The following is a 144,179-nucleotide window of genomic DNA, read 5'->3' on the forward strand; positions in this document are numbered from 1 at the left end:
AATTTGGAGGTGAGCCAATATATAAAGTTGTTCCTTACGTCATAGGTTTTCATTTAAGTACCATATTGCAGAAGTTTTGAGAAATTTTGAAATTTTAAATTTTACTCACCAAAAACTACAATAACAGTTAGTTTTTCAGTCAACAATAACAACTAGATTCATAGTCGAAAATAGCAGGTACATTCCCAGCCAATAATAGCACATTTCAAGTCGGCAGTAGCAGCTAGTTTCATACTCAACAATAACAATTTGCTTAATTAGATAGTAGCTGTTAGTTTCATAATCGACAGTAACAACTAGTTATTTACTCGACAATAGCAGGTTGTTTCTTAGTCAACAATAACATGTAGTTTTTTAGTCGGCAGTAGCAAGTACATATGTAGATGTGATGTGGTAGTGAGAATAAATTTTAAATTCTTTTAAATAATGGACTAAAGAGGGGCAAAAAAGTAAAATATCATATGACATGTGACAACTTGTCATTATGTGGTCTTTATTTATGTGGTCTATTAAATTAGAAAGTGAGTTTTTTTGTAAACCAAAATGTTGTCTCACACTTATTAGTAGTTTGTTATAAAAATATATCTATTTTGACTAACACATGTTTGCCTCAGCTTATTATCTGGAATTGAATTCTAAACAACTTTTAAATTTGTACCCATATTGCTTATTTGCTACCTTACCCAGGAACTTTTTTTCTCTTTAAAAATTGTTTTCATGGACTCTGGACATGAGTCACATGTATGCCTCATAACTATTTCATTTGTATTACAAGTCAGACTTTTGAGGCCTAACAACCAATTCCCTTCCAATTATATCTATTGATGCTGGGGAATTCCCTTGTATTATATGAAGGAGGTGTTATCATGACCTTGACTAGTGTTGACCTGTGATCTAATTAATACAGATTATAAGGGACTAATTATTTTTTATACACAAAGCCTTTTTTTAATCATATGCACAAAGTTTTTTGTTTATTAGAGTTCCCTTTTTATTATTTACACACCGACTCAAATTGAATGATGCCGTTGGTTTGATGTCGGCTCCCAATTAAAATCAAATATATATGAAATTTGTTTTTTCATCAGGTCCTAAATTATGGTGGAAGATCAATGTAGTATCAAGACTCATAAAACTACCAATATAGTAGTCAAACTTAGATTTTGCTATCAACGTAACGCTTGAGACCATTTTTCGTCACGGCACCGTCATTTTAGTCACGTGTCTTTAAAGAAAAAAAGGAGTTAATTACTGAAATTACCTTTAGAAAAAGTTTTAGCATCAATCGCCAAACTTTTGTAGTATTGTCAAAGTAGTACATTTGGCTTGTATGCTCAATCATGCTGATTTTGGCTTATGGCAAGATTTCTATTCTTATTTCAAAGCCTCATCGTATTCAGTTTCGGATGTTGGATCCAACACATCAGTTCATATTGATCTTGTATTGGTCCTAATTGTCGGGAGTTCGTCTGCTAAGTTTCAAGTTTCTTATTGTGAGCCCCAGAAATATTAACGAGCTAAATTGAGATCGTATGAGAATTATTTTACAATCTCAGTAATTATTGAAGTAAATGCAAGTAAATATCTACAATGTGAAGTCCTTGATTTAAGAGTTTGGTGTTATAGTACACGTCACGACGAGTACGTGAGAGTTTTCTATGAATTATTAGAATTAACAAGTTATTTCATATGATTTTCCAAAGTTATAGATTATTAAGATTTATTGGAAAATCAAAATTTATTTCTGATTAGATCTGTGCCGTTAATTTCAATGAATAATCTTATCCTTTGAATTGTAAGTAGGTGAGTACACCCATATTCTTTTTTTTATTGGCACACCCCTTTTCTCTATTAACACATCTCTTAGTTTTATATATATTACTTTTACTTAATGTATTTTGCAAACTAGCTAGCTACCCAAAAGGCCAAAAACACCCATATCCTTCTCTCTCTCTCTCTCTGGAAATAGCCTCCTCTCCTTGAGAACCATACAAACCCATAATCATTTCTCTCCCGCCTTAGTCTATAGATTCTTTAAAGGAACCTCAACTATGGAAATCCCAAATCCCACTTCTCAATCCTTAGAAATCTTCACTCAAATCATACTCCCCAAAATTAAAAACTCAATTTATTCACCGGACAATTACGACGGCCTCTTTTATCACTGGCTCTTTCCTCCACAAGAGATTGTAGAAGACATATTATTGTGTCTTGTAAAGTATCTTATTTTTGCTCGATTTTAGTTTGTCTTGCCCTCTTTTCCTCTACCTTCAAATTCAAAGCCATTCAATTTTTGATTGAGCAAAGAAAGGGACTTTATTACTATATTCCTTAGAGTTTTCGATTGTTTTTGTTGTTGTTGGGTTAATTATCAGTTTTTGCTTTGGTTGTATTGGAATTTGAGGGGTTGATTAAGAAGGTGATTTGCTTCCTCTCTCTCTGGTTTTCTCTCATCGAGAGAGAGAGAGAGAGAGCGAGAGAGAGAGAGAGTAAGAAAGGGGGAGAGCTGAAAAGGCTGGTGGCATGAGGTGGGTGTTTTAGGTAGTTTGCAAAATGGATTAAATTATAGTAATAAAATAATATAAGAGGTGTGTTAATAGTAAAAACGGGTGTGTCAATCCATATATATATGATTGGGATCAAAATGAAGCTAAAAACCCAGGAGGCTCGATAAGACTCTGCTTCTTCGCAACCAAAACCCGTGCACACAAACACAGCGATTTCGCTGTCGTCAGCTCAATCCCGGGCGGCGCACCAGCCCGGTTTTGTTTCTCTCTCCATCATGTTCCTCCCTATGGTAGCATCTTGTCCTATTGTTGCCGAAGGAGGAAGAATCAAGGAAGAGAATGGCGACTGTTCTAGTTATTCTTTCCGGCGACTTCGCATCTCCTTTTCTGGCAACTTCGACGATTGTCTTAGTTGCATGAGGTGTCACATCCATTTCCGGGATGTGACCAATATATTTGGATTTATACAATAATTAGCAAGCGTAATTCGTGTATTACACTCACTAAGATGAAGGAAACTTGTGAATAAATGTTTTCGACTAGTCTAGAAGAGAAACGAACAACTTAAAATATTTCCGCGAATTGAAACAAGTTATAAAGTTCACAAATAAAGAGACGAAAGATAGTCGATAGTCACCGGCCCAAGTTTTACAAATTACAACAACCTAAGTAAAGAATAACAAATACAAACGGTAACTAAGTATTCTAAATTAACCTTTGGAAAAACTTTACTCGAAAAGTAAAATACAAATGCTAGGAAGATAAACACGAAGACATAAATGAGTGATGACTCTATAGATGCTCCTAGCTCTAGAATATCGATCCTAATTTGCATGACACTATGGTAGGGGTGAGCATCATTCTCACTTGCCCAGTAAGGGCTAACCACCCATGAGTTTGAAAACCAAAATCGGGTAAGGATACAAAGTAAGGTCTATAAAACATTTGAGGGTAGTTTTAGATCCATAGAAAACCTTTTCTTAAAACTATGCAGATTTACAAAACATCATGCTAAAACAATAGGGCCCTTTTCATAGGATTGCAGTAGAGATAATAAGAATGCACGACCGATCCTAACGATTAAGAGGAGAACACCTCTTAAGTCGAGGCCAATTTCTCTTATTGTTAAGTATCCATTTCACTGGAATGCCCTAAAATAAATAGATAATGCGCAAGGTAGAATGGTAACAGGGCATTGGTTTTATGATTTCGACACCAAGGAGTCCTTGATAAGTATCCTAGAACCCCATTACTCTCAGGAATATCACACTCGAAAACAATCATATCTTAAAACGTTGTATAGTCTCGGGTTTTCACAAACATTTAATGCTTAAGTAATAATTAAATAATAAATCAATCCGGAGTAGGGATGGCAAAAATAGACTGCGACAGGGTACGCACGAGAATTTGACTCTAATGGGGGAGTGTTTCGGGTACAATCAGGTAACGGGTACGGGAATCCTCGCTATTTGAATAACATAAATGAGTAAGGGGCGGGGATGGTAATTCAATCCTCATCCCCATACCCACCCAATATTATAGTATATATTTAATATAATTAATTAATATATATTTACTCAAATAAATCAATAGACATATTAAATAAATAGAAAAATATCAAAATATATTTTATGATTATTTGCACGTTCAACAATTTTGACGTAAGGAGATAATTTTATCATGATATTTGATTTTTATTTTAGTCTTTTTTATATTGTGTACTACTGAAATTTTTATATCAAAATAAATTGCTATTAACGGGTATATATTGGGGTGGGTATGAGAACTTAATCCCCTAACAGTATGGGTACGGGGAATGCCCAATATCCTATTATAGGGATCAGGGCAGGTACAGGGATACAAACAGACTTGGGTATTAGGGGTGTTAATCGGTGTGAATGGTGCGGTTTATAGGTGATACCGAACACCAAACTGTTCTATTTATTCGGTTTGGTTTGGTTTGGTTTTTCACTTTTTTTTTCAAAAACCAATTGTGTTCGGTTCGGTTTGGTTTGGTTTTTCTCTGTTTATATCGGTTATTTTGTAAAGAAAATCGGAGTTTTTTTCCTTTTCTATCTACTTGATTCCTAACGAAATAAAAAGAACAAGTCTAGAAAGTAGAAACGTCTCATATTATATACTAGTTTCTGAAAAGAAAAGGAAAGCAATGAAAAACGGCAACCCACAAGGCCACATAACAGTTTCCGGAAAGAGAAATAAAAACAACAAAAACCTAGAACAATATGAACATATAACAACATTGCAGGGGAGTTGCTGGTAACCAAGATAATATAGATCAGCAACAAAAGCAGCAAACTCCATGACCTAAATCTTGCAAAAACAACCTTCATGAAATTAACACATAATTTCACATACAATACACTTATAAATTCTATTTACAAGATATAGTTGCTTCACAAATGCATACAATTGCAAAAAGCCACTAAACAAGTTATACCACATTAGTAGGCATGTTGTGGTTCCAATGTCTAAAATTCAAAATATTAAATTTTGACCGTGAGATGTGATCAGCATATTTAAATACGGATATGGTCAAAAATTTATCTAATTTTGATAAAATTTAGGTCTCGATCGATGTGGTCAACATTAACTTAATTTCATCTAATTAAGTGGGAATTCGTTTCTACCCCCTCCTTCTTGACTAGTTTTGGTGGATTCTTTCACACACACACTCTCACATATGTGTGATGTAGCAGCTCGTGTAAAATTTTCAAAATTTTTACCTTCCTGGGATAGGGCTACCCATAGGCCCATAGGGGATAATAAGCGTAAAAATGGTTGATCGCCTTGATCGGGACACAAACGTTATCGAAAATATGTGATTTTTTTACCATAACCATATTTAACTATACGTAACGCATCATGCGGAAAGATTTGCAAAATTCTATTTATAATATATAGTTGCTTCACAAATGCATACATTTGCAAAAAGCCACTAAACAAGTTATACCACATTAGTAGGCATGTTGTGGTTCCAATGTCTAAAATTCAAAATATTAAATTTTGACCGTCAGATGCGATCATCATATTTAAATACGGATATGGTAAAAAATTCATCTAATTTTGATAATATTTGGGTCTCGATCGATGTGGTTAACATTAACTTAATTTCATCTAATTAAGTAAATTTGTTCTTACCCCCTCCTTCGTGACTAGTTTTGGTGGATTTTTTCATGCACACACTCTCACATATATGTGATGTAGCAGCTCGTGTAAAATTTTCAAAAATTTTACCTTCCAGGGATAAGGCTACCCATAGGCCCATAGGGGATAATAAGCGTAAAAAGGGTTGACCGCCTCGATCGAGACACAAACGTTATCGAAAATATGTGATATTTTTTACCATAACCATATTTCACTATACGTAACGCATCATGCGGACAGATTTGCAAAATTCTATTTATAAGATATAGTTGCTTCACAAATGCATACATTTGCAAAAAGACCACTAAACAAGTTATACCACATTAGTAGACATGTTGTGGTTCCAATATCTAAAATTCAAATTATTAAATTTCGACCGTCATAGTGATCAACATATATAAATACAGATATGGTAAAAAATTCACCGAATTTTGATAAAGTTTGGGTCTCGATCGATAACATATTTAATTATGTATATTAAATATATCTATAAATAATATAATTTCTTTATAATATATATATATTCGGTTTTTCGGTTCGGTTTCGGTTTCCAAACATCCGAAACCAAAACCACACCAAATCTTTCGGTTTGGTGCGGTTTTTTTGCGGTTTGGTGCGGTTTTTTTTTTCTTCAGTTTTTTTTCGGTTATGGTTCGGTTTTTTTTCGGTTTTCGATTTTCAATTAACACCCCTATTGGTTATGAGTATGGTGTTTCAATCCCCTGACCCTACCCTCCCCATTGCCATCCCTAATCTCGAGTCCTAGACTATGAATGTCATATATTTGGCCAAAGCAAACATGAGAGAGTTAGCTCTCCTACCTGGAATGACATGAATAATCCCCAAGTCCATAACGTAAGCTCGAGCTCCTAAATAATGTTGATATTCCAAGGACCAAACAACTCTTGTAGTTTTAATCTCTGAATCCATGTAGATTAGAAGAGTCAAACGTGAATCCAGATAATGTAGATGATTGACTCAATGTCCTTTCTTAGTTTGACCAATAAAGTCAACTTTTGACTTTTTGTTGACCAAGTCTTTATTGGTTTGACTAGGAGTTGACTATGTTTACTTTGTTTGATCTTTTATCAACTAATTCTCGGATAATCTGAAAACAATTAAACTTTAGTTGTTGAATGATACTAAGCATGCTTTAAGGTCATTAAGATACTTATAACCATATAGACGATTTAATTGATTACCGACACATTTCTAAGTTAAAAAAGTTCTCAATTTCCGAGCCGGGCGAAAATTAGAACTATCGATTAGTATTCGTCGCCAAGTCGAAATAACATTTTCACTAAATTGCCTTTAATTAAAAATAAAATCGTAAAAATATTTAGTAAAATAGTAAATGTAACTTATGGTAACACTGTTAAATAGATAAACAATAAATGTTAATTATGTAAAACTGTAAAGTGAAAGAGTAACTGTAAACTGGTAAAAAGGTTAATTGTAAGAGTAAAAAACCCCAAAATTACCCTAGTCTACTCCAATCGTTTTCCGACGACTGTTCTAGATTCACCATTTCACAAACTCAACATGCAATAGTTTATGAAAGATTTATTTGAACTTAATACACAAATTACATGACTTGAGGATTAAGTAATTGATCAAATAATATCTAAGAAATTAGAGTTGAATGAGGAATGTATATTCAACAATATCTTGTAATCATATAAACTAGATATTCACCAAGAATTAAATTTCTAATATGATACTCATGTTCAATAAGCAAACTAACTGAGATGGGCAAAACACTAATTGAATCACTATATATACGTGAGATTATGGTCCTTGTGCTCACTACGTAAAGCATACAGAAACTATCCCATAAGAGTGCTTGCTAGGAGAGTTGTAGAAGATGATACTCAATGGCTATCTCTGTCAATGCTGCAGGTATACTTCTAATCCTTGTTTAAGTTCTAGTTGATTATATTGTGTTTGCATAGCTTGATTAATATAGCTTTAGTTTCAATTGGCATCAAGAGCTATGTTAATTGAATGATGTATGCAAATCGTTTTAAGAAAATAATCAACAATTGAAGTTATAAAAATCTGCAGAAAAACCAAAAACTTAAGAACAAAATCGGGTCAACATGAATTATAAAACCTTTAGAAAACTACTGGGCCTGTGAGCAGTGTTACCCACCTCGGCCCGATCCAGAAAACCTATTCAAAGGGCTATAGCTAATCGTTATTGACTATTTTCTGGGTTTTGTTTGAAGGCAGGAGAAAAACGCTCGATTTATTTATTGATTGTTGTGTTTTAGAATCATATTTGCTTCCGCTAACTCTTTCTGCAGCGCTGGAGCATAATCTCAAGTAAAGTGTAGAGATGAATTTGTGAAAATTTGATGATTTAGTAAAACCTTGACCTATTGCTTGTGTGATGTAAATTGTGTGTGATTGAATTGTCTCCTATGATCTTTAAGATATTACAACAATGAAATTTGCAGGAAAAATGAATAAATTTTGTCAAGCTACAGTTAACTTGTATTGAGATAAAATTATACATAAATTCCTAAAGTCTTGATTTTCTACTTGTGTGAAGTGATATATTGCCTTAGCAAAATTGTTTCATGTTTGCAGACAATCAAAAGACAAAGATTTAAAACTTGTGTTACTAGAATTTAAAATTTGCATGTTCTGTCTTCAATAGAAGTTATTTGTGCATTGTTTAAAAACCAAAATAACTACTTACATGGTTTTCAAACTCATATTATGTTATATTAGAGGCTTTTCTCCTGCCTCTAGGTTATGACTGCTTCTTTTATAAAACATGGGTTTATTGACTGTGGTTAGTAGATACAAAAATTCAGTTTATGCTTAATCTACTGTTATTCAAGTGTAGTTAAGCATGTATGCAGTTTTTTGGGATACTACAATGATTGTTTTTGTTTGATGTTGTTTGTTGTGGCTTGTTTTCTATGGGGTGTGATTGATTTACTAGATAGAATTCATAAAAACATAGAAAAATACTCAACAAAATATTTAATCAAACAAAACAAAAATCACAAAAATAAGATTACTAATTGAAAATCTCTTTTGTTTGCTCTCTAGGTGTCCAAGTGGTTACTCTTAACCAAATTGAAATTTAAGTGGTGCTAATTTTAAAAGAGGGAGGAAGCAGATTAACACTTTCTTTCTATGAACCATGAGTTTGACGGTTGTCTGCTCACTGAAGTTCCTGAACACATAGAGAATATGCACGACAATCCAGAGGCTGTTGGTAAGGAAGCTCTTTGGTATATGAAGAATAACATCTGCAACAATATCATTAGAGCTACTATGTCTGAGGCCATAGAAGGAACCATACCTGAGATAGAACTTGCATATACCCTATTGCAACATCTTGATGAAAAATTTATGAAAATAGATAAGTCTAAATCTCATGCTTTATCATTGGAGTTCAGCACCCTGAAGTATATTGGGGTTGGAGGTGTTAGAGATCATGTTCTCAAGATGGAATGCATTGTCAACAAACTCAAGGAGCTAGACTTTGTTCTTCCAGATAAGTATATGGTTAATACAGTGTTGCAGTCTCTCCCTCCAATATTTAATCAGCTTAAATCGAGTTATTTTGCTCAAAAGGATAATTGGGGCTTAATTAGCTCCTAGTTGTGGCAACTGAAAAAGAAACTCGGATTAAGGCTGATGATCCAACCTATGGTGTTATCAAGGCTGCAGATGCAACAGTAAATGCAGTATGCAAGAACAAGTGGAAGAAGAATAGGAGCCAACATAGCTAACTTTAAACCAAACTCGGCTAAGTCTGCAAGAGCTTCAAGTAGTGGAGTTTTAAAGTTTAAATTCTATTTATGTAAGAAGACATGACATAAGAAGAAAGATTACAGTGGCTTCAAGGCTTGGATGTTGAAGAAGGGTAAAAATCTTAACTTAGCTGAAATTGAAAATTTATCTTCTCTTTATTTTCTAGAAGTTGATCTAATTAACACTGAGCCAAACACGTTTTGGCTTGATTCAAGTTCCCCCTTACACATAGTTAATTCTTTGCAAGTTTTAATAAACAGAAGAAAGACAAAGAGTGATGAGAGTCACATCCGAGTTGGGAACGACATGAACACTGCTGCCAGGACTATAGGATGCATTAAGCTAGTTTTAGGTTCAGAAAATTTCTTATTTTAGACAATGTCTTTTATGTACCCTCAATGAAGAGGAATTTAATTTCTTGGGATTTATTGATTGAGACTGGATATTCTTTTCATTATAATAAAAGAGGAATTCAGTTTATTAATGATTCATTGGTTGTTGGTTTAGCTTTGCGTTTGAATGGATATTTACTAGGGCTGTAAACGGTTCCAAAACAGCTAAAAATATGTGGAACCGTAAACCGAACCGTGTTATTTAAATGGTTCGGTTTTTGTATTTTTCAGAAAAGGAACCATTTGGTTCGGTTCCTAACGGTTCCATTACGGTTCCGGTCCCAAAACGGTTCCAAACGGTTCCAAAAAAATCTGTAGCTGAAACTCTGTATAAACTCTGTATAAACAATTAAACATCAATGTTTCTTGATGATATTGACAATATGCAATTGTGGAAGTCTGTAACAAAGTAAATCAACTAATAGTGCTACTATCTAGAGTAATTTACTTCATGATTACAAATTTACAATCATTCAATCAACATTCCAATACCCTGCCTTCCAATCCACAAGTTCCATGCCTGAAAAAGATCCCATTAATTGCTGTTAAGACCCAAAGCCATAGGCAGTTAGGCACCAATTACATTAAGTTTCAGAGGATAAACTTACATAGTCATGGAAGCCTATATGCTAGTCTGATAAATAGAATTTGGTATTTTTCTTGCCGCTTATGATCTCTAAAACCAGAACCCCAAAGTTGTAGACATCAGACTTTTCAGAAAATATCCCACCCATTGCATACTCTGGAGCCATATAGCCACTGGTCAACAAACACATTAGTACGTATCTAAATAAATTGTTTCTTCTGAGTATTTTCTAATCAGTAAAATCATTCTCATCATGTTCCAACAATCTTCTGAGTATTTTCAAGACTTTGTGTTTTTACAACTATAGTAAAATGAATACAATATGAAATTTAAATACTGCAATTAAAATAATATACTACTGAAACTTACTATATAGGAAAGTATCCAAGCTTTTGTTAGGCATGAACTCGTAAGGTTGGCAATTAACTTTCTTGGTTTTCCTTCACCTGCCGAAAACAAAAAACCGAAGACAGAAAAGCAAATCAACATACAATACATGAAAAAAAAATGGTGCTGTAAGAGTTATGGAATAACTATTATAATTTACCTAGCTCTGAGTATGCTAGGCGGATATAAAGATCTTCTCCAAGAGATGGATACTGCTGATTATCAAAAAGTTCTTTGTACCACACCAAACATCCTATGTTATTAACATAAGTATAGGCCAGGCATGAACAATTACTCAGGCACTTCATCTTGCAGTCCTCAAACCTGTCCATAGCCAAAGAAGTCACATATTTATGAAAATCAGGGACTTTCAATCTTTCCACCTTCAAGAACCTATCTTTTTCTTTTGATGAGACTGATTCATTTGCATGTGTCTCACAAGATAAAGTCGTTTGTCTCACAAAACCTCCAGTCCAGTTTCTGTTGCTCCATTCTTCATTTGACTTGGGTATAAAGTATAAACCCTTTCAAGCAATTGCAGCTTGGAGATTCAGAAGCTCTGCAAACCCCAAAAGGTTTCTCCATGACTCCCAATTAGCATTCCAGTTCTTGCCACTTTCTGAAAACATTAAACTTGCTTTTCCTTCAGAAGATTCATTTTTAATTTTTAATTTTTTTTAGACCCGAGTCTCTTTCAAGCAATGCAGAATTTCTAGCAAATTAGGCCATTTTGTTTCATCTCCAGAAACAAAGAAGACCATATAGTTTGCAAATTGAATGAGAAACTTCTACCTCCCCCCTCTCCCCACCTTCAACCCCTCAACTTATCACACAAAAGTAAGCAAATGATTGCAAAACAAGACAAGTTCAAAATACATAAACTTCAAGGTGTAGATTAGCTTCCATAGTTTCTTTTAGTGTAATAATCCTCAAGAAGGTTAAACATCAAAACAACTATCAATTACTAATTAGTTAAGAGAAGATTAAATTAAGTTACCACAAACATGATAAAATCTCAGTAGTTATTTGATAACCCATCTATCCAAACAAGACCCAACTCAACCAAACAAACACTTCAAACTTAGATTGAATGCAAAACATAAAATGGGTTTACCTGAGTAAAGCTAAGAAGAGCTTGGTGAAAGTCACCACTGGCCTGAAACTCCCTCCCTCTCTCCAGCAAGTCCAGGGCATCAGATAGTCCTAACAATTCCCAACGCTGTTTATGTTATATCATAATTAACATCATTTCATCTTGCAATCTCAGCAAACTTCAACCTAAGGGAACATTTGTTGGGCTCAGTTTCAACAAGTAAATCAAACAAAAGTAGCAATCTTGCGAATCAAACAGCTCCATTATCATAGTAAAGAGAATAGAAATAGGTATTCACTCGTGGATTACCTTCAAAATGAGCAGAGAAGGTTCGTTTGTGGAAGGTTAAATCTTGTCCAAAGGGTGGAGGTGGATGAGGGAGGTGGAGAACTCAGAGTCAATTCGGCGGTGCGTACTGGGCGGTCCTCCGGGCAGAGGGCTGAGAGTTTGGATTTTGGAATGAGATCGAGACTTCGAGAGTGAGAGAGATAGATACTCAGATAGAGAGTTAGAGAGTAGAGACTGCGGGGGCCGGGGGGAGACTGGGGGGGGGGGAGTGCGGGAGTACGGGTTGCGAGACTGCGGGGGAGACTGCGGGAGTGCAGGCTTGAGGCTGCGACTACTCGATTAGGGTAACTGGGTAAGTGAAGAGTGAAGGGAAAGTGGGTCTGATTAAGATCTAACGGCTAGTATTTGTTATACTTAAAATCTAACGGTTCCTATGCATTTGAGAATTTAGAACCGAACCGAACCGAACCGAACTGTTTTCAAACGGTTCGGTTCTACTATTATACTTTCATTTTTTCCCTACAAACTGAACTGAACTGGGGTTTATTGGTTCGGTTCCAACGGTTCCTTTAGGAACCGGAACCGATTAACAGCTCTAATATTTACAGATAAAATGTAGTCTTAGTTCTCAAACTGTTTATGCAATTGAGAATACTTCTAATAACAATAATATTTCTGGTGTGAAAAGAACTATGTTTAATGAAAAATTTGTTTATTTATGGCATAGAAGACTCGGCCATATATTCACAGATAGATTAAAGACCTTAGTTAAGGAAAAGATGTTGCCTGAATTGGATTTCTCTTACTTGCATGAATGTGTTGAATGTTATTAAGGTAAAATGACAAACTTAAATATAAAAGGTGCTTGTAGAGCTAAAACTATTTTAGAATTAATTCATATAGATATTTATGGACCATTTGAGATTAAGACTATATGTGGAAACGTCTATTTCATTACATTTATAGATGATTTTTCACGTTTCTGTCACATAGAGTTATTATCTAAAAAATCACAGTCTATAGAAGCTTTTCAGAATTACAAAGCTGAAGTTGAACTTCATCTGGTATGAAGATTAAGATTGTGAGATCAGACAGGGGAGGAAATTTTATGGCAAGTATACTGAAACTGGTCAACACAAAGGACCATCGCCATGTTTTTATAAGAACATGGTATTAAAGCTCAGTATATATACCACACCTCACAATTCCCTGCAAAATGGAGTGGTAGAGAGAAAGAATAGAACTCTTTTAGGCATGGTCAGAAGTATGATGTGTACCTCTAGTTTACCATTAAAAATTTGGGGAGAATCCTTAAGAACTGCAAATTATATTTGCAATAGAGCTCCAAGTAAATCAGTGGATATAACACCTTTTGAATTGTTGCATGGTAGAAAGCCAAGCCTGCACCATTTTCATGTTCGAGGATGTAATGCAGAAGCTAGAATATACAATCCCAAGTTAGTTAAACTTGAACTAAGGTCTGTTAGATGTCATTTTATGTCCCAATTCATAAGACTGTGGGACATAAATCATGGCTTATTGGGATTATCTCAATCTAGTTACATTACAAAAATTCTAAAATGTTAGGTGAAGTCCCTATGTCTAAAGGTGATAAATTAAATAAAAATAAATTACTTGTGTCTGTACCTCAAAAAGTTGAGATGGATTCAAAACCTTATGTTAGATTAGTTGGCAGTCTTATGTATGCTCAAGTATGCACTATATTAGACTTAGCATATGCAGTTGGTATGCTATCTAGATTTCAGAGTAATCCATCAATTCAATACTAGAATGTAGGTAAGAAAGTTCTGAGATATCTTCAAAGAACTAAAAACTACATGCTTATTTACAAAAAAGTGAAAAATTTAGATCTAGTAGGCTACACTAATTATGGCTTTGCTGGGAATTATACAAAATCAAAATATTCTACCTGTGGTTATGTGTTCATGATGGCTGGTGGAGCAGTTGCTTGGAAAATAATGAAATAGTCCATTGTCACCACTTCTACTATGCCAGCTGAAGTTGTAGCAGTCTATGAAGGAGTTTGTGAAGGTTTATGAATCAAGAATTTTGTCACTGAAACTGGACTTTTGGATAGCTTGATGTAAAAGAAACTGATTGTGTACTGTGATAATGAAGCTGTTGTGTTCTTCTGCAAGAATAGTAAAAGATCAACTAACTCTAAGAACATTGATCTTAAATACTATGGCATGAGGAAATTAGTTAAGAAAAATGAGCTTGCATTGTTGAACATTGATACTGCAGATCAACATATATAGCACAACCCACACTTAATTCACATCATCACTCCATATTAAAACCATAATCAAGCTTTGCCAAGCCTCGAGGACAAGGGTAGAGATATAACTATAGTAAGCAATGTAGTAACATGTTGGTGATGAAAGAAAAGGCTTAACATAGGCACAAATGAGTTAACTAATGAGTCCCAAGCCGGGCACATTAGGGATACATGGTTTTTGGTATAATGTGGTGGTAATCCTAGAAAGATCCAACAATTCTTTTCAGATTCAGAGCATATTATGATATAAAGTCTCAACAATCAATAAGAGCAATTTCTAGTAAATTCTAGAGTTCATTAAAGGGCTATGACATGCAAATTGATCAAGAGAAAGATAATGAGGTTACAATGAACATAGCCAAGAAAAGATCGATTAAGCACTCAGAATGAAAGCATGTATATAGCTCAAAAACTCACATTGGGTAATATGAATCAAACTTGTTTTAACATGTTCATTTTGTACCAATGTTTCAATTCCTCATCTACTACAAGTTCATACAATTTCTAACAAAATCAATTAACCACCGAATAACAATTAAGCACCATTTCAATTTTGTGATCATCAATCAATCATAATTTCAAAATTTAATATCGTCATAAACTTGATAAGGGCTGCTAAGACTCAAAAGAAAAAAAAACAAAGCAAAACATTTTTTTATGACATTAACAAACATGTAAACCCCTATAGACTTGATAAGGGCTGCTAAGTGTCACGAGCTTACTCTTTTAATATGCTACTCGTGCGGTCTTAGCAATTTCTTTATGCTAAGTCAGCCTTATTCTCGCAACACCTGGCTAGAACAAATGAAAGGCAAAGAGAATATCTCTTAAAGAGAACTTGTATTAAATAAAGAAAGCTTACAAGTGTTTACAAGTATGCTTGATGACTTCTTGCTTGATGCCTCAAATGTGAGGGGTGCCTCCCTATTTATAGGCCTCCTCCTTTTACATCAATAGTTCTAGAGAATTCTAGGACTATGTACAAGTGTGGAGATTTATGGATAACTATATACATGTCTATACAAGTCTAAGATCTATCTTTAGTATTCTAGAGACTTCCGGAGTAGTCTTGGTCCCTTAGCCTCTCCATGATTCTAGCGAAATCCGAAGATGTCCCATGGTTTCCTCATTCTTCCAGAAACGTCCATAACCTTCCAAAGAGTTCTAAAGAGTTCTGCCATGTTCCGGATGCGCCTAAAATGCTCAAGTGTTCTCCGCAACCTTCCTTGAGCCATGCTTGCTTCAAAAATGCTCAAGGTAAAAATGACGAAGTTTGGCGGATGTGATATTCTCCCCCACCTAAGCCCGCGGTGCCCTCATCGCGCCTTGCTCCTCGTATAGCTGGAGTTTGTTCTTGAACTGCCAAAGCATATCCTCGGACTCCCAGCTTGCCTCCGTATCAGGAAAACCTCTCCATTTGATGAGGTACTCATTGTAGCTTGGCACGCCTTTACGTCGGATGACCCGATCTGCAAGTACTTTATCGACTTCTTTTTCAAAGTTGGTGACAACTGCTGTAGGTGCCCGATGCAATATTCCCCTTGATGGGTCCTCCTCGTCCTCGTTGCAGGGCTTCAACATAGTCACATGGAAGACCAGATGTATCTTCAACTTGGGCGGGAGGTTGAGCTTGTATGAAACTTTAGCTATGCGCTTGACAACTTCAAACGAACCTTCATACATGCGGATCAAGCCCTTGTGCACCTTCCTAAAGGCTTTAAACTGATGCGGCAAGAGTTACACAAGTACAAGGCCGCCTTCCTTGAACTCGACATGCCTCCACTTTGTCCGCCCACTTCTTCATTCTCTTGGCAGCCTTGTGCAATGCTGCTCGAGCTAACTCTGCTTGCTCATGCCATGATTTGGCGAACTTAAATGCGGCTGGACTCTTCCCTTCATAGCGAGTGGCAAGGGATATAGGGGTTGTTGGCTGCTGTCCCAATACAATCTCAAAAGGACTCTTGTTGGTGGCCTCGCTTGGCCCAATCCTTTTAATTGGTACTCACATAGTGCCGCGGGTATAGCTCCAAGAGTGCATTGACACGCTCTGTTTGACCGTCGCTTTATGGATGGAAGCTTGTTGAAAAGTTCAAATCCGTCCCTAGCATCTTGAACATCTTCATGGTGCAGCGGCTGATGCGGATATGAAGGTTTGACTACAAAGCTTGTTGGTGAAGCGCGGGTCTCTATCGCTGGCGATGTTTCTTGTAACTCCCCAAAGCTTGACTACAATGCGTAGAAATAGCCTTGTCGTCTCCTCTGCGGTGCAGTCAGTTGATGCGGTCATGAAGGTTGCATACTTGCTAAATCTGTCCACCACAACTATGATGCTCCCAAATTCCTCGGACTTCTGCAAGCAAGTGATGAAGTCCATAGAGACACTCTCCCATGGTCTCTCTGGTATGGGTAAGGGGTCTAGTAAGCCCCCCGGCTACTCCAAGACTACCTTTTCTTGTTCACAAATGAGACACGTCTACACGTACTCCTCGACCCCATCACGCATCATAGGCCAATAATATGTGGACTTTAACAAGGCAAATGTGCATTTCATACCTGGGTGGCTGGCCCATTTAGAATCATGGTATTCCTTGATAAGCTACTGCTGCAAGCTTCCCCACTTCAGTACATAGATGAGGCAGCCTTTGGTATAGAGAAGTTCTCATTCTAGCCAAAACCTCCGCGTTTTTCCTCCCATGACTAAGGCAGCGAGGCTCCATGCTTGAGGATCTGCCTTTAGCCCTTCCTTGATCTTGCTTAGTAGTGGGCTAGTGACTTGCGAAATGTTTGCAAACTCCACGTTGCGGCTTAATGCATCCGCTACCACGTTTGCCTTCCTGAGCTTGTACTCCATGGTGTAGTCGAACTCCACCAACAAGTCTTGCCACCTTGCTTGCTTTGGACTTAGCTTCTTTTGGGTTTGGAAGTAGCTTGTTGCTACATTGTCAGTCATGATCACAAACGTTTTCCCAAGCAAGTAATGTCGCCACACTCGAAGACAATGGATGATGGCACTAATCTCCTTCCCTTGTACGGTGTAGCGCCACTCCGTATCATTAAACTTCCGACTCTCATAGGAAATTGGATGCCTCTCTTGCATGAGAACTCTGCCAATGGCAAAGTCATAAGCATCGGTGTGTACTTCGTATGGCTTGGAGTTATTTGGTAGGATAAGCACGGGCTCCTCACATATCGCCTTCTTTAAGTCTTCAAAGGCCTCTTGACACTTTGTTGTCCACTCCCATGCCTTGTTCTTCTTGAGTTAATGGTGCAGCCCTCGCCAAGTATCTCTTGATAAAGCGGTGGTAATAGTTAACTAGCCCAAGAAAAGATCTTAGTTCATGTACCCATTCTTGGGTGGAATGCACCTTGTAATCCCCCATCATAAGCTTGCCGTCCTTGATCTTGTTCCCCAAGAATGATACCTCCGGCTTAGCGAATGAGCATTTCTCCATCTTGATGTACAACTGGTTCTCCCACAATACCATAAGCACTTCCCGCAAGTTCTCTACATGCTCCTACAAGGTCTTGTTATACACCACTATGTCGTCCAAGTAGACGACCACGAACCGATCAAGGTAGGGGTGGAATAACTTGTTCATAAAGGTGCAAAAGGTTGCCGGTGCATTAGTTAGACCAAATGGCATGACTAAAAATTCAGAAGAACCGTACCTTGTGATGCATGCGGTCTTCAGCTCATCTCCCTCCGCAATGCGCACTTGGTAGTACCCCGAATGGAGGTTTAACTTGGAAAAATATCGTGCATGGCCCAATTGATCAAAGAAATCAGCAATGAGAGGGATATGGTACTTGTTCTTTACCGTTATCTTGTTGAGCCCCCTATAGTCGATGCACATACGTAGAGATATGTCCTTCTTCTTTTGGAGAAAGAATGGGGCACCAAATCTTGCCGAGTAGCTCTCCCGGCGGGGCTCCTCCTTGCGTTGGCTTTTGTCTCTCCCATCTTTGGCTTTGCTGCTCTTCTTCTCTTTTGACTTGGTGGACTCCCTTGAACTTGAGAAATCAACTTGGCGGTGGCAAGGTCTTGCATTCCTCGTCGCCTTAGCTCCGTCTTGGCCCATGATTGGAGACCATCCATGAAGTTAAAGAGAGCATCCTTATCGGACAAGTTGTCTCAAGCACCAAGTTAGTGCAATCTCTAATATAATCACGGATAGGCCTCGTGTGCTTGAACCTTCGCAAGTGAGCTCTTGCCTCATTCTCGGAATTCTCGAGATAAAATTGCATCTTAAGCTCTTTAACAAAGTTATCAAAGGTAGAGATGGTGCACGTATCGAGATTGCATTTTCGGTGAGAATCTAGTAAACGGGAATCTATAACTGTGAAGAATGGATTACCAAAAACTTGGATCATTTATAATTTTCACATTTTTGGCCCGAAATTATTGTTTAGGGTTTTGGTCTTTTATATACATTCTGCTGAGAGCATGAGACCGATATGTTTGATTGTAATCAACTAATCATTGTATGCTTGGGCCTTCGCATAATCGTTAAGGGCCGTTTATGTTTGCATCATTCGTTTTTTGGTTTTCATGTTAATCTCGATTCGTTATTCGACATCTCCTCGCCTTCTCCTCCACCATGGCATGGCGATGTCGGTGAGATAAAGAGATGCGGTCTTTATCTTGGCATCCTTCTCTGTGATGCCTACTGCACGAAGTATTGATCTAGTCCCTATAAGTTGTCTACTTCTCGAGTGTTATGCATCCTTCCGAAGCTCTTTGGCTTTGGCACCTCGATCCGCTTGGTCTTAACGGTGCTGCTGGTGTTAGCCCTCATGGCTAGTGTACGCTTGCATATGGCTAGGTCTGCCCACACTTCCTCCATGCGTGCAGAATCTGCCTGCATCTCCTCCATGGGTGCAAGTAAGCTATTGTGCTCCCTTTCATGAATTTCACGCATCCGAGCAAGTTCCCCATGAACTCCTCGCGAATCTTGTCCATCTCGCCCCACAAGGACTCCTCTAGCTTGAGCATCATGTCGTTGATCGCAGTGTGGATAGTGGCGTTCTTCGCCTCCAAGTCTTCCACCTGGGTCCCCATGCCACTCGCGCTCTCCTCCACTAGAGTTAGTCGTGAGTCAATTGAAGCTAACATGTTCTTGAGCCATTCCTTCTTTGGAACCGTTGGACTGACAAGTTCTTCGTGACCCCTCTCTTGTGTGTTGTCGGAAACATTACCTACAGGGAAGGAGTAGAGCTAACGTTTAGCATCATCCTTTAAAGAAAAATGAAACAAAAGTAGCTTAAGACCCTCAGGAGTTAGATTATTTATGGTTTGCAATATGCATATATCATAAAAACTCCCTAATGTGGACATTAGGGTCCTCAAATGATGATCCTGAATACTTACGCAATTACCCAAGTAATTGAACCAGTATGGAAAATGCTCCATCAGGTGGAGTATAGGCAATGCATGATGGTGAATCAGTGGCAGTTGGTATATAATCATCTTTTAAGTGCCATCTCAGTTTTTGGTGGTTCTTGTTCTTCCACACTATTGTACTCAGAAGATCGTCTAGAAGTTGGTGATGGTGGGGTTTCCTCTTCATGTTCATCCTCGTCTTGTGAAGATGTATAAACTGCCGTGGTAATGGTAACAGGCAATGATGTTTCCTTCTTTTGCTTCCTATTTAACCTGCACACACGTTCTATCTCAGTGTTCAATGGAACAAGGTTGCCTTGAGTAGTTTTTCAAGTATGCATGCACCTTTAATCTGTGAGATTAATAGAAGTAGAGTTAGTCTCAGAGAGTAGAGTAGAACTACAAGTTCAGAATTCAAATTAAAGTTGCAAGATGTCACATCAAGTTCAAACTTTAATTACATGACACGGAGACTTAATTAAGTTAGAAATGAAACATGTGTTGTTACCCAAATTTCCACATTTCTTTGCGCTTGTGAATCATGGAGCTTAGAGTAATACATTGGGATTTGTTTGGCCCAAGACTGCCCAAAAGAAGGAGACTCATCTGATTCATAACCGTAATGTGTCGCGGCAACCACGCTTTTTACATGCAATCCACATGCGATTCACGTAGGCCCAAGCTACATTTGGGGCTTACACGAGGGTCGTGGTATGGAAGATAATAAAGCTTGTAAGGCCCATCGTCGAAATATAGTACATAAAAAAAGAGGGCAGTAGTTGTTGTTGTAGATCATCTCATCCCAACACAAAAAACCCAGTAGCTTCAAGCAAGAGAGCATGCCTTATCTCTCATACCCAAACCCTCACCCACTTTGCCTCAATCCTCACCCAAATCATGCAATCCCATCTCTACTGAACTCACAAGCACCTAGCTCCCTCCACGCCTCCTGTAAGTTTCATCATTGTGAGTTATTTTTGCTGCTGTTACAGTCAAATTTGTCACGACAATGTCAATTTGCTGCTGTTTTAGTCAAGTTCATCACGACAAGGTCAATCTTGAATCGTTCCTCGATTGGCTTTGGGCCTAGTCGCACCAAATTCAAAACACCCACTTACATTTGGCGACTCTGTTAGGGAGACTAGTGTCACGAGTTACTTCTTTGCTATGCAACTCGTGCGGCCTTAGCAACTTCCTTATGCTAAGTCAGCCTTAATCTCGCAAACGCTCTACTAGAACCATTGAAAGGCAAAGAGAATATCTCGAAAGAGAAGTTATATTGAACAAGAAAACTTACAAGTATGCTTGATAGCTTGCTTGCTTGCTTACTTACTTGATGTCTCAAATGTGAGGGGTGTCTTGCTATTTATAGACCTCCCCATCCAACCTCAATAGTTCTAGAGATTTCTAGGACTATGTACAATGTAGAGAATTCTAGAGAACTCTATACAAGTCTACATTCATCTAAGATGCTCCTTGAGTGTTCTAGAGAATTTTGGAGTGGTCTAGTGCTACTAGCCTCTCCATAGTTCTAGAGAAATCTTGAAATATCTTAAGTCTTCTTGAGACTTACAATGCCTTCTAGGATCTTCCAAAGAGTTCCGCCATATTCCGGATCCGTCTAGAATGCTAAAGGTAAAATTTCGCTTAAATTTGGCCGAATGTGACATTCTCCCCCACCAAATCCCGCGATGCCCTCATCACTCTTCATTGTATTGCTGGATTTTGTCTTTGAACTGTCAAAGCATATCCTCAGACTCCCAGCTGGCTTCCGTATCGGGTAGACCTCTCCACTTGATGAGGTACTCCTTATAACTTGGTACGCCTCGACGTCGAATGATCCGATATAGGAGTACTTCATCGACTTCCTTGTCGAAGTTGGTGATTACCGCCGTAGGTGCCCGATGCGATATTCCCCTTGATGGGTCTTCCTCGTCCTCATTGTATGGCTTCAACATACTAACATGGAAGACCGGATGTATCTTCAACTTGGGCGGGAGGTTGAGCTTGTATGAAACTTTGCATATGCGCTTGATAACTTCAAACGGCCCTTCATACCTGCGGATCAAGCCTTTGTGCACCTTCCTAAAGGCCTTGAACTGCTGCAGCAAGAGTTTCATAAGTACAAGGTCGCCTTCCTTGAACTCGATATGCCTCCTCTTCTTGTCAGCCCAATTTTTCATTCTCTTAGCAGCCTTGTGCAATACGGCTCGGTCTAACTCCGCTTGCTCATGCCATGACTTGGCAAACTTGAATGTGGCTGGACTCTTCCCTTCATAGCAGGTGGCAAGGGATAGAGGTGTTGTAGGCTGCTGTCCCAACACGATTTCAAAAGGACTCTTGTTGGTGGACTCGCTTTGCTGCAGGTTGTAGGAAAACTATGCCACATCTAGAAGCTTGGCCCAATCCTTTTAATTAGCACTCACGTAGTGCCGTAAGTATAGCTCCAAGAGTGCATTGACGCGCTCCATTTGACTGTCGCTTTGTGGATGGAAGCTTGTTGAAAAGTTCAAGTTTGACCCCAACATCTTGAACAACTCCGTCCAAAATCTCCCTGTGAAGCACGGGTGTCTATCGCTAACAATGGTCCTTGGAACTCCCCAAAGCTTTACTACATTGCGTAGGAATAGCCTTGCTGTCTCATCCGCTGTGCAGTCGGCTGATGCGGCCATGAAGATTGCATACTTGCTGAATCTGTTCACCACGACAATGATGCTCCCAAACTCCTCGGACTTCGGTAGGCAAGTGATGAAGTCCATACAGACACTCTCCCACGGTCTCTCCGGTATGGGTAAGGGGTCAAGCAAGCCCCCCGGCTAATGTTGGACTATCTTGTCTTGTTGGCAAACTAGACACGTCCGCACATACTCTTCGACTCCGTCTCGCATCCTAGGCCAATAATACATGGACTTTAACAAGGCAAGTGTGCGTTTCATACCTGGATGGCCGGCCCATTTGGAATCATGGCATTCCTTGGTTAGCTCCCTTTGTAAGTTGCCCCACTTTGGTACGTAGATGCGGCGGCCTCTCGTGTAGAGAAGGTCGTCGTCTAGCCAAAACCTCCGGGTTTTTTCTTCCTTTACTAAGGTAATGAGACTTTGTGCTTGAGGGTCTACCCTTAGTCCCTCCTTCATCTTGCTTATCAATGGGCTAGTGACTTGCGAAATGCTTGCAAATTCCGCCTTGCGGCTTAGTGCATCTGCTACCACGTTCGCCTTTCCGGGCTTGTACTCCATGGTGTAGTCAAACTCCGCCAAGAAGTCTTGCCACCTTTCTTGGTTTGGACTTAGCTTCTTTTGGGTTTGGAAGTAGCTTGTTGCTCCATTGTCGGTCATGATCAAGAACTTGGTCCCAAGCAAGTAATGTCGCCACACTCGAAGGCAATGGATGACGGTAGTCATCTCCTTCTCTTGCATGGTGTAGCGCTGCTCCGTGTCATTGAGCTTCCGACTCTCATAAGCAATTGGATGCCCCTCTTGCATGAGAACTCCACCGATGGCAAATCGGAAGCATCGGTGTGCACTTCGTATCGCTTGGAGTGATCCGGTAGGCTAAGTATGGGCTCCTCGCATATCGCCTTCTTCAAGTCTTCAAAGGCTTCTTAACATTCCGCTGTCCATTCCCATGCCTTGTTCTTCTTGAGAAGGTCGGTTAATGGTGCAGCCCTCGACGAGTATCCCTTGATAAAGCGGCGATAATAGTTAACTAGCCCAAGAAAAGATCTTAGGTCATGTACCTTGATGGGTGGCTCCCATTATTTGATGGAATGCACCTTGCAATCCTCCATCATAAGCTTGCCGTCCTTGATCTTATGCCCCAACAACGACACCTCCGGCTTCGCGAATGAGCACTTTTCCATCTTGATGTATAGCTAGTTTTCCCGCCAAACCTTAAGCACTTCCCGCAAGTGCTCCACATGCTCCTGGAAGGTCTTGCTATACACCACTATGTCGTCCAAGTAGACGACCACAAACCGATCAAGGTAGGGGTAGAATAACTTGTTCATCAAGGTGTAAAAGGTTGCCGGTGTATTAGTTAGACCGAAAGGCATAACCAAGAACTCATAAGATCCATACCTTGTGATGCATGCGGTCTTCGGCTCATCTCCCTCCGCAATGCACACTTGGTAGTACCCCGAACGAAGGTCTAACTTTGAGAAGTAGCGTGCATGACCCAATTGATCAAAGAGATCGGCAATGAGAGGGATACGGTATTTGTTCTTTACCGTGATTTTATTGAGCACCCCATAGTCGATGCACAAGTGTAGAGATCCGTTCTTCTTTTGGAATAAGACCGGGGCACTGAACGGGGCTTTCGAAGGTCTAATGAACCCCGCGTCCAAAACCTCCTTCAATTGCCTCCTTTGCTCCGCTAACCCAGGAGGTACCATGCGGTATGCACCCGTGGCGGGTGTTTTCCCTGGTTCCAACTCTATCTCATGGTCGATCTCTCTCCTTGGGGGTAGTCTCTTGGGCAGCTCCACGGGTGATACATCCTTGAACTCCTTATTAACTGCAGCTACCTTCTTGGGCATGTCATCGTACTCACTAAGGATGGCCAAGTAGCTATTCTCTTCCATCTTAATGCCTTTTTTGAATTGCAATGCCGACAAGACCTTGATGTCTTGCTTTGCTCCTCGGGTTGTTGGCACCACACATGACCTCTCGCCATCCATAATGCATAACCTATTGGCAAATGGCACCAGGAATGCCTTGACTTGATCATGGAACTCCAATCCCAAGACTACCTTGTAGTCATCCATCGGTACTATCGAGAAGTCTAAGCTCCCACACCAAGCTCCCACGCTTGTCTTGACTCCTCGAGCTACTCCTTGTATGGGGTGGGCAGGTGAGTTAACCGCCTTGATGGAGCCCCCTCCATTGCTCGCCTTTAGTCCTAGCCTGCGTTCCTCCTCAATGGAAATGAAATTGTGGGTTGCCCCCATGTCGAGCATTGTCGTTGTTGGCTTTCACCTATGCTGAGGCTTGGACCTTGGGTGTAGAGCGGATTGCATTGAGCACCTGCAACGACCCCAGGTGTGCACCTTCATTGCCACCCTAGACTTCACTCCCGCCTTGATGACTTCCTAAGAGTGCGCTTAGTGCTCTCCTTTGTGGGCAATGCCTAGCCCAATGCGGACCATCGCATAGGAAGCACTTGTTGTCATTTGGCTTGTCCGAGCTCCGTATGTCCCTTGACTTGTCTTTATCCTTGAACCTTGCCGAGTAGCTCTCGCGGCGGGGCTCCTCCTTGCATTAGATTTTGTTTCCCCCACCTTTGGCATAGCTGCTCTTCTTCTCCTTAGGCTTGGTAGACTCTCTTGGACTTGAGAAATCAACTAAGCCTCCGGCCACGGCTATGGTGATGGCAAGGTCTTGCACTCCACGTCGCCTAATCTCCGTCTTGGCCCATGATTGGAGACCATCCATGAAATTGAAGAGAGCATCCTTGTCGGATAGGTCGGGAATTGCAAGCACCAAGTTAGTGAATTCTCTAATGTAATCACTAATAGGCCCGGTGTGCTTGAGCCTTCGTAAGCGAGCTCTTGCCTCATCCTCGGCATTCTCGGGATAAAATTGCTTCTTAAGCTTTTTTAGAAAGTCATGAAAGGTAGAGATGGTGCACGTACCTCTTTCGACATCTCCACACCTTCTCCTCCACCACAACATGGTGGTGTCGGTGAGATAAAGAGTCGCGGTCTTTATCTTGGCATCCTCTTCCATGATGCCTACAGCCCCAAAGTATTGATCTATCCCCCATAAGAAGTTGTCTACTTCTCGAGCGTTGGGCATGCCTCCAAAGCTCTTTGGCTTTGGCACCTCGATCTGCTTGGCCTCCACGCCGCTGTTGGTGCTAGCCCCCGCGGCTAGTGCGCGCTTGCATAGGGAAAGATTTCCCTGCATTGCCTCCATGCGTGCAGAATCTGCCTACATCTCTTCCATGCGTGCAAGCATGCTATTGTGCTCCCTTTCTTGCACTTTACGCATCCGGGCGAGTTCCCCCATGAACTCCTCATGAAATTTGTCTATCTCACCCCGCAAGGACTCCTCTAGCTTGAGCATCATGCCCTTGATCGCAGTGTAGATTGCGGCGTCCTCCGGCTTCCACCTGGGCTCCCCTACCACTCACGCTCTCTTCCACTTGACTTAGTCGTGAGTCGATTGCAGCTAACATGTCCTTCACCCGTTCCTTCTTTGGAACCGTCGGGTTGACAAGTTCTTCATGACCCTTCTCTTGCGTGTCGTCGGAAACACTACCAACATGATTGCCATTCTTTGCCATTGTGTTGAGCTAGCCTCTTGATCGAACTTCGGCTCTGATACCAACTATCACGAGCTTACTTCTTTGCTATGCAACTCGTGCGGCCTTAGAAACTCCCTTATGCTAAGTCAGCCTTAATCTCGCAAACGCCCTGCTAGAACCATTGAAAGGCAAAGATAATATCTCGAAAGAGAAGTTATATTGAACAAGAAAACTTACAAGTATGCTTGATAGCTTGATTGCTTGCTTACTTACTTGATGTCTCAAATATGAGGGGTGTCTTGCTATTTATAGACCTCCCCATCCAACCTCAATAGTTCTAGAGATTTCTAGGACTATGTACAATGTAGAGAATTCTAGAGAACTCTATACAAGTCTACATTCATCTAAGATGCTCATTGAGTGTTCTAGAGAATTCTGGAGTGGTCTAGTGCCACTAGCCTCTCCATAGTTCTAGAGAAATCCAGAAATATCTCAAGGCTTCTTGAGACTTCCAATGCCTTTTAGGATCTTTCAAAGAGTTCCGCCATATTCCGGATCCGTCTAGAATGCACAAGGTATAATTTGGCGGGATGTGACACTAGGCTGCATTTGTGAAGGCTCCGCCGCGAAGAAGGAAAAATAATAGCAGCATGCCATCACAAGAACCAACTCAGCCAGAACAACAAGAGCACGATGACTTTGTTTCTAGGCCTACTGAGCGACGTGAAGAGGAAGGAAGGCAAGATGTGGATGAGTCAATCACGGCCACAGATCTTGCGATCATACTCAATTCCTTTGCAAAAACTCAGAGGGAAATGGTTGAGAACATGAAGGAGTTGGTGAATTCAGTCGCACTTCCAAAGCAGCCGGAACAACCAAATGATGCTGGACAACGAGAAAAAATTTCTCATGAGGAGTCCGCTGCGGCTAAAGTCTCAGATGTAGCTAAAGGCTCAGACACGGCAAAAAAATGCTAAACCTCAGTCCTTCGTTACTCAGGAAGATGTTATGGCTATGCTAGAAAGGGAGCTATGTCGCAGCTCTGAGGACTGGAAGTATGCTCCTCAACCTCCCTACCCTTCAAGTATCATGCATTTGGCATATCCAAAAGGTTATGAGACTCCCACGTTTGTTCTTTTTGATGGTAGGAAGGGAAATCCAAAGGAACACATAAATCGTTTTATTGATGCTCTTGGTCCTCATGCTAGCAATCATGATCTCAGGCTCAGAGACTTCTCCAAGACTCTTACTGATCGAGCTTACACCTGGTACACCACCTTAGCTCCTGGTTCCATCCTCACTTAGGAAGAGATGGCAAGCAAGTTTTGTTGCAAGTACTTTTAATATGAGGAAAGAGTCACTATTGCACAACTCAACAACACTAGGCAGAAGAGTGAAGAGAACTTGGTTGATTTTGTCCCTCATTTCCGAGACTTGGCGTTGGATTGCTATGATAAGAAGGATGAGGAGTCTCTGGTTGGAATATTGAAGCGCTTGCACTGATGAAGAGCTTCATGCCATATTGCACACTTTGTTTGCTAATGGTGTAATCAGGCCTGCACCAAGAGAGAAGCCTCATACTAGAGAAGATAAGAAAAACCCACGCTACTGACGTTACCATCAGATAGTGGGACATCCAACTCCTGCTTGTCAAACACTGAGGAAGATCCTCCATGCAAAGATTGATGAAGGCACTCTTGAATTTCCTTCGAAAAAGTAGGCGATAGATGATGAGCCATTACCAAAGTGTCATGGAAAGGGAGTCTGTGCTATGATCACTGGTGTAAGGGATGATTCTACGGATGAGGATTGTTTCATCATGGATAATGAGCCTTGGGCGCTAAGTCAGTACCAAGGTCCTACTGGTCAAGCTTCATGGCATCGTTATTGCGGGATTCAAGGATACAACAATCCTTGGATTACACATGATGAGTCGGGAAGCAGTTACACACCTTAAAACTTGGCAGACATATATCCCGGTAGCCAAGCTCAGTATCAGTATAAGGGGGGACCAAGTGTACCATGTTACTGAGGTAGATGATGATGTTGCAACTTATGCACAAACAAGCAGACCTAATGCTGCACAAGTTTTATAGTAAAACCCTAACTTTAAGTCACTTTTTGACCAATTGGAGTTTAGGCCTCAAGCAAGACCAGCTGTCATAGAAGCTCATATGAATGTATCTGAGGCGTTTGGCCCTCAATGCCATATTGCTGGGACTGAAGTACAAAGGGGCAGAGGCTGATTAGAAGGAAATAATTCAATTGTGTTCTCTAATAATGACATGGAAGTGGCTCAGCTTGATCACCGAAGACCGTTGTACTTGGAGGCACAAATCAATGATGTTTTGGTGAGAAGAGCCTTGGTTGATACATGATCCTCTATGAACATCATTTCACTCCCGGTTCTCACTACGGCAAGCATTCCTTTGTCAAGAATTATGAAGACCAAGATGCCAATCTTTGGATTTGCAAATGGAAGTGAATAGGTTATGGGGTACATAATGTTGAACCTCAAGGTCGGACCAATACAATCATTCACAAAGTTTTATGTTGTGAATGCTAACACAAGCTACCATGCACTGTTGGGACGCCCTTGGTTGAACAAGCATAAGTTGATACCTTCAACTTACCATTAGTGTGTTAAAGGGAGGATCAGACTCAAGCCTATCAGGCTGCCAGGGAATCAGGCACCATTCCATCAGAGTGAGAGCCACTTCACTGAAGCTCCATTTTATTATATGTTCACTGATGAAGGAGGAAATCCATCCAAAGCTTCAGGCGTGTCATTGCCACAATGGTTGGACATTCGAGACTTAAGCAATGATGAGCTTGCATCCTTGGTGAGGCAAAGAGCATTTGTTCAAGCCCAGCAGCCCCAATGCTCCAAGGTGGTGTTGCCTAATGGGCGCACTATTTATCGCTTGTGACGGGTTAGCCACTCACCATGGATAGGCCCTAAAATGGTAGGTGCCATGGAATGTAATCAAGCTCGAAGCAAGGAGGTAGAAGAGGCTTCCTTGGTACCTAAAGATGTTCCTCTTCAGAAAGTGTTACCAGCACCAAAATGTATGCAGGTAAGAGTGCTGCTGTGACAGAACAAATGGAGGAGGTGGACCTAAGTAATGATTCTGCTGTGCAGAAACTTGTTTTCATTTCTACCAATCTGTCATCAGAGGAAATAATTTTCCTTGTCTTTGTTAAAAGAGTTTATTGATGTTTTTGCATGGAGTTATGAAGATATGCTAGGTCTAGATCCAAGTCTAGTGTGTTACACCCTTAATGTGCAGCTGGGGGCTAGACCAATAGTGCAACCAAGGAGGAATTACCATCCTAATGATGAGGAGCATATCAAGCAAGAATTTGAGAAACTTTTGGCCTCTGGTTTTATCAAGGCAATCAAGCACCCCACTTGGCTAACAAACATTGTTCATGTGAAGAAAAAGAATGGCCAAATTCGAATTTGTATTGATTTCAGAGATTTGAACAAAGTCTGCCCCAAAGATGAATTCCCACTACCTGATATGGACATGCTTATAGACTCAACCTCAAGTCATGGCATGCTACCATTCATGGATGGTTTTAGCGGCTACAATCAAATAAAGATGGCTATTAAAGATTCTGAGAAGACGGCTTTCCGCACTCCTTATGGGAATTTCTATTATACTGTCATGCCTTTTGGTTTCAAAAACGCAGGCGCCACTTATCAAAGGGCAATAACAGCTATCTTTCATGACTTGATGGGGAAAGAAGTGGAGGATTTTGTTGATGATCTAGTAGTAAAGTCCAAAACCAAGAAGGAGCAGTGGAGCATATTGAAAAATGTGTTGGAAAGATGCAGGGCATATAAGCTGAAGATGAATCCCAAAAAGTGTGGTTTTGGCGTATCATCAGCAAAATTCCTTGGTTTTGTGGTTCATAGCATAGGCATTGATGTCGATCCATTGCATCTCTCCCACCACCCTCACATAAGACATTTTATACTTGGTTTAGCTGTTGTGATTAAGGCGTTTACACCTTTACTAAAAAAGGGAGTCAGATATGTATGTAATGATGAATGTAGGGAGGCTTATTCAAAGGTACAACAGCTTATTACCAAGCTACAAACCATGAGGGCGCCAATCCTTTATGTTCCATTGAAGTTATACTTGGCCTCTACTAATGCAGTCGTAGGGGCACTGCTAGCGCAAGATGATGAGTCTGGACAAGAGTTCTCTATCTACAATGTGAGCAAGCTTCTTAAGGGGGTTGAGGCGCGTTATCCTAAAGTCGAAAGGCTTTGCTTAGCACTCATATATGCAGCACAAAGGTTGCGCCACTACTTTTTGGCTCACAACCTTCACTTGATGGTAAAGGCTGATTTGGTCAGATATTTGCTGACGAGACCAATGTTGTCTGGGAGGTTGGCTAGATGGCAACTACAACTGTCAGAGTTTGATATTGTGTGCATTACACCTACATCTATTAAGCCGCAGGCAGTAATTGATATGATCACTTTGTTCCCTGAAGATTAGGGATCTGATATTTCTAATGAGATATTAGGGGAGCCGCCGGGAATGACAGCAATGATTGAAGAAGAAGAGCTTTGGGTCCTTCATTTTGATGGTTCATCCACAGTAAATGGTGGAGGAGCAAGGGTTGTGCTTGTGGATCCTAAGGGGAATGCAAGACCTCTCTCATTCAACCTAAATTTCTCATGCACTAACAATGTGGCAGAATACGAAGCTTTTATAGCTGGACTCTCAACTACATATGAGCTAAGTGTGAAGAATATTAGGATCATTGGGGACTCGAATTTATTCATTAGTCAGCTAAGAGAAGATTTTGTAGTTAAAGAAGCTACTCTCGCTCCTTACAGAACGTTGGCAGAGGAGTTGATGCAAAGATTCGAGCAGATAACCCTTGAGCACATTCCCAGCAACACTAACAGATGTGCAGATGCACTGGTAACTCTTGGTTCCAAGCTTCCATTCACAAGAGAGCAGCCAAACATCAATGTGATTCAGAACAACAAACCTTGCATGGAAAATCTAGTTTCCCAACCAAACTAGATGAGGATGATTGACGAGAGCCTATTAAGAGAGAAATCATGCAACTAAGCAAGGGACGAAAGCTCAAGTTGTTGGGGGAATACTATGTGATGTTTGGGGGAATTATATAAATGCCTTCTAGGAGGAGTTTTAGCTCGCTGTGTAGATAAGCAAGAGGCTCAGAGGAGGCTGAAAGAGACATATGAAGCTACTTGTGGAGTTGAGCAAGTAATAATTTTATATAGGAGGCTACAACACAGGGGATACTTTTTGGCTAAGCATGAAAGAAGAGGCTTCAGAGATGCAAGCTTCATGCTCTAATTGCTGCCTTGAACCAGCAGAGGAGGAAGGATTCACAACAACAATTACTGAAGATTGGAGATCCCCATACATGGAGTATCTGATTGATAAGTCACTCCTGGAAGATTGCAAGCATGCTTATAAGATAAATAAAAAAGAAAAAAGGTACTTTTTGGATAGAAGCACGTTGTATAGAAATGGGTTCAATGGTGAACCATTGAAGTGTCTTGGAATCTCAGAGTCACAACAGGTGTTACAAGAGGTGCATGCTTGGGAGTGTGGAAAACATCAAGGAAAGAAAAAACTTTACAATCAGCTTTTGAATTTAGGTTATTTCTGGTCCAACATGCGAAAAGACGCTCACGACACAGTGAAGAAGTGCCACACATGCCAGATACATGCAAACTTGAGTCACAAGCCTCCGAAATTGCTCCAGGACATGGCCATTCCATACTTGGTGGTTGGATCTGATAGGGACTATTCATCCACCTTCTGGGGGCTACATATGGATCTTAGTAGGAATTGAATCATTTACTAAATGGGAAGGAGCAGTCCCTCTGCGCAAAGCTACATGAGCTGTTGTGTCAAACTTCATCAGAGAAAACATAGTTTGTGGGTTTGGGATCCCTTACAAGATTGTCAATGATAATGGGACTCCATTCGTAAACCAAGAAGTAAGCAAGCTGCTCACAAGCTATGGAATCAAGCATCGAAGGTCAACTTCGTACTATCCGCAAGGCAATGGTCAAGCTGAAGCTACAAATAAGACCCTTATCAGGATCTTAAGCAAGATGGTGCATGAATATCGGGGAGGATGGGATATCCACTTGCCGAATGCTCTATGGTCCTACCGTACTTCATCGAGGAGCACCACTGGATTTTCACCATATTCCCTAGTTTATGGATCTGAAGCAATCTTACCAGTAGAGTTCATAGTCCCAACAACAAGAGTGTTAAGCGTAAACGACTTAGAATAGGACGCTGAGTCTTGTGATGAATGGCGAATAATGGATCTTGAAGCAGCAGATGAAATAAAGAGCCAAGCAGAAGCAAGGGCAAAGGCATACCAACATAGAGTAGCTCAAGCATACAACAAAACCGTGCAAGAACGAAGCTTCAAGGAAGAAGACCTTGTTCTCATGACTGTGGATTGGATTAGAAGACAATTGCGTGGCCCTTCTAAGTTTGCACCACAGTGGGAAGGACCATTCATCGTGAAGGAGTCTCACATCAGCAGTTACTATTGCCTAGCTCATGTTGATAGTGGTGAACTGACTAATCTTATCAATGGCAGATGGCTTAAGTTTTATTACTATTAGGCCTCACTATAGGAAGGCTATCTTTATGCTATCTATTTCAATCAAGCAAATATCTATATGTATTCCTAGCACTCACTTGCAAGTGTTTCTTCTCAGTAGGTACACCATCATGGTGACACCTAAAAGCTTGTACTAGGCATTCACAATGTGAAGTAACAGAGATATTTTCGGACTTACAATTACCTTTATGCATCTACCGAGGCTAACACCAATTAGGTTTAAACATGGGGGATTGGAGTAGGCTGAAAACTAGGCTTGCATGGTCGATGAACGAACAAGTTGTAAATCCCAGTAGCAAAAACAAGAACATGATACTCGATGTTGTTATTGGCCTCCTATTATTGTTACTCAGTTGCCGTTATTGTTACTCATATGTTGTTACTTTTACTTAAGTTGATGTGACTGTTGCCTGCTGTTACTGTTGCTCATCTGTTGTTACTCAGCTTCTAATCATCAAGGAAAACGTGTATGTATCCAGGGTTCCCCCATCAACCAACTACATGCCAAGTTTTATCATGCCTAAATCTTTATTAAGCCTAATCTTGCCAAGCCAAGTTTTACCAAGCCTAATCTTATCAAGCAAATCATGCTAAGTTAAACTTTGTCAAGTAAATTTAATCCAACTTTTAACAAGCAGATGTACTCACAGCAGGAATGCAATCCCAGCAGCAATTTTTCAACGCCAAAAGGGAAAGACGCATCAATCACGAAATACAGAAGAAGAACAGGATTAATAAAAGTTGAAAGTCTCAATTCCATATTCAAAAGCTAGAAATTTCAAGACAAAAGAACATGTAAGGTCCCCATGGCTCCAGAACAGAAGAGAAAAAAAGAAATAAGAGTCGTATGCTCATAAGAAGAATCCAACATCTTTAATATAGATAACTAGAGTCACTCCATGAATTTTCTAGCACCTGGTCCAAGAAAGGCTGGATCACTCTTGACCATGCTAAGCTCTTCTTCCAACTTCACAAGTTCCTTCTTGGTGCGTGAGATTTTCCCTTCTAGCTCGTGAATGTTAGCAAGATGCTCATTCAACCCTTCTGGCTTCATCATATGACCAAAATATTGCTGAGAAAACTGCCTCAGAGAATCCAATAGAAAATCAACCTTGAACCCGACTTCCATGAAGTCACGGCTGACATCTCTCTAAATAAGGAATGTTTCTGGACTCTCTACCTTACATACCTCCATACTAAGTAGCATCACTCCAAACTCCTATGTCAATTCACATTTCTTCCTTGAGGTGTATTGTTGGCCAACCAAGCCTAGGAATTCTCCTCCACAATACCTTTCACTAAACTTGGTTAGAGGGACCACCAATTGAGAAGAAACCTTCACACCCTGGAACTCAACCGTATTTCCACTCAATTGAGGCGTTACGCTATCCATACCAAAGGAAAACTCATTAACGGAGTCAAATTTAACCATGAAATTATTCATGTGTGTCATCCACTCACCAATAGGTCTCTTCAAAGGCGAGATCAAATCAGAACATGAAGCTTTGGTGGTCATCATTTTGTCTTCAGCATTTGCTCTCTCAGGTTCATGCACACATTCCGGAACATATGTCTCTATCTCCACTTGCTCACCCTCGAGAGCAGACTCATTAGACAGAACATTTGTCATAGGTTCATTGTCCCTCTGTGTGTTGTTATCTCCCGGAGATTGATTCTACAAAAAGGGGGAGTGAAAATCATAGATTATATGACACTGTGGGATCTTCCATGTTCATTCACACATCCCTCAGTATCAAAAGGGCAGTAAGAAGATGTGAACAAAGATAATCATATAATAAACAAGTCCAATATACTCAAGAATGTGTGACTAGAAAAGTTCAAGCTCCCAAGGAAACGAGTTACCTCATCAACATGACTGCCGTTACCATCATTTTCATACAAATCTTCTGACACTGACCCAACAGATTCCATGCCTCCCTAAAAAAAAATTCCATAGCAACACCAATTTCAAAAAATCATGGCACAAAGCAAGAGAGGGTGACAATACGCGAATGTTCAAACAACACTCACCTTATTTCCAACACTGACATCACCTTCATTCAAGTTTCCATGCACCAATTTATCAGGTTCCATGGCGCCCTATGAAATCATGGCAGGTCAAACTTAGACATTGTACGCAAAGCAAAACAAGAAGGAAAAAGGATAATAATAAGCCATAATTTTACCTGCTCGACGCCATCATCATCATGTGAACTCTCCGACATCATCTTGTTAGATGTCATGCCATCCACGCATTGAAATCCCCCAGGCTACAAGAGAAAGTAGAATTAAGAAAAGAGGAGGGTGACTTAATAATGAGAGAAGATGAGAAAAGGAAAGTGTGTGTACCTCGCTTGAAGGATTAGATGTGTGCCCCACTCCTTCATGATCATGCTCCGTATCAGACAACTCGACAAGAATGGGAGAATCACCAAAAGCAAGTGAACCACTGGCCTTCATGTGTTTAATTCGAAAGGATCGACGAAGAAGAGCGCAAGAATTAGAGTCAATGTCTCTCTTTATTCCTTTCCGTTTGTTAGGATCAACAACCTCTCCCAACTGGCAATCAGTAACTTCACTCGTCTCTACATGTAATGGGAGTTGTGTAATTGGAGGAGCTGATGTCTTAGCTTTTGGAGTTTTAAACATGAACTTTTCAAAGTCCACTTTAGTCTTGAACTTTGTCTTCTTCTTTGAACCAGGCATCTTTGTAGTACTATCACTACATTCTTCATTTTTACCCTTACGTCCTCCCTTGCACCCTGAGCTAGTGCTTTTAGACTCACCAATGACTCTTTTAGTTTTATCACTCCACACCTCAGCATAGGAAGGTTATCCTTTGATGCATAAGTCCTAATGGTTGGATGGCTGGCCAACCTGCTGCTGGTAATGATCAAGCGTGGCCCCGCATCTTTAGTTTTTACCTGCTGCCGGAAGTTGTGTAATATCCTTGTCCAATACTTATTTTAATCACCAGAAGTGCCTAGATTTGTACTTTCCCCCAGAAGATATGAGGAATCAGAGAGCAAGCCAATATGGTTCTTAATGCAATTAATTTCGCTAGGCGACGCATTCTGAACTCTCGCACTAAGATGAAGAGAAGGGCAGAAGCAGAACAAACTTCCTTCTCACGCTAACAGGGTAATAAACAATGGTTGTTAAACTAACCTCTTTTTGTCTTCAGTCAAGGAAGGAATAAATTCTGGCATGGTGGTTACAAAGAACTCAACACGGCCCAAGGCAGTATTACCTTGATCTTCCTTGCTAGAAAACGAGAATGTCTCGAAATCAGGAGAATGGAGATATGGCTTCCATGCAAAGTTGCCCTCATCATCCCACACAACCAGATTAAATACACTTTTGTCATGTTTTCTTCTAAACCAACGACATTGCAAAGGAAGCACAGGCTGCACATAGCTTGTATTCGGAAGCCTACCGTTGTGTCACCGTTGCCCTATACCAGTCTCTCCCTCTGACGAGATGAAGCAGAATCCCAGAAACCCTCAATTACTTTCAAGTTTCGAACTGTGAATGAATCACATCTCCTTTGTGGTCATATTACCGGCTACGGTTATGGTTAAAACTAATTTTAGTTCGTCGATATGACAATGTGACTTATGTAGTTTAAGATGAGTGATATAGAAACTTTTCGTTCTAGATATTTGTATCCATCTTGTTAACCTTTTTATTGTATTGCTAAAATAATTGTAGATTAGAAATGATCATAACTCATGATGATAAATCTATTAAATAATTTTTTCAAAAAAAAATACAATAAATAGTCTTAAAATTTGATAATAACTGCCCATAACCAATCTATTCTTATGACACCGTCTCCTTTTCGAAAGTAGGATGTTGCGCATTTGAACTGTTTGTCTGATAAAGAATCTAGTTGATGACAATTGAAAAGTGTTGATCTCCAATTATATGTGCATAGTCTATTTTTAAAATAGCTAATCTATTTTGAAATCTCATAATATGAAATATTTTTGCTGTAGTTTGTGTTGTAAGTTGTAACTATTATTATTTTTTATTCGTTGGTCAAATTATATATATGCTCATCGAGCCATACAAGAGAAAACCCACCTAAATGTCACGAGCTTACTCTTTTGCTATGCTACTCGTGTAGCCTTAGCAACTCCCTTATGCTAAGTCAGCCTTACTCCTGCAACACCTAGTTAGAACAATTGAAAGGCAAAGAGAATATCTCTAAAGAGAACTTGTATTAAATAAAGAAAGTTTACAAGAGTGTTTACATATATGCTTGAAGGAAACTTACTTGATGCATCAAATGTGAGGGGTGCCTTCCTATTTATAGGCCTCCTCCTACATCAATAGTTCTACAGAATTCTAGGACTATGTACAAGTGTAGTTGGTTCTAGAGATTTCTACACAAGTTTATACAAGTCTAAGAGTTACCTTGAGTATTCTAGAGACTTCTGGAGTGGTCTTGGTCCCTTAGCCTCACCATGGTTCTAGAGAAATCCGAAGATGTCCCAAGGCTTCACCATTCTTCTGGAGACTTCCAACGCCTTCTAGAACCTTCTATGAACTTCCAAAGAGTTCTAAAGAGTTCCGTCATTTTCCGGATCCGCCTAGAATGCTCAAGTGTCTTCCGTAACCTTCTTTGAGCCAAGCTTGCTTCAAAAATGCTCGAGGTAAAAATGGCTAAGTTTGGCGGGATGTGACATTCTTCCGCACCATAGCCCGCAATTCCCTCATCGCGCTTCGTTGTATTGCTGGATTTTGTCCTTGAACTACCAAAGCGTATCCTCGGACTCCCAGCTTGCTTCCGTATCAGGCAGACCTCTCCACTTGATGAGGTACTCTTTACAACTTGGCACACGTCAACGTCGAATGACCCGATCTGCGAGTACTTCATCTACTTCCTTATCGAAGTTGGTGACAACCGTTGTAGGTGCCCGATGTGATATTTCCCTTGATGGGTCTTCCTCGTCCTCGTTGTAGGGCTTTAACATACTCACGTAGAAGACCGGATGTATCTTTAACTTGGGCGGGAGGTTGAGCTTGTATGAAACTTTGCCTATGCGCTTCATAACTTCAAATGGCCTTCATATCTGCGGATCAAGCCCTTGTGCACCTTCCTAAAGGCCTTGAACTGTTGCGGCAAGAATTTCACAAGTGCGAGGTCGCCTTCCTTGAACTTGACATGCCTCTTCCTCTTGTCTGCCCACTTTTTCATTCTTCTCCTTGTGCAATGCCGCTCGAGCTAACTCTGCTTGCTCATGCCATGACTTGGCGAACTTGAATGTGGCTGGACTCTTCCCTTCATAGCGAGTGGCAAGGGATAGAGGGGTTGTTGGCTGTTGTCCCAATACAATCTCAAAAGGACTCTTGTTGGTGGCCTTGCTTTGATGTAGGTTGTAGGAAAACTGTGCCACGTCTAGAAGCTTGGCCCAATCCTTTTGATTGGCACTCACGTAGTGCCACAGGTATAGCTCTAAGAGTGCATTAACATGCTCTGTTTGACCGTCAATTTGTGGATGGAAGCTTGTTGAAAATTTCAAGGTCGACCCCCGCATCATGAACAACTCCGTCCAAAATTTCCCTGTGAAGCTCGGGTCTCTATCGCTGACAATGTTTCTTGGAACTCCCCTAAGCTTGACTACATTGCGTAGCTTACTGTCTCCTCCGCGGTGCAGTCGGCTGATTCGGGCATGAAGGTTGCATACTTGCTAAATCTGTCCACCACGCCAATGATGCTCCCAAACTCCTCGGATTTCGGCAAGCAAGTGAGTAAGTCCATAGAGACACTCTCCCATGTTCGCTCCGGTATAGGTAAGGAGTCTAGCAAGCCCCCCGGCTGCTGTTGGACTACCTTGTCTTCTTGACAAACGAGACATGTCCGCACGTGCTCCTCGACCCCATCACGCATCCTAGGCCAATAATATGTGGACTTTAACAAGGCAAGTGTGTGTTTGATACCTGGGTGGCCGGCCCATTTGGAATCATGGCATTCCTTGATAAGCTCCTTCCGTAAGTTTCCCCACTTCGGTACACAGATGCGGCGACCTTTGGTATAGAGATCCCTCTAGCCAAAATCTCCGCGTTTTCCCTTCCGTGACTCAGGCAGTGAGGCTCCGTGCTTGAGGATCTGCGCATAGCCTTGCATGATCTTGCTTAGCAGTGGGCTAGTGACTTGCGAAATACTTCTAAACTCCACCTTGCGGCTTAGTGCATCCGCTACCGCTTTCGCCTTCCCGGGCTTGTACTCCATGGTGTAGTCAAACTCCGCCAAGAAGTCTTGTCACATTGCTTGCTTTGGACTTAGCTTCTTTTGAGTTTAGAAGTAGCTTGTTGCTACGTTGTCAGTCATGATCCACTCATATGCCTTGTTCTTCTTGAGACGATCGGTTAATGGTGCAGCCCTCACCGAGTATCCTTTGATAAAGCGACGGTAGTAATTTATTAGCCCAAGAAATGATCTTCACTCATGTACCTTGGTGGGTGGCTCCCATTCTCGGATGGAATGCACCTTGTAATCCTCCATCATAAGCTTGCCATCCTTCATTTTGTGCCCCAAGAACGACACCTCCGGCTTGGCAAAAGAACATTTCTCCATCTTGATGTATAGTTGGTTCTCCCTCAATACCTTAAGCACTTACCGCAAGCGCTCTACATGCTCCTGCAAGGTCTTGCTATACACCACTATGTCGTCTAAGTAGACGACCACAAACCAATCAAAGTAGGCGTGGAATAACTTGTTCATCAAGGTGCAAAAGGTTGCCGGTGCATTAGTTAGACCAAATGGCATGACCAAAAATTCATAAGATCCATACCTTATGATGCATGCGGTCTTCGGCTCATCCCCCTCCGCTATGCGCACTGGGTAGTATCCCGATCGAAGGTCTAACTTTGAGAAGTAGTGTGCATGGCCCAATTGATCAATAAAATCGGCAATATGAGGAATAGTATATTTGTTCTTTACCGTGATCTTGTTGAGCGCCGTATAAAACTTTGCGTACACGCTTGATTACCTCAAACGACCCTTCATACATGTGGATCAAGCCCTTGTGCACCTTTCTAAAGGCCTTGAACTGATGCGGCAAGAGTTTCAGAAGTACAAGGTCGCCTTCCTTGAACTCTACATGCCTCCTCTTCTTGTTCACCCACTTCTTGAGCTTCTTGGCAGCTTTATGCAACGATGGTCGAGCTAACTCCGTTTGCTCATGCCATGACTTGGTGAACTTAAGCGCGGCTGGGCGGGCTCTTCCCTTCAAAGCGAGTGACAAGGGATAGATGGGTTGTAGGCTGGTGTCCCAACACGATCTCAAAAGGACTTTTGTTGGTGGCCTCGCTTTGCTGGTTGTAGGAAAACTACGCCACGTGTAGAAGCTTGGCCCAATCGTTTTGGTTGGCACTCACATAGCGCCGTAAGTATAGCTCCAAGAGAGCATTTACGCGCTTTGTTTGACCATCGCTTTGTGGATGGAAGCTTGTTGAAAAGTTCAAGTCTAATCCTAGAATCTTGAACAGCTATGTCCAAAATCTTCCCGTGAAGCCCGTGTCTCTATCGCTGACAATGCTTCTTGAACTCCCTAAAGCTTGACTACATTGCGTAGGAATAGCCTTGATGTCTCCTCCGCTGTGCAATCGGCTGTTGCAGCCATGAAGGTTGCATACTTGCTAAATCGGTCCACTACCACTATAATACTTCCAAACTCCTCACACTTCGGAAAGCAAGTGATAAAATCCATAGAGACACTCTCCCATGGTCTCTCGGGAATGGGCAAGGGGTCAAGCAAGCTCCCCGGCTGTTGCTGAACTACCTTGTCTTGTTGACAAACTAGACACATCTGCACATACTCTTCGACCCCGTCCCGCATCCTAGGCCAATAATACATGGACTTTAACAAAGCAAGTGTGCGCTTCATACCTGGGTGGCCGGCCCATTTGGAATCATGGCATTCCTTGGTTAGCTCCTTCGTAAGCTGCCCCACTTATAGACGCGACGGCCTTTGGTGTAGAGAAGGTCGTCGTCTAGCCAAAACCTTCGCGTTTTGCCTTCCTTTACTAAGGCAATGAGGCTCTGCGCCTGAGGATCTGCCTTGAGTCCCTTCTTGATCTTGTTCATTAGTGGGCTAGTGACTTGAGAGATGCTTGCAAACTAAGCCTTTTGGCTTAAGGCATCGGCTACTATGTTTGCCTTCCCAGGCTTGTACTCCATCGTGTAGTCAAACTCCGCCAAGAAGTCTTGCTTTGGACTTAGCTTCTTTTATGTTTGGAAGTAGCTTGTTGCTACATTGTCGGTCATGATCATGAACTTGGTCCCGAGCAAGTAATGTCGCCACACTCGTAGGCAATGGATGATGGCACTCATCTCTTTCTCTTGCATGGTGTAGTGCCGCCCCGTGTCATTGACCTGCCGACTTTCATAGGCAATTGGATGCCCCTCTTACATGAGAACTCCGGTAATGGTAAAGTCGGAAGCATCGGTGTGCACTTCATATGGCTTGGAGTGATCCAGTAGGCTAAGCACGGGCTCCTCGCATATCGCCTTCTTCAAGTCTTCAAAGGCCTCTTGACACTTTATTGTCTACTCCCATGCCTTGTTTTTCTTGAGAAGGTCAGTTAATGGTGCAGCCCTCGCCGAGTATCCCTTGATAAAGCGGCGGTAATAGTTAACTAGCCAAAGAAAAGAACTTAGTCCATGTACCTTAGTGGGTGGCTCCCATTCTTGGATGGAATGCACTTTGCAATCTTCCATCATAAGCTTGCCGTCCTTGATCTTGTGCGCCAAGAACGACACCTCCGGCTTGGGAAAAGAACATTTCTCCATCTTGATGTATAGCTCCTTTTCCCTCAATACCTTAAGCACTTCCCGCAATGGGGCACCGAATGGGGCTTTTGAAGGTCTAATGAACTCCGCATCCAAAAGCTCCTTCAATTGCCTCCTTAGCTCCGCTAACTCCGGAGGTGCCATGTGGTAAGCGCCAATGGCGGGTGGTGTGGTCCCTGGTTCCAACTCGATTTCGTGGTTAAGCTCTCTCCTTGGAGGTAGTCTCTTAGGCAGCTCCGCTGGTGATACATCATTGAACTCCTCAAGAACTGCAGCTACCTCCTTGGGCATGTCATCTTGTGGCCTTGGCTCCTCATCATCAAACTCAGTAAGGATGGCCAAGTAGCTCTCCTTTTCCCTCTTGATGTCTTTCTTGAATTGCAATGCCGACAACACCTTGATGTCTTGCTTTGCCCCTCGAGTTGTTGTCACCACGAACGACCTCTCACCATCCATGATGCATAAGCTATTGCCAAATGGCACCGGGAACGCCTTGACTTGGTCATGAAATTCCAACCCCAAGACTACCTTGTGGTCATCCATCGGCACTATCGAGAAGTCTAGGCTCCCACACCAAGCTCCCACACTTGTCTTGACTCCCCGAACTACTCCTTGTATGGGGCGGGCAGGTGAGTTAACCGCCTTGATGGAGCCTCCTCTATTAGTTGCCTTGAGTCCTAGTCTGCGGGTCTCCTCATTGGAAATGAAGTTGTGGGTTGCCCCCATATCTAGTATCACTGTTGTTGGCTTCCCACCAATGGTGATGTCCGTGAAGAGTAAACCCTTGGCTTGGACCTTGGGTGTAGAGCGGATAGCATTAAGCACCTGCATAGACCCCAAGTGTGCACCTTTCTCGCCACCCTCGGCTTCACTCCCTCCTTGATGACTTCCCAAAAGTGTGCTTAGAGCTCTCCTTTTGGTGGACCATTCCTAGCCTAATGCGGACCATCACAAAGGAAGCACTTTTTGTCATTAGGCTTGTGCGAGCTCCACATGTCCCTTTGCTTGCCTTCATCCTTGAATCTTGCCAAGTAGCTCTCCTGACGGGGCTCCTTCTTACGTTGGCTTTTGTCTCCCCCCCCCCCTTTGGCATAGCTGCTCTTCTTCTCCTTTGGCTTGGTGGACTCCCTTGAACTTGAGAAATCGACTAACCCCTCGGTCATGGCTATGGCGGTGGCAAGGTCTTGCAATCCTCATCGCCTTAGCTCCGGCTTGGCCCATGATTGGAGACCATCCATGAAGTTAAAGAGAGCATCCTTGTCGAATAAGTCAGGGATCTCAAGCACCAAGTTAGTGAATTCTCTAATGTAATCACTAATAGGCCCGGTGTGCTTGAGCCTTCGCAAGCGAGCTCTTGCCTCATCCTCGGCATTCTCGGGATAAAATTGCTTCTTAAGCTCTTTTAGAAAGTCATGAAAGGTAGAGATGGTGCACGTACCTCTTTCGACATCTCCGCACCTTCTCCTCCACCACAACATGGCGGTGTCGGTGAGATAAAGAGTCGCGGTCTTTATCTTGGCATCCTCCTCCATGATGCCTACGGCCCCGAAGTATTGATCTAGCCCCCATAAGAAGTTGTCCACTCTCGAGCGTTGCACATCCCTCTGAAGTTCTTTGGCTTTGGCACCTCGATCTGCTTGATCTCAATGGTGTTGCTAGTGCTAGCCCCCGCGGCTAGTGCGCGTTTGCATAGGGCAAGATCTGTCTGCATTGCCTCCATGCATGCATAATCTGCATATATCTCCTCCATGTGTACAAGCATGCTATTATGCTTCATTTCTTGTACTTCACGCATCCGGGCGAGTTCCCCCATGAACTCCTCGCGAACCTTGTCTATCTCGCCTCGCAAGGACTCCTCTAGTTTGAGCCTCAAGCCCTTGATCACAGTGTGGATTACGGTGTCCTCCGCCACTAAGTCTTCCACATGGGCCCCATGCCACTCACACTCTCTTTCACTTGAGTTAGTCGTGAGTCGATTGTAGCTAACATGTCCTTGAGCCGTTCCTTCTTTTGAACTGTCGGATTGACAAGTTCTTCACGACCCTTCTCTTGTGTGTTGTCGGAAACATTACCAGCATGATTGCCGTTCTTTGCCATTGTGTCGAGCTAGCCTCTTGATCGAACTTCGGCTCTGATACCACCTGTCATGAGCTTACTCTTTTGCTATCATATTCGTGTGGCCTTAGCAACTCCCTTATGCTAAGTCAGTCTTACTCTTGCAACACATGGCTAGAACAATTGAAATGCAAAAAGAATATCTCTAAAGAGAACTTGTATTAAACAAATTAAGCTTACAAGAGTGTGTTTACAAGTATGCTTGAAGGCAACTTACTTGATGCCTCAGATGTGAGGGGTGCCTTCTTATTTATAAGCCTCCTCCTCCTACATTAATAGTTCTAGAGAATTCTAGGACTATGTATAAGTGTAGTTAGTTCTAGAGATTTCTACACAAGTCTATACAAGTCTAAGAGTTACCTTGAGTATTCTAGAGACTTCTGGAGTGGTCTTCATCCCTTAGCCTCACTATGGTTCTAGAAATCCGAAGATGTCCCAAGGCTTCACCATTCTTCCGGAGAATTCCAACGCCTTCTAGAACCTTCTATGAACTTCCAAAGAGTTCTAAAGAGTTTCGTCATTTTCCTGATCCGCCTAGAATGCTCAAGTGTCTTCCGTAACATTCCTTGAGCCATGCTTGCTTCAAAAATGCTCAAGGTAAAAATAGCTAAGTTTGGCGGGATGTGACATAAAGGCCGACAAATAGAGCAATTCCCTAAGACTCCAAGATCCAATGTGAACAACCAGACCTACAAATTTAAAGTATACGCACCTTCTAAATCATGAAGTACTAGAGCCATAAAGTGTTAGAAAAATTAGAAGCAGACAATAAAAAGAACAATCAAGATCCCTAACAGTCTACCCAACGCATTCAAGCCCTTTTAACCGGTGGAGACAGAAGCTCCATTCCCTCTTGAAAATCGGGGATTACATCCTTCATCACCCCACCTATCTCAACCGCGCCGGCGTCAGTCACTATCCCTCTACCGGTGCCTCCGATGCCAACTGCATAACCACCACTATCGAAGCCACCGCCAAATGGTTTGTCCTCCACCATAAGAAGAGGTATATGTGGCCAATCGGTAGCTTTGATCTCAGAATCCATCTTGGATCTGAGACTTACCGCCGAAGAAGGAGAACCCCGAGAACTCCCTATGAGGGCCAAGGAGACCGGCCACTCCCAGCCCTTCCAGAACCTGTCTCCGCCTCCAACAAACCCGTCAAGATCCCATTGCTCCACAATAACATCCATAATTGGAATCCTAAGACCCAAACACTCAGAATCAGAAGGACTTGCTTGGGTGAAAGTTGAATTCGCAAGAATTTCAAATCTCGTCATCATCGAGGATGGAGAAAACGAGTGAGAGACGGCCGGAACCATGCTTTGATTTGGGGAACCCACAAAGGGTGCTAGAATTTTGCTCCATTGGAGATGGAGTAGGGGATTGCCGGGGAGGTAGGACAGCGTCTTGTGAATCCTTAGGAGAGAGCTCATAGTTTTTTTTTTATTAAGCTTGTAACTCTTAGTTTGTAATTGCAATTTATTGGGGTAAGTTTATTTTGATTATACAGTATTTAGGGAGTGCATTTCATAATTCCTTGACGCAAAAGAAAAAGTTACTCCATTATTTTAATATGTAATCTAGCTTTTATACATATTCCATAATCATGACCATGAATGGACAAATCTTCTATTTCAATCCATATATGTTTCTCCCTTTAAAAGAAAGCAATTTAGCTAGCTTAAACTTGTTGTGCTAGATGCTCATTTATATCACAATCCATTAGTTTGGTTTAATTGCCAAAGCGTGCTTACTTTGTTATAATTCCTCTTACGCGAAAAGAGAGACAATTCGGTGTAAAAGCACAAAGTACTAGGATTACTTCCATTCATTATAGAGAAGAGGCTCCGATCTCCCGCGATTGTCGGATTAGGTAGACTATTTTTGGCTCCCACTTAGCTCCGGCTCTCAAGCTTATAATATTCTTTGTGCTCTATGCAAAATACAAAAATAATTACATTCTTTTATTTCTTCTGTAGAGGCCGAAAGTTATTCAATGCACGGACCGTGCATATGGACGGATCATCTAGGCCGTTCAAATCAACATGTGGATGTATTTTAAGGTCGTCTGAGATCAGACGCCAATTTAATCTAAGAGTCGCGTGAGGGTGAGGCTCCTAAAACCATCCATAGCTGCATCTGGGGTTGAGATGCATTAAGAGTCCCATCTTTCAAAATTCTGAGATTATAATCAAATGAGAAGAGGAGATACAACCAGGTGATCAAAGTTTTGCAATCAAGTCGCCGTCGTAGCTTTGCAATCGCCGAGCTCCCAGACCTTCAACATATAACTTCATGATCTTCCCATTTCAATTCGAATTATGACTCTGTTTCTATAATATTTTTTTTATTCCGAATTGAGTTCTTGTGGCTTAAAAGTGGAACTGAGATTTGGGAGTGAGATTTCTTAACCGAAGAAGGAGAATTGGGAATTGGGATAGTTAAGTGGAGCTCAGGCGATGATTGTCGCCGATGACTTCGGTTCTGAGGTTGATTCGATGGATGGTGGGGAGGTTGCGGCGGCACAGTAACCAAAACAAAAAAAACAAATCAAATAGGGGGCGGGGGATGAGATGAAGGAGTGTGTTGTCTGGTTTGTACAGAGAAGGGGTGGAGGGATGGAGGTGATGTGTTTCATGTGCAGGTCAGCCCCAGACACCAGTAGCACTAATAGCGCGTGGCATGCAAACATCCCCGTGTATATACACGGCCCGTGTAGGGAATAAGCTCTCTGTAGAGGCAGGTGAGGAGAGGACATGTTTATTTGAGACAGCATTTAGTCTCTTAGCAAATATCTCAAGTGAAGTAGTGTTTTTGATATACATACAGGAATATTAGAGCAACTTCTTATTGCTGAACAATGTTTCTTCTAAGTGATCGAGTGGGGAAAATTGCTGCCTTGCAGATAATTTAAAATGTGGATAAGCAGATAAAGGTAACCGATAGTGTGTAGAGGTTATTAGGGTTGATGAAACTCGACAAAAGTAACAAAACTGAGGATCTGAAAAAAGAAAGTTTCACGTCAGGAAGAACATGACATATATACGTACAAATGATGGGAATGTCAGTAACGTATGACCAAACAACTAGGTCTCTTGATTGGAAATTCTCACTTCAGAAATTGATCACTTGTTGTTCATTCAAATATGTCGATCGCGATCAGCAACGTTCTTATTCGCTTCTACCAAGAACTGTATTATATTCTAACAGTTAAAAAATATTCATTCACTTATTCTATTTTCCAACGGCCAACCAATGTTGGCTCTTTTGGTAGAGTCTTTATTATCTCTTCAATTTGCATCCGTTTTAACAAAACATCTATTTTAACTCTGACATTCTATTAGTGATGATCGATATATCAAGTTTTAAGGACTTTTCTCCAATTTAGATTCAAGGTAAGTCTACGGTATATTATCATATATAATTATATATTCAAGTGATAAATATGAAGTTTTACCACTTTAATGACTCGTATAACTCAATATTACCACAGTTTGAAGACTAATATCATCACTTTGATAACTTGCTATACTCTTTTATTAAGATAATTATATGCATGTCATACATGAAATATTGTAGAATGTTTCAACAATTCAAAACAAGACTTTGGTTAACACTATTTAGATAGAAGTTAGATGACTTGCATGTTAAGAAATAAAGTTCAAACACGATTTAAGACTCGTTTAACTATATAATGCATGGTTCGAAATCCGAGTAATGATTTTTCCTTATTTTTGAGAGTGAACAAGTAATGGTGAGTTGGTTACTTATTTATGCTAGTTGGTTGCATAAGTACGATGATATTTCCATGTGTAGTGCTCAATACCACTAATGCTATCTTCCCTACTAAGCGAAGCATTGTTTGGCTCATAGCCATAGCCAACTAGCTCGCTAGCTATCGATCTCTGTCCAGTTTAAAAACCCTTCATAAACCGCATTCTCATGTCACAGCTGAGAAACAAAATGGAGCATGATCATGAAGCTACTATATTCCATTCATACCCTGCTTGTGCATACTACGTCCAGAGCCCGTCCACCATCTCCCATGCCAACAGCACTGATATCCGAAACAGCATCATCCCTGAATCCGAATTCCAGTTCCAGTCCCCCGCCCGAGCCGACCCAACAAACCCTACCCTTCAGGAGCAAGAAGTAGCCTCCCGAGCTTTCACTCTCTCGCACTACTCCTCCTCCCGCGGCTCCAGCCACTCCTTCATGCATCACCAGAAAAAGATCTCTTACGATGCCGGTAGCCACGAAAATAGCGAAAACCGTTTAATTATCGTGGATGCCAGCGGTGATGATGATATTCATAATGGCGATGGTCGTGATGATGATGATGTATATGATTATTACGGGATGATGAAAAGATCAGGGTGGTGGAGGAGGTACTGTTCGTATCGGAATTCAGATTCGTGCATGTGGATTTTCATCCAAATAAGTTGGAGGGCCATCTTGAGCTTCTGGGTTGCATTGCTTGTGTTTTACATCTCCACAAAGCCACCTCCACCCAAAGTATCGATTAAGGTACGTACTGTACGCGTACGTTTGTTCAGTGATTCACATATGTATTCTCATTTGTCCGTCTGAGTACGTTTTCAAACAATATATATTAGTATTGTTTTTCAAATTATTACAATACAAATTACAACTTATTAAAACGAGCGTAAAGAGAGGATTGACTGATGAGATCATGAGAACACATTCATTCAATAACTTTTAGGTTACGTATATTTCTCGGTTTGCTTTAAAACATTCAAGTGCTAATTAGTAAGTACTGTACATGAGACCGGGTTGCTGTACAGTATTTACATATTAGTAAATTAATTAGGCCTCCATTTGCATAACCAGTACATGATATGAGAGATTGAGAAAAGAACTAAACACAGTTAATGAGTCAAAGACGTTCAATTCATAGATGATATTTGTGATATCCTCTAAGAACTAAGAGAGAGTTAGGGCATGTTTATCGGACTTTTTACTATAACATTTTAGCTATTTTAGAGTGTGTTTAGTTTTTTATGAAAAATAGTGGCTGCACAAAACTCTATATTCTAATTTTATTTTAACTTTGAGCTATCTCACCACCAAATTTGTCGAGCGGGATAATTTAAAATTAAAATATTTGAATTTAAAACATTCCTTATAATGAATGATATAGAGATATTTCTAGATTGACTAATTAAAATGACTTTTAAGCTATTTTATTTAAAATTTAACTAAAATATATCTAGTGTTGCAGAAGATGCTCTTAGATCCATATTAGGCCTCAGAGCTAAGTTTCTGTTACCTTTTTTTTTTTTTTCAATTTTGGTCTTGAGGTCCTTGGAAAACAATTGAATAAATAGCCCCGCACTTCGTAGAACAAAAGAATTGAGCAGAGTTAGCAGACCAAAAAGTACATTTGAATCCAAATGCAACTGTTTCTAATTATCATCACTTTTTTAGGACATATTATATTATATCCTAGGGTGAAATGGTGAATGATGAGTGTGGGACGGTATTACAGGAAGCCATCGCTGGTAGAATAAGATACAAAAATGTTTTCGTTGTAGATTGTAACGAGAGATTGTGAGCCACTACAATTTTCTGTAGAGTATATGGGCTTGTCTTGATAATTTGTTGGGTGCAAATGCCATCATGTCATTGTGTGGATATTGCAACTCCCATAAAGAGAATAGCTCCGACTCTTTGATCCATCATGATAAATTAAACTTGTGGGATAATAATGAGACTCAAAACCATCATTACATTGTGCTTGAAGCAGCTATTTTGTAAAAAAGAATAACCTAGGTATGACTTATGAGCGTGGGTGCATGTGGAACTCACATATTTAGGTTGGAATACAACCGATGCTAATGGAGTCAAATCTCAATTCAATTTATGTGGTCAGGAATATCGGTGGGAGCATTTTGACAAAATTCCTTATGTGGATTAATTTGTCAGTGCCCCAAGAAATCTTTGAGGATATATACCATATATTATTGTTGATTCTATCAAAAAAAAAGGAACCTTATCTACTTTCAACAAAGACTCTTCCGTAATTGAAGTGGTAACTTAAATTATTCAAGTATATATAATTTACATGAAATAATCATATATGATGAATAGGGTAAAGAAGCAGAGATATTCACCAGTCTCCCACTCTCCCCTATGTAGTTTTTAAGTTCTTTGTTTGATATTTATATATATATATAGCAGAGATATTAAGCGTGACTATAGGTTAGTTTTAGGTGAGACTGAGTTCGATCTCTGGGAAAATCTACGAGTGTGGGGTTAAAAGTGTACGGATTTGTATGTACTGCAGACACTGTTGGCCGGTATGGCCGGTAATATAGCTCAGACGTACGTATCTTGTTCACGCAGTAGGAGTAACCTAGCTAGGTTTACAAGCAATAAACCCAAGAACAGATAAATCATCTAGATTCAGGCTCAACTGTGTTTTTATCGATAATATATAATATGAAAGAAGTCTCTACAGAATTTCAAGGTTGTTTAAGCACAAAAATGCATACGTCTAGGTCATTCGAGATGCACATGCGTGCATATTCTTCACATGTATGCATGCATGCATACGTCTAGGTCATGAGGATAGACGGATAATTACAGTACAAGAAGGAAATGACACCAGATTCAGAAGAAAAATGCGTCGTACTGCCACCAAGTTTGACCTATATCGGGGTTCCGAAATCGTTAGCCTCATCAAAAGAAATGGATCGGAATTTATTGTTTTTGCTCAATTTTGAATTTTGATTAGTCTTGGTCTGTGAGTTTATTAGAACCCTACGGTTTGTATTCGACGTAAACGAATAAGTACGGTTCAATGCTGACAGTTATAGCTTTTCTTTCAGTTCCTAGCTATCTACTTGCTTTAATATCATACGACAATGCAGATGGCAGGAATTGGGCAATTTGGGTTAGGGGAAGGAGTTGATGGCTCAGGCGTTTCAACTAAGTTCTTAACCTGCAATTGTTCCATAGACCTACTAATAGAGAATAAGTCCAAGCTCTTCGGACTTCGCATTCGTCCTCCTGTAATGGATGTCTCCTTCGGTCGCCTGTCTTTTGCATCCTCACATGTAAGCATGCATCCCATAAATTTGATAACTATGACGGTTCTTAAATATGGTAACTAAGTAGCAAATATTCATCTGGTATAGGCATGAATCTCTAGTTATGTTAATACGTGCAGGGACCAAAGCTATATGCTGAGCGTGGATCAACAAAGTTCAAGTTATATGTGGGAACAAGGAACAGGCCTATGTATGGTGCTGGAAGAAGCATGGAGGACTTGTTAGAGTCAAGTAAGGGTTTGCCTTTGATGGTTCAAGTGAGAACATGCTCAAGTTTCCAAGTCGTTTGGAATCTGATAAAGCCTAAGTTCCATCACCAAGCTCGGTGCTCGTTAGTTCTCGGTCGGGCTTACGACAAGAAACATCAAACTCAGGCCTACAACAGTAGCTGCATAACCACTTAAAGGAAGAATCAGTCGTGGTAGAGATCATTGAAATGGGACTCTACCTTTATCTATGTATATGCGTGCACAAAATGAAATGCAATGATGGAAGCCTATAATTATTGGGTTTGTCTGCTGTGCACACTTGTGTGGTGAAGGAAGGGTTTGATAAAATGCAGAATGAGTGTGGGAGGATTGTTTGTGGATGAAAATACTGCTGCATACGTATAGCATAATTCTGCATAATTATTTGCTCGTACGTACTCCCACGTACAGCCACTAGAGTTTATCACCTTATCCCCGTGCTAGTTTGTTTAAAGCATGAAATGATAAGACCTATATCCTTTCAGTTTTCCATTTTTGCAGCGATTGGTATGGGATTGAATGAAAATTTTATATAAGTAATTCACTATCATCTAATTCATCAGCATATTAAACTTCTCATAAGTGGCATGGAGCTGGAAGTGAAAATATAATTAAGGGGACAATAGGCTAAGTGCGTAAGTACGTCCAATGATATATTTTCTTGGTACTAAATATCATGGTCAAGTGACATAGTCATCACCGTCGCACGTTGATGTATCACATTGATATAGTTGTTATAAATACATGCACTCATCGTCGACTCTCAAATCTCAGTAGTACAAATAAAAAACATGGACATATTGGAATATAACGACATCAATCACTCATTCATGCAGGGCTTCTGTAATATTTAAGGTGTAATTGTCAACATAATTTCCAAACCATTAGGCATCAATGATTTGGAAAGTGGATAAAACCTAACGTAGATAGGGCTCGAAGCCTCGAAGGCATTAGTACTATACTAGTCTTGTTGTTGGACGGCACATTCATATATAATACAATATGTGTAACATTCCTAAATTCATAATAATACAATTTCAAATTTAAGGATGCTAACACTCTAAAATAACTTCAATAAATGAAATTACATTACAGTAGTTAAATATCTCAACCAAGTTTAGCAACAACTCGGTTTACAAACTGTAATACACACGATGTAAAGATGTACAGTTTGACATCTCTCACAAAAACCTCACCAGAACTAAAAAGGGAAACTGAATCAAAAACAACTCTCAGCTGTCATGCAGTGCACCCCTCATGTCACAACTACTAAGAAGCACCTGCAGCACTACCTCATGCATCATTGATTGGTACACCGAGATTATAAACACAATTTGGTCAGCTTCACAGCTGGTATGAGTAAACGAAAAGAAATACTCAACAAACATGCATCTACGATAACTTCTCAGATAGTATCATAATCACCACATTCTCACAATAATAACCACAACATTATCATTAACACACTCAGTCAATGTCATCACCACAACAATAACATACCATTCACACTCACACCACAATAACTCTAGCGCCATCACAGATGACGCACCACAATAATGGAGTCATTCATGAGTCGGTCAGCACTTAGCTCTCATGCATAACGGGCACAAACTAAAGCTCTAGATTCATGTTCCCCATACCCGATCAAGGTATGGTTCCGACACTGTTTATCGTCACTTTGGCGTAACAATCAAAATAATACATTGTCGCCACTTTGGCAACAACTGTTTCGATAACTCACCCACTCCACTCCGGTCAATAACACACAAATAATCACCATATATACCTGAAGGTACATTTTCTTCCCCTCCAGCTAAACAACATATAGGCACTTCGACTATACCAATATTTCATCCAAAAACCTCCAATTTACAGAGAGGTACATTTTATTCCCCCTCGGTCTCATCCTCCACAATTTAATATAAACCAACTAAAAATACACAATATATTTCACAAACATAATAGCTTTATACACTTAGTGATAAATATATGCATATCCTATTACCATTTAGATATACGTATATGAATTACCAAATATATATACATTTAGATTTTAATGTCACAACAAGTAAAAAGATACAAAAAGTAAGTTCACACGTCTAGTTACCGCCAAGAGTAACTAGACCAAACGTGAGGTTTACTCACCTTTTCGCTCCCGCTTTTCAACTTGCAACTCCAAAAGAGTTTACTTATGTGCTTCGATGAACTCCAAGTACCTAAGTGACACAAATCTCACTTAGTAACAATTGAGTTCAAAACGCTAAACAACTCAACAAAACCTCAAAACTACTGAGGCCACCCAAACCAAACGTTTGGTGCTTTCACTCTCTCTCTCTCTCTCTCTCTCTCTCTCTCTCTACACCACTTCCCAACACCCTTAACAACTCATACTACTCCCTTACTTCCCTAACACTACTCTCTCGGTCTCTCTCTTTCTCTCAACTGTCTCAAAACAACAACAAGATCCTAACCCACTACACCAATCACCCAAAACAATCCCAACTTAAAAACTTTAAGCCTAGACTCCAACAAAATTAACTCCACCAAAACAGCCCTTGGGACACAGCCACTCTTTGAAACACAAAAAAACAAGTTCACACTTCCACACAGCTCTCGGCCTCCCTCTCCCTCAATTGTCCTAACACACAACCTACTTCCCAACACTTCACTACACACACACACACACACACACACAACCCCTTACTCTCAAAACCACCAAAACATCAACAACTAACTCAACTTTCCTCTACCACAACACAAAACACACACAACCCCTTACTCTCAAAACCACCAAAACATCAACAACTAACTCAACTTTCCTCTACCACAACACAGCAGCCATGTTGCCGGCCTCAAAAACACACACCCAAAACCACAAAACTTACACTCACCAACTAGCTTCAACAAACAACCCATTGTCCTTAACTTTCAAATACAAACTTGAGAGAAAGGAGGATATGCTTACCAGCTAGAATCGTCAGAAAAGGGAAGGGCTCCCTTGTAACCTCCCTTGTTGAAACTGTAGTTGCGGCATAGCAAAGCCACTAAGCTCCTCACTATAACTTTTGCAGCTGTAATGACCAGATAGGAAAGACTCCTAGCCCACCTCTATCGATGGCACAACAGCTTGTAGTCTCTGTGTCATTCACTATCGGAACTGCTTGTATAGAAGCTCCTAGCTCAAGTGTCGGAGCAGCTTGCTTCTTCAACCGGAAAAAAGGTGGAATCAGCATAGTTCAAGGTACCAAGTGGTCAGGTTTTTTGGCTCAAATATGAGATCGGAGATGGAGAGATTTTTTTTCTGGAAATGAAGAAAGGGGGGTCGGTTAGAGTTTGAAGAAAAGAGCTGATTGAGAAGAAGTAGAAGGAATAGGTGAGTTCGATGGAGGGAGAGGGAGAAGATAAGTGTGAGAAGATATTTTTCAAATCCTCTCCCCATTTTACCCCTCTGAACAACAAACTTCCGTAATTAAATTCTCGCTCCGCCGAGTTCTGAAAAGTATGTGCTGAATGTCTACAAACTCGTTTTGACGAGCTCTACAACTTTATGAATGAAGTTTTCTGGAATAAGTGACAGATTAAAAGTCGACTCTTGAGTCGAATGAATTAAATTGTAAAACGACTTAATGGTTCTCGAACCGATTTCTACTTCGAATGAAGGCTACTTAAAAGACGTAGAATATGGATATAACCAAAATATTATTTATTAATTTTCATGAAATTACAATAAATGAATAGCGAAATTCGAGTTATTACAGTATGTATACAAATGCAAGAATATACATAACTTAATCGATCAGACAGGCAAAAATGGGAGCATCCACAACAATTCTAGTTAGTTGGTTATTATAATATGAATGAATTTTTTCGATGAAATATAATATGATGATTTGTTTTGGAGATAGTATGAACTATAAGAACCACAAATTACATGGTTGAGTGATGTTAATTAATATTTTGTAGCACAATGGGCTTGACACGTACGTAGTCTCATGTTGTTTTAGATAATCTCTTTGAAAAAAAAAAATATATATATATATATATATATATATAACATTTTTCCTTTTGTTTTTGAAGACAATAACTTTTTCTTTTAAATAGATAAAAGCTTGTTGGAATTGCTCTCAAGTCTTTCCAGCCTGAAAATGTTACAAGGAAATGTATGAGTGTTAAAATAAGATTTTAGTGGGTTTCATCCAGAGGCGGATTTAGGAACTAAATTTAGTCTAGGCTAGTTTATTCTCCTATATGCAATCGGTTTATAATTTCGGTACTTTTTTTTGGTTAAATTAGTATTTAAATACAATCACCTCACTAAATTTAGTCTATGCTAGTTTATTCTCCTATATACAATCGGTTTCGTGATAGGAGCACGAAGTATGACGTTCTTAATGTATATATGTCATATTCTTATTCTTTGTTACTTCTTATTTTGTGTGTTTTAATTCGTTTTGTATGAATAAGTGTTTAGCAAGAGCTGAACTCGAATATGTGTGATTTGATGATGAAATCGTACTAAGTGTCTGAAATCCATATTGAGTTATGATTCCTTGTTCGACTATGACTCTACTTTCCTATTTTCATTCTTTTCTATTTCTAACTTATTTTTTGTAAGAAAGACAAATCCTATATAGACTAGGAGAGGAGAGGCCGTGTGACTCACAGTCCTAGATGGACAAGGAGAGAAGAGACGACGTGATCATGTTCAGTTGAACAAGGAGAAGTTAGGTTGTGTGCATTCAAGAGATGGATTCTTATTCAGAATTGGATTTCAAAACCAAGTTGGAGATGGATTTCTAAGGTATAAATGAAGAGATTTTCGTGCATAATAAATTAGAATTTAGGAAAGAAAGAAGATCTGCACTTAAGGCCCAATCCATACAAGAATTAGAAATTTGTCAAAAATCATAGTCCAACTTTGACGGATTACCCTGGACAAAACAGATCGAATTAGAATATGTGTGTGATATATGGATGGAAAGCTGTATGAGTCTAGTTTTCGTAGAAAATTTGGAATCAGATCAATATCTTATTACTGGAGGAAGTTGTGACGGAAATATTACTCGGAGGTCCAGTGGCTCGGCTTAATTATTTCAGCTATTGATTTGCTTTTGATCCAAGGGTTGTGAGGGAACTTGGGGCCTTGTTTCTTCTATATATATAGAGGCACGAATCAACATCAGAATCAGGGAAAGCTAATGTGCCTATTGCCGAAGCTACAGCTCTCAGAGATAGTCTCCTCAAAGTCATAGAGCTTGGTTTCTCCAAAGTTTGTGTTGAAGGAGATTCTTCTCTTGTCATCAACTGCATCACTAGGAACTTGAAGATCCCTTGGAGGTTAAGTGCTATTATCAGATATGCTCAGGTGCTTGCATAAGCTTTAGTGCATATCTCTCACTCATATTTTTCGAGAAGCTAATTTTGTTGCTATCATAATGTTGGTTTGGAGTGGAATGTTGATTTACTTCGTAGTATAGCCTTAGTTGTTAATTTTGACCACTTTGGGACAGGTTTCTCTAGAGGCGTTTCTTTGTAATTTAATCGTTTAGTATATAAAAAAACATCAGAATGATCATAAATCCTTGTGCCAAGTACTAGCAAAAACTCTACCCAAACACATACTCAGCACCACAAACCTAGTTCTGAATTCATCTAGCCTTTCACCATCTTTTTACTCCTAAGCGTTGCGCCTAGGACGCTCATCCCGTTAGAAGTCTTAGACCTACCTTGTGAATACCACTGAGGAATACATAAAGTGTAACCATGACTCTCTTTGATAGATTTCGTGTATTAGTTTCTGGTTTGGATGATTACAATGTTTAGTTTTGTTAATCTATTTCGATTTTGTCTATGAAGTTGTAGTATGATTTCAAGTTATATGATGTCAATGAATTTCAAGTTTTGATTCAATGATTTTTGGTTTCTTGCCGTGTGTTTTTTTAAGTGATTTCGAGATTACCTATGTGTTGTGTTTACTCTGAGTATAGCATAGTGCCTATGTTGTTTGATTTATGACTTGTGCTATGAACATGTTTATCTTCTCTATGTGGCTCGGAAATGCATGGTATGATATGCAAGGCTTTTGAGTTGAATGGTAGGATAAATATGTTAGATTTCAATAAAGCCTTTGAACACTAATTGAATGAGTTAAGTGTCTATGTATTTAGGATAACCGCTGCGGACCCTAATTGCATGATCAAACCATAGTTACTTGTGAAGTTATTACAACATGAATGACATGACCCGCCACAAAATATACCCTAATATCAAGGCAGATTATGCGGGGACCACTGTCAAATGAGATATACCAAAAATTTCGGCATAGTCTCTCCTTAAAGTAATCAATCATACCTGTACAAAACGACACTCCCCATATCTCAAATCCAACCTCATCACCTGGAGCCTCCGTGCTCCCCATAATTTCACAACCTCCCTAATCACAAATCATAAATATAATTCAAAATGCATGTCGGATTATGCAATGTTCGTTACCTAATCTCATTGGACCCCTGGAGCTCGTAACTCGTCTTATACCGCAACTGCCCAACCCACTAAGACGACGGGGTCAAAACAATCATACAACATTCTATAAACACCGAACCGTATAAATTTATATTTATAACGACGTACACTCGGAAAGAAAAAACGAGACCATATAACACTTGGCGAGTCACTAGTCCTCTCATTTTCAACCTCTATCGGGAGTCTGCTAGTACATCCCCTTTCTTCTAGCAACTCAGTATTCAACACTGCTTCCGGTTCATTCCCTCTCTCCTCAGTTCCATTCACTCAGTAAGCCTCATAACATAACTCCGATTCTTACTCGTAAACGCTGAAACCACAACCCGAACTATCACACAACACCCGACGTTTACCTGTCAATAAATCTCACAAACTAACCCTAATTGCGACAGAAGTAAATAACGCTATACAATCATCTAACAATATAAACATATAGCAACCAACATTAAATGACCATAATTCTTAAAGCATCAACTCATCTAGCAATGATAATCTAATCTAGAATATTTGTGGCTGTATCCAAACCTTGGTTAGGTTGCCTACGTGATAGGAGCACCTTGTGCGACGTTCTTAACATGTTTTTACCTCCTTTTGTACTTTTCTTAGCCCTTTTTGTTGTAATTTTGAGTCATTGAATCGTAGTAGGAGCCTTCAGTGCCAAGGATGGTATTTTTGTACTTAAACAAGTTGAAAACGCAGAAATGGTCTAGAATCTTTGTTGGACTAGGAAACCTAGTTAGATTAGGAGTCTTCATCTTTCGACGTTTTCGTTGCATTGGCGATATATTGAGAATCCTACTTGCATTAGGAATCCCTTTTAGACTAGGAAACATACCATTTCATAAAGTCATACTCGAACTGAAACTCTTGTTCTGTAACTTTCTTAATCGTACTTTCCTATTCTAATAACTTACTTGATCGAGAAAGTTCCTTGTTGTGAAATGGAAACTTTCCTAATCTAATTAAGCTTATCTATCGCATATGTTTTTTTAAGACAATATTTGTCTAGATTATGACAAGTTTATATGAATTATCTTGTCTTTATTCTTGTCTTTTATTATTTTCAGATTTTAAAGATGAGATTGTCTAGCTAGAATGAAGAAAAAAATAGAGGAAAAGTCAAAGCAAAGGAGGAAAATAAGGAAGGAAGGAGACAACCAAATTAAAGAAGAAAAATAAGGAATTGATCAAAAGAGATTGCACCCACCAATGAGAAAAATAAGTGAAAGAAAAATAGAAAAAAAGAAAGAGATAAATGAAGGATTAAGTAAACAAAAAGAGATAATGCAAGAGAGAAAGAAGGAGACAACCAAATTAAAGGAGAAAAAAATGAATTGATCAAAGGAGATTGCACCCACCAATGAGAAAAATAAGTGAAAGAAAAAGAGAGAAAAAATGAAGAGATAAAGGATGGATTAAGTAAACAAAAAGAGATAATGCAAGAGAGAAAGAATGAGACAACCTACAAACTGAGGAGAAAAAGTCCAAGCTATAATAATCAAGGAGCCAAAACTCTTCTATAAATAGCACATCATTCACAAAAAAAAATCATCACTTCTCCTTAGCATTCAAGAGTTGAAACTCAACCAAAACGCCATCATAAACTTCCTACACAAATCAGCCAAGTCGTCCACCCCAAAACCATCATCATCTCCACCAAGTTTCACCTATTGCAGCTGTACCTCTAAGGTTCCTACAACGTGTGATTCTCGCAACTCATCTCCATGGCTTCGTTTATTTGTGTTAATCTACAATTCTTTGTCTATGAAGATTATAGTTTGTTGTTTATGTGAAAGTATTGGTTTTGTATTTGTTTCAAAATTTTCAGATTGTATTTGATATGTTTTTGAGACTATGCCGAATCTATGTTCCTATAATTATTGGAGTTTGTATTTCTATTGTTGTGTTCTACTCTTCTTTTACTTGCTCTTAGATAATTTTCATACGAATTTAGTGCTTGAATGCAGTCCCTAAGATTGTATTTGAGTGTTATCTTCATCATTCATATTGACACAAATTGAATCATGCCCTAACTAGGTTTGGTTTGTGTTAATTAAAGTGGGAAATTCTGGAAATTTACATGTACCACATGGTGAGTGACGCCACCGTGAAGCATGTCTCCAACAAAGATTTGATGCTTAAATGTAATCTTGTTTGATTTATACCCTAAGTGTTGTTAAACTTGATTGCATGCAATTTAGGTGAGGCCCTAAGTCAACCTAAACGTCAATATAAATCTTGCATGATTAGATGTTCCCTAAGGCTATAATTGTATTGGTGTCTAAAAGTGTGTGATCAGATGAATTAAAATGCATGATAGAACCAAACTTGTAATTATGTGATGCATTAGTGAATTTGGTTTAGTTTGGTAAAGAGAAGTCGATCATATAAATAGTAATTTAGGTTTTATTTTAGTATTTAATAATCAATCTCAAACCCCCCATTATTTGTTAACACTAAAAGTTTAGAGTTCCCTTCAATTCCCCGGACTGAACGATCTGTGCTTATTCTATACTAAAAAGGGATCAAGCCATTCGTAATTCAATCTTCCATCAAGCCAACATCACACACGCATCATCACAACCAACACACATAATCAATAACATAACATTCATCCATCTATCCATGAATTCCTACACTAAGAGATTTATTTTGAACCCCAAAACTCGGCCGGATTCCAGCGCCGCCCCTGTTCTGGCAACCACCGAATGTCACCAAATTTCATTAACACAATATACTCGACATTTCTAACAACTTTCTAGTTCACAACAAAGACCAAATCCGAGCCTATACAATCTAATTTATGAAGAACACAAAATCAGCACTATTCATAAACCCTAGAATTTCAAATCATCAAGTTATCTTACCTCGATGCGTATTGGCTCAATTCCTTTGGAGGGTTTGTTGATGGAGACGAGACCTTCAAAACCCCTCAAGAAACTCGAGCTATGGCGGTCGGAGGATGGAGTTCCGATCAAAAGTGTATATTGCGGCAATGGAGCTTCTCGGCGTCGATTCTACCAATCGGCGGAGCTAGGGGCTGCAACGCCAGTCCCAAACGAAAGGCGACCCTCCAAGCTCCAAGACGCAACAGGTGCGGTGATCCAGTTCGCCGTGCGGCGGAGATTTGCGCCAGGGACCAAATCTAGGCTCCTCAGGTGAACAGTGCCCGATGGGTTTCTATTTTTCCTCCCCTCCTCCTTTATCTGGTTTTTACCCATATTTATACTATCTTCCAAAAATGCCCAAATACGTTTTTGATTCATAACTTTCATACAAATTCTGATTTAGGCGTGCCGCGTGTCCACGAATTTGTATCGACGAGCCCTACAACTTTCGTGAATGAAGTTTTCTCGAAAAAAAACTTACGCATCAAAACGTCAACTCTTAGAGGTGTTACACTTAGTAACGTTATACGGGTAAAAAGGTTTGGGGCGTATCAATGAACCTTAGGGAGATTAGAACTTGGTTTTCGTTGGCTTTATATTACTTGTTTGGTAATTCCTTGTGTATTGGTTGGTTGATCACTTGTACATAGTAGTGTAGGTTTTATTTTTCTGTTCTTAAATCGTTTCTATCAAAACCTTAAACCTCTTTGTGAATTCGTTGTTTTATGGTTTGTGATTCAGTCCCTGGTTAGATCTCCGGTTTGTAACGATACTCTCTTGCTTTATACTACTAATAATGCTTACAGATTTAATATTGATGTCGAGTAATCGAGCTGATCATTTCGTCAATATAATTTCGGTATTTTTTTTCTTTGGTTAATTTGATATTTCAATGTCACCTTATCAAACCCATTTTTAGAGGAAAAAATTGAGAAAGAAAATAAGAAGAAAAGTAATAATACTAGTAGAAAAAAGGTTTTCTCACAAGAAAAACTACAAAAAAAAAATCCATGCTAAGGTTCGAATCCAAGACATGAGGTGTACACTAACCAACTGAGCTCCACAACTATGTGTGCAAAAAATTGATGTACTGAAAATCTGGGCTGCAGCCCATAGTCCCCTTCAAACAGGTCCGCGCCCCTGGTTTCAATCTTTTCAATATACTAGAAATGGCAACATTATTGTGTGTCCTCCACGCGAAAGTTGAATCTATTATTCTCAGTTTAATCACAAGTGTGGTGACATCGTGGCTTCCAAAAAGTTACAAGGAAATGTAGGAGTGTTAAAATAAGATTTCAGTGGGTTTCATCTTTTCAATACACTAGAAATGGCAACATTGTTGTGTGTCCTCCACGCGAAACTTGAATATATTATTCTCAGTTTAATCACGCCCAATGTGCTACGTGTGGTGACATCGTGGCTTCCACACGAAAGTGGACTCCTTTTTCTATCTAATTGAGTTTTTGTTAATAATCAAATTGATCATGCATTGCTTTTAGAACAAGATCACGTAGATATCTAATAGAATAGCGCACCTAATTACATGCATAACGTATATAGATTACACTGAGATTCTCCTCAAAATTGTTGGTATGGAAGGGAAATGAGTGTTCATATAATACATACGCTTATTATATATAAATATATATATATCGATGTACATTATATTAAGGTAATACAGCCACAATACATTATAGACCTGCCGAAGCTCAAATTTCTTAGAATTTTCTGAAAAAAGAAAATCATTAAGCAGATTATGCATGTTTAGATTTGGGGAAATGAAAACATACACAGTTTGAAAGTACTTTTACGTTAGGGTAAGGAAGCAATGGATATATAGAAGTATATATAGAACTTATCTTTAGATTTCAGGTGGATACACAAAGTCGTTTCTACTACCATTGTTTTCAAAATTAAGAAATATGGAAGGGTTTTCATTAGCAATACCAGTACGTAAGGTTGTGGTACGTATTTGGTTCACTAGTGACACTACAGATCATGCAAATGCATCCAACCTCCATATTATATATACAATCTTAAAATCGAAATTAATTCCTCAAAAAGGAAAGCAAGAAGACAAAGCTTCCCCGGTTCAAAATTCTGTAGATGCTCCACTATTGCTTTGCAAAGTGAAACTCCAGCTAATGATGTTTCTTCTGGAATATTAATTTGGTACGTGATAGCTATAGTTTTAAGGATGAAGAGCAAATTAACCTCATGTTCAATGATCCCTCCTTCTGTGCGTACCTTCTCAGTGGAATAAACCGAATAATCATATTTACTAATAGTACTAGCCTACTAGGGGATCGAGTCTCGCGAGTCATTTCTGCTTGTATGATCGATCTGCTTCTACGTACGTACGCTTGAATTGTGATGTTCGAGTTACGTACTTGTGCGTGCTACTACTGCTAGCTCGATCTTTTCTCGTGTGGATCCTCTCTTCAAATTTATTTTCGTTTAATCCGCAAGTCTTAAAAATAGCAATTAGATGTGTGTACATCTTAGATCATGCATGCATTTCAACTAAGTTAATTAACTGGTTGATGAAGAAAATAAGAAACTAACTGGTTGGTGGCTGGTATAGATAAATTAAAGTATTGCATGCGCCACTACATAAATCAGGTAAAGTTAACGTTGTTGAGATAAATTTAACAAATACATCACGCAAAGATGTCTCACCCACTGATTATCAGACCACTGTATACTGATGTGTCCTCTATTTGTAGTTTCCTACTTCTAGTTCATGAGCAAATTAAGTCGACTTGTGGTTAATCGAAATAAAAAAAGACAGATAACAATTTAAAGAAACTACTCACAGTCATCTGTCAACAGTGTTAATTTGTAGCACAATTGGAATGAGTTAACAAAGAACGTTCTTTTTTCTCATTCCTGAGTTAGTTGTATGATTATAATTACTAATTAGTTTGAAAAAGAAAATCGCTAGCTTCTATCAGTTCTATGTTGGAGACTTGGAGCGTTGGACGGTTGGACCTAGCTCGTTTAAGCCACGATTCCTTAGTTATTAATTAGTGTACATTTTTATGAGTAATTATGCATGTGACTCGATATGAATATCCATCTCAGCAACTTGCAATATCAATTACTGATTCTTCTTATGAATTTGGAACATTTAGGTGCCCATCACAGCACAATCGATCTAGCTAAAATAGTTCACAAGTAAATCGTTTTAACAATATTAGATCAGTTTGCCACTTTGCCTCACCAAATTAATTTGAAGGATGATTCTTGCGAAGACCTTAAAACTTCAAAATTGCCAATAACTGAACCATACATATGCATTCAAAATGTGACATTCGTTTAACTAGACATATACATTTACAATTTCAGAAAGTTTAATTTACAGACGTTAAGCACTCTAGCTGTTTGTGAATAACTGAATATGGTACGATCTAAGTAGATGGGAACTACCACAGCTTTACACGAACTTCATGTAGTCATACGCACAAGGTTCTCTTAGGACAGTAATAGTATTTATGACATGAAGCTAGCATATATTGTTCATTAATGGGTAGCCATAATTATATGTTTAACCAGTAAGCCCAAGAAAATTAATTCTTCAAGATCGAATTGACCAATCATACATGGCTTTCTGATAATGTAAGGTAGCCGCTGATCGAAAATTAGGCCAGGCAAAAGAGGTTATTGGGAATCCTACGTAGACCTCATTAACTTGCAAAAAGATATATTGCTAGCAATCTAGCTTAGCTATACCAGAACAAGCACTTCTATTTTCCTTCATTAATATTCTATGTAGGACAAAAGATTAAATCATTTATACTCTAAATAGTTTATAGAAAGCTTAATTAGGTTACGTTGATTGTGGACTATCCACCTTTGCCACAATCTAAACAAACCCATATGTGAGTCCCTGCATATTTGGCCAAATTATTAATTCGAGGATTAGTACTTCTAAATTCTAAATGAGTCTCTTTCTTTCTTAACCCTAAAACGGATCATTTTCTTCTGTTTCGCACTTGATGCTTCTCTGCTGCTTACCTATTGCTGCCTTTATTTATTTTTAAATTTCTTGGAGGGATTGGACTTGGGGATCAGAGTGGAGGGAAGAATACCTATAAAAGGGAAGGTATCTTGGCTTTGTACAGGTGTGTTAATTTGTGAAATTAAGCAAATTAAGGGTCACGAAGTTGGTGAAACCATCGAGCTCGATCTGCACACTGAGAGCCGCCTCGCTCGTATATAAGGGGAAAGTGTTTAAGGTATGCAGTTAGTTACTTGTAAATGATGAAAGCACTGCTAGTTTTCCTTTCTTCTAATCTGCATACAATCCCAAGGCTAGATAATAAGTTCGATATTTCTATTTTCACATATCAGTTCCTGGCTCTATGTTCTTTGCTTGGTCCTCAAGTGAGCTCTTATTCCTTGTACGCATCGCGTATTATTTTGCATGCATCGATCTTTTCTTGCACACACTTTTATGAATATCTTTATAGATTACACGCACCTGATTCACTTCCTCTATGTTTTAGTTTACTGGTCCTAACTATTATTTAACGGGTTCATGTTGACCGGAAATGTTTAACGTGAAAGTGTTTTTAGCTGGTAAATATGATCGAGGACATGTTTCTTCACAGAAAACACGAGTACATTTCAAGTCCAATGGATACATTTTTTATTAGTATCATAGCAATAATCTAAATGAATAAAAATTCCTGGTAAAACTGTTCGTGTCGATGAATACGTACCTATTTACAACTAATTTGCTCCGCCAAAACTTCTAGAAAAAGGTTCTGTATACGAATATTTAGAAGTTAAATTGGTTAATATATGTAAGCATGCTTGCTCTTTGCAAAACACTAGCAGAGCTGCATGCACAATGTCACTACAAGTAGAAAAAATTATGTACCACATGGGAATCCAGAATAACTACGTACGTACCAGGTGCATGTTAACTTCTATAATAATTATAGTACGGACTCGAATCCAATACCAACCTGGCGGTCGGGATCCCGTACTGATGAGCAAAGCACAGAATCGTTCTTGCGGTCCTATATATCTCCGGCCGGCCGGCCGGCCAGTCTTTTCTGAGTCGTTGTCTATCAATTAGTTTAAACAAGGAAACTGCTTCCCAGTTAAACCTTGCGTGCCACGATTGGTCCTTGAAAAATCTTATCTGCTAGCCTTTTTCATATCAAGGCATCAACAATGCTGCTTATGTAGCTTCCACTACTCATGACAATCAGACAATGTGTTAATTATGCGACTAAAGTGAGGCGATTGTAGTCATATAGATATTGTTAAATTTTTTGATAATATATATAGTATAAAAAAATTAATGTATAGTCCCTAAGTTTTGGAAATGTACGTACATTGCTTGATCACACATTCACACCCTATATTATATTAACCTGCTAGCTAGTTTCACACCCGGGACAGGTCGAATCTAGTTTGGGTTGTTTCAGTAGGAAGGTTCACACAGACATGGACAAGAAAAGGATCAAAACTCACCATTACACCATATATACCTCTAATGAAATAGAAGACGCCTACCCTTAAAGCTCAATAAAAGGATTTTTTTGTTAATCCCTGCCAATTACTGATTGAACTACATAAAGTATATGAATGGTTCTATTATACATATACGTAGCTGGGACTTGGGAGGTAAACATTGCATTATGTTGTAAAAAATCAACGTATATTTGCTCTTTAGATCGATGTATCTTATATTTTGAATCACACTGAGAATGAGAATAGAAGAATAGAATTGCATTTTTTTTCATGAGATATCAAACATATGACATTGCTTAATCACATATGAAGAAATAATCAATGGAGCCCCAAGCCACCAAACCCCATTCCCTTTTTGTGATTTGAAACTTTAGGGGTGTTGCCACAAAAAAAAAACAATTAAAAATCCACTCAAGTGTGGCTTTCTCTTTTTTTTTTTGGTCAATAAGTGTGGCTTTCTCCCTCATACGCCACATTGCCACACTTTTGTGGGTTTCTTATTTTGTGTTTGCGACACCCCTAAAAACCACACAATGGAAATACATGTGTCTGGCTGTTAGCCTATTATTGTTGTATTGAAGTTAACGGATCTTTATAAATCAAAATATATCTATTATGTATTTTGAACAATGCGTTAACGTATTGCCCAGTAGTACGTTATGATTTTGAATTTTCAGTAAGTAGACAATGTAAACTTGTGCAGAACTTTAACAGTGCTTAAACCTTAAATTTCTCGCAAAGGTTCGTCTTTTTAGTAAGAATAATGAAAAAAATCATATATTTTATTTTTTAATAGAAAGAATCATGCATTGACTATTGAGTCATTGAGAGTCTGAGACCAACATCAGCTGCATATATATAGAAAACAACACAACTGGGGAAGGTTCTATATATTTTCAATTTTTCATATATATATGTGTGTGTGTGTGTGTATATATATATGTGTGTATATATATATATATATATATATGCACCTATAAATACGCTTTGAACTTGTAGTAGTGTTTATTTCTACTTTCTGTGTCACCTTCTTGGCGTTAGTTCTGAAAAGCCCTGCTGAGACATTGCTTAAAATTGAAATTGAACTTAATTGATTGCCTTCCTTGTCAAGTAAGTGGGCATTTCATTTTCATAGCGGGCAGTCTTTATTTTTGGAATTTCGACCACTTTAGCTTGGTATGAGATCTTGTGTTATCTCACATTTGCAATTGTGTATAGCTTAGATTATAACAACAGTATTTTATCAACATCAGAAACACTTACTCTGAACTAATATAATTTGCAGGAACTGTTTTTCTAAGCATAAGCATATATGGGAGAGGAAAAAGATATGCATGAACCAGTGAGCTTTTGGAAGATGCCTGTTGGTGTTTTCTTCAGGGATGCAAGGTACAGTTCTAGAGCTCTTTTCAAAATATTTATTATTGATAATGTAGAAGAAAGAAGAAAATGATCCATGCATGTGAACTGATTGATCAGTATATGATAAATTCGATTGCAGGAGTGTTTTCAAATGGGATGTGCTTGGTAAGGAGATATTGCAGATTGCAGTCCCTGCTGCTTTAGCTGTAGCTGCTGATCCTGTCGCTTCCTTAATCGACACAGCATTCATCGGTCATATAGGTATGTATGCATTAGTGTTGTTCGATCATATGTTTCTTGTATGCACCAAAGTTTAGGCATCCATTTTTAGGATACATTCTGTTATTGAATAATGCATAAAATTTCCACATCCACACAATGCTGTACTTTGACTAAGCCCTGACTATTCAATGCTTCATCAAATGATTCGGTCATCAATTTTGTTATTGTTTCTTCAGGTCCAGTTGAGCTTGCAGCAGCAGGTGTATCTATTGCGTTATTCAATCAAGCTTCAAGGATTACTATATTCCCACTTGTCAGTATCACCACCTCCTTTGTTGCTGAGGAAGATACTGTAGCAAAAATGAAACTAGAATCAGGAAAAGGCCAAAAATTGGAAAAGGGTGCAGACATGCTTGATGACATGGAAAAAGGGGTTGTTGAACCAAGGCCTGAGACGAAAGATCCTGCACTAGATGTTGCAAATGGTGAAGCCACAGAAAATTCCAAGTGCCTGGGCAATGATGAAAACAAGGAAAATGATGAGAATTCAGACATAGGACTAGATGAAGGCAATGAAGCAAAGAAATCCATTACGGAAAATGCTAAGCTGGAGAATGGAGAGAAAGGTGTTCCGAAAACCAGTGAACCTCAAGAAAACGGTACTCTTTTATTCCCTCACTGAAAGATTAATGAACATCCTGAATAATTAAGATACTACTGTGAATTTGTGTTTGTGTCATTTAGTATTGGTTATTTGTTGATCAGGTTCAAAGACAAGTATTGAAGATGGTCCATCTGTTGTTATGAACAGTACTAAGAAGGCAAATATGAAGAACCAAAAGCGTACCATTGCTTCCGCATCAACAGCACTCATATTCGGTGCAGTCCTTGGCCTCCTGCAAGCTTTATTTCTCATGGTAGGATCCAAAGTTCTGCTTGGTGTGATGGGTGTGACAAATGTAAGTTGAGCCGTTTAATTGTTGTTTTTAATCATGCATTCTTTTTGTAATATGTTGCAAATCGTTTGAGCAATTCATTATAAAAAAAATTCAGTTAATCAATCAATCCTTATTGAATGTTGGAAATAATTGCAAATCACTTTATTGAGCAGGAGTCCCCTATGCTAAGACCAGCATTGAAGTACTTAACAGTGAGGTCGATCGGCGCACCTGCTGTTCTTCTTACATTGGCCATGCAAGGAATCTTCCGAGGGTTTAAGGATACTAAAACTCCTTTATATGTCATTGGTACGTAGGCCTAAAAATCTCTTCGATTGTGATATCTTCGTCCTCCTTCTTGCCCTTCAATATTGTTAAACACAAGCAAGGATATAGCCGTATATAAAGATCGAGTCTGTCTACTAATAACCAACTCTTCTTGGTACTTTAGTATAAACAATCTTCAAGTGATATATTGAGTGTATTGACATCATTATAGACTTATAGTACAGAACTACAGATTAATAATAGAAATTAGAAAATGCTGGTTGAGTAAACCATAAACATGAACCTGAAAGTACTCTGATCTAGACAAGCATACAACTTCAAAAGTTTGTAATATTTGGGTGCTATTTTAAAAGGAGTGCATGTGAGTGTACTGGTTTCATGTAATGAAAACTTACAATAAAGATGTTAACAAATCAACAGAAAATAAACATGCAAGAGTATGCTTATATTATGATGCATATTAAATTGTTGAAGAGTACACCATGTACTTTCTAAATTGATGTAATTGCAATCCAAGTCTAATTTATTTGTTTCTCTCTGTAGTCGCGGGATATGCAATTAACATTGCCTTGGATCCACTTCTCATCTTCGTCTGTGGTTTGGGCATCAGAGGTGCAGCTATTGCACACGTTCTTTCTCAGTGAGTAGTTTACCTGTGTCTTGGACTCTCAGTACTTTAAGAGCTTACATTAAGTGTATATCATCCTTGTATACTAACGCATGCAATGGTTGGTATCTTTTAAGGTACTTGATGGCTCTCGTCCTCTTCTTATTACTAACGAGAAAGGTTAATCTCATGCCACCAAGTATTAAAGACCTTCAATTCGGCAAGTTTCTTAAGAATGGTAATTAGCTTGTTCCTTCATTTAGTTGCTCTCTTTGATAAGTTCTTATCAGGGAGGTACATTTATTTGAAGTAGTTTTTCTTGGAAACAGGTTCTTTATTGTTGGCTAGGGTGGTCGCTGTGACATTTTGTGTCACCTTAGCAGCATCTTTGGCAGCACGGCTCGGTCCAACTCCTATGGCTGCATTCCAGACATGCTTACAAGTCTGGTTGACATCATCCCTTCTAGCTGATGGGCTGGCTGTTGCAGGACAGGTAATATCAATTATAGTTTACTCATTTTATAGTTACAAATTCAGTAAATTGTTGATTGTTTTCGGACCTGTGTTATGTTACTTGTGTATACGAGCTTCTTCATCATACAACCTATTTGTTGTTGTTCCTTGTTCTGTAGGCAATTCTAGCATGTTCTTTTGCAGAGAAAGACTACAAAAAGGCCACTGCAACCGCAACTCGGGTGTTACAGGTACTCGAGTTTAACCATTCATGGACACATGAAGTTTCAATTTCCATTGAGAACTTCCCCATCAGAATTTCCTGATTTTTTTTTTGTTTTGTTTATGTCCAGATGGGATTTCTACTTGGTGTGGGACTATCTCTTCTTGTTGGAATTGGTTTGTACTTTGGAGCTGGAATCTTCTCAAGAGATGTCAATGTTTTGCACCTTATAAAGATTGGCCTTCCTGTATGCCTACCTTGTTCATCAAAAAGCTCATAATTTAGTATCATTATTTTTCTATAATGAACAATAATTCAACTAATTTATTTTCAACACATCTCCCAGTTTGTTGCAGCTACACAACCAATTAATTCTCTCTCTTTTGTCTTTGATGGTGTCAACTTTGGAGCATCTGACTTTGCATACTCTGCATATTCCTTGGTAACTTTTCCTACACTTCCATGAAATCTTATTAGTTTCTACTTTTGTTTTACTGTCTAAAACAATCTATTATTTCCTTTCAGGTTCTGGTGGCCATAGCAAGCATTATTTCCTTGTTCCTTCTCTCTAAATCCCATGGTTTTGTTGGAATATGGATTGCTTTGACCATCTATATGGGATTGCGAGCACTGGCTGGCGTATGGAGGTAACTATATTTGCAGCTTAAAATGCTAGCAGAATCGTATTGTAAAGTCAATCGAACGTGATTGGAAATATGGTTCATCAAGCTTTAGTTTTTCACATTTTTATACTAATAGATCAGTTGAACTGAGGTTGCTAATACTAAATTTGCAGGATGGGGACTGGAACAGGACCTTGGCGCTTTCTCAAGCGTCGTTCATCACCACAAGTTCCAAAATAGGAATACTTTACGACATTGTATTCCCATGATTTTTTTTCTTTGCTATCTCATCTTCCGGTCAACATAAAATTCCAATCTGCAATTTCCCCCATTTTGTATTATGGTGACATCTGAAAGACACTCTGGCATGGTTTAATATATATCGTTGTTGTACTTTGTACTGTAATTTCACACCACCATTGTATCCTGATTACTCTCCTAGAGGAGGATGGTTTGAAACATAAATTGAAGGGAATGACTCACCCCAGCTACTCTCTCTCTCTCTCTCTCTCAAAATAGATCTAATCAAGCTTTAAGATACATAAATGATAAGAAAATTACCATATGGAAGATACACAATGACATTGTTGTACTTCAGATATCATTAAAACTTATTTGAGAAACGAAAATGATGTGGTAAGACATGGGCTAAGACTATGGGTATGTTAACTAACATGCATGTTTTTCATACATTAACTCATGTTACCACTTGAAGAATCTTGTGGTATTTAAAATATACCACTCTAAGGACTCATGTAATCACCTTGAGAGCTAAAATTACAACTGTGAGATCTCATTTCACCAATTTAAGATTTGCGTACTGTTGTACATTAACACATTGTATGTAATTAACATATACGTCATATACAAAGCCAGCTTCACAAAGCTTAGTTAGGTACATTCATACCGAAAGAAAACTAATTTGGCCAAAAGTACTATAATAAGATAGGCCTAATTCCTATCAACCTTACGCTCCATTCTCCAAAAGATAAATCATAAAATTAGTTTTCTGACATGTGCCGGCAACTACAAAGTAATATTGGAAAGAAAAAACAGATCTTGTGTACCAATAAAGGCCAAACTCCCTTCCTGAGAAAATGATGGACTAAATTAAACTATGACAGATAGAAACTCCACGACTAGTTCAGACCCCAGATACCAACCGAGTTCAATCACCAATACAGGCCAAACTTCCTTCTTGAGAAAATGATGCATTATATTAAACTATGAGTCTATGACAGATAAAAACTCCACGACTAGTTCAGACCCCAGAAGATACCAACCGAGTTCAATCACCAGATACACAGATGGTATAGCTAGGTTGCATCTCATTCATACTACTCAGCAACATTTCGTTATCTGTCCCAACAAACTGTCAAAGGAAAAATGAAAAAAGATAGACCCTTTTCTTTCATGATTGTGCATCAGCCAAGAAAATGGATCATGACGAACTATATGATGCTGGTGGAGTCTTCATTGGTGTTATAGCCATAATCATACTGATCATTGTTGTTTCTTACTGCCATCGCCGGCAATCTCTGGTGGATATTTCAGGTCATGATGATGAACCATCTGCAACATTTGAACAAGGCCTTGATGAAGCTACAATATGTTCATATCCAAAGCTGCTTTACTCAGAAGCCAAGCTGCACATGCGTGATTCAATATCAAGTAGTTCTCCTTCTTCTTCATGCTGCATATGCTTGGCTGATTTTGAAGACAAGGATGTATTGAGATCTGTCCCTAATTGTGGCCATTTCTTTCACCAAATTTGCGTGGACAAATGGTTGCTGCTTCACCCCACATGCCCAGTTTGCAGAAACGAACTTGTCGATCCATTGACTTATGTTGGTTCTGTAGCTGAGGTCTAGTACTTCTTTTCTTCTTATTCTGCCCCTTACTGGTCATTTGAAGATTCAAGATAGGCATGTATCAAATGGAACAAATTCCATATCTCGTGCTCTTCATAATTGAATTGATCCGGCTAGCTAGTTTAGATTTGATGCATATTTCATGAATGAAGATGGGGTACCAATGACCAGTTGTTCGATAATGTGCGTCTTTTCACCACTGACTTTGCCAAAGCTACAATATTTAAATTTTAGATCGAGGATTTGCATCTTTGTATGAATGTCTATAATCTAACTGTAATCTCTTCATTGTTTCAGGATGAAATAATTGTGTATTATTGAATGATATGGTGGCCTTTATATAGGCATTACAAAACCACAATCCCGTAGGATTCGGAGTCCTAATCTATTACGGAGATGCTAATCTATCTCCTAACAGGAAACCTATTAGGCTAAGACACACATAAGGGTAGAATAGTAATTCTCCCGGAACACTCCCCCTTGTGTCGCATGCCTAGGTTGCATGGTGCACATATCGTTGCCTCGGTAAAAACCTTGTCAAGCAAAACAAAAACCTCTAGGGTAAAACAAAAGCTTGATCGAAGGGAAAAAGAGCACAACGCACCGTCTACATTTGATAGCATCATGTGAGCTAGACTCCCCCTGAAGTCTACGAAACAACTCCCCCTGATTAGTGTCATAATCATGGAGTACAAAGAAAAACGTATACAACGTTCATTACATGTTTCTCAAACGTAGTCTTGGGCTAATGATTAATCATTAATCTAGCCACATATCCTTAGATCATCCATGCTATACTTAGCCAAACTTAGATCTTAGGAAACAAGATTGCATAACAACTCAAAACAAGAGTTTGCAATGAAAATCAGATTCTCGGGTAGAATGACATTCACTCACTTAAACGGCCATAACTTCTTCGTCAAAATAGGTATTAGCGAACCGTAAAATGTTCTGAAAAGTAGACACCCGTGGCTTTCCAGTCACATAAGGTTCACAACCTCATCCGATCGGAGCAGTTCACAATGCTCTGTCGAAGTTGACTGACTTGCAAATTTCCGGACAGAACTGTCCTATTTTGCTAAAACGGCCATAACTCACTCAATATGATAGCTATGAACGAATGGTTGGCGTCCCTGGAAAGTAGACACATAGACCTTTCCAACGGTACCAATTTCACCATATTTCATCGAGTGAGCTGTCCTGTAGGTCTCGTTGAAGTTGACCTACGAAACTTGATAGATTCTGATTTGTCACATTCAATGTGTTTTTCACAAAAGAACGGGGGAATAGACCAATGAAGGACTGATTTTGGTCCGAGACGGAACCGTACGCATCCTCTACGCTACCAGTGTCGACTGCTACACCAAGGCGTACGTTGATGTTGTTGGAGCTGCTGGCGGCGTTGGTGTGGATAGGATTTGTGTTGGTTCACTAAGTGTAGAACTAAACCCATGTCAAAGAAGCAATGCAAGTCCAATGACAATGCATAGGCGCATAGTTAATCACGTCATAATGAAAGCAATAGTGTCCCAACAACACTAACATGTATGAATGTATAGCTCATTGAATCTCTTCATCATCTATACTTAGACGGAATAGAGAATCTAGAATTAGCTTCATATGAACACATATGGGTATGAGTTCTTGCAACCGATTGTACTACGTTGTCTCGAACGTCGCAATCTGATTACATAAGCTCTCCGTGGTCTGGAGGCATTTAAAGTCCCTCGGGCACTCTCATATCTGCGTCAAGATCCTTTTACAGATATTATATGACCACTATCATATGCTGCAAATCAGTTTTCATGGACACTATTACTGATCAAGTAGCGGAAAGCAATTATGTCCATAACGAGAGAATATAACTCATCGTAGTCAATACTAGGATAATGAGACAATATTTGCGCCATAAGTCCTGCATATATCGCATGACTTCATCTTTCTCATTACACTTACGAACAACGACCAACATAACAAGTCTAGTTCAACCTGTATTGATTCTTTCCACTTCGGTCAAGTTGCTCATCGTTGATACTTTACAACGGAATAAGAGCATAAGCGAATAATTCATCAATCATGAGATATCAATCCATTAAACACGCGCGCGCGCTGTATATGATCAATTTGTGAGATTTCTATTCTTCTCTAATCATCAACAAAAGGAGTCTGTAGCGTCCCACAGAAACTTAGTTGATACACATGTTTAGAGAATATCTCTTGATGATGGGCGAAATACTTGTGCCTACGCACTTCGCTTCTTTCTGGTTTTGATTCCAGAGAATAATGGTCTCCCCCTCATCTAGGCAGGAGCCAAGACCGAAGCTATGACCCTTACTAGTCCATCTTTGCGTTTGCCGCCCTTGTTTTGTGGTGCAATACCACGGGCGCCGACAACACCACAGCATACGATGGTGCCATCGCCGGCTTCCTTCCCACTGTCAGGGATGGTGCCAACGGTGCTAGGACCAGGTCATATGAAATTCTCTCATATTCTGAGAGTTCCAACCTTACCGGCACATCACAGCATTTATGTGCAATCTCGTCACTTTCGCAATATCGGTAAAGTCATTGAGCATCGAATGTTTGACTTTCTGGAGGTCGATAATGCGTTGCACATTTACTCACTTTGAGTAGTGCGGGATCTTAATGAGACATAGTGCCACACCACGTAAATTCCTGGCGTTAAAACCAGAATGGGAGCATTCCATATCTCCCCCTAACGACGGGAAGTATGTCTCATCAAAGTGACCGTCTGCTAATATCGCAGGATAGAGATCAACGGTTGTAGATTGGAAATAGCGGACAAGTGTTGGTGATTCATAAATCATAACCAACCAGGATACTTAATCGTTTTAAGTAGACCCATTGAGATAACTACAATACAGGCACATAAATAACTTTAACCAAATAGGCGTTAGTGAAAAGAACGTTGGGACTGTATCCAGTGACCATCTGGTACGCACTAAACGCTTGGCAAGTTGTGGGTCTGAAACGAATAAGTGTTGCTGCATGCAAAATCATTACATATCTCCATGCAAAAATCGGCAGGTTAGTACCCATAACCAAGTCCGAGCTCTGCTAGGTCGTACAGTGAATGAACATGAGGAATAATATGTTCAACGACGATCCCAATAGATATGCAAAACGAAATCATCAAAGTGGTGGAGGTGAACTCTCCAACAGTATCCATTCAAATATATGTGAGAGGATAGGAGGGGTGGTGAGCCCTTAGTATGATGATCATAGCTAAAAACTTTTAGCGAATGCAGCGTTTCTTGTGGAAAGCAAAGCGACGTGTGACCAACGCATCGATGCTCTTAACCTATACCATAAAAATACCGAAAAATGTCCGTATTCGGTTGGATAGGGTCCACTAATGTCACCTTAAATACTTTGTAAGAATGGAATGTTCTCGGTTGGAGCCTTAGCAAATAAGGACTTCCTTGAAATCTAGCAAAAGAACAAGCTTTGCAAAATGAGCGATTTGCATCAGAGATTGTCATGGAGGCATTAGAAGACACGGGAGGCATCACAAGCTCCTGTGAAGGAGGGGATGCCGCCACCGACGGCCTTAATGCCATGGAGCCGCCGAAATAGGCAGGCTCGGCCTCACCGTGTGGAGCATGGATGAGGTGGTCCTCCAATCGCTTCGTGAACATGAAAAATAGATGATAATGTGAATTTCAAAGAACTCGAATCATCATATCTTGTTCAAAATGACCAAAAAACGATCATGTCAAAACCGAGAAGACAGTAAAACCGAACCCATGATTCAAAGAATCTTGAGTTACATAAAGCTATTGCTGCACGCAAACAAAACGATGTCTGCAGGCTAAAAAAGCTACTGTCGAAGCTTGAAAAAGATACTGTCAATGAAATCTGACAGATTTATTCCTCTCCATTCTTAACACAAATATCAAGATGAAAATCCATCATTGGCATGTATTGCCTTTAAAACTTAGCAAGGCACGAAGATATAGAACACAATCTCCGCACGAGATCCGTAAAACAACTACCTGCGCCGTAGGACAGTGTGGGTGGTTACGCAATTAGCAAGACACCCGATTTCACGGCGGACATTCTCAAAATGAAGATTAAGAGAGTCAACGACGCGGTGAACTTCTCTACACAATACGCCGTAGGATATTGTAAGAGGGGGGATTGAAACAAATGTGCAATCCCATCGAGTGTATCACATGGCAATAGAACTACATTCTTCAACTTAAGAGTTGGAAAAACATGGTATTAGAGCAGTTGAATACCAAACAATTACGGTGGAAAACCTTCCGTTTGGTGCGGGTGTTCACCAATAATAATAAAATCATTTGAGCTATGAAACGACTTGGAGAAAACCGGAAAATTAACCGGAAAACCATGTCAAAATAACTCAAAACCGGGTGAAATTTGGACTCGGAAAACGTGGCAGTAAAAACTGCTGGAAATATGCCGGAAAAATGACGAAAAAATCGTCGAAAAAAACTCGCCGGAAACCGGCGGCACCGATTGCCGGAAAACCGGCCGGCGGCGGCCGGAAACTGACCGGTATGGAGGCCGGAACTTCAGATCCGACAAGGGACGCTGGTAGGAACCGGGTGGCGGTGCCGGAAACGCCGGAATATGGCCGGAAGGTGGCGAATACGGCGGTAAAACGCCGGAAAACGTTCCGGAAACGCCGGAACAGTAACCGGGAAAAACGACGTCAATTTTGACGTTCCGAGGTCCGTTTTCCAAATTTGAAGGTCCAAAATCACAATGTAGTGCTATTGGGGTCCCATGTAACCCAAAAGCGGCCAATTTAAAAACCACGTGAGTTGTAAACGTTGACCATGCATGCTAAGCCAAGACAAATAAAATTCTCACGAGTCAATCTTGTAAACAAGAAATACGAGAAATTTTATTGAATGTGCCAATATTTAATACAACACAAACAAGCTTCCAATTCCAATAGACGACTTAAGCTAAAGTCGAGCAATAATCATGGCAATGCCAACGTCATACTTGAAAAATAGTAAGCAGAAGACATAGTCAAAATAGATTGACTAATCAAAAGTCCGTAGCAACAAAATCTTGCATATCGGATCGGACGGAGCCTTAGCCTGAGGCTCAAAAATGTTTGCTTACTTGAGAATGGAAGAATGTTACTTTTCCATCTCCAAAATTCCCTCAAGAAATAGATACAGGTGCCAAAAATGGCATGTGTTTCTTGGATGTGGAGTATGCATCAAGGTCAACTCTGATAATACAACGTCATAGACGTTCATTAAATCATTTTAAGTGTGTCCCATAGAATTCTTTATTTTTGGGATCTTTTGTCAGCAAATAGTGCTGCATCAGAGTAATGAATCAACTCAAATAAATGAGTACGTAGACCTTGGGATTATCGTTTATAGACATGAGTTTAAGAAAACTCAAACATTCAAATAACAGTCGCGATGGCGACGCATCCATAAGAAACGAGGATTGTATAGGTTTCGAATAATCGAAACTATTCAAGTATGTAACCGGAATTAGAAGGGTTGTGATGTATATGGTCACAAAATAATCGATGCATATCGGCGATTCTCATGATCGCACCCAAAACAGCGGTGCACTCAGGCGACCACACGAAATCGATATCTTCCTTTTTAAATAATAACGTGACTCCCCCAGGACCGTCACACAAAAAAAACGTCGACCAAGAGGGGAATCATATCCCTCTTTGGTCTCATCGGCGTTATAAGAAAGGCCGGAAAAGAAGACATGAAAAAAAAGGCTAATAGCGCCCGATAATTTATATATATATCTTCAAAAGCAGCAACTTTAAGAAAAACATACTTGTTGGTCTGCCAAATAGACCGCATATAAGTAAATTGCTCTGCAAATCGATCGTCATGCATGAAGTTGCTTGTTGAATTCCTTTTCGATCTTCGTCCGATGACATAAAAATCTTGGGAGGATACGATCGGAATCGTATGTAGATGGCAAAAGTATCGTCCATCTCGACATGAATGTCATCACCATAGTACGACGAGTAATCACTTTTCCTATGCAAGCACGCGAAACAGAGTTAGAAAACGAAAACGTGCAAATAAATGATTTAATAAGCAATAGGAAAAGAAAAAGGAAAAAAGAGAAATAGTTTAAAGGCCCAAAAGGGTAGAGAAGACGGGAGTAGCTTCTCTTGAGCGAAGAGTTTGCTTGTGCAGTTCGCATTCATTGCGTATATATGCGGGAGGAGCAATTTTGAATCCTCTGATGCGGGGTTTGTCGGGGCAAAAAGATGTTTTTGCGGAGCGAATGCGGAGGATACCCTGCGGGGCTGCGGAGGCTGCGTGCAGGGGCAGCAGGGGGGTCGCAGGGTCTGCAGGGGGGGTCGCAGGGGCTGCAGGGCAGGGCAGCGTGCGGGGCTGCGAGGGCAGCGTGCAGGGGCAGCGCGCGGGGCTGCGGGGGCAGCGTGCAGGGGCAGCGCGCGGGGCTGCGGGGGCAGCGTGCAGGGGCTGCGGGGGCAGCACGCAGGGGCTGCGCGCGGGGCTGCGGGGGCAGCACGCAGGGGCTGCGCGCGGGGCTGCGTTGCGGCGGCAGCGATGCGGCGGCTGCAGGAGGTGCGCCGGCGAGGAGATGCCGGAGCTTGGAATCGACGGCGGCCGGCGGAGGAGAGTGAGAGAGAAAAGAAAAAAAAAATAGGGCTCTAAAAGTTCAGGGTTTTAGAGCAACGTGCTGATAACGTGTTTCAGGATGAAATAATTGTGTATTATTGAATGATATGGTGGCCTTTATATAGGCATTACAAAACCACAATCCCGTAGGATTCGGAGTCCTAATCTATTACGGAGATGCTAATCTATCTCCTAACAGGAAACCTATTAGGCTAAGACACACATAAGGGTAGAATATTAATTCTCCCGGAACATTCATTAGTTAATGGATCATTTTTCCAAGATTTCTAGATGTAGACATGCTCACATTGACAACTCATTGGCTACGTTTGCCAACCCGGATTGGCATTGTAAAAAGGATAATCATTGAATTTGAATGGGATAAGATTGGATTTAAGTTAATCTGCTCATATGTTTGGTATGATAGAAATATAGCTGGAAAAGATACCTACTTCAATTCATTCTCCATCAATCAAATGGAATTTTTTCAATCCCTCTAACCATAATTCCTGAAGCTAATCAAGTATGGCGGCAATTGACCCAAATTCTATCACCCAGAAATTCTCAACCTTAAGCATCACGAAATTCCAATCCCAAAATCAAAATCCCATCTATCCTCGTCGTCTCCGACCACTGTACCCCACCGTCGACTCCATCACCAACCCAAACGACACCATCTACTAGTTCCCCAAATCCCCTTGGCGGCCAATTCAAAGTCTTCTGGATCTCCGACACCGTCTACGAGGCCATGACACGTCACTTTTCCGGCTCGCCGTCGCTACTGTAACCGCCATCGAGCTTCTGACTTCCCGTCGTCAACTTCGTGGAAATGTTCCCAACAGCTTGCTTTTCTTCCTTCGATGACGCGTTTGATTTAAAGTTGGTAGAGTCGCAATACGTTGTTTTATGTTTTAATCTGGTAGGAGATATGTATATCCACCTCTCGAATCAGATTTGTTATCCTATCCTGGCAAGATTTGGAACAATCCTAGAACAATATAAGTCACCAAACGCCAGTATGGATATTTTCATGTCTTATCCGGCTACTAATCCGGGCAAACAAACACGGCCATATGTTTAAAACTTTAGCGTGAATGTATCTCATATCGAAAAGGAATACCTGAAGAGGATTCTGTTTTTTCAAATGAAATGCATGCATGCAACTCCAAGAAACTGTCATGGAACATTGGAACACATACAAAGTCGTCGTGAACTTAACTAGATAAACTAGGAATCCTACTTCATCTCCACCACTCTGCAAAATCACTGGCATGATTTGGATGAGGAAAAGCATATTGTGGCGAGCTAAACCCTAAAGTTTGCACCCATAAACCCTAAACCCCTTATAAAAGAAGGGTTTCGCATATGGGATCGGGAAGCCTAAGTTCCAAAAGTAATACTTTTTCTTCGGACCAAGGAAAGAAAAGAAATACATTGTGACATAGTTGGAACTGGGAACCCCATCATGCTGGGGACAACAAACTCTGCAAAACTATGTAACCTAAAAGTGGATGCAAGAAGCCCTGCTGGGTATGCACAGGCACAGCGACCCATAGGTCTAATTCAGTCGTGAATGTGTTCAGTGTTCTGGATAGCACCTCATGGCTGATAACCAAAGCTAGCACGACTAAACAATTTTCGTTGTGTTAGTATGTTATACTTGATTACCAAAGCCAACATTACTACTGGACAATTTTCATTTAGTTTTCAACCGTAAAATATGCAATTCCGACTACTAAAGTTAATATAACTAGCATTCATGCACACGCTATGCGCATGCAAAAAGGCCGCGCTTGAGCGCGTGCTTTATGTTTTGTTTTTACTCTCGTGACAATAAAAGTTGTACCGCTCATACGTGTGCGAAATGATGTTATTCTAGTCCATGTCCCTCCTACTATTAAAGATGAAGAATCACATAAGCTAAATCTCTGTCATAAGAAGGTACGGGTTGTCATGTGATCTAATATATACCAAGGATGCAAGTTGTATATGTAAAAAGCTTCAATAACGTTGGATTGTATCAAATGTTAGTTTATATGTGGAGATACAAACATGCATCCTAGTGTCTATTAGGAAGTGTTTTTCAATTATTTGATAGTAACAACTTACAAAACTACCAAAATCATTATAAAACCTACAAAATTAAGCAAAAGCTTGGAACAAAATAAAAGGAAGAGTTCAGAGAACTTGGCTCCTTCTGCTTAGTGTTTTTCTTAATTTTTCTTTTGGCTCATTGTTTCAACCTCGCAACCCTACAACAAACCCTTCGTATGCAAAATCTGCTATTAAACACTATTGCTCATGACATTATTCAAAAAATTATCATTTGTTCCAACTAGCCTGAGAAACACAATCATTCTTCTGTGTAGTCCACTCTTTCATAAACGATTAGAAAAAACAAAACTTCCATAGTTCAATACATTAACCAACAAACATAAAAGTTGAGAGAAAACGAAACCACGTACCCTCAGAAACTTATCGGAGAGATTATTCTTTCCTTAATTGACATATATCATCTTTGTAACGCTTCTCAACTATATTTAGTCCTGTTATAGGAAGAGAAAGATACAAAATCCCTTAACGATATGTGGATAGTAACAATAAAATGATTGATCACTCCAATGTATTCCGATCGGTGATTACCTTGGGGGGTTTTAACCAATTTTTATTTGAAGACTGAGGATTTCATTTGCTCCCTCATTCATCAACCACGTACATTGCATACTAAACATTTAATTATCAAAAGAAGATGAGAAAAATTGGATAGAAAAATTACCAAAAGAAGAGGGAACATGTTTAGTTGTCTAACGTAGTAGGCTTGTAGCCTTCCACCGATCACTTCTCCTTCCGCAATAAGATTTCATTCATTAAGAGGTAAAACATCAGAAGAACAGTTTTGAATTAAACCCTCATCAAAATTCTGAAACTCCAAAGAGGTATAATAATATACCTTTTGCATAGACTTATTTTGATATACTTTTGCTTGAAGAGATCAACGTCTCCTTACTGAATACGGATACAGTTTCTGCAAGGTTAGAGTTGTTCTATATTATGCAAATCTTCAATTGTACGTGGGTGAAGGCGGAAGGAAATTTTATCTCATTCTTGTTCTACTCTCCCATTTACTTTTTTAGTAGTTTACCAAAGTAACCCTTGTAAAACTATTTTCCTTGAAATATAATTTATCTCTGACATGGACATTTTGGAGAGTACCACACCAAAAGAGAGCCTCCAGTTATAGTAGTGAAGATGCTCATCTTGACTTAGAAAGTCCTCTGAGTGCTCCGTTTAATCCGGATCTCTCTAGGGTTTAGAAAACAAAATTTCGTCCCTGTTCGACCGCGTGTCCATCGATGCTGCCGTCGGAAGGGAGTTGTGGTGGGTCAGCTAGTGGCCTAGCAAGGGAGGTTGTCGGCAGTGGATCGATAGACTGATAGAGGGTGGTTGTTTTGTGTTTGGTCGGCGATGCTGCTTTGTTTTTTGGGTTGCAGATCGTGATCTTGCTTCGGTGGCTGGGTCTCGCTGGCGGGAAGAGCTAGTTGCTGATGAGGCTACGTGATGGGAAAGCGACGGCACGTTGGTGGTTGTCTTAGTTGATTTTTAAAGCTGGCTCGATCTTCCGTTGTGGTGTTTCTTGGTATGATTTTGAACGGGGCGAGCAGCTTCTTGGCCACAGTCTTGCTTCTGATTCGGTGATGGTGGCTAGTTGTGATCGTCGAGGTGAAGGATCTGAGGTTAGAAGGTGGGGCATGCCGGTGGTACCTTGGCAGCCGGCCTATGGAGATTCAATGGATGGGCCTGGGCTCATTAGTCCTAGGCTTGGGTCATTAAGTTTCGGTTTTTAGGTGGGCTTGGGTATATTGGCCCATGTCTATTTTTATTGAGTGCACAAGTTTATGGTGTATGTCATTTCCAGTGATTAATTAAATATCGGTTCTCTCTGGGTGTCAATGTAATTGAGATGTTGTCTCTGCAAACTGCCGGAGGTTTTGGTATGTGATGCTATTAGAGCGGTTTTTTTCTTGAGATTGACAAAAAGTACGTATCGATTACTTCTGGAATCAGTTTTAATTGATTCGGAATTGAGCATTCTTGGCTCATGTCTATTGTTTCTTGCGATAACCATGTGACTAACAGTCTTGGTAGGAATGAGCGTGTGGAATCTAGTTACACCACTGAGTGTTCCTCTTGGTTGTAATCTTATTTTGATGCAATATATATATATATGGTGGTGCTATTAACACACCATTTTTTACTATTAACACACCATTCCTCACATGTTAAAAAAAAAAAGATGATGTCATAGTATTGAATTTTATGTGGAAAGAGTGTTAATAACATCACCCTATATATATATATACAATCCCTATCCAGAGTGAAGCTTCACTCTGAAATTTCAGAGTGAGTTCCAATTTTAGTATATTTTTCGGTCAAATGTTTTCACCATAAGCGATTCAATATTTAAGTATGCTATTCAAGATCATCTCTACAAAATTTCATCCAATTTGACAATGGTTTGAGCTTTCAAAATTGATATTTACACAAACGGTTCACGTTGAACAGTTTTAATGCATTCATTGATTTAATCTAATTTCAATACATTAACGATGTCCGAATTAGATAAAATTTTGTATAGATGATCTTGAATAACATACCTAAATATTGAATCGCTTATATATATATATATATTCTTTTTCTAAAAAAGAAGAAGTTAATATAATGCTCCCACGTTTTAAATCGCCGACGACAGGATCCTTCAAACTTAACATAATGTCTTCATACTTCAAACACTCCACTATGGGCACCACCCCACTTCTAGTTTACACTATAAGAGTATAGGACACCCCATTTCTAGTTATAGATTTTCCGTCTCAACCCCAAAAGCAAGATGCACTCACCGGTCTCCATCCTACAGCAAGATGGTGACTAAACATCAGACTACATCAGCGCGCGGCAAAAAAGGTTATTGAAGTGAGCTAGACACTGGTATAGAATACCAATATCGACTAGGACCCCAATAGATACTCCATGGAAAAAAATGACAAGGACATCAATGGAAGCTTTAAACCTAAACCATTTAGTATCCTTTAAACTCCAGCAACCCACCATTAAAAGCAAATGCCTTTTTCCCTAATCCTACCACATGCCCCCCCCCCCCCCCCCCCCCCCCCCCCCTATCAGATCTCACTCAAATTCCCCTACCCTTTAAACTATATTGGAGTATAAAGTCCTCCCTCCCACCCTCCAACCCACTACACAAGTGGTTGGCATCATTTCAAATATATGGTACATGATGCCATATGGGCTGATGGGCATATCCCACCCACCTCCATCAACTTTCGGCCTTCCTATAAAAGAAGAAAAACAAGCAACAAAAATGAAGCATAAACATCAATCCAATATATGCTTTTTATCCTAATTCTAAAATGAACAAGACATCTCCACCCCAAAACCCACCACAATGCAGTGAATCCATCAGGACAGGAGAACAATGAATGTAGTAAAGTTAAAGGTATGACTTAATAGCGTCAAGGCAGCCTTAAAAAAAAAATAAAGGAATTCATGTAAATTATGATATAATTGATTCAGTTTTACATTAACAGAGAAGCCACAAGCCCACAACAATGCAATTATCAAGGGTACATCACTTTTGCACCTTCAAAAGAAAATAAACTCCCTCCAAAGTTCATTCTGCCTAACCACAACTCCAAAGACTGACAACAGAAAATATTGAAGAAACTGAGATATAACAAAATACAGAGAGCTCTTTGTTTTTGTTGCAATTAATTCTGTAGTTTTTTCAGAGATAAAATTGACTGAAAATAAGATGCACAAAGTAAAAATATGTGAAGAACCTCCAAAACTAGCTATGTTTTCTAATCCCAGAGGACCTTTCATCCTTCTCCGATTTCTTGTGAAAAGAATAAATGGAAAAAAAATTGAATAGTATCTTCCGGAACATTTGAGCCAGTCTCCCAACCACCTTCAACCTCACCGGCCACCAGTTAACGCCTTTAGCTTCGATTTCCAGTAAAGAAACCCAGAAAAAGAATATGTACCTTCTGAACTTAAATACCTAGTTCACTGAGTAAAATGAATTCATAACTAGACTACTAGCTGATCAATCTGCATCTGTTCAAGCCAGGCATCCAAAACAGAATGATCAATGGATTCAACTTGAGAATTGGAATTCAGAACCTCACCGGATGCGACATCACTTGAAGCTGGAGCTGCAAACTTATCTTTCATCATCTCAGGTGGTGATTCCTTGACTAGAGATTGAACCCAGGAAAGATCAGGCTCCTCCCCATTGTTCCCAAGCTCAAATGAAGATGATCTTCGCATTCTGCCTTCAGCTTCCCCATTAACAGACCAATCCAGCTTTCCATTGGGAGATCCCCATTTTGACCAAGAATTTACAGGAGATCCAACCATGGGGGAAAAGTTGTTAGATCCAAGGTCTCTTGAGCTGAGACTGCGAAGCTGCTGGTGCAAATTCTCATGCTGGGCAAACGCCGAGAGCCTAGAGCCCATAGGGGAGATTGGCTCCACACTCCTGGGTGACATTCTTCCTGGAGATTGAACTCCAAACTGAGCCTGTAAAAGAGGATGATCAACATTTTTTGGTGACATGCCATTGGTGTTGATGGGTGATAACATGCTCTGCTGTTGTTGAAATTGATTCAGTAAAGCTGATTTGTGGGCAGGCGAGAAAACAGAAGCAGCCGTATGGTCTGAAAATCGCGGTGAAGATGAGAATTCAGCAGAAAATAGATCTTCAAGATTTGAAGGGGTTAAAATTTTAGAGCGGCCAGAACGACCAACAGAGATGGGACCTGGACGTGGCTGTGAGAAACAGTTCAGTTCATTCAAGAGCTGTTGCTGAGCATCCAATTCACGCAACAAATTTTCAGGTGGAATGTCCCGTGCGCTGAGCGAAGATCTCAAGCGGCTTGACTGGAGGTTGCTACCAGGAAGAAGAAGAGTTGGCACATTTGGATGAGGCCATGCCAATGATGATTGAGAAACACCATTTCCTGATGGAGACATGGACTGACTGAAAGGGGATGGAGACATAGCAGAGACTGATGAAGGTGAACCAGGCAAGAGACTCAAAGCAGCAGCCATGTCCATGACAGTAGGACCAGATGCAGAAGAGCGCGGGGAAGGGACAGCAGATCCGGTTGACATAAATAATGGACGTAGCTCCTCAGCCATGTGTGCAAAAAAACATACTCGTCTATTGCAGCTTGTGCCATCTTTGCAAAGGCGAGTTCGATATTGAGCAGGGTGGAGCCAACACTCAAAGACTCCATGAGCATACTCACACATGTCCCCACGTCTGCACGAACCCTTACGAAATTCAGGGCAGGGCACACAGCTGTAGTGAAACTTGCGGGGATCTCTTCTTCGGGCATTCTCCCCTGGGTGAACAAAAGGGCACTCTGTCCAATCATGAGAGTATGCTCGTGAGCAAGGTCGGATTTTGAATGAGAACATGCGGAACTCATCAGTGGCATATATGCTGTTCTTTATGTCAGGTAGAGATGGATCATATGGATAATCTTTCTTCTCTGAGTTTGAATTAACAAGCAACTCAGTAGACTTTGAAGCAGGAGAACAAGCTGATTCAGATGGAGATTGCAACCCATTTTCCGAGAAGGACGACAACGCGAGAGAATCTGAATTTGATGTAATAATGGATAGGGGTAAACTGCAGTCACTTACTGAGCTATCAGAAGAATTTTTTGAGAGAAGCTTCTCGATAACAGGACACGTGCTTTGCAGCTTGGGATGAACAACAATAACATCAATTGGGCGATGACCACTAGCATCCAAGCAACACGGATTAGCACCAGCAGATAGAAGGAGCTTGACAATATCCATTGCATTAACAGATCCACCAGAAGCAGCACAGTGAAGGGCAGTGCTTTGATCCAAACCACATGAGAAATTCACATCAGCCTCAGGGCATGAGACAATAAGCTTCACGATGTCAACACTACCATAGGTAGCAGCAACCATTAACGGAGTTCTTTGCTCGGAAACAATATGTTTGGATCCTTTCTGACGGCTATACCATAGTCCAATCTGATTAACCACAGAAGTATCCTGATCAATCAATCGCTTAAACCCTTCTACATCATTGTCAGAAGCAAATTCAAGTGCACTACAAAAAAAATCTTCAGTTGCAACAGTCAGATGGTTCATGTTTTCAGGGTTGAAGTTGGTTTCAGTGGACTCAGAAGAAGTTGTTTTAGAACGTTCAGGACCACCACACATGCTTTAAATAGCTGAGACACTGAACACAAACAAAAAAACAACAGATCAAAATCTTCAGATTAACTCCAAAATGATTTACACTTTAAATTAAAAAAGAAATCATCAAGCGCGCAAATAAAAAGTTTTGAACAATAATATTTTAAAAAAATCAGCCATTTGGTACATACCAACATCTCGCATAACAAATCGGTGGTGAAACAGCCCAAAAGATTTAAATTTTTTTAGTTATGATCTAGAAACCTTCTGAGGTATAAGTATTCAAAAACAAACCCCAGCAATAAGATAATAAGAACGAATGAGTACCAAAAACATGAATTTGTAGAAACTGATCGACAAAGACAACCATAACCTAGCTCACAAATCGTCCTGAAAGGAAATCTAGAATCCTCTAACATCAGATATAATCTCAATTGATTCGAATAAAGTTTGGAATAAGAAATTATTCTTATTCTTAGCATACAAACAAATTTAAAAGAGAAAGGTGCTATCTTTAATGATATCAAGAATCTAGAACTATGAATAAGCAATCAAGAATCTGCAGCAAAAATTTCTTAAGCTGATAACAAATCAAATCACAAAACAGGGTCACCTATAAAAACAAAAACTTTAATCAAATAATAATCATAGAAATCCATATACATTATTCACTATACAGATTAATAAAAATAATAAAGAAAATGTGTTTAGGTTCGATTCGTCAGTCCAACATTAAAGTCCTGAAAAACTGACAAGGAACCAAATCGAAGAGACATAAAACCAAACAGGAGCTTAGTATCAACAGGTTGTTGACTTACCGGTAAAAAAAAAAAAGAGTTTCCGAGAGAGAGAGAGAGAGAGAGAGAGAGAGAGAGAGATCAGATGGCCGCCGACCAGAAGAGGAGTCCAAATGTTGGAAACCAACTTTAAAGCAAAGACAGCCAGAGCTTTAAGCTTCCATCTCCATCGTTGAGACCGAGGAATCATCACACAGAGACAGTGAGAGACATTTCTAGAGAGAGAAAGCAAAGCAGCACCAGCAGAGAGAAAGAGAGACGTCTAGAAGGAAAATGAAAGAAATTGGAAGGGAAGAAATGGAGATGAAATGAAATTTGGAGATTATTTTAATTTGAGGGTGGGGCAGGAGGAAGGGCATTGAAATTCACAACAAATGGGGTGAAATGAAGTCTAAATTCAAGTCAAGGAGTTTGAAAGTGGTGGGGGGGAGAGACAAGGGAGACCGGTTGGGCCGGTGGAAGGGGAGCATGTGTTATGAATTTATTAGGGGGAGCGATTGACTGGTTAAGCAGGTAGGGACGGTGGAGTGGATGTGAGAGGACGGGTTTAATCGGATTGGAATTCAGGGTGTTTGGGTTCCACCAATCAGGTTTTGGCGTTGGTGGGAAATAACGGATGTTAATGGTAAGGTGTGGTCAATGATGTCAAATTTAAGGGGAAATGGATGGAGCAGCAGTGACTGTTGTCTCTAGTTGCAGTTACAGATTATTTTTTTTTGAGAAACAAATTACTTTATGATAGCAATGGTAATTCTAGTACATATATCGGGTGAATTCATGAATTTAATGTTTTATGGTAAACTTTAATTAGCATATTTAGGGGACGTTTGTTACGTGGTATTACGAGAGTCTCGCACACTCCAAGCCAAGCTTATTCTTATTGTGACCCCTTAAATTTTTATTTTTATCTTTTCGGTGTTCTAATATGCTTACCGATATTTTTCTGAAATGTTAAAAATATATTTTTTTTTGACATAAAAACTTTGCATTACACTACGCGTCGTCACGAGAGTGTAGGTATTCACGAAATATTTTTTCGCCGCTCGATTAATTTTCCACGCCATTTTAAATGTTACGAATCCTTAAACCGCATTTTCAGAAAATACATATCCTACATTTTAAATCGCAGCCCTTAATCTTCATCATTCAATCTCCACCGTTGGTTTTTCTTTATAAAAAGGCAAAACCCTACCAACACCCCACATCCAAAAACCCTGTTCACCCACCATCCTCTCTCCCCCGTCACATCTCCCTATCTCTCTCCTATGTGGCAAAAACAGAGCAGCACTATACCACCCTCTCCAGGCCGAATCGCCACCGTCCGGTGTCGCCACGTCTCAATACCACCACCATCGTGACCGCCCATATCTCCTCTCCCCGACGGTGCCCACATATTCATGCACGCCGCTTCCGGCATGTCTGAGTTTTGAAGCTACGGGACTCCAGCGGCGGTACCTCGAGCTCCGACAACCTCGGGGAGTTCTCTTGGAAAAACAACCTTCCCCATCTTCTTGTGTTATTCGATCTGCTAGTTTTTGACAAAAAAAATTAGAACCTTGGACTCACCGTTTCTGCGTTTTGCCTCCGACATGCACTTCGAACTCCGGCAGCACCAATCGTCAAATCCAGAGATGATGTTCATTTTTTGGGTTAACTTCGGAGCTTGTAGCAGCGCCAGACAGGTCTGGGAGGTGAGGAAGAGGTCACAGCAGCTTGAACCGGCGGTGTTGGAGCTCGGAGGCGGCGGGATCGATTTCGGATCTTGGTTGAGGTAGTAATCGAGCTTTGAACCTCTTTGTTTTATGATGTGGTTGTGTTGGAAATCTTGCTCTGATGATAGTAGCATAGTTGCATGTCGAATTTGGTTAAGTGTGGGAGGAATTGTGGCCGGAGAAACCCTTAGGAGGAGAAAGGGTAATTTTTCTGGTTTTTACCGCTGTGAAATTACCCTTTTACCGTTATTGTTTTACCTTGATAGTAATAAATTCAAATACACCTTTTTACTGTTACTTTTTAATGTTTCAGTAATAAATCTATTTACTTAGGCACTTTACACCATTAGGTATTTTTTGTGAAAACTAATTACTTCAGTAAATAGAAAAAATAATTGGTTTTTACCAACGTTTTACCATTTTTCAATCGGTTAAAACGCTAAACTCGATTTTCGCCCGGATCGGAAATCGAGTGGGTCGTAAATGTAAGAATTAGTCTGCCGGAAGAATAAATTAACTTTCAACTATTTAATATTATTCACATTTCAAATTAAAATGTGAACTGATGTTAATCAGAAACTCACACTCACAATTTAGTAAACAACTGACAATTTCGAGACCTCGACTCGAATACCCAATTTACTCAACCAGTTAATGTCTGTTAAATTGAATCGTCACCACCTCTTTTTTCACTATTTGCCTAGTAAGTTGAGGACGTGAATCTACGCGGGGCACGAGGAGCGAGACTTCGGGCGTGGACCTTGGCACTACTATCTCAGGTAGGGTGAGCCGCGCGCTAGGGTGAGCCAGTACCTTCCGGGTTAGTGGTTTTTTATATATATAATATATATGTTCTACGTCTTTATCGCATGTTGCATTCATTGGCACTTTACTTTGGTCATATTGTCTCGAAACTGACCATTTTATTTTATGCATGTTTATAAGTCGGTGATTCCGTGTATTGATGTCTGACACCGCAAGTTTATTTATTATATGGTGAATCCCGCGTCCTGATGTTCGGGCACCATCACTGTGAATCCGTTGTCCTGATGTCCGGCACCGTGTAACTTATTACTATGGTGGTAACAGTGTCCTGATGTCCGGCACCGTGTAACTTATTACTATGGTGGTAACAGTGTCCTGATGTCTGGCACCGTAGTACATTATTGGCTCTCGGTTACCCGAAGGCGAACCTTAGAGCCGGTCGGGTTGGATATACCCCATCGGCGTATTTGTTATTTCGAGCCGAGTCGTATAATTTACAACTGCATGATTTTACTTGCCCTAAATTTTACGAGACTTGTTATAGTCTCGGTTTGACTTTCGTTACGTGTTTTTACGCTAACGGTCTATATATATACTGTTATATTTATATATATAAAACCTAACTACGGTTGGGTTGTCTCACTCGCATCGGGTTAGCGAGGACGAGTACTCACCCCTACTTTTCAGTTACCTGGCAGTCGGTTGCGAGGACTTGGACTAGGTGCTAGTGGCGTTGCATCGGTCGTGGTTCACTTTCGATACCAAGGAGCCAGCTTCCTGTGTGATTTCCTTGTTTCTCGATCTCCGTTCCTACTTCAATAAACGCATTGCCGCATACTCTGTTTATTTGCATTCAGACTTGCTTTTCTTTCTCATTGGCCCGTACTTATTATGATGACAAATTTCATTCACATTGTTGTTAATTGTCTCTGAACTATTTGCTACCTTCCGCTATTTTGTAATACAACAGTAATTGAACCATTTTGCTTCATATCTGAATTTCATTTGCTATTTATGTTTACCCTTAGCCTTATGGTCGTGAGTTGGTGTTGTCGGTGCCTAGGATCCCACATCGATTGACACTAATTTAGGACTACAGCGATTACTGTTGCATCTCTCGACCGGAAATGGTCCCGGGTGTGACAGTAATTACTTGAGTATCTCAGAGCACCGTTTTGATTACCTTCTCAGTGACTTGAGTATTTGCTCAAGTTTTTGTGTCTAGGTAGTAGTGACGGTTTCCATGTTCTTCATTCCTTGTCACTGTATCCTTTCTTTTACGGAGATCGAGTCTATTTTATGCTTTTTCTGATTGCATTGTTATTGGTCGAGCATTGTATCGAGTTTATCTGGTCGACCGTTGTTTTCGACTATTAACCTTTGTCTTCTCTATATTTCAGAATTTGAGCAAAATGCCGCCACGAAGAGATGTAGAGGAAATGATGAGAGCATTTCGTGCCTTAGGCGATGCCCCGGTTCCTACACCTGAGGAACAGGAGTTTGAGAGGAGATCTGTTTACCTTGAAAAGTTCATGAACCTGCATCTGAAGACATTCAACGACACCATCGATGCCGATGGCGCAGAGGTTTGGTTGAAACACATCAAGAAGCTACCGAATATGGTGCAAACACCACCATCGTACCAGGTCCCATTTGCCATTCACTTGTTGATCGAGGAGGCTGACCACTGGTGGGAGACCATCATGGCACAGAGGGACACCAATTCGATGACTTGGGGGCAGTTTGAGGAGATCTTTCTCGAGCACTACTATCCTGAGGTTTTGATGGATCAGAAGACGCAAGAGTTCTTCGCCCTGAAGTAGGGCAGCATGACTGTGCATGAGTATGTAGTGAAGTTCACCACCCTCCTCCGTTACGTACCGGGTTTAACCGACAAGGTGAAGTGCCTAAGGTTTTAGCAGGGACTTCGTGACTCCATCCGTCACGAGCTACACTCGAACCCTGACCGAAATTATCAGGAGGTCATCCGTGCAGCATACAAAATTGAGTCTGACCATGCTAAGATGGCAGGACGCAGAGATAGCAAGGGTAGCAGTTTCTACACTAGGAGGGACCGAAAGATGACCAAGAAGTTATGTGGGGCGAATTCTGGTAGTAGTAGTGGGAGCGGGTCTTCTGGTAGTAGCCTTTCAGGTCCTTACACATGCTACCAGTGTGGGCAGCCGGGTCATACTTGAGCCAATTGTCCTACCCGGGACCGTTCAGCAGCTAGATCCTTTAGTCGATACCCACATCAGAGTGGTTCCCATTTCACCCAGTAGTCTCCGGCACAGCTACAGTTTCAACAGCCCGCACAGTCTCAGCCGCAGCATACCACACAGACTCAGACCAGCCATGCAGCCTGTGATAAAGGTTGTGGAGGACAGAACGTCGGAGGCCGTGGTCAAGTCTACGCCTTCGCTGGAGGACAGTTGGCCTTGGACAACACCACAACACTTGACGGTACGGTACTCATTTCTAATTCTGAGGCTAAAGTTTTGTTTGATACTGGTTCTTCACATTCGCATATGAGGCCATGGTTAGCATATGCATTAGGACTAGAGTCTACACCTATTGGTGCAACCTACAGTTTCAGTTCAGCTTATGGACATGAGACATTGATAGGAGCACTTTGTGCGACGTTCTTAACATGTTTTTACCTCAATTTGTACTTTGCTTAGCCCTTATTGTTGTATTATTGAGTCATTAAGTCGTAGTAAGAGTCTTGGGCGGTATTGGATGCATTTTGTGCTTACATGAGTTAAAAACGCATAATTGGTCTAGAGTCCTAGTTTGACTAGGAATCCTTATTAGGTTTTGAAACTAATTATCTCTTACTTATGATTTTATTTTCTTATTTTCAGATTTGATTGAAGAGATAATTAAAGAAAAAGAGATGGAGCCAAGTCATGCAACAATTAAATAGAAGATGATCATTAAAGGCATAAAACATGACATGTTTTAGAGAATAAAACATGGCATGTTTTAGGGATTAAAGTATGGCATGTTTTAGGGAACAAAACATGGCATGATTTAAGGGATTAAAGCATTGCATTATAATATGAGGAAAGATGCAACTACCCTCATTTTTTCCTCTATATATACATGGCTTCATCTCTCAAATAAGAAGACTTCTCATTAGCATTCAAGAGCCAAAACTCTACCAAAACACCACCATAAATTTCCCTCAAAAATTAGCCAAGCCGTCCACCCCAAAACTATCATCATCTCCACCGAGTTTCACTATTGAAGACACACCTACAAGGTTCCTACAACGTGTGATTCTCGCAACTCATCTCCATGGCTTCGTCTATTTGTGTTAATCTACAATTCTTTGTCTATGAAGATTGTAAGTTGTTATTTATGTGGAAATATTGGTTTTGTATTTGTTTTAGAATTTTCAGATTGTATTGATATTTTTTTAGACTATACCAAATTTATGTTCTTATAATTATTGAAGTTTGTATTTCTATTGTTGTGTTCTCATCATCTTTCTCATACTTTTAGATAATTTTCAGATATGTGCATATGAATTTAGTGCTTGGATGCAGTCCCTAAGATTGTGTTTGAGTGCTAGATTCATCAACCATATTGACATTGTTAGACCAATTTGCAGATGTGGTGCTTGATTATATTCCTAGGGAACGAAACTTTGCTGCCAATTTATTAGCCCAGTTGGCTACTGGTATCCGCTTAGCAGATGACGTTCGCAAGAGGATTTTGAAGGTTCAGAGACGCACATTACCTTCCTTTATGACAAGGAAAGAAGTTAAGGACGAGGGGTTAGTAGCGGTTATTGACTCTATTGATGTGTATTGGCGCCAACCAATTATCCAGTACTTTACTGATCCTTCTGCACCTGTGGACAAGAGGGTTAGATATTTTGCTACTAACTACGTTCTTCGAGACGGTGAACTATGGCGCAGGGCAGAAGACGACTTGTACCTGAGATGCATCTATGGAGCTGAGGCTAAAAGGTGCTTACGAGAGGTTCATTATGGAAATTGTGGTTCACACCAAGCTGGTCCTAAGATGAGATGGCTCATTCGCCGATATGGTTTCTATTGGCCTACCATGCTCAAGGACTGCATCAGCTTTGCACAGGGTTGCATCGAATGTCAAATGCATGGGCCAGTCCAGCATGTGCCAGACGTTCCTCTGCAACCAATAATTAAACCTTGGCCAGGTCGCGGTTGGGCTTTAGATTTTATTGGGGAGATTCATCCAAATTCTTCTTTACAGCACAAGCACATTCTACTGGCTATGAATTTCTTCACCAAGTGGGTAGAGGCTATACCAGTCAAGACGACATCTTCAGAGGTGATCACTCCCTTTATCTTCCAATATATTATCACCAGATATGGCATTCTACAGTGTTTGGTAGCAGACAGTGGGCAAGTTTCATGGCTGAAAAGACTTAGAAGTTCTTAGCTAGCTATGGGATCAAGTTTCTGCATTCCAGTCCTTATTATGCTCAATCGAATGGCCAAGCAGAAGCTAGCAACAACGTGATTATGTCTATCCTCAAACGAATGATGGATGCAAATCCGCGATATTGGCACACCGAGTTGGATCACACATTATGGGCTTATCAAACTTCCAAAAGAACTCCAACTGGTACTACACCTTATGCATTGATGTATGGACATGATGCAGTACTTCCTATTGAGATTAATGTTCAGTCGATGAGGGTTCGCGAGCAGCACCAGCTGATTGGCGAAGACTATGTCCAGGCTATGTATCAAGAACATGAAGACTTGGATTCTCGCCGGATGGAAGCTCTCGACAGCCTTATTGCAGAAAAGCAGAAGATCGCACGGCTATATGACAAACGCACGAGAGGACGCAGCTTTGGAGTTTGGGACTTAGTTTGAAAAGCTTGTTTGCCTTACGGTGAACGAGTTGATAGTCGTGGTAAATGGTCTGCTAAATGGGAAGGTCCTTTTGTGATTGATTGAGTAATGGGCAAAGGAGCTTACTACCTTCCTGACACTGATGGGAATGTTCACAGAAATCCTATGAATGGTCGCCATCTTAAGAAGTACTTCCCTAGTGTTTGAGAGTATGAAGATCCACCGGCAACGGTGCAGGCAACGTAACTGGTGTTCGGACTTAGTGTTTCCTTGGTTTTCATCCTTTCAACTAAGTAAACAGGGGGGCAACACCATGGATAATCAGTACTTGCGGGTCGCGAGCGTTACTGCTGGTCGCGAGCCCAAATTTTTTTTTTGGAAACTACCGAGTTTCTGAAACTTTATGAGTTTCTTCATCATGCTTCGGCATTCTTTGTAAACACATTGGACCAATACCTGTGGTCCAAAATTGGTTGTAACTTTTGTTATGCAGCAATGAAACAATACAAGTGTTTTGTGAAACAATTTGTGTTTTATTCATATGGCTTTGTGGCCAGAAACTTTACACAAGACCTATACTATTACATATGAGCTTTAACAAGCTCTGATACCATCTATGCTAGGTGGAAAGGTCTTCGCGGTTTCTCCTGTTCATCCCACCACCACGAGAAACTCGACATTAAGCTGCACCACTTGAAGGCCAATTAGAACCAGCTTGGTGCCAAACATAGGTTCTAATTGGAAAACTGGTGGTAGCATGAGGGATCCAGAGCCTTGATTTGTACACTTCTCTCCGCACTCTTTTGGGCAAGGGAGATTAGAGGATATTGCACATAGGAGATGCAACAGCTCGCATCGCGTATCAAAAGAGGTACGAAACGAGCATGAAGAACCTATTGGCTATGGTCCTAAATTTGGCTGCCTGCTTCCTGATGCCTGGCGATTAAAGAATGTTGAGCGGGGCGCAGGAAGGGTTGCCATTTCCTCTCTCACTTGTAATCCTTCACCGGGAAGAGCTCATAATGCAGGGCAGTTCCCTAGTGCTGAACTACAAAGAAGGGAGGATGTGATGGTGGAATAAGACTCCCACCTCACATTTGAGGGTAGAATAAGACTCGCAAAAGTTGTTATAGAGTTTGCAAATCTGGGGGATGAAACTTAAGAAACCTAAGGGAGTGTGAACAGACATGGTTGGAGGCTGCAGAAGAGAGTGTCGTGTGTTCTTGCCTTAGGGTTTCGTTTTATAGCAGAAGAAACTTGGATTCAAGGGCTGAGATTAGAGATACAGATTTGGAGATCGAGCCTGGGATTTATTGCAGCAATAGTGGTCAAACTGAAACGATTTGTGCGTTTTCTGAGATTGATTGCCCCTGTTTTCGAGAGTTTGCATGCAAACTTGGACGGTGGCGAGTTAGGCTGGGCTCTGGCCCTGGGCCTTTGCTTGAATATTTGTTGGATTAAAGAGATTCAAATAGGGTGACCAGATAGCGATAAATTATAATTACCATTGCTACATTACTGCGTTGGTCAAGTTACACTATATGTCCGACAATGCGGATATCTAGAAGTAGTTTGCCAGTGTCATGAGCTTTGTTGCATATTAGGTTATTGATCCTCCTTTCCTCAGCCTCAGAAGCTGCCAGTTGCCTTTTGCGCTCATGTACTTGGGGGGCAGTACTTTTTATCTCTTCCTTCATAGCCTCAAGCTCTCTAGCTTGCTCCGCTTCAATCTCTGCTATCTTTGCTTCTATTGCAGCATGTTATTGCCGCAATGCACAAAGTTGCTGCGAACGGCTAGTTCTAGCATGCTGAAGCTTGGTCTTAAGTTGGGCAGGACCTTGAGCAATGAAGTTTCTAGCAGCAGCATTGTGTTGCGACAGACTCTGAGATTGGTCCTTCAACGCTTGACATTCTGCCAAAAGGCATAGTGAGTGAGCGCATCATACGATAGAGTTCTGCTAGAACTACTTGTGCTAAGCCCATAGTGTGGTCGTTGTAGAGGAGGGTCGTGAGTTGCAAATGGCGCCCAATCATCTTCTTGGAGTTGGAGCAGAACATAAACTTTGATAGCCAAAATTCCAAGAAGGCAATTCCAGCATTGGCGGTATGATTGCGATTAAAACTGGAAAGCCAGGAATAATACGATTGGTAAATGCCAACTGCACGGGTAGCTGTGACTGGGCATTCAACAGCAAGATAATCCTGATCTCTGTAAGGCTTGGTGCCAACTGGTTGACCTAAAATAGCATATATATCTAGCAGAGATATATCCATCTGACCAAATTGAAAATCAAAGGTATTACTTGCTGAATTCAAGAAGCAAGCAGCGGTCATGATGGCGCATCTGTTAGCTCCATCTTGAGTAAGCTTGAAGGAAAGATCGATGCATTCCAAGATTCATGCTGCTTCCCAGATGGGTCGATCGATCAAGTGGCAACCTTCTCACCATGTTCGCATAGCTGTGGAAACAATAGGCCATGCTCCAACGGGGGACCCGTGATGACTGTGCAATTGCCATCCATTGACAGTGGCCGGGGTATTCCTAAAGGCAAGCGGAGGGATTCGCAAGCGTGGTGATAGTCGTCATTGATGTGTTCTGGGATTACAATAAGAGAGGGGCCCAGGAACACGGTGCTATCGTCAATCACTCCAATGGTGGTGTGACTAGTGGGTTCGTTGTTTGGGTAGCTGAGAAGAGGCCTTGCACCTTCCTGGGCATCATTGTGATTGGGTTTCGGTGCCATTGTCGCTGACGATTAAGGAATTCGAAAGAGGGCTTTCTGGGTTTTCTGGTAATGAAGCAATCGGATTGGATGAACTGGTAGAGTTCGGGATCGCGATTTATATAGAAACTCCCAAGGGGTTTTTGAAATTAGAACTGGTTTGAGTTTCTAAAACAGTAGGTGTTTCTAGCGTACTTCAGCTCAAAACGTTGTAATGGTTTGAGGCGAAGTCGCGCGTCGGTTGGCAATGGGGGAACGTAAAACGTTTCGAATTATTTTAAAAAAAGATAACCTTTTGGGTTTTCTTCTAGCCCTATTCAATTTCGCTTGGTCTTCAATTTCAAGGCCTGGGGGGCAATGTTTGGGCCTAAAATAATACTCCGGTATTATCTAGACTCCTTAGGCTCGTGGACCGGTAATTTGGGGAAAATCTATCAAAGAGCAAGATTACGTTCCTTATTGGAATAGATTTTGGGGACTAATGCTGCATAGAATCTGAGTTGAATAAGGAAGGTGAATCCAAATCAACTAAGAGGTTCTCGAGACTTGATCCGCAAAAAAGAACAATTTGTGTTCTCTATATAAAGGGGTCGAATGTGCAGAATAACACACACACAACGTCAAACAAACTATCGCGCAACCGCATAGTCAAGTCTCTTCACAGAGCAAAAGTCCGACTCGCGTTAGCAACCAAGTCTCCCATCGGAGCGGAGCTACCCAGATATACGCCTCGCGCTGCATGTAGCAACAAGTCCGATTAACCTCGACAATTAGAGTCAAGTCCATCGAGTCGCTAGCCTAGCTTCTAGCAAACACAAAAGTCTGCACTAGTCAGCAATTTCCTACAGCGAGAGAGTCCGGCTATCAACGACACATTATAAGCTCTGCTTTTTCCCAAGCGGTCTAAAGTAAGATCGGCCATCTACTTGAGGTGCAGTGAAAGGTACCTAGCAACTCCGGTTGTGTATAGGTCATTCGAACTTCAGCGGTTTATCAGCAACTGCGGAGTAATCGTTCGAGAAGAGGACAATACGTGAGCGCAATCATCATCAACAAAGCAAGAGTTGTACCTAACTCAAAGGTACTGGCACGACAAGCAACAACAGAGAACGAAGGTTAGAACCATCTAGGGTTCAATACCGGGGCTTGCTGATTGTTCTCTGAGGAGATCTTTTTCCCAGCTCGAACAGAATCCTACAAAGGAAAATTAGCAAACAAAATCAAGAAAACTGCAATTTGGAGCAAGAAATTCCTTGAAATAATTCATACAGATATATGTGGACCTTTCACTCATCAAACTCTTTGTGGAAATCATTCTTTTATAACGTTTACATATGACTACTCGGGATACAGCTATGTTTATCTTTTATCAGAAAAATCACAGGCTTTAGATGCTTTTAAAGTCTATAAATACGAAGTAGAACTCCAGCTAGAAGGTAAAATTAAAATCGTGAAACCTGATAGAGGAGGTGAATATTATGGAAGGTATACTGAGAAAGGCCAGCAGAAATGGTCATTTTCTTTATTATTTGCAAGAGCAAGGAATTAAGGTTCAGTACACCAACTCATATACAACTCACCAAAATGGTATAGTTGAAAGGAAAAATGTAACCAACATAGTCATAAGTTTTATGCTTATTGCAGGGCTACCTAAATTCTTATGGGGTGAGGCCTTGAAGATTGCAAACTATGTTTACAAAAGGTCACCTAGTAAGGCTGTAGAAACCACACCATTTGAAACTTGGACTGGAAGAAAACCAAGTCTGCATCATTTACATGTGTGGGGTTGCATTGCTGAAGCCAAAACACCAAATCAAATTACACCAAAATTGGAGTCTAAAACTGTAAGTTGCAATTTTATTGGCTACTGTGAAAAATCAAAAGGCTATAGAGTCTATGCAGCATGTCATTCACCTAGAATCATTGAGACAAATCAAGCTAAATTTTTAAATGAAACTGAATTTAATTCAAATCTCGAGAGATAAAAATTTGGAACTTTATTTGCCTTTAAGAGATGAAACAGACCAAGCCTCTATGCAAATTTTTCATGAACCTGCAGAACCTACAGAAAATCAAGTCTTAAATGAGCCTAAAAATTTAGATAAAGCAGTAGAGATGGAGGTAGACATAGAACAACCTGAAATAGAAGAACGTCAACTAAGAAGATAAAAAAGGCAAAGAAACCTACATTTGATGAAAATAGTTGTCATGTAAATCTGCAAGAGATGGATGATATTCTAGCATAAGACAATGATCCTACAACCTATAGACAAGCCAAAGGGCATGAAAATGTTAAGCAGTGGCAGTTGGAAATAGAAGCTGAACTAAAGTCCATGAGTCAAAATTCAGTGTGGGAGTTGGTCAAACCAGATCCCCAACATAAACCTATAAGTTGTAAATGAGTTTTCAAAACCAAGAGAGATGAAATTGGTAAGATTGACAGATATAAAGCAAGGTTAGTAGCCAAAGGTTTCACACAAAAAGATGGTGTAGATAATACAAAACATTCTCTCCAATTTTCACTAAAGATTCATTCAAAATCATTATGAGTCTTGTAGCTCATGATGATATGGAACTTCATCAAATAGATGTAAAAGCTTCTTCTTTTTTTTAAATGGAGAATTAGAAGAAATAATCTACATGAAATAACCTGAAGGCTTCATACAACCTAAAAAAGAAAATCATGTATGCAAACTGTAGAAATCCATATATGGCCTCAAGCAAGTCTCTAGACAATGGTATAAAAAGTTTGATTCAGTTATATCAACATTTGGATTTGATGAAAATATCGTGGATGAATGTGTATACTTAAACACAGTTGGAAAAGAATTTATTTTCCTCATACTGTATGTAGATGATATCTTGCTTGCTAGTACTAATATGAAGTTGCTTAAAAATACTAAAGCTTTTCTCTCAAAAATTTTGATATAAAAGATCTTGGTGAAGCTTCTTATGTTTTGGAAATTGAAATCAAAAGGGATAAAAAAAACAATGCCTACTTGGTTTGTCTCATAATGCTTACATTTGTAAAGTTTTGAAACGTTTTAATATGAAAAATTGCTCTGCAGGTCCAGTACATATGTATGAAAGTGATAAACCTAGTAAAAAGCCTAACAATAGGGGGGGTGGAAGATTGAATGTGACAGTAGGATCGACACTAAACTCTATGCTAGGTTTATAGGTAGTTTGATGTATGCATAGGTTTGCACAAGGCCATATTTAGTTTTTGTTGTAGGAATTGTGTCTCGTTTTTAGTCTAACTCTTCTAATGAGCATTGGATTGCAAGTAAAAAGGTCTTAAGGTACTTCCCGAAGACTAAATCACACATGTTAGTTTAGAAGAAAGTTGAAAAGCTTGAGTTGTTTTTACACTTGCAGGTGGTGCTATAGCATGGAAAATCATGAAACAAAAATTAATCACCACCTCAACCATGCAAGCTGATACATAGCTGTTTATGAGGGGACATGTGAAGCACTGTGGATTATGAATTTCTTGCTACAAATAAATGCACTCAAATTTCTTGTCACAAAACCAATAAAAATATTTTGTGATAATGAAGCAGCCGTGTGTTTTGCCAAGAATGACAAAAGATACAATAAATCGAAACATATAGCTCTCAAATATTTAGATGTTACACAGTATGTGAAAGAAGGTGAAATTCCAGTCTTAAACATCAACACAGAAGATCAACTGGCTAATCCATTTACTAAAGCTTTAATAGTTTCATGTTTTCAAAACCATGTTAAAAATTTTGGAATTTTGTCAGCCTTAGATACTTGATTTATGTGGCTGCATCACTGTTCTTCATACCAGTTGTAATTTTCTTTAAATGAATAGATTATTTTCTTCATCAAAATCTTGTTTATTTTCAAAAATATTGTTGTGTGTGTCATTACTTTATTATTGAGCATGAATTTTAAGTAAAAGCAAGCTCGGATTCATTTTTGCTTTTACTTTTGCAAAATCTGCAGGAACTGCAGGATCACTGTTTTGTGGGCATGCATTGGACTTGAACATTTGACTTTACAGGTATATGCATACAATCATCAAATCGTTTTTCTATTTCATATTTCATGGCTTATGTGACATGTTGTTGCTGTTGTTGGTAGTTTTTAGCTGGTTCTGATATTTGTTTCAAAATTTAGCTCCTAACTCTGCAACAGTGTAGCATGTTGACCAAGCTAAACTAGCTTGAATTTTTCTATATCTCAGCGCGCACTTAATTTTCTTGTTTTAATTCCAGTTATGGCTGAAGTGCTAAGTTTACAGATATATTTGATCTATGTGGGAGAATGTTGGAAACTAACTCGGATTGGAATGAGAGAGTTGTAGAATTGGAATTCGATACAATGACTTATTGACGAGTATGTAGTTCAATTAGGATTAGCTAGTTGTTAATGACCTGATTAACATGAATTGAAAGTAATAGAGTTGTAGTTTAACAAAGTATCAGATCAAATCACAAAGTCTTACGGGAAGGCTTTGTGAATTGATCACTATATATACATGCATTAAGACCCTAATCTAACCACGAGTTCCTTAAGTAATCAGTCCCATTCTGAGAGATACAGTGGGATAGATTAGAAGATCTTTTGCGTTTCAACAAGCTTCAAGCGTCAACCATATTTGTGATTCCATCGATGGATATCCCTAAAGGTACTCTCCTAGTGCAGCTAGGAAAACTCTTGTTTGTTTTTAATCGATTCTGCATATATAACTGTGTTTATGCTTATTGTGATAAATCTAACTGTATTCATTGTTCATATGTTGTGAGGTACAACAGGAAGTACTAAAGGTTAGCAAAAGGGGTGGTGATTAAGTTAAACATTCACCGTGCAGCTGATGCGAGAGTTTCGAAATTATGCTTGATGCTCTGAATGTTTCCATCCGTAGCATTTTCTTCTGATTCCAACATACTGATTTCACAGTCTTTCACCGCCATCGCTACCACCATTTTTTCCCTTTCTGCCTGTATTCTTCTGATCTTTTCTTCCAGGTCACTGATCTATGCGTCCATTCCACTCATAAGCTTACCACCTTTGCTCCTTTCATGCCTAAAATTTGTGATATTGATTTTGTAATAACCCGAATTTTTAGAAACTAAATGTCGAGTATTTTCAAAGTGTTAAACTTGTGAAATTAATTCAAGACGACAATTGGAGGTTTGCGACATTTCGAAACGAAAACGGAAACGTTCTCGGATCGTTTAATTAGAAAACGTAACTTTACCGCAACGTAAAGATCAACTTTTATTCCATCGCTCGGTTGCGAAAACTTCCTTCACGAAAGTCGTAGAGCTCATCGATACGAATTCGTGGACACGTCATGCGTTCGAATCGGACGTCGGATGCGAAAGATATTAACGTCGGAAGTTCGTTTCCGATTTTGGAAATAGTATAAAAGGAAGGAGAGGAGATTAAAAATCAGAAAATCAGATTTTTCTAAAAATCAGCTCGGATACTGTTCACCCGAGCTCGGGCACTGTTCACCCGACCCAAAAACCTTCTCCGGCTGATTTCTCCACCATCAGACGTCGCCTCGTGTCGTGCCACCTATCAAACTGACGGGCTCGACGAACTCCATCTTTTGGGCTACGCCTTGCACTCCGGCGACAACCACACACGGTGTAGCAACCGCCGGAAGTTACTGCTGTGGCGGCGCCGCCTCCTCCGACCACCATGGCTCGAGATTCTTGGGGGGTTTCGCTTGTCTCAGTCCCAGTAACATTCCCACAAAAGGAATCGAGCCAAATCGAAGTGTAAGTACCCGAATCAAAATTTCAATTTCTAGGGTTTGTGAATAGTGCCGATTTCATGTTCTTCGTTGTTTGGACTGTTTAGACTCGGATTTAGACCTTGGTGTCAACTAGGAAGTTGTTGGAAATGTTGTTTAGGTTGTGGTGGTGAAATTTGGTGATGATTGGTGGCGGTCGGTGAACAGTAACGCCGAATGAATAGTAACTGTGAATAGTAACTCCGCAGGAATAGTGATCTGTAACAGTAACTGTGAATAGTGATCTGTAACAGTAAATGTGAACAATGGCATGGTAAAACAGTAACTTTGAACAGTGTTTTAGTAAAACAGTAACTGTGAACAGTGATTAGTAAACATGAACAGTGTTCCGTAACCAATGTTTTATGAACAACATTTAGCTGTGCTGAACTCGTCACCTGATATTTTAAGTATCATTTTCTAAGCATTTATCGTGCTATTAGGTGACTGACGGAACGAGTGAGAAAATTACTTTCAGGGTCGTGGAAGTTGCACGCAAGAAAGAAGGTGAGTAAAATCTCACTTATTTAAGAATCTACCCTTGCGGTGATTCAAGATTTTGCAAGAGTTTTTAAGATTGAATTACGACACGTATACAATATAGTGGATTACATATATATCGTATAAATGGTAATAAGTACATATATATATAGTTTGCTATATTATATACTGTTATGAATTCATTAGAATTGGTCATTTCGAATGACGAGAATTAAATATTGAGCATGTGATTTGTTTTTTGTACAATATGAGGTGTGATTATTGTACGTGGTTTTAACATGAGTTTGTTAAAATGTTTTGTCTTCGGACGAGTTTTTGTCTTCGGACGTGTTTATGAAATATGACATGTATATGATATAATGGATTATATATATATTGTATAAATGGTAAATATGTACATATATATAGTTTGCTATATAATATACTGTTATGATTTTATCGTGTTTTATGTCATTTTGATGACGAGATTTATATATCGAGCATGTGATTTTGATTTGTACAATATGATGTGAGATTATTGTACGTGATTTTAACATGGAGATTGTTAAAATGTTGATTTGTCTTCGGACTTGATTTTTGGTACAATATGATGTGAGATTATTGTACGTGATTTTAACATTGAGATTGTTAAAATGTTGATTTGTCTTCGGACGTGATTTGGTACAATATGATGTGAGATTATTGTACGTGATTTTAACATTGAGATTGTTAAAATGTTGATTTGTCTTCGGACGTGATTTGGTACAATATGATGTGAGATTATTGTACGTGTTTGGCAAGTCGGAACCTAGCCTTTGGCCTGGCGAAAGTTACGATACAGTTAGAGCTCTAGTCTGTCTGCCGTAGTACTGCATGTGAGGTAACGGGTGGTTATCTGCTCATGGGTACTCAGATTGTTTTGGATGTTGGGTAGCGGGTGGCTATCCAATATCGGCGGTGTATTACGAGAGGGGTAACAGATGTGTACCAGCGTTCTTGGTACCCGTATTATAAATGCATTTGGGTAACCAGAAGGGTTACTTAATTTCTCATGAGAGCTTCTTTTCATATTTCTTTGGGACAACCAGATGGGCCGTCCATTGACTCATGAGTGCATTTATATTTGTTTGATTTCTGGATTTTCGTATATATTGATATGCGAGTTATATATTTTCATTTTACTCATACGAGCTGTAAAGCTTACCGGGTTTGTGTTTACAATCCCGGTGCACCAATTCGATGGTGTAGTGGATAACTTCGCAGGTGTAGATTAGCGGGAATTGACGGACCGCTCAGAGGACTTGAAGTTATTTATCTCCAGCTTGTGTGAGGATTTTGTGTGACTATCTTGTGAGTTTGTTGTGAGGATTACACAATTGCATTTGTTATAATATTGAATTATAATTTGGGTTGTAATAATCGGTTTAACTGAGTTGTATTTTGAACTCAGAGATGATCCGCTGTGGCATTTTAAATGATTTCGATTCGTTGAAATTGTTTGGTGTTTAACGACTTTGAAATTTTGAGTTTTTAAACTCGAAATTTTGGGGTCGTTACAGATTTTGACTTCATTCAACTCGCTCTTGAACTGTGCAAACTCGAGTTCCATGTCTTGTAGTCTACCATTTTTATTATAAATTTAGAAAATAAGTTGAAGAGTGAATTAATTCGAGATGATAGTTTGTGTGATTATTATACATTTTCCGAGTTGTATATAATAAATGAATTTGAAATAGAGTATGAAAAAAATTAATTGATAGTAGTATGATTTAATATACCAAATCAGATATTGGGCATTTTAGAAAAACCATGAAGGTCTAAATAGCATTTTAGGTATCTATAAAAACAAATTGAGATTCACTGAATAAAGATGTCTAAATACCGTTAAAGGTACGAATAGAAGTTCCCTTGTCTTATATATCTTGGCCTCAAGATATGGCTGATATTAAGGACCCTGCTAATCAACAATTAATGCAGAAACCCTTCAACTTTTGGGCTGAAATAACTCAAGGAACAACTTCAGTATTTTTTAGAAATTTTGCTAGGGTTTTAGGCTCTAAATTATGTTATTTTTACTTTTTAGGTTGTTTGGTTTTTAGGTTCATTGATATTGTTAGTCTCGAGTATGAACCCTTGTAGTTTTAATAACCTATACAGCTATACTATTTATCTGTAAACCTCTTCTGTTTCAATTAGGTAGAGAAAATTATATTCAATAATTTCCAAGTTTCATAATATATATATATGTGTGTGTTGTCATGAGTCATGCTTTTTTGTTTTTAGTATAAGTTCTCGATGGGAGAGTCCAAGATTTTCTTATCACATACATTTTGCAAGGATATTAACAGATGTGGCTTATATAATTGGAAGGTTAAATGAAGCAGAGAGCTAAATGTCACATCCCGCCAAAGTTAAGCCAAATTTTACCTTGAGCATTCTAGACGATTCCGGAATATGGCGGAACTCCTTGGAAGGTCATAGAAGACCCTAGAAGATAGTGGAAGTCTCAAGAAGCCTTGAGACATTTCCGGACTTCTCTAGAACCTTGGAGAGGCTAGTGGAACTAGACCACTCTAGAGTTCTTTAGAACACTCAAGGACCATCTTAGAAGCATGTAGAGTTGTATAGACTTATGTAGAGTTCTCTAGAATTCTCTACCATGTACTTAGTCCTAGAAATATCTAGAACTTGTAAAGTAGGATGAGGAGGCCTATAAATAGCAAGGCACCCCTCTCATTTGGATCATCAAGTAATCTAGCAAGCAAGCTATCAAGTAAACTTGTAAGTTCTCTTATTCAATATAAGTTCTCTTTCAAAATATTCTGTTGCCTTTCAATTGTTCTAGCAGGGCGTTTGCAAGAGTAAGGCTGACTTAGCATAAGGGAGTTGCTAAGGCCGCACGAGTTGCATAGCGAAAGAAGTAAGCTCGTGACAGTTGGTATCAGAGCCGAAGTTCGATCAAGAGGCTAGCTCGACACAATGGCAAAGAATGGCAATCCTGTTGGTAGTGTTTCCGACGACACGCAAGAGAAGGGGCATGAAGAACTTGTCAACCCGACGATTCCGAAGAAGGAACGAGTGAAGGACATGTTAGCTGCAATCGACTCACGACTTACTCAAGTGGAAGAGAGCGTGAGTGGCATGGGAGCCCAGGTGGAAGACTTGGAGGCGGAGGACGCCGCAATCCACACTGCGATCAAGGGCATGATGCTCAAGCTAGAGGAGTCCTTGCGGGGAGAGATTGACAATGTTCGTGAGGAGTTCATGGGGGAACTCACCCGGATGCGTGAAGTACATGAAAGGGAGCACAATAGCATGCTTGCACGCATGGAGGAGATGCAAGCAGTTTCTGCGCGCATGGAGGAAATGCAAGAAGACCTTGCCTTATGCAAACGCGCACTAGCCACGGGGGCTAGTACCAGCAGCGGCGTAGAAGCCAAGCGGATCGAGGTGCCAAAGCCAAAGAGCTTCGGAGGCATGCGCAACGCTCGAGAAGTCGACAACTTCTTATGGGGGCTAGACCAATACTTCGGGGCCGTAGGCATCATGGAGGAGGATGCCAAGATAAATACCGCGACTCTTTATCTCACCGACACCGCCATGTTGTGGTGGAGGAGAAGGCGAGGAGATGTCGAAAGAGGTATGTGCACCATCTCTACCTTTGATGACTTTGTTAAAGAGCTCAAGAAGCAATTTTATCCCGAGAATGCCGAGGATGAGGCAAGAGCTCGCTTGCGAAGGCTCAAGCACACCGGGTCTATTCGTGATTATGTTAGAGAATTCACTAACTTGGTGCTTGAGATTCCCGACCTATCCGACAAGGATGCTCTCTTCAACTTCATGGATGGTCTCCAATCATGGGCCAAGACGGAGCTAAGGCGACGTGGAGTGCAAGACCTTGCTAGCGCCATTGCCGTGGCCGAAGGCTTAGTAGATTTCTCAAGTCCAAGAGAGTCCACCAAGCCAAAGGAGAAGAAGAGCAACTATGCCAAAGGTGTGGGAGACAAAACCCAACGCAAGGAGGAGCCACGCCGAGAGAGCTACTCGGCAAGATTCAAGGATAAAGGCAAGCAAAGGGACATGCGGAGTTGGGACAAGCCTAATGACAACAAGTGCTTGTTGTGCGATGGTCCGCATTGGGCGAGGCATTGCCCACAAAGGAGAGCTTTAAGCGCACTCCTAGGAAGTCATCAAGATGAGGGTAAAGCCGAGGGTGGCAATGGAGGTGCACATTTGGGGTCTTTGCAGGTGCTAAATGCAATCCGCTCGACACCAAAGGTCCAAGCCAAAGGTTTGCTCTACGCGGATATCACCATATGTGGGAAGCCAACAACGGCGATGCTCGACACGGGGGCAACTCACAACTTCATTTCCGTGGAAGAGGCGCGCAAACTTGGACTTAAGGCAACAATGGAGGAGGTTCCATTAAGGCGGTAAACTCACCTGCCCGCCCAATACAAGGAGTGGCTCGAGGAGTCAAGACAAGCGTGGGAGCTTGGAGTGGAAGCTTAGACTTCTCGATTGTGCCGATGGATGACTACAAGGTAGTCTTGGGGTTGGAATTCCATGATCAAGTCAAGGCATTCCCGGTGCCATTCGCCAATAGCCTATGCATAATGGATGGCGAAAGATCGTGCGTGGTGCCAACAACCCGAAGGGCAAAACAAGACACCAAGGTGTTGTCGGCATTGCAATTCAAGAAAGGCATCAAGAGGGATGAGGAAAGCTACTTGGCCATACTTAGTGAGTTTGATGATGAGGAGCCAAGGCCACAAGATGACATGCCAAAGGAGGTAGCAGCAGTTCTTGAAGAGTTCAAGGTTGTATCACCCACGGAGCTTCCCAAGAAACTACCCCCAAGGAGAGAGATCGACCATGAAATCGAGTTGGAACCAGGGACCAAACCACCCGCCATGGGTGCATACCGCATGGCGCCGCCGGAGTTAGCGGAACTAAGGAGGCAATTGAAGGAGCTTTTGGACGCGGGGTTCATTAGACCTTCGAAAGCCCCATTCGGTGCCCCGGTCTTATTCCAAAAGAAGAAGGATGGATCTCTTCGCATGTGCATCGACTATAGGGCGCTCAACAAGATCACGGTAAAGAACAAGTACCCTATCCCTCTCATTGCCGATCTCTTTGATCAATTGGGTCATGCACGATATTTTTCCAAGTTAGACCTTCGCTCGGGGTACTACCAAGTGCGCATTGCGGAAGGAGATGAGCCGAAGACCGCATGCATCACAAGGTATGGTTCTTATAAATTTTTGGTCATGTCATTCGGTCTAACTAATGCACCGGCAACCTTTTGCACCTTGATGAACAAGTTATTCCACCTCTACTTGGATCGGTTTGTGGTCGTCTACTTGGACGACATAGTGGTGTATAGCAAGACCATGCGAGAGCATGTGGAGCATTTGCGGGAAGTGCTTAAGGTTTTGAGGGAAAACCAGCTATACATCAAGATGGAGAAATGCTCATTCGCGAAGCCGGAGGTGTCGTTCTTGGGGCACAAGATCAAGGACGGCAAGCTTATGATGGAGGATTGCAAGGTGCATTCCATCCAAGAATGGGAACCACCCACCAAGGTACATGACTTAAGATCTTTTCTTGGGCTAGTTAACTATTATCGTCGCTTTATCAAGGGATACTCGGCGAGGGCTTCACCATTAACCGACATTCTCAAGAAGAACAAGGCATGGGAATGGACAACAAAGTGTCAAGAAGCCTTTGAAGACTTGAAGAAGGCAATATGCGAGGAGCCCGTACTTAGCCTACCGGATCACTCCAAGCCATATGAGGTGCACACCGATGCTTCCGACTTTGCCATTGGCGGAGTACTCATGCAAGAGGGGCATCCAATTGCTTATGAGAGTCGGAAGCTCAATGACACGGAGCGGCGCTACACCGTGCAAGAGAAGGAGATGACTGCCATCATCCATTGCCTTCGAGTGTGGCGACATTACTTGCTTGGGACAAAGTTCGTGATCATGACCGACAATGTAGCAACAAGCTACTTTCAAACTCAAAAGAAGCTAAGTCCAAAGCAAGCAAGGTGGCAAGACTTCTTGGCGGAGTTTGACTACACCATGGAGTACAAGCCCGGGAAGGCGAACGTGGTCGCGGATGCACTAAGCCGCAAGGCGGAATTTGCAAGCATTTCGCAAGTCACTAGCCCATTGCTAGGCAAGATCAAGGAGGGACTAAGGGTAGACCCTCAAGCACAAAGCCTCATCACCTTAGTGAAGGAAGGAAAAACCCGGAGGTTTTGGCTAGACGACGACCTTCTCTACACGAGAGGCCGCCGCATCTACGTACCAAAGTGGGGCAGCTTACGAAGGGAGCTAACCAAGGAATGCCACGATTCCAAATGGGCCGGCCACCCAGGTATGAAACGCACACTTGCCTTATTAAAGTCCATGTATTATTGGCCAAGGATGCGGGACGGGGTCGAAGAGTATGTGCGGACTTGTCTAGTTTGCCAACAAGACAAGGTAGTCCAGCAGCAGCCGGGGGGCTTGCTAGACCCCTTGCCCATTCCCGAGAGACCATGGGAGAGTGTCTCTATGGACTTCATCACTTGCCTGCCGAAGTCCGAGCAGTTTGGGAGCATCATTGTGGTGGTGGACAGATTTAGCAAGTATGCAACCTTCATGGCCGCATCAGCCGACTGCTTTGCGGAGGAGACAGCAAGGCTATTCCTACGCAATGTAGTCAAGCTTTGGGGAGTTCCAAAGAACATTGTCAGCGACAGAGACCCGCGCTTCACGGGGAGATTTTGGACGGAGCTATTCAAGATGTTGGGGTCAGACTTGAACTTTTCAACAAGCTTCCATCCACAAAGCGACGGTCAAACGGAGCGCGTTAATGCTCTCTTGGAGCTATACTTACGGCACTACGTGAGTGCCAATCAAAAGGATTGGGCCAAGCTTCTAGATGTGGCGCAGTTTTCCTATAACCTGCAGCAAAGTGAGGCCACCAACAAGAGTCCTTTTGAGATTGTTTTGGGACAGCAGCCTACTACTCCTCTATCCCTTGCCACTCATTATGAAGGGAAGAGTCCAGCCGCATTCAAGTTCGCCAAGTCATAGCATGAGCAAGCGGAGTTAGCCCGAGCGGCGTTGCACAAGGCTGCCAAGAAGATGAAGAAGTGGGCGGACAAGAAGAGGAGGCATGTCGAGTTCAAGGAAGGCGACCTTGTACTTGTGAAACTCTTGCCGCAGCATTTCAAGGCCTTTAGAAAGGTGCACAAGGGCTTGATCCGCAGATATGAAGGGCCGTTTGAAGTTATCAAGCGCATATGCAAAGTTTCATACAAGCTCAACCTCCCGCCCAAATTAAAGTTACATCTGGTCTTCCACGTGAGCATGTTGAAGCCATACAATGAGGACGAGGAAGACCCATCCAGGGGAATATTGCATCGGGCACCTACGGCAGTTATCACCAACTTCGATAAGGAAGTCGATGAAGTACTTGCAGATCGGGTCATTCGACGTCGAGGCATACCAAGTTACAAAGAGTACCTCATCAAATGGAGAGGCATGCCCGATACGGAAGCAAGCTGGGAGTCCGAGGATACGCTTTGGCAGTTCAAGGACAAAATCCAGCAATACAATGAAGCGCGATGAGGGCATCGCGGTATTTGGTGGGGGAGAATGTCACATCCCGCCAAAGTTAAGCCAAATTTTACCTTGAGCATTCTAGACGATTCCGGAATATGGCGGAACTCCTTGGAAGGTCATAGAAGACCCTAGAAGATGGTGGAAGTCTCAAGAAGCCTTGAGACATTTCCGGACTTCTCTAGAACCTTGGAGAGGCTAGTGGAACTAGACCACTCTAGAGTTCTTTAGAACACTCAAGGACCATCTTAGAAGCATGTAGAGTTGTATAGACTTATGTAGAGTTCTCTAGAATTCTCTACCATGTACTTAGTCCTAGAAATATCTAGAACTTGTAAAGTAGGATGAGGAGGCCTATAAATAGCAAGGCACCCCTCTCATTTGGATCATCAAGCAATCTAGCAAGCAAGCTATCAAGTAAACTTGTAAGTTCTCTTATTCAATATAAGTTCTCTTTCAAAATATTATGTTGCCTTTCAATTGTTCTAGCAGGGCGTTTGCAAGAGTAAGGCTGACTTAGCATAAGGGAGTTGCTAAGGCCGCACGAGTTGCATAGCGAAAGAAGTAAGCTCGTGACATAAAGCTATGAATGCCCATTCATCATAGCCCATTCTGTTGCGCATACTCTGATTATTAAGTAAGATTTTTCATTTTTCAAGATCAAGTAAGATTTTTCATTTTTTCTTGAAAATGATTATCAAGTAAAATTAGCAATTATCTTTATTGTGTTTTGGTATTGCTAGGATAGATCATATAAGGGAGTTGCGTGCTAATTGGCTACACAAGATCACCAAATTCAGGATGTTTTATGTTCGTACATTTGAATCTTGTATGCTGTATGAATGGGGTAATTCCATGCACCAAAAAGAAAACATGCATGCTCCAATTATTGTAAAACAACCTCCACATGATCTAGCCTCTCAATCAGCGTCCCCTTGGCACCTGTCTCCATCATCACGTTCTGAATTGGACAGCAGTGCTTCTCTAGGCTCTTGGGAGAGAAGTGGTCGGCGGACAACGCCGTCGACCATACCTGCGCATAATCGCTGGTTAGGGTTCCACTGGACGGTGTGGATTCACAAGAGAATTTTGCCGAGTGTGAGGATTGATGGATGTGATTGCACCTCTTAATTTCCTCCAGCTGCCGAAGCATGATGTCGAGGCGGTCCAGCCCCGACAGAATGGGTTCCTCCATAGTGGCCGTTGTCCTTGCCATAGTCACTGCCACCATCACTTTCCTTCCCTTCTTCTTCTTCTTCTTCTTCTTCCTTTTTCCAAGGAAACAACAAACACTTGTTTCTTTTTCTCACGCCGAACAACTGCGCGCTCAAACTGGGAAGTCTCAGTTGCTCTTCTTGGCTTTTTTAAGGAATCAGTGGACGTGCGACGTGTAGGAAAATGGGAATGTGATACTAGGGTTTCGGGACACGCGGCGGGCTATGGTGTGGAGAAGGGTTGCGAAGGAGATGATGATTGCGTTGGAGGGGTACACGTAGTGGCGGACCTAGGATCTGAATAGGGGTGTACTTGAATTTTAGCCGAATGTCAAATTTGTTTTCTCAATTATAAGTTTATAACCATATTAAATATATGAACTTCAAATAATAGGAATGCGTCCTTAAATATAAAAGTTGAAGAATATTTGAACATCAAGGACAAGTTAGAAAACCCAACAAAATTTTCTTTGCATTTCAAATTCAATATATGGGAGTTCTTAAATTTTTTATATGATTTAAGAAAGAGAAAACTAGAAATAAATAGAAATAGCAGAAATGAATTAGAACAACAAAGGTATAGCAAATTAACAGTACGTTAAGTATGAGTATATTTTATTTTTTTAAGTCCAATAGCTGGTTTTTTTTATCACCACAAATCCGGGTGAACTTGAGTCCACTCTCTCATGTACTTAGGTCCGCCCCTGCGTGGTGCATGCATGCAGGAGTAGGATGGACCACTCTCTCATGTACTTAGGTCCATCACGTGATGCTTCATCGCCGTCAGCTCAATTAGGGCTGGATTTTATGACACCGAAAAAACCGAAACCGGACATAACTGAACCGCACCGAAACTGAGAAACCGAAACCGGACGTAATCATAGTGTCGGTGCCGGATACTGAACCGAACCGAGCGGTTCGTGTCGGTTATTGGTTATATGCTTTCAGAAAACCGATGAAAACCGAACCGAACCGAGAATTTGGAGTTAAGGTTATAACTTGTATTTGGTGAACATAATCGGGTGCTTATGCAAAGAATATATTTAGTAATAAATATATGCATGCAAATATATGTTATTTTGATTTTTGTATGTATACAATCATGCATGCATAGATCTAATGTAATGCTTGAGAGTTTTGTCAACTAGCCCTCATGTTAAGACAAGTCTGGACGTCTAATGATGAAGCTCATGAGGTTTAATGTGTATTTTAGTTAACTTGTGTTTCAACGAAATACAATGTCTTTGTTTACTTAATATTTGAGTTCTTGATTATTCATTTAGTGAATGTAACTTAATTGAAGTATTGAACTTGTACCTTACTCATTCAATTTTAATCTTTTTATTTTCATTAGTCAAGTACGAAATGTCAATAAGGATATTAGGTTTTGTAACCGGAATGAAACCGAACCGAATTATAGGTTAACCGAAACCGCAGTTTCTATATATATTTTTCAGTTTCGGTTTTAAAAAATATGAAACCGAGAATTCGGTTTCGGTTTTCGGTTATTGCGCATAAATCGAACCGTTGGCACCGAGTCCACTCAGTCCAGCCCTAAGCTCGATCAACTGTTATCTGAAACTTGGATTATGGTCCTTGTATGGATAGGGTCATCGGTGCCACCTATATATTAAAGTCTTAATCTTACTTAGACACATAAAACTAAATTGTTGATAACTTTGATATCATATAGTCATATACCATGGAATTTAGGAAAATGAGGTATCTAACAACGCATGAGCTTTAATAAAATATAAAATAAAATAAAACAAGCATGAGCTTGTGTAACGTTGACGTTGGAATCGAGCTTAAAACTGTAAGCAAGTTAAGTCAGTTTTCGGAAGTCCAAAAAATAATGTATAGTATTGCAGGCTGCTCATTGTTTGCGTGATTATTAGTTTATTCTTATAAAATAGAGAAAGAAATTTACTTATTTGATTGAGAAAAAAATGGGTATAAGAGAGCTTGATAACTAGAGAGTAGAGAACATGAAGTGAGAATAGATGAGGGAAATGTAGTGTGTTCTTTCATTCTTCACTATTCCCTTTATATAGGGATACAAGACTTGGTGACCTCTTGTAGTTACTTGGTGATCACTCACAATTACTTGATGATCACTTACAAGTAACTTGGTGAATACACACAAGTAAACTTACTTGGTGCTCAGAAGCTAAGAAGTTTGTATGACACTCACAAGTATCATTGGTGTTACACTACACACTAGTGAAAGTGTCTTAAACTATTATGTGGATAGCCACACTAATAATTATATTTATAACATTTATATATATATATAGGATTTTTCTTAGCTAAGGAGGTCCGCCCCCAATAGTTTTGTTGTGGATTTCTATTTTTTTACAATTTTTTGATCGAATTTCCTCATTTCCATCGTCTAGTATTTAGATAATATTGTGTATATCATTTCTTCAAAATTTCAGCCAATGTGACAAGATCTTCTATTAATAAAACAAGAATGAGATTATAATGGTTAAATTTGTGAACTAAAAAAAATCTAGAATATTAATTTCCACTGAACCTAATATATAAAGAATAATATCATAATTTAGACATAAAACTAAGATCAAAACCACCCCACAAGATTGTGTGGGAGAGTATAGAAAAAATTATGAGCTTTTACATGCGTGTAGGTGTGGGTAGAAAGACTAGTGTATATAACGTGATCCAATGTATTTGACAATGCGTCAATAATTATAGAAAAGTACTATTTATTATCATATCAATTTTTATATTGATCCGGAAAATGTTGTAATAGCCATTACCCCTCCGTTTGGCATTCAAATTTTTATATCCAATGTAATAGCCATTTTTATATTAAGAGGCTTTAACAAACTCAAAATAGGTACATAACAAATGTCTATTCTTCGCTCATTTAGCATTTGAAATACGCCTACGCTAACCCAAGCTCATTATAAATTCTTCAAAATAGTAGAACATAAAGGAAATAATAAAACTAGCCGATTCGGCCCAACAAACACTTCGAACCTTAGAACTAATCGTTGACATACCTAGACCACTGTCATCTCCTTGGGCAAATAGACATGGTCGTCACGTCCTGTATCATCACCACTTCATAACAAGCAGCAGGCATAGTCAGAACCTCGCCACCCTCGCTTGTGATAACACCGGCACCATGGTGTCGTCACCACCACCTAAATTAAGACCCCAACACACCATCACAAGAGATGAAGCACAATGTAGTGTCATCGATCAAAACCACAAAAAGCAAATACATAGCAGCCTTTAAGCACATCGAGTCCTAGATGCCAGATGAAGAGATTGATTTTTATGAAGAAGGCCGCCTCTTAGGGTTTCCGATCAAGAGAGAAAGAGATGGGAGGTAGAGAGTATTGTTATTGAAGTTAAGAGTTTGAAAGTTAGGGACTACTTGAGACTGAATTAGTTCAAATCGTTGGATTGTAATTGTAGATTTACTTTTAGGGTAATGCTATAACACACCCTAGTATGCTATTCACACACATTTTCTATTACTACTAGAACAACACACACCTTAATTTTTTTTCTAGAATAATTAGGAAATAGTACATAATGACAGAAGATAGTGGGGTAGTTACAAACACATGAGAGTTATCTGGAAAAGAAAATAATTTTTTTATGTTTTTATTTTTGCTTTATATTTTTATCTCTTAATTATATTATTCAATTTTGAATTAATATATGATACAAGGATCTACTCATAACTTTACGCCCATTTTTAGGTTAGCAAGCCCTGTTTGGGATTTTGGGTTATAAAAATATAGATAAATTGTATTTATAATTGAGCTTTTAACATTAATTAACACCGTCATGACTTCATCTCACACTAATTTTTAAGGGTATTTTTGTCATTTCATTTTTCTCTGATTTCATCTTTCATTTCTCTCCAATGTTTTTCATCTCAATCACTTCTATTTTAATGTCATTATCTGCTCATAATCAACATACTTGCAAGAACCCTAATTTAGTGTGACCACCAACCCAAGACCCAATTCAATTCGATATCCATGTGGAGAATGGCAGGTCAAGACAAAATAATACTACAATTGACAAAGCTTCAAACAAAAACCTTGTACCCATAAACAACCAATATTATACAAGACCACAAACCCTAAAAGATAACAAATTAAAGGCACTGAAAGGGAAAAATTTCCTCACCTGGCCATGTCCATGGTCAATGGATCTCACTATCTTAGTCGAAAGCTAATTCTGAGTAAGATAATTTTGACTCAACTCAAGTTACAGAGAAGCTCTCTCATATTTTGATCTAAAATTTTCTAAGCACTACTGAAAAGGGTAAAGTGAGAGGCTATTAGTTTCATTTAGGTTTTATACGAAAGGGATATGGGCTAGAATTGACATAATTACCCATCATGTACTTTCACCAATTTTAGCGCCAAAATCTCACATGGCGGAAAATAGAAGTTAAAGTTGGAGGGAAATAAAAATTGAAATCAATGGGAAATTAAGTGACAAAAATGCTTCTGAAAATTGGTGGAAATAAAACTACTAACGGTGTTAATTGATGGGAATGAACTAAAATTAAGCTGAAACAGAAACTTGAGGTACCAATGCGATAGTTTCCAAATGTTAGGTACTGAAAGTTAGAATGAACAATAGTTGAAGTACTATTTTGTTGGATTCTCCCCAACATTTAAGCCCACTCGAGCAACCGACATCTCTTGGTGTACACCCACTTAGATATTTCCGTTATTTGGCTAGAAGGCTGCTAGCACAATAGCTCTAATTGCATCTCTTGATCTCTAGCGAATTAGAGCTTATGAAAACCTTCGATCTCCTCGAGTCTTGATCATCTCTCTATTTATTTCCTTATTTACTTGTTATCTCCACCTCAAAGCTGCATCTTTACGTATGAAATTCTTAGAATATTTTTTCCATAACCATATATGTAGTGATTTACGATTATAATAATTTACCATTTTATTGAATGTGAGTATAGCATATTGTACTGAAATGTTGAAATGCTTAAATGAAAAGTTTTCATTCACAAATCCACCCCAATTCATTCTATCCTTTCACTTCGTAGATTTTCTTTATCCATAAATGTTGAAATGGAGAACATGCAAGGTAAAAGAATACATTTGGGTTGAATGGTTGATAACTCTATTATTTAACAGTCAACAGACGAACTTGTTTTTGTTAGAACCAAAGTGAACTCGTCATCATGATTCAGTAAAGTAATAAGCTGAACAAGAATCAAATTGTAGGAAATATAATTCTTGTTCATGCTGGTTTGTTTTAGGATTAAGTATATGTAGTCCTAAAAGGTAAGTGAATCCATAACCAACATGTAATAAGGTAATTGTGTTGGTATTGCATCAGAAAACCTAATTAGAGTTAAACTTAGGAATCAAGTCATGTCTTTATGTGAGACCCTTGATGACGAGTTGATTTCTATATATAGGATTGTTGGTCCTTGTTCCCTCTACAACAAGATATTCAGTTTGCCTGCCCCATAGATGGTATCTAAGTCTAGAGGTGAGCAGAAGATCAACACAGCTGTTGTTATCGATTGCTTGACTTCACAACTTGGAACAATGTCAATCAATCAAGTTGAAGGTATGAACTCATTCTCTTATGAATAATTCATGATACAGTGATTAGTATGCGGTGTGTTTGTGTTTAATGCACTAGTTTGGTTCATGATCATTCAGATTTTTTCATGGTATCAGAGATTGCCCAAGTGCAAGCACAAATCTTTTCAGAAACTAATCAAAACATGATTTGGGATTTTTTCTAGGTTTCTTCTGTTCTTTGTTTTTGCAAACTGTAAAAATTCAAATTTTTATTTTTACTTAAGTTAAATCGGTAAAATTTTCCAAGTCAAGAAAACATATACGTGTTAAATAACCCGCAGCCACACCGGCCCAAACCCGCTCCAGCAACTAAATCGAACAGACCGTTTTTCTAAACGGTCATATCCAATTTGGGGCTTTAGGATTCTTCAGTTCTGGGCTCGGTGGTGCAGGAGATCTTGCGATCCTTATGGAAATCCACACTCTAACGCTGCAGTTTTAAATGGGTAAATCGTTTTGGTTTTGCTTCCGCGTTCTAGATAATTATGCTTGCTGGAATTAAGGTTTGTTGTTTCAATTTCGTTTTCTTCGATTATGAGCATGTTTTGGTTTTTCTGGAAAACTAAAGAACTCTAGAAGCATTCCCTACATGCACCTAAGTTAGGAAGATCTTGGACCGGATGAAATTTCAATTCAGCAAGTTTGTGCATGTTATTGTTTGTGGCAATGCATGTTAGATCATAAGTTTTCTGAATTGATGCTTGTGTGATTGTGTGATTATTCATGATATGTTTTAGTATCTCCCTGAATTAAGGAATGGCTTGTTCAATAATTGAATAACTTACTAATGAAGAATAATAAAGAAGATAATCATAAAATTTTCAGTGGTCTGCAATTTTAATCTAAAATTGAATGTTGCACAAAGCAATTTCCTCAAGTGAATTAAAATTGGACCAAAACTTGTGTTGTTTGATTTTAAGCTATGCACCTATTGTCTTCCAAAGAAGTTTTGAATATAGTTTAAAGTTAAAGAGCAACATCATACACGACTTTGGATTCAAATCCGGTTACTAAAACTCTTTTACTGTCATAAAGATGTTGATTGTTTTAGTATAAATTGGATTCACTAGTTATGGTCTGATGATTCAGAAACTCAAGGATATCATGTCTTCTACTATAAAAGTGATGCTTGATGTCAACTTCAGTATTTTTGGGGTGTTTGCTTGTATTGGTTTCTGTATGAAAGTGTGAAAACATGAACTGCTTAAGAAATTTTCACATACTTGAAAACTGTTTTTGCAAAATTTTTCATGAATTGTCAAAACTTATGTTTTCTTTTGTCTGCTCCTTAGGAATCACTTACTTTAACGTGAACAATATCCAGATGCTCACTGGATCTAATTATAAGTCTTGGAAAGATTCCCTAGAGTTGTATATGATGTCTTATGAAAACATGGATTTTTATCTCCATGCTCCTCTACCCTTGCCCACTGATGTCAATAACACACTTGAGGATAGAACCTACAACGAAAAATGGTATTTGTCAAACCATAGAGCCAAAACACTAATAAGAAACTCTCTAAGTTTTATAGTTAGAGGAAGTATAGAAGAATCAGTTCTTGCTCGTGACTTCATGGAGAACATTGAGGTAAAGTACAAGGAGAGCAATAAGACTGAAGCTGCTCATATCGGAAATGAGTACAACGAGCTCAAGTACAACGGTATTGGAGGTGTCATGAACCATATTATGAAGCTCACTGAGCTGAAATTTAGGCTCAAAGAGCTAGGTCTAGGAGTTAAAGATGATCAATTAGTTCATCATGCTTTAGAAACCTTTCCACCCAACATTAGTGTACTCAAAACCAGTTATAATGCACAAAAGGAGAGCTGGTCACTGGATGATCTTATTTCCATCTGCACTGTAGAGGAGAATAGGATGAGGATTGAGAAGCAGCCTACAACAACTGTCAACTTGGTGCAAAAGAAGAATAATTGGAAAAATAATAAGCTTAAGGTCAACAAAACCATAGGAAAGCCTTCAACTTCTTCCACTAGCACTTCAGGAACCAAAACCAACAAGCCCTTCAGGTTCAAATGCTACTTTTGTAAAAAGGTAGGACATATGAAGAAACACTGCTCCGGATTTAAGGCTTGGTTAGAGAAAAAAGGTATGATTAATTATCTTAATCTGATAAATACTTTTTCTGTATAAGTTAATTTTGTTAACATAGCACCTCATAATTATTGGTTAGATTCAGGAAGTCCCTTACACATTACAAACTCTTTGCATGGGTTCATAAAGAAGAGAAAACCAAAGAATGAGGATGCCAACGTCTGTGTTGGCAATGGAATGCGTGTAGCTGTGAAGATTGTAGGCACTCTCAAATTGGACTTAGGATTTCGTAACTTTTTATTTTTAGATAATGTCTTCTATGTACCCTCTATTAAGAGGAATTTACTGTTTGTTAGTCGTTTGGTTAAACTTGGTTGTGGTTTTTGGATTGATTCTCATGGAATACGATTTTAAAGATTTTGTAAATTTCTTGACTCCAAGTGTTCCAACTTTTGGTACTGGTGTCATTGAGAATGATTATATGAAATTGAATTGTTGTTTAGCTCAGCAAGAAGTCTTGCTTGTTGAAAATACAGAATATAACAATAATTTTGAAACAAATGACAATGCAGGTATTAACACCACTATTGGTGTTAAGAGGAGCTTGTATAATGAAAAATCAGCCAATTTGTGGCATAGAAGACTAGGTCATATTTCTAAAGAAAAGTTGCTGATACTAGTTAAGAACAAAACTCTACCTCAGTTAGACTTTAGTGATTTAAGAGATTGTTTTGAGTGTTGTAAAGGAAAAATCACAAACTTAACCAGAAAAATTGCTTACATAACAACTAACTTACTCGAATTAATACATACTGATATTTGTGGTCCTCTTAGACATCAAACTATATGTGGCAATGTCTACTTCATAACTTTCATTGATGATTTCTCTCGGTACTGCTATATTTATTTACTATCAACTAAGTCACATTCACTTGAAGCTTTTAAAATTTTCAAAGCTGAGGTTGAACATTAGCTGGGAAAGAAAATTATGACTGTAAATATGATAGGGGGAGAGTTTTATGGTAGATACACTTAGCAGGGACAACATAATGGTCCATTTGCACTATACTTACAGGAATTAGGCATTACAGCTCAATATTCTACACCTCATAATCCTCAACAAAAAGGGGTAGCATAGAGGAAAAATAGAACCTTGTTAAACATGGTTCGGAGCATGATGTGTACTTCTGGTTTGCCAAAATATTTATGGGGAGAAGCATTGAGAACTGCAAATTATCTTTGCAATAGATCCCCTAGCAAGTCCATAGAAAAAAATAAAACTGCTTATGAGTTATGGATTAGCAACCAAGCTTACATCACTGCCATGTTTGGGGTTGTAAAGCTCAGGTTCTGATTTATAATCCGAATTTGAGTAAATTAGATCCAAAATCTGTTAGCTATAATTTTATTGATTATTGTGAGAAATATAAGGGTTGTAAATTATGTTCAGCTCATCATTCACCTAAAGTGTTTGAAACACATCAAGTTAAGTTTATAAGTGAGGGTGTTTTCAATACAGTTTTTGAGGATTTAACCTCAGATTTTGAGGAAACTGAAGATACTGATGGGATGGATGTAACTGCAACTACAGTTACTCAGGATAAGTCTCCTACCAAAAATTTAGTAAGTCCAAATACAGTAGCTGAGTATGCTAACCTAGAGCTTAGCAACCAAAACCAATCAGAACCTGAGCCTCAAAACCAAACAGAAAATTCTCTAGTTGCACTGAAGACACCAGAAATCTCAAACCCTGAGCCTCAGTACTCACAAACTGGATCAGAGACTCAACAAAATCAACAAGATGCTGAGGATGATGCTGCAGACCCTAGAAAATCTCAGAGAGTGAAGAGGAAAAAGTATGGAGGAAGAGGAGACATTTATACTACTACATGATTTAGAGAATGTATTGTCTGATGACAATGATCCCCTCACAGTCAAGCAAGCCTTAGAGAGTGATGATGCAGAGAATTGGTTAGAAGCTATGAATGCTGAGTTAGATTCCATGTATAAGAACAATGTGTGGGAATTAGCTAAGCCAAGCCAGTTTCAGAAGCCTATTGGATGTAAGTGGGTGTTTAAGACCAAGAGGGATGCAAATGGAAAAATAGAGAGACACAAAGCCAGACTTGTAGCTAAGGGTTTCACTCAAAAAAAAAGGCATAGATTTTACAGAGACGTTCTCACCAGTCTCAACTAAAGATTCTTTTAGAATAATTATGGCCCTTATAGCTCATTTTGACATGGAGTTACATCGGATGGATGTGAAAACAGTTTTCCTTAATGGGGAGCTGGAGGAAACCATTTATATGGCACAGCCTGAGGGTTTCATAGACCTGGAAAAGAAAACATGGTATGTAGATTAAAAAAAGGCTATTTATGGACTTAAAAAAGCAAGTAGGCAGTACATAACAACTTTATCTTTTTGATTCTCTATGTTGATGACATTCTTCTTGCTAGTAGCAACATGAAATTGCTGAAAGACACTAAGGCTTTTTTGTTAAAGAATTTTCACATGAAAGATTTAGGAGAAGCTTGTTATGTTTTAGGCATAGAAATTAAGAGAGATAGGAAGCGGGGTCTGATGGGTTTATCTCAGCAAAATTATATTTCCAAAATTCTTAGGAGGTTTGGAATAGATACATGTGGTAATGGCGAAGCACCAATTTCTAAAGGAGATAAACTTAGTAAAAATCAGTGTCCTAAAATCTTACAAAAAAGAAAAGAATGGAGTTAGTACCATATGCTAGGCTAGTGGGAAGTCTAATGTATGCACAAGTGTGTACTAGGCCTGATTTATCTTTTGTCGTAGGCATGTTGTCTAGATTTCAATCTAATCTAGGTTTTGAACATTGGACAGCTGGGAAGAAAGTGTTAGGATACCTACAGAGAACCAAATGTCATATGTTGGTTTATAAAACGAGTGAATAAGCTAGAGTTAATTGGTTATACAGATTCAGATTTTGCTTGGAATTTTTCATCTTTATGTGTTCATGTTAGCAGGAGTCATTACTTGGAAATGATGAAACAAACTCTAGTAGCTACGTCTACTATGCAAGTTGAAATTATTGGAGTATATGAGGGAGTCTATTAAGGCCGATGGATCAGAAATTCTATTTTGGATACTAGGATTTTGACAGACCTTGCAAAGAGAAAGCTTAAGGTTTTCTGGGATAATGATACTGCAGTGTTTTTCAATAAGAATAGCAAGAGGTCAAATAGTTCCAAACATATTGAGCTGAAATATTATGGCATTCGGAAAAGAGTTAAACATGGAGAGTTAGAAATATGCAATATCAAGACTGAGGATCAACTTGCAAATCCATTTACTAAAGCCTTGTCAGTTGCAGCTTTTAAGGAGCATAGCAAAAATATTGGAGTTCTGTCAAGTTTTGAGGATGTGTAAGTTCAGTGGGAGCTTTTGGTAGCTAAGAAAATTTTTGTTTTGATTTTTAGTTCCAGTTCTTGACTTTAGTACTGCATGCTATGTACTGTATTTTATTTTTCAATAGAGATGAATTTTGCAAAAATTCTTAAGTAGCAGTACTGTTATTTTTCTGCTTTTGTGTTTTATCAATTCATGATTTTGTCAAGTGGATGTTTTTATATGCATATATTCAGTAAGTGAGCAAATTTATGTCCACTGGTGTCAAGTTTGAATTTGCATTATGGTTTTGATAGTCAAAACACTTTAGAAGAACTACTGTTAAATAACTGTTTTTATTGCCTGTGATATGTTATTTAACTGCAATACATTAAGTTAATGTTCATGTGGAATGTGCAGATTTTGCAAGTAGTCTAGAACATACATATTGCTTAAATATGCTTATTTCTTGGTTCTGCAATTGTTTGTATGTTCTGACAGAATGAATGGATTTTGAATAAATTTATGTCTCATGCGCACTTCAGCTACTATTGATCTGTGATTTGGTTAATACTTTTCATGTTAAAGAATGATTGTTCAAGTGGGAGATTGTTAGAACCAAAGTGAACTCATCATCATGATTTAGTAAAGTATTAATCTGGAAAAAAAATCAAATTGTAGGAGATATAATTCTTGTTCATGCTGGTTTGTTTTAGGATTAAGTATATGTAGTCCTAAAAGGTAAGTGAATCCATAATCAACATGTAATAAGGTAATTGTGTTGGTATTGCATCAGAAAACCTACTTAGAGTTAAACTTAGGAATCAAGTCATGTCTTTATGTGAGACCCTTGATGACGAGTTGATCTCTATATATAGAATTGTTGGTACATGTTCCCTCTACAACAAGATATTCAGTTTGACTGCCCCATAAATGGTATCTAAGTCTAGAGGTGAACTAAAGATCAACCCAGCTGCTGTTATCGATTGCTTGACTTCACAACTTGGAACAATGTCGATCAATCAAGCTAAAGGTATGAACTCATTCTCTTTTGAATAATTCATGATGCAGTGATTAGTATGTGGTGTGTGTGTGTTTAATGCACTGGTTTTGGTTCATGCTCAGTCAGATTTTTTCAATTTTATTGAAATGAAACCAAGTTTTTTCTTTTGACATAAAGATAAAACTGATTAGTAGGAAGAACGAAGTGAGTCTGCCCAACATTGCTTTGCTCATGCGAAAGGCTTGAGTTGTCTTCCACTTCTTCATGAATCTGCTGAACTTGAGCTTGATGTATAGAATCAGAGTTAAGGACAATGTCAGTTCGTGCCTTAGCTAATTCACATTCTGTTTCATATATTTTCTCATGTAATCGAGAAATAACCCCAACACAGCCGTATATAGGATCCCCTATTCTGCGTTCCGCCTCATAATACAAAGTGTCCGCAGCTTGAGCCCGAAGATAAAATGGGAGTTGCTGAATAATTACAAACAAAATTTTTAAAAGTTAGTAATCAAAATTAGAGATACTGCTAACATTTCAGAATTATATTGTTTGTTGTTTATAACTGAGGATCAGGGCTAAATGATATTTACCACTAAGGTTAATCCGAAATATAATAATATTGAAGAGTACCACCATTGTTGTAATGTAGGTTTTTTTCCTAGATCATATATTTTAGGTTGGGATCTTCTCCTTGTTAAGCCTAAACTTGAAATTTAATTAGAAACCACTGCAAATAGAAATAGTTTAGGATATATTGTAAGTTGAAATGGTACTAAATATGTATATGTTACCTGCAGCATTCTTGCAACATTACTGGCACCATAGATTCTATGAACAGAAGCAAATCTTTGAGGATTATTTGGTGGAAAGTATGGAGCAAATATGCAATCTGAAGGGCATCTCCTTCTCAAATACCTGCAAGCAGCACAACGACCAGAAATCATAGCTCGAGAATCTAGAGGAGGATAAATCATGATCTCGTTTAACCCCAATAGATTTCCTCAGCTTTGATCTTTGGAAGAAGAGAAATCCTACATAGATTTTCTGTAGATTGTGTCTAAATTTTTAAAGTTCACAACTATATGTGTTATCGTATCTGTTAGCTCTTAGAAAGAATTTAATTCCAACGGCTAGTTTTTTTCAATTTTAAGGTAAATTTTTCTTAATATGGCAATAGTAGACGTACAAGCAGGGTGATTCAATTTGTTCTTCCACAGTTGCACATATTTCACAAGTACTCTGAGCCTTCCATATGTGTTAGCTCTTACTTAGTCCAACGGCTACTATGGATGTTTCTTGGCTTGGTAGTAGACTTGTAATGAGGATATTTCGGATTATCATCATAAGCTTTCTTTCCTTAGACAGTTTTCTTTCAACAATTTCATACAAGTTAAACTGTTAAAGAATAGTTTTCTTTCCTAATTTCTTACAATTTCATTTTCCATTAGTCGGAAATCACTCTATTTTAGTGATATACGAACTCAAACCTTGATTTGCTTCTTGCTTTAACAAAAGACAACAACAACAAAATTAACGACGAAGACTGAGATTCAAAGTTAAAGAGAACATGATTTAAATCAAATGAGGCATTAATCCAACCAAACTCCAATCTAATCAAGCAAGGACCCCTGCCAAGCGCCACTAGAAACAAGTTTTGCTTTGGAGTTTGGACACGAGGCTCAAGAATTGATTAAGTTCAATTGTCTAAATATCGTTTATCGAGATCGTATCGGTTAAGGTGTAAAATGATATATCGGGGATATATCGGATTTATTCTATTTACTATTTTTAATTAAATTTAATATATTTATGAAATTTACATCAATGGTTTCAAATAATAAAAAGAAGTGTATAAATAAGGATTTGTTAGATTTGAGGTAGATAAACAATGGTTTGACTTTCACCTAATGATGTTTTTGGCTTTCCTGATTAAGATATCGGCGTTCAAAATCATTTTGAACATGAATATAAAGTTTTTATGTTCGAAAAAAATGAAATAGGCGCATCACGTCTAGATTTTAGATTTAGTCATTTTTTCTTTCCTCGTAAAAGTAGAATGAGGACATTTTTATTTGAAATTTAAAAAAAAGTATGAATATCGGGTCAAAATTGGGTTGACCCGATATATCGGATTTTGACTATGAAATTAGCGTTGACCGATAACTTGAAATGATATATAGGATATCGTATCATTTTCTTAATATCAGGGATATATCAAAAATATTTCAAGGATATATCGAGATATTTAGAACTGATAATAAGTTTGTGGGACTAGCAACTATGCCAAAGGTAGATTTCGTAATAACTAAATTTAGGTTTTGTCTATGCTTACCACTTATGGGTTTGATATCCAAGAATATAAATCTCTGTGAACTCCGGTTATATCCAACAATAAAATCTTAAATCTATGCTCATGAATGTAAATCCTCTTTAGCTCAAGTATTGCGGGCGAGTTGAAAATTAGTTTAAGATGAGGCTAGTTTAACCAAAGGGTTGCAAGATGAGGCCTAAATAGTTAGTCAAAAGCAGCGCAATATATGAAAGGCTTTGTGGTTTGTGACTATTACCACAGCTACGGTACTAGAACATTGAAATATAGAATGTAAAGAGCCTTTGGTAATGCTACATTGTAAAGAGCTTCATAAGCAACGGCAAGTGTTGCAAGAAGCGGCAAAACTACCATAGGCATGAAATTATTTAAAGGAACTCCCATGACATCCTTACCCAAGCTCCCGCAGATTAGATATACCAGAATTGCTAGAGAAATATAGAATGTATAATAAATTAAATTAATATCCTTCATAGATGGCCTTCACATTTTCAAAACAAGTACAACAGTTCTTTTTGTTTGCCCCGCCTCCTATCAATAAATATCATCTACAAAGTGTGCTTCAAATGGACAAACCAGTTGGCAGAAAAAATACCAGAACAAAATATAAGACAGTTTACTCGCTCCCCCTCTTGATCTCCAGATCTCCAGATTTAGTAGGGCGAACAAAATGAATATGAATATGAATTTTCAGACAGTGCCATATTCTTTCTGTCTAGCAGTTGATTCCACACACCTCAACATCTGGACCAGTGACTCTTGTGGTAAATGGATCAACCCTCACCCACAACAAAGAGAAAATTGAAGCCAGGAGAATCGACCACACGACAACAATGGTGGGTGTACGGTTCTGACGTCCCATAAGACCTTTGAGGAAGGGATACAAATGGACAATCACCCAGAAGGCAAAGAAAAGCTTACCAAAGAGGGGACCCCATGACTGGTAACCACTGTTTACTGCATACGATATACCAGCAACCACTCCCACCAAGTTTATGATGAGGAGAGTTGTTGGGGGGATGAGAAGGGTTGTCCATTTAAACATGTAGAGTTCGGCAAAGTCTCCATCTTCATCTGATGCCTTGGAGGTGACAGTAAAGTTGGTGTCAATACCTGCAAGTACTTTCAGGAGACCCTGGACGACAGCAAAAAGATGGGCTGAAACACCACCGATAACCCAAAATTGTTCATTTCTCCACCACTCATCAATTCCAACACCACTCCATCTCATCTCTAGGATACCAGTTGCAAAGATGGAAAGAAAGAGGGAGATGAACCATATACTTGCAATGTTGCTAATCTGCAACCAAAATGAGCAATTCAGTACACCGTTTCTAATATATATATTCAGACTACACACAGATGGACTTTGCTGTAAGGTCCAGATAGGGTCATCATTTCCTACATTCAGAATCTATTTTATCTAGTCTTGAAACAGCAGTATATGGCTACAGAAAAGCTAGCATTGCTCTTTTTCTTTCTAACAAATAGGGGACTGGCATGTTGAAATTTTAGGGAAGGAGGAACACAGAGTACATGGCAGATATTGGAAAAAGACAAACCTGTGGAATGATGAATTTGTTGGTAAGAAGACAGACAGCCGGCAACGTACAGTATGCAAGAAGAGGTAGAGCAGTAATTGGGTAAATGGTAGTGTTCACATATGCAAATCTCTCCAGCCATTTTAGCCTTCCACTATACCCATACCAGATGGGACAATGCCGACTAAGAAGAATTTCCACAGAACCCAAAGCCCATCTAAGCACTTGGTTTAGACGATCTGAAAGATTTATGGGAGCAGACCCTTTAAAGGCTGGGCGCTTAGGCATGCAGTAAATTGACCTCCACCCACGGGCATGCATCTTGAATCCTGTAAGAATATCCTCTGTGACAGAACCATAAATCCATCCAATCTGCAAAATAATGTTTGCTCTTAGAACAAGAATAAGAGAGAGAAACAGTAAATATAGAAGAAAACTCTGTTAACTGAAACTTTACCAAACAACATTCAGAATAAACAGACAAACCATGTGAATACAAAAGCAAATGAAGCAATCAGTAAGAACTGTCTATGATGCCTTCCTCCTACTTTATGGAACACAAGTTCATCAATAATTAGAACAAATTAGCGACCCAAAAAATTCTGAGAAAGAATAAACGGAAGCCAAGAAAAGTGGCAGAAGTTTAACAAAATTGATGTCCTTTTTTTCCTATCAAACATCAAACTATAGGGTGGCTACTCTTTAACAGTCTAACAAGTGAAGTGGAATTAAAACTCAACTTTGCAAGGCCTATGAGACTCAAAGCCAAAACTAAGGTAGTTAAATATATTGAAATTTCACTCAGTTCTCTCATCCAGCAGCTTATATGAAAAATTCACCACATGGTTTCTAAAAGAGATATAGTTTAAGTAAATTTGGAGATTTTTTTCATTGCATTGGACAGAAGGATATAAAGGTAATGAAGGGATAGACGAAGTACAACTTACTTCTTGTCCCCAGTCACTTTTGTCTTCATACCCACAGCTGATAACATGAATAGCTTCTTTAAGAAGAGTTTCAGGTGTCGCAGATTGAGGAACACCACCATTCTCCATAAGTGTCGAGGCAACAAAAACAGCAGACTGACCAAACCTTTTCTCCAGGCTCATTTGGGACATCAATAATGACTTTTCGTCATCAAATCCAGTACCTGATTTTGGAAATGGATACATTAAGAGTTGAGTGCCAACAAACAAATTAATAATGAGAGAGAGAGAGAGAGAGAGGCATATATTCTGCATAGGAATTTGCTACCTAGTGGACATGATATGTTGCAACTATGACTACCTAAATTGAATACAGATCACGTTGTGTACACACTAATAAAGAAATGAGATGACCATTTGGGTTTGAGTGATGCAAATATGAATATGTAAACTAAAACTGATAGACCAGTCCAACATTCTTTCTGGAAGGAACAAAGAATACAAGCATACAGATAGACATTGATAGGAAAATGCTATATCCAAAAGGTTTACATATGGTTGTTACTCTCACATATGGTTCAGTATGCTTCATTTATAAAAGTTGCACATGAGATTAAAAGCTAAAAGAGAAACATAACCCCGGCAATAACTGCCAGCTTTTCTATACGTGTTCTGATATTCAAAGACACTTAAATCAGCCCAAACAATAGTATCAAACAAAACAAAAATTAATACATTACCTTCAACCCCTTCTTCAATATCCTCTAGACTGAAAATTGGCACAGTTGGATCCACATGCTTACTTGATTTCTTCTTGTCTGAGCCCTTTTTACCTGATTTTGAACCCTTCTTTCGTGATCCACCACAAAGTGAGAATAGAACTCCAGCTTTCTTATGCTTAGACTTCAGTGGAGGTTCATAACCGTACAAGGCTGTTCTATTGAATACACATCCAGTACCCACATAAACTGGGCCTTGGATACCATCTAAACCTCTCAAGTTAATCTGAAATACAGAAGGAAGAAAATGTGTAAACATACATCAAGCTATACAAACCCCTAATATCATCAAGAAAAAATCTACAATATTTCGAGTATCTATTTTATCATTTTATGTGATCATGTGAGTCAGAAAGCTTACATCAAAGAAAACAGTATTTCGATTTGCATAACGATCATTTCTATCAATGCCGTCAAATCTCTGAGGAAACTGAACATAGCACACGTTTTTTCCAAGGTTGGGATCCATTAGAAAGCACATTGCTTCCCTCAAGGCCTTGCTATTGTTAATGTAGTGATCACAATCAAGATTCAACAAAAAAGGTCCATTCGTCAGGACTGCAGATACTCGCACCTGCATCAAAAGGGGAATTCTTCATCAGATGGAGATGAAACAAGACATGATGTGAGGACTGACCTTTTAAAGAAAAAAGTACTCACAAGTGCGTTCATAGCACCAGCCTTCTTGTGATGTTGGAAACCTGGACGCTTTTCACGAGAAACATACACTAAACGTGGCAGTTCATTGCCCTCAGCATCAAGCCCTCCACTTTGCCCCAAGAAGACCTAAAAGTGACAAAGCACATACAGTCTTAGGAAACAATGAAGTTAAAGAAAGTGAAGAAGGTGTAAGTAAATAGCAAACTGCAAAATAAGAATCCCGAATGTGAAGTCGTAGCCACCTGGATCATTCCTGGATGGTCTCTAGTATTATTTCCAGGCCATGGAGTACCGTCTTGCATGATCCATCCTTCTTCAGGTACTTTTGTCGCCTTTGCAACAAGCCCATTAACACGAACTTTAAATTCTTCATATTCTCTCTGATACAAGAAAGGAATAGTACCAAATAGGAGCACGTCAGTTTAAGGAAAGGAGTGAAAGGGAAGCTGTTCAACTTGAATGCTAGTGACCTACCTTCATTGCTCTGCGGTCCTTGACAAATGATGGTTGAACTTTATCCTTCAGGTAATCAATCTTTTGTGAAAAGTACCATTCAGGCGCCCTAGGCTCTATAGCATACTTCTTGCAGAAAGGGACCCATTTCCTTGCAAATTCTGAAGTTTCAGAGAGAGCTTCAAATGTCAACATTGCAGCTCCATCATCAGAAACATAGCAAGAAATCTTGTCAACTGGATAGTCCATTGCAAGAATAGATAACACAGTATTTGCTGTCACCATAGGAGGCTCCTTCAGTGGATCCACAGTACTGACAAAGATGTCAACAGCAGCTAATTGTGATGGTTCTCCTTCTCGGTCATATCTGTAACTCAAATGGTGTAGAAATTAAGCTCCAATATACAAGGAGAAGCTTCAAAGTTATAGTTGTATTGCTACATGAGATCTAAAGCTGAAATCAGTTGCTTGGTTATAACTGGCCATAGAAATGAGATGCAACAGTTTCCTACCTCAGAGAAAGTCTGTCGAGATATGTTTCACGATTTACAGGCAGCCACTTGGGAAACTGATCGAGAATCCAAGAAATTGCGAACCAGATCTCACAAATGACTGATATCAACCACAGAGCATAGGCATTGCGGACAGGATTTGTTATCCGATAGTGCAAGAATATACAGAGAATAACCAGCCGCAGAACAATGACCATCCTGTAAGGATTTATCCTAGATGATGGGATAGAGACCTTTCTAGACAGAGGTTGTCTTGCTTCATCATTCCTGTTAAAAGAAAGAGCATAGAAATGAAAGTGTTGGGAAAAAGTTGTTGATCAAATTCTAGAGAGATTAATAATGTGTTCTGCCATAGAGCACTATGCACACAACTACAGCTATTCTGAGGGCTGTACCAGAAAAACTAGTATAACTGAAACAAGGAACACTTTGCAAAGTTTTAGCATCATGGAAACTATCAAGTATCAACCCAGATAGTTATTATCAGACCAGCATCTTGGCAAAGGTAATGTAATGCAATCAAGAAAAGCAAAGATCAAATGTAATATTCTTGATCAAAATAAACTATTAAACCAGAGATTAAAACATGCTCAATCAAAAACTTAATGGACAAGAAAACTTTTACGACAGCAAATGGCACTCACAACAAAGAGTCATCCACAATCACATCAGTGCTGGCATCAATATCTCCACCCCCTCTTTCTGAAGTAGCTTGACCAGTGCTCATTGTAATAGTATTCTTTTCCTGCTTCATCTTCCATCCATCCACTCTCTCTTTCCATGCTACATTACCTATCCCAGGAGAACCAAATTCTCTCACAGGATCCACAACCCTTAGATTAGCTGCAAGAAGAGTTTAATTATCAACCTCAAAATGTGCATTGGCAGGAACACATAAAAAAAAACAGAAATGATGACACATTAGAGAAGGACAGTATTACGTGATTGATTAACATCTGATGAATAAGGAAGAGGATGGACACGCTTTCCACCAATTGAAGCTCCCGGAGATGCCATGGAAAGGCGCCCTGGTGAGGCAGCAGACAGTTCTCCAGAAACCTGAATATTGGCGATTTCCAAATAGAAGATTCAGTACAAGTATTGTTTTAAATAGGATATAGCTTGCCAAAGGTTCTGATCTACCTCGGTTCCATTAGTAAGCAGAGGAATGTGATTGTGAGAAACCTCTTTATCATAGTTTGGACCCCCAATATCCTCTCCTCGCCCATATGTCATATGCCAGCTCAACATACGCTCTGCAATCTTTTGCTTCTCATTTTGATTTTCTGAGGTATAGTTGAAATGACTAGCACCATCATCAGCATCACCATCCTCTTCTCTATCACCAAGAATTGCAGGACTTCCTGAAATTAACCACAGAAAAATAGCAAAATAATTAGTCACAAACCCACTAATAAGAATCCTAACAACTCAATTTGATTAAAGTATTTATATGTTCTAAAGAATTGAAACATCAGTGGTGAAAAACAGACAATTTTGGGATTAACCTTTGTGCCTCTTGTATCTGGTTTTGCATTGGGGGCAAGACTGATTTCCATCCTTCCTTTCATACTCATAGCATGGCCTGCAAACAGGAAAAGAGCAGACGTCGCAGGCAATGAATGGTTCACCAGCAGTTGTCTTCCCAACATTATCCCCACAGATCTGGCAGACCTGACCACCCACGTTCTTCATCGGCTTTGCCTAAGTAGTTATACATTAAGATCAATCAGTGAAAATGATGGTAATAGTAATAACATCTGATAGAGACAGTGATGACCAACAACCAAAACTTAATTACAAAATCTGCTGGTTGTGATAGTTACTTACATTAAACAAACGGCAACTAGAACCAGTATGATACTCACCTCAGTTTCTCCTTCCGACTCCATTTCCACCACCTATAAGCTCAGATGTGAACAATGGTTCTTGAATAGTATGCAAATGTCAATGAGATCCACACATTTCGATATCCTGAGATCCTGTGAAAGCACCTGAACAATCAATTAGATTTTACTACTCAACAACATGAATAAGGACTTTAGAGAAACCAAGCGAGTGCATAGTTTGAAAACTCCGTGTGTTTCTCAACAACCACACATTGCACGATTACTGAAATCCAGGAAAGAACAGCACACATAGTATAAGACATAGAGATGAATCAATCAAAGAAATATACCTTACGTCATCTAAAACGCCGATCTCTGATACAAACCCAGAAACCCAATTGAACCCCCTACAATTGATCTAATATCCCACCAGATCCCAAACAGACACGAACCCAGAAAAGATTCTACTTCTTGAAGATCGGAGATCAAAGAAGTAGACCCAAAAAGAGAGAGAGAGAGAGGTGATCCCTAAAGAGATTGACTGAAGCCGACAATGCATCTCTTCCTCTCTCTCTTTTAATCTATTAAGTGTGAGAGTCTGTGTACAGCTGTAAATATATATATATATAAATATAAAAAAGAGCGAGTGGAAATGGCTTAATAGGGACGAAAGAGACAGAGCAACTACAAAGCTCTCAAACTAGCACCGACAGTGGTTGGAGATGTATGTGTTGAAGACGAAGAACTGAAGAAGAACAGAACCCACAACACGTCATCATCATCCTCAATAATTTGAGTTCCTGATCACCTCACAAAAGAAAAATGAAAAAGAAAATATCTTTTGTTGTGTGTGAGGATTATAAAAACTGAAAGAAAATAAAAAGAGGAAACTTGGGAGGTAAAACTCAGAACAGTTGTACCTTTGCAACTGTGGAATGTTCACTGCCAGTTGTACAGTGTAGGATGCTTGTACTGTACTTCATGTTTGACCTTCGAATCATCACCGGAGTGTTACTTTCGTCTGTGTTATTTATGTAAATTAAATTACACGAGCACAAAACCAAAGATCATATGCAAAACAACTAATCGTTAATTTAATAAATGAGATTAACTTACCATCTTCATTGACACCGTGATCCATTGTGCCTTAATCCGAAGTCACAAGGTGCTAGGAAAGTCTTCCGTTAGTCACTACTCTTTGTTTTCTCAATGGACAGAAACTCACGCAAATAACTCGTAGTGATAACAGGGACGTTTACCATCTATATATAGAGAATCTTTAACCCTTAAGAGTCCTTCCATCAAATACATCTTGTAAGTTAAGTCATCTTATTTAGATTCATGATTCAATACTAATTTGTAGTCTTTCTTCTAGACTTAAATTAGGATTCCTTACCATAATGATATAATACACGAAATCATTAGGAACTAGATTTGATACTATCTTTGTTTCCATGTATAAATAGATTATAACATTAAACATGATAATCATATAATATGTGATATGTCCAAAATTGATCTACAATCTCCCACTTGGACAATCACTTCCGGTTTATGAAAATCAAGTTCTTGTAATGTCAGATATTATACTACCTACTGTAGTGCGCGCCAGAAACAATTGAATCAAAAATCTCATCACAACATGGTCACCTTGCAGTTACTTATGCAGAACAAGAAACGAGTTACACTTTAACAAAAATGCAGAGTTTCTTTGCTACAACATAAGCTCCTACAAAATACATATGTCCAAAACCTCAGTATTGAGATATATATATATATATAATGTGTATTAACAAGTATAGAATATATATACAACAAGTCCTACCGTATGTTCTAAAACCAGAACTTCAAGCAATAAACTGGACACCAATGACTTTATAACTTGCTTGAACCATATCATCATGCTAGACATGATTAAAGTCATCTGATATGCAAGTATATATACAACTGTAACTTATTTGTGTAAGTTTTTCAGAAACTAATGTAAAGCTGCAGCATGACATAACAATTTTGAAATACCTCAAGACTTTATTTAAAACAAAGAAAATTGTTATCACAAGGATAATTAAAACAAGAACTCAAAACTTGTAAATTTTAGTTTGATTCTACTGGACTTAGCTCCCACTGACCTCAAGCATCTAAGTTAGGCAAAATGCATATGCTCTCTATGTGTTTCTTGAACACTTTAACTGGTAATGCTTTTGTGAAAGGATCAGCTAGTTGTGAGTTTGTATCTATGCTTAGAACCACTAACTCACCCCTTTTAACCATCTCCCTAACACTGTAATACTTTAAATCTATATGCTTGAAATTGATAGATCTCTTATTGTTCTTGCAGAAGTACACAGATGCCTCATTGTCACAAAAAACTTTCAATTTGTCTTCCACAATGTGACTGAGTACTGCTGTAGAAAATTCCTTATCCATACCCCTTCACACACTGCTTCATATACTGCTATGTACTCAGCTTGCATGGTTGAGGTTGTGATCAATGCATGCTTCATGGTTTTCCAAGCAATAGCTCCTCCTGCTAGCATGTACACGTATCCTCAAGTGGACTTCTTTGAATCAGGGTAGTTCCCTGCAAAATCAGAATCTGAAAATCCAATAACCTTCAAATCCTTGACTTGTCTGTAAACTAGCATGTGATTCTTTGTCTTCTGTAGATACCTCAACACCTTTTTCCCTGCAACCCAGTGTTCATAACCTGGATTAGATTGAAACCTTGATAACATCCCAACTGCAAAAGCTAAGTCAGGTCTTGTGCAAACTTGAGCATACATGAGGCTTCCAACTAATCTTGCATAAGGCTTTGACTTCATGTTCTCCTTCTCAGTTTCAGTTTGTGGTTGTTGACCTTTTGTGAGCTTGTCACCTTTAGACATTGGAACTTCTCCTCCAGAGCACTGTTTCATACTAAATCTCTTCAGAACTTTAGAACTGTAATTTTCTTGGAACAATCCCAACAGTTTCTGTGCTCTATCTCTTTTAATCTCAATCCCTAGTACATATGATGCTTCACCTAAATAGTAGGGAAATTACTGGGGTCAGTAAGGAAATTACTAGTAGGCAATAAATGATAAATTGGTACCTTTATTCCCATTTCTTCTAGTTGTTGATAGAATCTGGCCCCTGTATATGTTTTTCCCAAAAGCACCATCAACATATAAAACATGGAGGAAAGAATTAAATCCCTCAATCTATCCCGCATAAGCTATAGAAACCCTTTGAAACTTATTGTGGACTCATCAACTTCAAGAACAAACCACTGAACCTTTCACAAACCACTCACACCCCTCAATCCCGTAAATTTCACAAACCGCATGCACATAGAGCGAATCATTCCTCACCAAAACATAACGAAGACCGGTTTGAATAGTATATTTCCTCAACTTATCGCGAAAATCAGCAATATTAGGAAACTTCTTGTCACATCCCGATTTTTGATTAAAAAAAATTGTTTATGAGGTGCAACTCATATTCCATTACGGAATGAATTTTCATAATAGAACATGAAAAAAATTGGAATAGAGAACACACATACACAGAACTGAAATTTATTCTTTATTACACAAGATAGTAGTACAAACATTACAAAGTGGACTATTTATTAAAATCCAAGTCTTATTTTATGAAAGTAACACAACACACACATTATATAATAACTATTTCTTGACATAATTCAGCTTCAAGCAACATTTCCCTCACCTGCAAAATAGTTAAGGGGTGAGCATAAACAACCCAGTAGGAGGCAAAACCCCTTCCAACAAAACAGAACAGTTCCAACACTAGTAACTATATGAATGCATTTTATCTACTCTAGATAGTTCATATAGCCGAATACGATCAAGCCTACATGTCCCATACCATGTATTTTACCACAATGGTGACTTTGAGTATCAATTTACATGAACTAAATTCCTCTAACTCTACTAACCCCTTTTGCTAGTCATCTTGTCCATTCCCCTTTCGCCAGCCCCGAATTAACCTTTCACATCCTATACTAATTGCGCAATATACATGGGCATACATGGGTGCATGGTAGCTGAGGTTATGGACTCAACTACGCAAAAGTTTAATCATAACTTCTTTACCTAAAGTGTCATATGCATAGCATTAATCTTTTCTATAAACTTAATATTTTAATATAACAACTAAGAATCAAGATCAAATCATGAATAAAACAATTACTTGCAGCCATTTCACAACTGTACCATATAACTTAAACAAGTTCACACAAGCACATAGGTTCTCCAATTTCCCCTACCTTTGCTGACTTCCACCTCAAGTCTCAAGCTCCTAAGAAAAGAATAAAATCATAGAATAAATGTCATGTAATTGAAGGATTACACTGACACAAAGTTTAAAACACAAGCACAACATTTGTTTCACCAAAAGTTAGTTTTTAACAACACATAATCAAAATTATAGTCTTCTGACCTGAATACCTTCCCACAAAAACCAGGGCTAATCTATTAGGAATTTGATCTCACGTTCTTCTAAACACGTGTAACTAACACTTTAACAAAACTCCGAGACTTGGAATCACTTTAAAAAAATGTTCCTAGAATAAGTTATGAATTTTCAAAATTCAGTTACAGTTTCAGGTAAAATCTGACGAGTTTTTGTACAGGAAACTATTTGGCTAAAAACGAACGGTTAGCCTGATTATTTGAAGATATTTCCTTCTAGACATTTATAATAGAGATAATAAAGAACAATTGAGAACTAGAATCATAGAAAAATGATTTTTCTACAATTACTTGTTCTCCACTAAATTTGTTCTCCACCCTCTTGACACCTCATGCTTAATTATGTCAGTTGCTAGGATTCTTTGAGATGGTCTAAGATAGCTGATGGTTTTTATGACGGAAGGAGAACATATTTAGATAGGGAATAGAAGAGAAAGATGAAGAAGAAGAAGACGACGGCGAAGCAGGAGAAGGGGAAGAAGAGGAAGAGGAAAAAGAAAAATAGAAGATGTCGTCCTCTCTCTTCTTTTTCTACGACATGAAGTTTTTTTTCCTAAACTTTGGGCTTGGGTAATGGATCAAGGTCTTGGGTTTCACCTCTCTATAAAACCAAATGCAAATAAAATAAAACAAAAATAGAAAACTTATTTAATCTATTTTCAGTAAAATACCTCACATATTTATATGTCATAGAAATTTATATATTTATGATTTCTACTACATATATAGATATATATTTTCAGGTTGTTACACTTCTATCCAACACCTTTGATGAATGAACTCCACTCATCCGAAAGGTACGACTTGTTAGGTTTGTCTCTAAAGGCATCACCCAAATAATCATTCTCTTCAAAAGCGTCACTAATTCTAGAACAACAATCACTAATAGTTCGGCTACCAAATTCAACATCACTCACCACAACTATGTCAACATGATCAATCTTGTAAACTTTAGCACAATAAAACAACATCTTCAAATCTTCCTCACTGTCCAAATAGACCACAGGGCAAGAAGGAGATGAGTATTGGAGCTTGAAAACATCATGAGAAGACATCTTCAATCGACGACGAATAACTCCACATAAATCAGAATAAGTTGTGTAGTCATCCAGTGGAGTATAAAAACCTTGTCCACAAAAGATAAACTGAGCAAACAGGGAACCAACCATGATCTTACATAAAAAAAACACAAAAAAAAATTACTAACACCCAGTAACACAAAATCGTAATTATTGACACCTAATAACACATCTAGAAACACAATATTGTAATTACTGACACCCAATAACACATCCAGAATCACGAAAACGTAATTACTGACACCCAGTAACACATCCAGAAACACAAAATCGTAATTACTGACACCCAGTAACACATCCAGAAAACTGAAACATCAAAGAAACATAAGTATGCAGGAAGGTTGTACAAAACATACAAACAAGATGTCCAATAACAAATGAAGGCAACATAGTCAAAACATAAACATTATTGACACCTAATAAATGATGAAATAATTGATTTAAGAGATTTAAACCAAAACATCTAGACATCTTCATGATTTATATACACAACACATAGTCACACATATAGAAACGAAACTAAAAGATTAAGAAATGAATTATGGTAAAGCTGCTTCAAAATGAATTGAATTACAAAAAAACAAAGATGAACAACGAAATCTAAAAAACGAACAGAAATCACGGCGCTGAAAGCAAAGATATCAGAAAATCAAACTTGAAAATGATAAGAAACCTACGTCAAAGCAAAGAACAGCAGAAAATAGATTTCAAATCAGGGCGAAGCTGCGCTTGAAAGTTCCTATTTGAAACCTCTGATTCAAAACCTTAGATTTGAAACCTCAGATCACGGCGAAACTCTCTCACTCTCTCTCACTCTCTGCGATTTAAAAAAAAAGTCATTGTGTTATGTTTCTCTCTCCTCACGGCTAATTGGAAATATAGTTAAAGAGTAGGGATGTATAAAAAGGGAATAAAACAGCTGAAAAAAAAAGGTAAAAGAGTTGTTGAAATGGGAAATACCATAACAATCATGTGTTGACTAGGGAAACAATCTCTAAAGATACTTAATTTAGGCAAAAAAAGGTCTCAAATTAGTATGATTTGTGTTAAAGGAAAAACATTATTACTTTATTAATGTGCCTTCGTCAAACTAACTGATGGAGGCAATTAGGCAATCAACATTGATATTTAGTTAATTACATATCTAAATTATGTAACAGATCAATTAACGTTTATTGTCATTAAACTGATTGATACATTTCCATGTAATATTTCCTCTATATAAAGGGATTTCGTAATAATACGAGTAGACCAATTTCGTTTCACTTTTACACGTTATGAGCCCTTTAGCTTTATTCTCGATCAGTGACCCAGATCACCGCACCCAGTCCATGCCGTGACACTTCTCGGTGAATCGGCGCCCCGTTTTTCTTGCCCCTGCGATGACCCGAACAGTGACACTTTCCGCCAGTGCTTCACCATCAAACCACCTTAGATCGGCGCGCCTCGTTCCGATCCCCGACGCGACGACCCTCTGCAAACTAGACCTGGACCCGCGATCCCCGACGCTGCAAGCAAGATCAGCGACGACCTAGATCAGAGATTCTCTCCACGGTCGCTCCACTATTCCAGATCGGCCGAGACCGCACCGAATCTCTTCTGTTGCGGCAGATCCAGTGAGCCCCAACCCAGACCTGCGACCTGTTTGAAAAAAAAAACAGAAATATTTACCATTAAGGTTTGTTTTTCACAATTTTTGTTTTTGGTTATTTATAGTAATAATTTACTTTTACAATCTCACGAAATTTAAATAGTAAATGTGAAAGTTTGGTTATTGTTTTTACTATATGTGTTATTTATTTTAAAGTAAGTAAATATGCATGTCTACAATATGATTTGTTTGACGGGTTTACTGCATACGTATATGTTATGTTGGTAATGTTTTCAATTATACATGGTAAATTAAGACATATTAATTGACAATTGTGGTATAGTTGATAAATTTGTTATACTTAATGACATGCTTGAAAGTTGATTATATGCATGTTATATTGTTATCTGTCTTTTAAATGTTATTATAACTAAGATATTATTTATTTGCCATGGTAATGAAAATTCATGTGCTCGACAAAATTTTAAAATTAACTATGTGATAAAGCATTTTCATAAAAGCATCGAAATAAAATATGTGACCACCATGAAATTTGGTCTCGAAATCCAATTCACACTCTTGGAAATTAATCCACATTTATTCTTGTTTTTGTAGATGGCTGACCAAACTCAACCCGAATTTACCATTTTGGACTCAGAAGAAATTAAGTACCATCGTTGGATTTCTGATGTTGAAATCACATTTGTGGGCAAGGACTACACAACCACCATTTATCCTCCCACCGACAAAAAAGATGAACTGTCGGCAAAAACCAAAGCAAATGTCCTAATGTTCTTGAGGCGGCATGTTGATCAAAGCTTGGTATGGGAGTACCTTCAATTGAAAACACTCAAGAAACTGTGGAATGCCCTAAATAGACGTTTTGGGAACATTCATGACACTTTGCTCCCAAAATTAACTGCATAGTGGAATGAAATCCGCTTACTGGACTACAAAATGGTTAATGACTTCAAGAAGGATATGTTGCACTTGAAAGCACGTCTCAATTTCTGTGGCAAGGAACTCACAGAAGATGATATGATCCAGAAAACTCTATTCACTTTCCCTACTTCAGCACTTTTACTAGCGAACCAGTATAGGTTAGAGTATGACAACAAAAAAATCACTACCTTCCATAAATTTATCACCATGTTACAAGTATCTAAGTGTCATGATAAAGTTCTTCTGAACAATAATGCCAGGCCTATTGGGACAAAGAAAATTCCCGAGGCTAACTATGGCAAGGTGAAGGATGAAAAGAACCCTAAAGCAAAGGGGACTGGATATGCTGACCCTTACACACGTGGGAGCAATATACCACGTGGAAAAATATATGGAGGCCGTGGAGGTCCTCCCAATGTATGGCGCAAAGATGGTGGTGTGGGAAAGAGTTGGCAATGAACCTTGCTATAGGTCTGGAGACACTGCTCATTGGTATAAGAACTGTCAGGCAAGCAACAGAGTAGCAGCCAATTACAAGAGGTATATGGAGTCTAGAGAACAAGAGACTCACTATATGGAGAAAGAAGGTCCTGAACCTAATGTCAACCTCACAATTTCGGACTTTAATGGCAAGATGAACCCTGCCAAGTCAAGCGATACTCCAGATTTTGACTTTTTCATTTATTTCCAAGTTGAGTGTGCAGGTGTAATGCCTTATTTTAAGTAGACTATTGGTTTTGTCTTCAAGTTTATTTTTCAATAATGGTTTATTGAATTGGATTTCTATGTATGAGACTTATTTTGATTACCGTTGGATTATTATTAAATTTTCAAATTTTATTCTAAAGTATTGAGATTGTTCAAGTTTTAATTTATTATACATGGTTCGAAAATAACACTATTACTGATGTAAAAGCAATCCATCCATGCAATAAAAAGAAAAATATCGGAATGCAAAATATATCATTTGACCTACGCCAGAATACTCTAATGAATATGAGATATATATTTTTAATGATCACATCAAAATTTAATTGTAGGAATGAATCGAGGAGAAATATAGTGTTTAACATATTGTGCGACTACCCACACTGTATTAAGGAATCGACAATTATTTATTAAATTAATTCCTTATAATTCATGTTTGTCTACTATGACTGGATTCGACCAAATAGTAAAAGGGCGAGGAACTGCCCAATTTTTCATGCCAAATGACACATTGTTGAAAATTACAAATGCTCCATATGCACCTAGAGCCCCTTGAACCTTGTTAAGCTTCAAAGATATTTGTACCAACGGTTATCATCTGAACAGTTATTGTGAGAATGAAATTGAATATTTGTGTCTTACTTCTCTTGAATGTGGAAGTACACACGTTTTAGAGAAGATGAAGAGTCAAGATAATGGACTATATCTTACTACCATTCGGATTATTGAATCCTATGCTGTCACTAATGATGAAATTTGGGACACTAACTTATACAGGCTTTGGCATGACCGATTAGGACATCCTGGTCGTGACATGACGGTCCGTATTTTAAAGAATTCACACGGACATCCCTTCTTTCGAGGGAAAAATAATGGGGGACAATAATCTAATACGATGCAAAGTGCTGGTTACACTGCTCTAATGCATTCATTGCCTTCTAAAGCACTAGATGTGTTCCCTCCCTCTGCCTCAATGACTATTTCCAAGGCACATCAGTCATTTTGCAAAGCCTGC

The 144,179-nt window shown here is 39.4% G+C and overlaps 10 protein-coding genes across 14 annotated transcripts; 5 read left to right on the forward strand and 5 right to left on the reverse strand.

Moving 5' to 3' along the window:
* The first annotated feature begins 8,822 nt into the window (after positions 1-8,822).
* LOC126802626 (uncharacterized) lies at positions 8,823-9,293 on the forward strand. Its single transcript, XM_050530275.1, has one exon. The coding sequence runs from the start codon at positions 8,823-8,825 to the stop codon at positions 9,291-9,293; it is 471 nt and encodes a 156-aa protein (XP_050386232.1).
* Positions 9,294-10,237: 944 nt separating this feature from the next.
* On the reverse strand, positions 10,238-12,426 carry LOC126802474 (G-type lectin S-receptor-like serine/threonine-protein kinase SD1-29). 3 transcript variants are annotated; one of them, XR_007672958.1, is made up of 6 exons: positions 12,214-12,426; positions 11,926-12,089; positions 10,972-11,430; positions 10,794-10,870; positions 10,447-10,597; positions 10,238-10,358 (listed from the first exon to the last, which is right to left on the reverse strand). XR_007672958.1 is itself a non-coding variant. In XM_050530114.1 (3 exons), exons 1-3 carry the CDS (start codon positions 11,141-11,143, stop codon positions 10,553-10,555), a joined length of 294 nt encoding a protein of 97 aa, XP_050386071.1. In that variant the 5' UTR covers positions 11,144-11,519; the 3' UTR covers positions 10,270-10,552. The 3 variants fall into 3 exon arrangements, 1 of the variants encoding a protein (XP_050386071.1); XR_007672957.1 differs by having other exon boundaries at positions 10,270-10,597; XM_050530114.1 differs by lacking the exons at positions 11,926-12,089; positions 12,214-12,426 and having other exon boundaries at positions 10,270-10,597; positions 10,972-11,519.
* An 18,998-nt stretch (positions 12,427-31,424) lies between these two features.
* LOC126802632 (uncharacterized) lies at positions 31,425-31,970 on the forward strand. The gene has a single exon (XM_050530282.1). It carries the CDS (start codon positions 31,425-31,427, stop codon positions 31,968-31,970), a length of 546 nt encoding a protein of 181 aa, XP_050386239.1.
* A 15,516-nt stretch (positions 31,971-47,486) lies between these two features.
* On the forward strand, positions 47,487-51,253 carry LOC126802460 (uncharacterized). The gene is made up of 3 exons (XM_050530096.1): positions 47,487-48,206; positions 50,573-50,758; positions 50,872-51,253. Exons 1-3 carry the CDS (start codon positions 47,622-47,624, stop codon positions 51,154-51,156), a joined length of 1,056 nt encoding a protein of 351 aa, XP_050386053.1. The 5' UTR covers positions 47,487-47,621; the 3' UTR covers positions 51,157-51,253.
* Positions 51,254-64,520: 13,267 nt separating this feature from the next.
* On the forward strand, positions 64,521-71,039 carry LOC126802447 (protein DETOXIFICATION 43). The gene is made up of 14 exons (XM_050530078.1): positions 64,521-64,648; positions 67,183-67,286; positions 67,399-67,520; positions 67,718-68,140; positions 68,247-68,440; positions 68,593-68,728; positions 69,251-69,347; positions 69,452-69,552; positions 69,644-69,807; positions 69,947-70,018; positions 70,121-70,237; positions 70,337-70,432; positions 70,516-70,637; positions 70,787-71,039. The coding sequence occupies exons 2-14, from the start codon at positions 67,210-67,212 to the stop codon at positions 70,851-70,853; spliced, it is 1,788 nt and encodes a 595-aa protein (XP_050386035.1). The 5' UTR covers positions 64,521-64,648; positions 67,183-67,209; the 3' UTR covers positions 70,854-71,039.
* Positions 71,040-72,049: 1,010 nt separating this feature from the next.
* Positions 72,050-72,484, forward strand: LOC126802635 (RING-H2 finger protein ATL70-like). The gene has a single exon (XM_050530285.1). The coding sequence runs from the start codon at positions 72,050-72,052 to the stop codon at positions 72,482-72,484; it is 435 nt and encodes a 144-aa protein (XP_050386242.1).
* A 12,280-nt stretch (positions 72,485-84,764) lies between these two features.
* Positions 84,765-88,183, reverse strand: LOC126802444 (zinc finger CCCH domain-containing protein 30-like). Its single transcript, XM_050530074.1, has one exon. The coding sequence runs from the start codon at positions 87,400-87,402 to the stop codon at positions 85,225-85,227; it is 2,178 nt and encodes a 725-aa protein (XP_050386031.1). The 5' UTR covers positions 87,403-88,183; the 3' UTR covers positions 84,765-85,224.
* Positions 88,184-112,983: 24,800 nt separating this feature from the next.
* LOC126802640 (uncharacterized) lies at positions 112,984-113,313 on the reverse strand. The gene has a single exon (XM_050530292.1). It carries the CDS (start codon positions 113,311-113,313, stop codon positions 112,984-112,986), a length of 330 nt encoding a protein of 109 aa, XP_050386249.1.
* A 10,969-nt stretch (positions 113,314-124,282) lies between these two features.
* Positions 124,283-126,287, reverse strand: LOC126802641 (LOB domain-containing protein 24-like). The gene is made up of 3 exons (XM_050530293.1): positions 126,135-126,287; positions 125,653-125,814; positions 124,283-124,309 (listed from the first exon to the last, which is right to left on the reverse strand). The coding sequence occupies exons 1-3, from the start codon at positions 126,285-126,287 to the stop codon at positions 124,283-124,285; spliced, it is 342 nt and encodes a 113-aa protein (XP_050386250.1).
* A 1,822-nt stretch (positions 126,288-128,109) lies between these two features.
* Positions 128,110-134,960, reverse strand: LOC126802441 (cellulose synthase A catalytic subunit 3 [UDP-forming]). Of its 3 annotated transcripts, none has more exons than XM_050530071.1 (15): positions 134,728-134,960; positions 134,412-134,537; positions 134,052-134,247; positions 133,687-133,907; positions 133,485-133,602; positions 133,188-133,386; positions 132,544-132,810; positions 132,053-132,398; positions 131,821-131,958; positions 131,579-131,704; positions 131,280-131,492; positions 130,880-131,144; positions 130,161-130,363; positions 129,235-129,585; positions 128,110-128,972 (listed from the first exon to the last, which is right to left on the reverse strand). In XM_050530071.1, the coding sequence occupies exons 2-15, from the start codon at positions 134,433-134,435 to the stop codon at positions 128,388-128,390; spliced, it is 3,252 nt and encodes a 1,083-aa protein (XP_050386028.1). In that variant the 5' UTR covers positions 134,436-134,537; positions 134,728-134,960; the 3' UTR covers positions 128,110-128,387. The 3 variants fall into 3 exon arrangements, with proteins under 3 accessions (XP_050386028.1, XP_050386029.1, XP_050386027.1); XM_050530072.1 differs by having other exon boundaries at positions 134,412-134,525; positions 134,723-134,960; XM_050530070.1 differs by having other exon boundaries at positions 134,723-134,959.
* Positions 134,961-144,179: the final 9,219 nt, after the last annotated feature.

This window comes from Argentina anserina, chromosome 7 (assembly GCF_933775445.1).
Source record: "Argentina anserina chromosome 7, drPotAnse1.1, whole genome shotgun sequence".
Taxonomy (NCBI): Eukaryota; Viridiplantae; Streptophyta; class Magnoliopsida; order Rosales; family Rosaceae; genus Argentina; species Argentina anserina.

Coding starts and splice junctions, on each gene's coding strand:
- LOC126802626 (XM_050530275.1), top strand. CDS start 8,823: ATGAACCATGAGTTTGACGGTTGTCTGCTCACTGAAGTTCCTGAACAC.
- LOC126802474 (XM_050530114.1), bottom strand. CDS start 11,143: ATGGACAGGTTTGAGGACTGCAAGATGAAGTGCCTGAGTAATTGTTCA. Junction 10,871..10,971: donor CCTAGCATACTCAGAGCTAG/GTAAATTATAAT, acceptor TGTTTTCGGCAG/GTGAAGGAAAACCAAGAAAG. Junction 10,598..10,793: donor CTTGGATACTTTCCTATATA/GTAAGTTTCAGT, acceptor TTTGTTGACCAG/TGGCTATATGGCTCCAGAGT.
- LOC126802632 (XM_050530282.1), top strand. CDS start 31,425: ATGAAAGAAGAGGCTTCAGAGATGCAAGCTTCATGCTCTAATTGCTGC.
- LOC126802460 (XM_050530096.1), top strand. CDS start 47,622: ATGTCACAGCTGAGAAACAAAATGGAGCATGATCATGAAGCTACTATA. Junction 48,207..50,572: donor CACCCAAAGTATCGATTAAG/GTACGTACTGTA, acceptor ACGACAATGCAG/ATGGCAGGAATTGGGCAATT. Junction 50,759..50,871: donor TGTCTTTTGCATCCTCACAT/GTAAGCATGCAT, acceptor TAATACGTGCAG/GGACCAAAGCTATATGCTGA.
- LOC126802447 (XM_050530078.1), top strand. CDS start 67,210: ATGGGAGAGGAAAAAGATATGCATGAACCAGTGAGCTTTTGGAAGATG. Junction 68,729..69,250: donor AACTCCTTTATATGTCATTG/GTACGTAGGCCT, acceptor TTCTCTCTGTAG/TCGCGGGATATGCAATTAAC. Junction 69,348..69,451: donor ATTGCACACGTTCTTTCTCA/GTGAGTAGTTTA, acceptor GTATCTTTTAAG/GTACTTGATGGCTCTCGTCC.
- LOC126802635 (XM_050530285.1), top strand. CDS start 72,050: ATGGATCATGACGAACTATATGATGCTGGTGGAGTCTTCATTGGTGTT.
- LOC126802444 (XM_050530074.1), bottom strand. CDS start 87,402: ATGTGTGGTGGTCCTGAACGTTCTAAAACAACTTCTTCTGAGTCCACT.
- LOC126802640 (XM_050530292.1), bottom strand. CDS start 113,313: ATGGCAAGGACAACGGCCACTATGGAGGAACCCATTCTGTCGGGGCTG.
- LOC126802641 (XM_050530293.1), bottom strand. CDS start 126,287: ATGATTTCTGGTCGTTGTGCTGCTTGCAGGTATTTGAGAAGGAGATGC. Junction 125,815..126,134: donor ATGTTGCAAGAATGCTGCAG/GTAACATATACA, acceptor GTAATTATTCAG/CAACTCCCATTTTATCTTCG. Junction 124,310..125,652: donor CTAAGGCACGAACTGACATT/GTCCTTAACTCT, acceptor GCAACTGACAAG/GCTTTAGTAAATGGATTTGC.
- LOC126802441 (XM_050530071.1), bottom strand. CDS start 134,435: ATGGAGTCGGAAGGAGAAACTGAG. Junction 132,811..133,187: donor ATTGTGGATGACTCTTTGTT/GTGAGTGCCATT, acceptor TTCTTTTAACAG/GAATGATGAAGCAAGACAAC. Junction 131,705..131,820: donor ACCATCCAGGAATGATCCAG/GTGGCTACGACT, acceptor TGTCACTTTTAG/GTCTTCTTGGGGCAAAGTGG.